The sequence below is a fragment of the Ranitomeya imitator genome, chromosome 2 (assembly GCF_032444005.1).
Source record: "Ranitomeya imitator isolate aRanImi1 chromosome 2, aRanImi1.pri, whole genome shotgun sequence".
Lineage (NCBI taxonomy): Eukaryota > Metazoa > Chordata > Amphibia > Anura > Dendrobatidae > Ranitomeya > Ranitomeya imitator.
The window spans coordinates 56,233,628-56,361,071 of NC_091283.1; the positions used below are offsets into that span (position 1 = coordinate 56,233,628).

A 127,444-nucleotide genomic window follows, 5' to 3' on the forward strand; every position below is an offset into this window, starting at 1 on the left:
CTTCCTATGTTAGCACATGATAAGTGCAGTGTGTGAAGGGACTGTCTGACTAACTCATTTCCATAGTTATGCCAGCCCCCTTCATAATCTAAATCATCAGCTGCGACAGAGAAGGGGACTGCCTTAGCTTGTCAGTTTGCAAATTGGCTCATTTCAGAGAGAAAATCTTCGAATTCCCATGTCCAAGACCCTATCCCTATATGTAGTTGGTGTAATAATAATATTAACAAATACCTACAGTTGGAAAAGCAGTATAGTTCTTCTGATTAGCTATGTCGCTTACCCAATTTCAGTAGCTTAGGTATGCATGGTTACGAACACTAGTGACATTTAGTTATCAGTGATCATAACCATGGATACCTAGGCTACTGCAATTTCTTGCACAAGGAGTAAGTGACATAGATAATCAGAAGAACTATACTACATTTCTGATTGGAGGTATTTGCTAATATCATTATTATTTCGCCCAATACATATTGGGATAGGATCTTGGAGATGGGAATATTATGAAAATTCATTATGAACAGTTGATCACTACTAGATACTATAGACATGAAACAAAAAACTGTCTGTTAATGCTGAAATACTTATGGCCTGCACTAGGAATTTTAATTCTTTGATGCCACTCTCTTCTGCAGTGCCATGGCAAACCTGGTTTCCAACATGGTATCCTTCACTTCACGGAAATGTTGCATGAACGCCAATTAGTATCGCTATGGACCCATTAAATATGTGAAATGGTCAGTTCCTATTATTCCCCTTGTAAGGATCCACTCTATCAGGTAGGCATTAGGCAGCGTTCACACAGGCAGTGCGGACCGGTCCATACAGGTGCAGTTTTATTGGTCTCATAAAACTCCAAAGGATTCAAAACCAAAATAGCCTCTTCTGGGCACGCAGGTATCACAGCAAATAAACAGGTAATTTAGCTGGCACACATACTCACCTGAACAGATTACTGTTCTTTCTCCCGGAGGAAACCCCATAAACAGAAAAGGCACAATCCCACCGGTCTCGGTATCCACTACAACCTGAGCTCCAGCAGAAGTGATCAACTCTGGGTACAGTTCACAATGAACAGCCTGCAGCTTCCAGATGTTATTCTGCAGCTCCAACACACAGACTGCTCAGCTTTCCTAGCTGACCCATGCATTCTCCATTCATATAGAGGTCCTGGCATGTCTCTATCTCAGCTACAGCTCACATTTTGGCTGGTCACTCACCAGCAGCACACTCGACTCTGTTCCATCCAGAAGACTGACATACCTAGTGAACACAGGCTCTGGTGTTAGTAAAAAGCTAGGAAGGTGCATCTAACCAAACCCTGCAGAGCTAGAACGTCCCATCTGGCTCTGCTACAACCTTCATTTCATAATTTTTGTTTTCAGGTCCCCACAAAATGTGTATAATAAGGCACAAGATGGCACTGATTGACATGTTAGAGTTTCAGGGACCCTGGCCATATGGAGCCAAATATTCCTGCTGGTACCCAACATTTGGGAGAAACGAGGGAAAGTCACTGTTAGTTCTGGGCGATCCTGACTCGTCTGGCACGGGTCCTTGCTTTCTGTGTTTATTAGTCTCCTCTGATTTTGAAGGTTGTGTATAATAGTCCAGATGTTTGCATCAGGCTGTGACCCTCACATGTAATCATCACCATAGAAGGGATTGGGGGGGTCTTTATTTGTTTCTAAACAAAACAAGGAAATAATCTGGAGTTTTCTGCAAACTGCGGAATGTGACTTCATATATTGTGCAAACAGAGCAAAGGGGAAAAACAAGGTTGTATTCTTTTTGGGGCGGAATATTGGCCCATAACAAGAGCTCTTCAGTGGGTCATGGGTCAGTTCTTACGCTTTGCCGCACCTCAATGACCGAATTGTGCTCTTGTTTCCCTATAAAACCACATGCCATTCTGCTCGCTGCAAAGAAAAATTTGCATTAAACACAGTTGACAGCATTTCAGGTTGAAAGACTTTACTATTTCTTTTGCATTTTTTGTAGAATTTTTCAAATTTTGTTTGTTGAATTTTCGTGACGTTATTAAAAAAACCTGTTCCCCTTAAAGCCTTGAAGACAAAGATATTTTGGTTCATACAAGGGACCCTCCAATTCAGGATAAAAATTGCACTTAAAGGGGACTACAAACGACCAGTCACCCTTATTTTGCATGTGAATGGGAGCAGATGGAGTCAGTTTTGGATAAATGCAGAGGGGACCTGGATTCAGCCGATCTGCTGCAAAAGGAGGTGTTTTATTTTACTCTCCTTGGAGCCTTATGGGGACATTTGTGGACCGAGTTGTATTCTAGCATGGCACAATTTTGGGGTACATAAGACTTATTGAAAAGTTTTTTTGTGTGCGGTGAAGTACAGAATTAAAAAAAACACACTACAATTGTTTTTTTTTTCAGATCTGATGTTACAGTGTTTACTTTGCAGTTTATATGACATATTAATTTTAATCTGGTGTCAGTACAATTATTACTTTTACATAAAAATAAACAAAAGCTTCGTCAACACTTTCTGAAAGCTATACTTGTTTTATTCTTCCATAGCTAGAGTGGTGAAAGGATTTATTTTATATGCAACGAGTTTTCAGTTTACGATGTGATGTTGCGATCACTTTGTATTCTGTTTTTTGAGAGGTGGGATAGGAGTTTTGTGCAATGACATTACCCTTGTTACTAGGGCATAACTACATGGTCTGACATTGGCCAAATAATGCTGTCTGACTACGTAGGGATAAACACTATTGACGGGGAAAATGTAAAATGCATTGGTTCCTAATACACTTCCAGGAGGAATAACAGAGGAAAGGCAAGGAGCAGACTTCTAAAAAGTAGTTAACCAAATGTCATTTTATGAGCACCTCACCTCCTAAAATAGACATGTTATGACAGCTGACATGTCCTTTTTAATGGGAAATCATGAAATAGATGCCGGTAAAATGTGGATTAACTAGCTGCTGTCTATATCTTAAAAGCAGACCTGATTGCCTAGTGTCCAGATCTTCAGGATAAGTTCAATTTTAGGAAAGTTGCATCAAGTAAAAGGTTTATCCTATTTGTTAGGTTCCAACAATCATTAGTTAAAATTAGTGTATTATTGTGCAGTTCTGGGGGCAAGATTGTCCCCATTACGGTCCCCTTTTTTCCCATCTATACTTATTTGATGAATAGTCTTGTTCTCTTAGATTAAACACAGTTTTATATTGGATACATATAAATACTTTTATGCCCAAAAAGACAAAACATTTCTAGGACTAATACCTTTATTAGCTAACCAGAAAACTTATATTTACAAGATTTTGAAACTGGATAAGTTCCATATACTTTTTGTTGGAAATTGAATGAAACTCCAGCATAGATGCCAGTGATATGAGAGATTTATCACTCAGAAGTATAAGAAAGCTGGGTGATACCCCTATGAATGGTAAAATGGTGTCAATGTTAGCTGTCACTCAACTTTCCTATCAAACTACAAACTATACTACAGTTAAATATCAGCTCAGGAGGACATATATTTTCTAGTGGTTGTTTTAGTTTTGGGTGTATGTTCTGGGGGGTAGGAAGTTGTCATTAAAACTTTATTTTTTGGCTAAGTCTCAGGCTTTTGGTGTACTATTGTCTATATATAGAAAATCTAACAACATTCAGATGATGGTATGACAGCAATTCTTACTGGTAACACTGGTTCTGCTGGAATTTACCCAATAAACTATGATATGTGAGCTAGTGACTGTTTAACTGTTTCCCATCTATGCTGTTTAAGAAAATGTTTCAAATATCCAATAAAAGGGCCAGAAACAGCATGTGCGACATTTCACTGAAATAATAATAATCTTGACATAACTATATATAGTGAGAATCATCAGTGGTAAAACCATCCCTGCATGATGGTATTATTTCAGCAGTGTATTGCAGTATTATTTAGATACTTTTGATGTTTGGCCAATATGTGGTGATATTATCTAAGTATCTTACACTGATAATATTTGAGAAACAGTTTTTGGTGCCCTGTAAGTACCGTAAGCGTTAAGTATAATGCACTGAGACTAGTAATATTGAGGCACTATCATTTGGATGGTTTATATGGTTTCTAGACATTGTATGGTGACATTGTTTAGGCATGTAATTACATTATCACCATTCCTGACCATTATCACCATTCTGTCCATTATCACCATTCCTGACATGCTTGCTTTAATAAGTTCTTCCATTTCCTCTAAAATAACAATTCCAGAGCAACATATCGGACCAAGTACCATTGTTTGACATGACACCTTTTATTAAGCTCAGTATTATGATTGCCCTAGGATATTGTAAGTAGCTACAGATCCCTACACCCCATTTTTGGTTCATTAATTCCTAGGGTTATGCGCCCATCATTACTACTAATATGTTAATAATGCAATTCTGCCCTCTACTGGATATTTGTCATATTGCAACAACTAAAATACTGTGTTACTCCGGTCTTTTGTGATTATTTTTTTCTAGTACATGTTTTATTTAGATTCACTTTTAGATATATTTTTATACAAGAAAAATTAAGAAAGGAAGGAAAAAATACAAATCTGAATATACATTGGGAGAATGGGAGTATGATGATAAGGAAGATGGAAATGTACATATTTACGTTGCACTTATAGTTATTTAACATATTTATGGAAGGACGGGGTGAAGCGGAAATCCTACTAATTATGGCAGTTATTGAGTGAATATTTTGATAAAGTGATATCTAGACTGAAAGGAGTATTCCCATCTCCAAGATCCTATCCAAATATGTAGTAGGTGTTATAATAATAATAATAATAGTAAATACCTGCAATTAGAAATGTAATATAGTTCTTCTGATTTGCTTTGTCTCTTTCCTCATGTGAAGGCATTGCAGGACCTTTGGTACCCATGTTTATGACCACTGATGTAGTGACAGTTAGCTAGCTAGTTGCTAGTGGTCGTAACCATGGATACCTAAGGTCCTGCCATGCCTGCACGTGAGGAAAGAGACATGGCGAATCAGAAGAACTATACTACATTTCTAATTGCAGGTATTTACTAATATTATTATTATTATTACACCTACTACATGTTGGCATAGGATCTTCGTTCTAACTGGGATAAAAGTGCTCCATTGGAAATAAAATTTCCACGTTCTGGGGATCGGTGGTGGTCCCAGTAGTCGGATCCACCCATCGATCAATAAGTAATACTTATCCTGTGTCCCTTGGACAGGTGACAACTTGTTTTCAGCAGACAACCTTTTTAACATTATGCAGAGTCCATTCTCAGGTGTTGTAGCTCTGATCCCATTCACTTTAATGGGAATTAAGCTGCAGTACCTGAGAACTGCCACTACGTGGTGTACAGAGCTGCACTGTTCCGATTCTGTTCACCTGCAAACAACTGCTCGGTGGGGAGGCCACATGTCAAACTCCTGCCCATCTGATATCGATAATCTATACTAATCAAATATCTAAGAATTAAACAACCCCTTTTAGGCCATGTTCACATGTTGCATTTTTTTTCAGTGTTTTTTAATGCAAATTTTCTGCTGCGTTTTTACAGTACCAGCAAAATCTATGAGATTTCAGAAATCTCATGCACAGATTTGTTTTTTTTGTCCTCAGTATTTTGCGCAATACCTTGGTCACTTCTTTCAGTGTTTTTTCATCACTTTTCACCCATTGAAAGCAATTAGATGGTGCAAAAAACACTGAAAAGACGCAGGTATCCGTTTTTGCTGTGTTTTTTTTATGTCAGAACCTGATGAAGTCGAATCAGATTTTTTTTATGAACTAACTAAACAAGAGACAACTGTAACCTTAAAAAATGCAGCAAAAACTAAGCAAAACCTGCGTTTTTTAAGCACGTTTCTTACTGACAAGAGAGCAGGTTTTGCCTGCGGAAAAAAAACGCAGCGTGTGAACAAAGCCTAAATGTGAATACTAGTGTCAGTAAAAATTACTTATTGACGTACCCAAAATGAGAAACACTTAAACCACACGCAATGATGTTCAGTCCTTACCGACAATAAAAAAGTAAAGTGGAGCAAAGTTACTGATTATACAAGGCGGATAGTGACAGCTGAATTTCACAGTCGGTAAGGAAGCTGCAAACCCATATGCAGCTTAATAAGGATAGTGCCATGGTAAAACATCTCTCCCCGACCAGCCTATGCTGCAGACAACAATAGTTTTGTGCGTTATTCTAAGCATTAGGAGCAACCGGCAGCAACTACAGGTTATGTATACTATGTATACTAATGAAATGTATGGAAACTTTTAACTTTGCAGTAAGTAATAAAAATGCCTTAAAACATTATCTCTCTCATTATTCTGGCATTTGGCAAATATTAATAATTATGGTAATCCTAATTGATCTAAAAAGGGAAAGGTTAATTCTGATTTCATGCCAGATATTGAGAAAAACATGCAGATGTGTCTTGTTATATAGTGAATGCTAACTTCTGGTTTCATCTGTAGGAAGCAAATGATCAAAATAAAACACATTCATCTCTGGGACACAGAACTCATCTCCTTCCTGAGCAGTATGATGGCTGGACACATCTTGTTTGCACTTGCGTATAATTGTTTGTACAGATGAATGAGGCACCTTCAGGTATCTTGAAATTGTACGCAAGGATGAGCCAGACTTGTGCAAGCTCACAATTCTCTTCCTCATATATTGGCTGATTTCTTTAGACTTTCCATCTTGCTACACAATAAAGCAGTGTGTTTCAGGTGTGCATTAAAATACATCCACAGGTGTGTCTCTAATAACTCAGATGTTGTAAAAAAAAACTTCTGTAGATAGCTGCACCGCTAAGATTCAGGGTCCTATTTAATAGATACAAAAAACAATGCAGCATTACAAGGTCTAGTAGTAAAAAAGTGTATTTTTTTTGCTAAATGTTCTTCAGGATGAATATATATGGACAAATAGTTATTCTACTATCCTATCTGAACCGGATATTACCTTTTCCATGGGTGGTTCCACTATAACTCCCAAGCAGCACGCCCGCTGTCTTGGAGGTTATAGTAGGCTCAGATATTTCCTTCAGTCCCTATATCCAGTCACTCACCTGCTCATGTGACCGGTTCATCAAAAATATCTCCACAATCCATCACTTTCTCACATTTGAAACTTCAAAAACTCCGATTGTCGCTCTGATTCATTCTCGTCTGGACTAGTGCAATCCTCTTTGGTCTCACTCTTACTAAACCCTCTCCTCTCCAATCTATCCTGAATGCAGCAGCCAGGCTCATACTTCTGTCCAGCTTCTACACCGATGCCTCCACCCTGTGCCAGTCATTATACTGGTTACCCATCTCCTATAGAATAAAATATAAACTTCTCATACTTCCCCATGAAGCTCTCCACAGTGATGCACCACCGTACATCTCCTCCTTAACCCCTGTCTACCAACTAACCCGTGTTATCTGTTCTGCTAATAATGTAAGGGTACCGTCACACAGTGGAATTTTGATCGCTACGATGGCACGATCCGTGACGCTCCAGCACCGTAACAATATCGCTCCAGCGTCGTAGACTGCTGTTACACTTTGCAATGTACGACGCTGGAGCGATAATTTCATGACGTATGTGCGATGTAGAAGCCGTTGGTTACTATGCGCACATCGTATACAATATCGTGCACACCTTTGTTACACCATGCGATCATGCCGCCATAGCGGGACACTAGACGACGAAAGAAAGTTTCAAACGATCTGCTACGACGTACGATTCTCAGCAGGGTCCCTGATCGCAGTAGCGTGTCAGACACAGTGAGATCGCTGGAACGTCACGAATCGTGCCGTCGTAGCGATCAAAATGCCACTGTGTGACGGTACCCTAAGGCTGGTCATACACATTAGATGTCTGTTGCCCAAACGATCTTTTGGCCGATCATTTGGCTGAAAGTCATGTAGATTGACTCTCCCATACACACGAGCGATCGTTCTCCTGTTGCTCCTAAGTTCTCTCTCTATGATAAAACCACCAGCTGACACGTGGGCTGGTGGCTTATCTCTGGGAGAACAATCCAAAATCAGACATGTCTCATCGACATCTCCTCTAACAATCAGTCGGCCGGCACCTCCATACACACTAGACTATCAGATGGACCAGTTGATGTTGGCAGGCTCGGCCCACATTAAGGTACCTTCACACATAACGATATCTTTAACGATATCGTTGCTTTTGGTGACGTTGCAACGATATCGTTAAGGAAATCGGTATGTGTGACAGCGACCAACGATCAGGCCCCTGCTGGGAGATCGTTGGTCGCTGAGGAAAGTCCAGAACTTTATTTCGTCGCTGGACTCCCTGCTGACATCGCTGGATCGGCGTGTGTGACACCGATCCATCGATGTCTTCACTGGTAACCAGGGTAAACATCGGGTAACTAAGCGCAGGGCCGTGCTTAGTAACCCGATGTTTACCCTGGTTACCAGCGTAAAAGTAAAAAAAAAAAAACACTACATACTTACCTACTGCTGTCTGTCCCCGGCGCTGTGCTCTGCACTCCTCCTGTACTGGCTGTGAGCGTCGGTCAGCCGGAAAGCAGAGCGGTGACATCACCGCTCTGCTTTCCGGCCGCTGTGCTCACAGACAGTACAGGAGGAGTGCAGAGAAGCAGAGCGCCGGGGACAGACAGCGGTAGGTAAGTATGAAGTGTTTGTTTTTTTTACTTTTAGGATGGTAACCAGGGTAAACATCGGGTTACTAAGCGTGGCCCTGCGCTTAGTTACCCGATGTTTACCCTGGTTACCGGCATCGTTGGTCGCTGGAGAGCTGTCTGTGTGACAGCTCTCCAGCGACCAAACAGCGACGCTGCAGCGATCCGGATCGTTGTCGGTATCGCTGCAGCGTCGCTTAATGTGAAGGGGCCTTTAGTCACAAGTTGTACCTTAGCTGGCCTTAAAACTAGTGTCCCCTATAATATTAACCATTCACTCCTGTCTCCAAGACTTCTCTCATGCTGTGCCAGTTCTCTGGAATGCACTACCCCAGACAATCCTGTTAATTCCCGGTATGACTGAAAGTATTATTATCATTGTTACTATATGTATATATTGAATGCATGTTAAATATCACAATTCAGGATGGAAATACAGAGTAAGCAATATACAAATACTTTTTATTTCAACTACAAACCATTCTCTAGAAAAAAAAGATTGATACATGTGTAGAGGAATACTTTACAAATATTGCATCAACAGAAAAGGTTTTTTTTACAAAGAAGAATTTTCTCTTAGTCGAAATAATAGAGACAAAATTAAATAGTTTAATTATGCCGAAGTGTGTGTGTGTGTGCGTGCGTGCATGCGTGTGTGTGTGTAGATACCCAATTTATCCAGCAGAGGGCAGCAGAGTCCATATGACTATTTACGACCTGTACCTAAGTGTCAGCCATGTATTTTGTAAGTGTTCTTGTCAGGGGAGATCATCAATGTTTTTAGGTCATGGGACTTAAGTGCTTATCTCTAAAAATAACAAATAATTTTCAACCACAATTGCGCTGGCCTATAAGGGGCAAGTTATCAAAAGCATTCGTCATTTGTCATCCACTTCCTTTTCTTCCAGAAATATCAGAAATAACACACATATATTACTTACCAGCAACTAAAATACTTAGTCTCCTCCTACAAAAGAACAGTAGCCTGACAGATTACTTCCTGCATCAAGATAGTAAGCAATAAAGGGGGGGCTGAGTGGGGGGTTCATACGAGGGGGTCAAAACGATGAGAACGCAACTATCCGCTGCAATCTGTTCCAATATTCAGCACTTTTGGGATTGTTACTTCCTATAGGTGGCGCCATAGAGTTCTATACCTCTTCCTCTCTGAAGAGGCAATTTGCATATTTAATTTCCCAGAGGAACATCAGCATGCATGGCCTATAAGTCTCCTCACTCTGACATGTCAGGCCTGGCTTGTCACTCTACACAAGGAGAAGCCTTACCACTGAGATTCTAATATTCAGCACTGTAATGCATGCCAAATCTTCTGATTGCCCCCCATAGAGTATGTAAACTACTGCCCTAATAATATAGAACAAATGACAATGCCATATAGTGCCCTAATAATATAGAACAAATGACAATGCCATATAGTGCCCTAATAATATAGCCAACAACGTTTATTTTCCGTAGATTATTTCCATATATTATGCAGAATGCATACAGGCCAATGTGGCTGCATAGGGTTAATGCAAGGAGGCGGCATTTACTGTAAAGTTAGGCTTAGCCTAATCTAGTGCCCTTTAAACAAAGTTGAGCCTAATCTGATGACCGGTGCACAGAGCAGAGTCCTATGGTGATCAGAATATATAAGAATTTAAGAGGTATGGACATTTTTATACTGTGTATTTTGGGCTAAAAATACCGTACTTATTGCCTTTTGTTTCTATGAATAATTTGGCTTTTACATTCTCCATGTTTTCCTGCACGTTGCTGGCTGCAGAATGAATTAACATAGGATCGGTCGGTGAGCTGGTTTTTAACTCTTATCTGTCTGTTTCTGCTCCTTTTAACTAATTAGTGATCAAGTTAAAGTTCAGATTAACTTTCATGTGGTCATACATTAGACAAAAGAGTTAAAAACTCTACCTTCACAAGGAGCTCACTGAACGATTCTCACTGAACTCGTTCCGCAGCCAGAAATGAAGTGCAAGTGCAAACACTGTCTGTAAAAGCTAAAGGCTGAAAACCTTTCAGGCAGCGACTTTGGCCCGTGACAGCCGTTGCGTGACTGAAGTTTGCTCAGTGTCGCTGATAAATCGCAACGCGCTATACAAGTGGATGGGGTCGAATTTGTGACACTCTTAATACCGCAACTGTATAACGCCAGTCACGAAAAAAATCAGACTCGGTTGCATGATGTGGTTGCGGTAATAATGGTGTCAAAATTTGACCCCATTCTCTTTTATAGTGCCACAATGTAGCAGCGGCACCGAGCGAACTCCGGTGGCAACCAAAGTCACCATGTAGACCTCACCATAATGGAACCCAAAATAGTTTTTAGCCTAAAATACAAAATTTGATGACCATTACATACAGAAAAGCCTTTTCTGGTAACTATTGAGCAATGTAAAATCCATTTAGGTTTCCAGTTGATGCTGCAGATCCCCAATCTTCTCACCAGTATATAAAGCTGAGCCTAATCTGGTGGCAAGTTTGAAGGCCAAACCCATCGGGCCATCACATCTTCTGCCAGCTTCCTCCATCTCACTTTCTTCTATGTCTCTCGTATACTTTCAACCTTTTTATTGAACCTAGTAGTCTGTCTTCTATTTGTTTCATACATGGAACCATCTGAGAACTTCACCTACATGAGTGACCATTATGGTAACTGATAGCCCAATGGGTTGACTTCTGCCAGTTGTCTTGACATAAATTCTTAGTTCAGGGTTGACCTCTCGGCCGAGACAACTACCCTATATCTACGGTCAATATTTGGAAAGAAAGTGTAGAAATATATACGGTATATTTTTTTTGGTGGAACGTAGCCTCTATCGTGAGATCTTCAAACACCTCCAATGGTCCAACCATACAAGTAGAACTTCCAAAAGTTTCATGGATGAAGAACAAAAGCCATCAAGATCTACAGAAGTATGAAATACATATTTTTGGATACGAGGGATGAGGTGTAACAGTTTTTAGAGACTTTTGGTTTGCTAAAATAATCCCCTATTCACAGTGTCTTTGATGCCACTAGTTCCAACAAGGTTTCCAAAAAAATGTATTCTGAATATATTATTTTGTTTGCACGTAAATGACAATTTATAAGACAAATAATACGAATTTCATGGGTTTTATAGCAGTAAAGTAAATGATAAGTCATAGTAACCCATATAAAACACTGATATAAAAGAGTCTCCAGATTGAAGAGATGTTATCTGTTCCTTGGGATGACTGGATTGTCCATTGTCCATCTACAGAGCATTCCTGCCCAATAATAAATAGTGTCCAGAGATGTCCAAGTACATTTCCATGATCAAGAAGCTTTGTAATCATCCATTATCCTCAGAACATCATCCAGAATTGATGGTCCAAGGTCCAACTCCAGCCCAAAGAGAGATTCGGATAGAGAATTATCCTGGTTCTGGGAGTCCAAGTTGTCCATTTTACTTTCTGATCCATCAGTCCCACATCCAGGACTGAACATCCCACTTCCAGTAATGGAAGCTTCAGAGGAACTTGTAGAAACTGTCAAAGACCTGCTGTTTTCTTCTTTGGAGATGGAGGAGAATGACATATCTTCTTCTCTCCGAAAACATCCTTCGCCATAGCTGATGGACATGGAGCGTTGACTTGGGACTTCTTCCAGATGGAGCCTCGGGGGTTTTGGAGGAGCTCTCTCTTTACTTTGCGTTCCAGTGAAAACCGGCAGAGATATGGCATTTTTTAAGGGGCGGAAACTTCCATCACTGTCGTGAAACTCATGGTCCAGCCTGTGGTCAGTGTTTTGAAGGGTCAACTTTCGACCCAAGTTTGGAAGCAGGTCATACTTTCCTTGCAAGAAGGACAACTCCCCAAACATGTCTTCTTCTCCATCTAGTCCGATATGAGCACTGTGTCTGAAATCACCCAAAGGAGGGCTGATCATTTCCCTGGATAACACATCTCGAAGTTTGGGCTTTTTGCCTCTTTTTGGAGTTGAAGTTTTCAAGTACATTGGGGTTTTCGCTGGCATTTTGTACACTTGGGAGGTCAAAGCTTCCAATGTAAAGTCACCTCTGAAGAATGGGACCAGTTACAGGAACCCTCACTTTAACTTGGAGGACAATTTTTCCATAATTTAGAAATACCTCAAGACTTTCTTAGCGGGCTTTCCAGCCGATCTTCAGTTGGATCTGAAAGAAAAAGAAATCATGTTAAAGGTGGAATATCATGATTGTTGATCATACAGAGCATCTTAAATGTTAAAGCTACCATCTGAAAACGTGGTGGCAAATTAATAGGGGGGATCTAAGAAAATGCACAGGTTGCAGTCATACCCATGCCTTAAGGGACTCAGAGACACATTAACGGGACATTAGTAGTAAAAATTGTGTGTGATAGTTGATGGACCCTCTTAGAGAGTTCACAGAGTGATAGGTGATGGGCTCTGTCATGTCCCACCACTTGGGAATCGTACAGTATTGTATTGTATTGTTGTATGCAATAAGGTTTGCCTTTTTTGAGAAGTTTGTCCTCCCTCTCTCTCTGTCAGCCTCCCTAGCTCTGATGTCAGTAACCCCTCCTTTCTTCTTCCTCATTGTCTGTATGTCAGCAATCTTAGAAGAGATGTCTTATATCTCTGGTTCTGAATTGTCATTTTTTTCCTACTATAATTGTGCATAACTACAAGAATTCAGCTTCAAAATAAACCATCTGGAATTTTCATATGAGCCTCCTGTGGGCGAGTTAAGCTATTTGATGAAATCTCTTCGTTTGAGTACTGATACATAGAGACAGCCAAGAAACCGCTGTCTCAAGAGCCCTACATCCATAGCCTAGTTTTGGAGTAAGATTAGGATCTCTTACACAGTTCACATTGTGATAGTTAATGGTCCTCTTACAAAGTTCACATTAAGGAAGTTGATGGGCCCTCTTACAGAGTTCACACTGTGATAGCTGATGGGCCCTCTTACAGAGTTCACACTGTGATAGCTGATGGGGCCCCTTACAGAGTTCACACTGTGATAGCTGATGGGGCCTCTTACAGAGTTCACACTGTGATAGCTGATGGGGCCTCTTATAGAGTTCACACTGTGATAGCTGATGGGGCCTCTTACAGACTTCACATTCTGATAGCTGATGGGGCCTCTTATAGAGTTCACACTGTGATAGCTGATGGGGCCTCTTACAGACTTCACATTCTGATAGCTGAAGGGCCCTCTTACAGACTTCACATTCTGATAGCTGATGGGGCCTCTTACAGACTTCACATTCTGATAGCTGATGGGCCCTCTTACAGACTTCACATTCTGATAGCTGCTGGGGCCTCTTATAGAGTTCACATTTTGATAGCTGATGGGGCCTCTTACAGACTTCACATTCTGATAGCTGATGGGCCCTCTTATAGAGTTCACATTGTGGTAGCTGATGGGCCCTTTTACAGAGTTCTCATTTTGATAGCTGATGGGCCCTCTTATAGAGTTCACATTTTGATAGCTGATGGGGCCTCTTACAGAGTTCACATTTTGATAGCTGATGGGGCCTCTTGCAGAGTTCACATTTTGATAGCTGATGGGCCCTCTTACAGAGTTCACATTTTGATAGCTGATGGGGCCTCTTACAGAGTTCACATTTTGATAGCTGATGGGGCCTCTTATAGAGTTCACATTGTGATGGCTGATGGGCCCTCTTATAGAGTTCACATTGTGATAGCTGATGGGCCCTTTTACAGAGTTCACATTGTGATAGCTGATGGGCCCTCTTACAGACTTCACATTGTGATAGCTGATGGGGCCTCTTATAGAGTTCACATTGTGATGGCTGATGGGCCCTCTTATAGAGTTCACATTGTGATAGCTGATGGGCCCTCTTACAGAGTTCACATTTTGATAGCTGATGGGGCCTCTTATAGAGTTCACATTGTGATGGCTGATGGGCCCTCTTATAGAGTTCACATTGTGATAGCTGATGGGCCCTTTTACAGAGTTCACATTGTGATAGCTGATGGGCCCTCTTACAGACTTCACATTGTGATAGCTGATGGGGCCTCTTATAGAGTTCACATTGTGATGGCTGATGGGCCCTCTTATAGAGTTCACATTGTGATAGCTGAATGGGCCCTTTTACAGAGTTCACATTGTGATAGCTGATGGGCCCTCTTACAGACTTCACATTGTGATAGCTAATGGGCCCTCTTATAGAGTTCACATTTTGATAGCTGATAGGCCCTTTTAGAGAGTTCTCACTGGGGCTCAGAAACGTTAATCTACACGTCTTAGAGAAATGTTTCATAATGGTTCTTTTTTATAATGTGGATCTAACAGGATTAAATAGGGTTCACTTCTGTTTCATTTGATGAGCTTTCATTTAATTCAATTAATGAGACAATAAAATTAATCTCCAATGTACAAGGGAGGATTGGTATTCGGATATAAATATCTATTTCTATGATCATTAGTATATGGGATTTATATAAATAGATTTCCGGTGGAAATGAGGGCCTTTGGGAGAAGCTTCCTTCCCCTTGAGCAAACAGGATGGAAGCCCCTCCTAGTAGAAGGACAGACACAAGCTGCTGTCACAGTCACTTTCATCCTACTGGGCCAACTTTCGCTTGTGCAGCGATTACACGGTGATTACATAGTTCAGGCTCTAATAGAATAGAGGCAGAAATCTCATCATGTAGCACTGGTGGTGTATAAGATTGCCACCTAAGATGACCTAGACGACAGTACGCCACTCTGCTCCACAGTGCGCATTGTCTTACCGCCGGCCCAAACTGTGCGCTCTCCCATACTGCAATAGCGGCAGAGGCGGGAGCACTGAAGACAGCGGGAGCCAGCGATCTGCCCAAGTGCTGAGCAGCACATGCAAGCTCTATGGCAAAGAGCTAGAAAGCGCGTTCTCCTTGTAGGAAACCGGCCATCTCTGATACACTGCAGCGGTGGCCGGTCGCCAAGACAATGAGCAGAAAATGACAGAATGAATTCCTCTGTTTGTGAGAAAATAATAGATTTTAACAGCACTGTGACATCTTACCCATTACAGCTAATGAGACAATCACTTCACGCTATCATGTTTTATATTTAACTCTTTCATATTTTGTATATTTCTGTCTCCCTATTTATTTTTCTTTCTCTCTATCCTTCTCCCTCTTTATCTTTCTCACTTTTTATCTTTCTATCCTTCTCCCTCTTTATCTCTGTCTTTCTTTCTCCTTTTTATCTTTCTTTCTATCCTTCTCCAACTCTATCTTTCTCTCTCTTTATCTTTCTTTCTCCCTCTTTATCTTTTTTTATCTCTTTCTTTATCTTTTTCTTTCATTCTTTCTCTCTCTTTCTTTCTTTATATTTCTTTCTTTCTCCCTTTGTCTTTCTTTCTTTATATCTGTCTCCCTCTTTATCTCTTTGTTTCTCCCTCTTTATCTCTTCCCTTCCTTATCTTTCATTCTTTCTCCCTCATTATCTTTCTTTCTTTCTCACTTTCTTTCTTCCTCTTTATTTTTTTCTTTCTTTCTTTCTTTATATTTTTCTTTTGTTCTTTTTCCCTCTTTATCTTTATTTCTTTCTCTTTCTTTCTCCCTCTTTATCTCTTTCTTTATCTCGTTCTTTCTTTATTGCTTTCTCCCTCTTTATTTCTCTTTCTTTCTTTATCTTTCTTTCTTTCTCCCTCTTTATTTTTCTTTCTTTCTCTTTCTTTCTTTCTTTCTTTCTTTCTTTCTTTCTTTCTTTCTTCCTCTTTATGTCTTTCTTTATCTCTTTCGTTCTTTATTGCTTTCTTTCTCCCTCCCTCTTTCTTTCTTTCTTTCTTTCTTTCTTTCTTTCTTTCTTTATCTTTCTTTCTCCCTCTTTATTTTTCTTTCTTTATCTTTCTTTCTCCCTCTTTATTTCTCTTTCTTTCTTTATCTTTCTCTCTCTCTTTCTTCCCTCTCTCCCCTCGCTCTCTTTTAATCCCTTTGTTTAGGACTAAGCATACCCCCAGATTTAATTAACAAATCTAAAATACCATTAAATGAATGCACTATACGTCCTTGTGCTCAGAGTCCGTCACGCTGTAATGTCGCCGTTTCTTCGGCTCAGTTCACATCTGTGTTGTCATTTCTATTTTTCCTTTTTCCGTTGTAGAATCAGACACCAGAACAAGCTGTAAGATCCATCACACGACTAATACAGACGGAGCCTGCTGAGATATCACAGGGTCTGTCCTCGCTCACCGTGTGCTCTATTCTTTTCAGCAAAATTGATGAAATCTGCCTCGAATGTGAGCTCGGCCATTTACCCAGGATGGTGTTGGCAGGAACGCTGTGAACAGGTTGTCAATCACCCGACAAACGAACAAAACGCTCCTTCATCAGGCTGAATGATTTTTCAGTTTGATTAAAAGTTCATTATTCTCGGCAGCATTTTATCCTGTGTAATCGGGACCTGTGCTGCCGAGGACAATGACAGTCTATGTGCACAGAGTGATCTATTACTGATCGTTCTGTACTTACAGTCTGCTTGTCTAACCGATAAATCAGCAAATCCTGTAGGTAACAATCGGCGGTCGCATAATGCCGCCAGATGAGTAGTATAAACCCACCATTAGTCCTCATCCATGAAGCACATACTTCTTCTATACATGAAGTATCCCATAGTGCTATTCACATGTCCATGTTTTCTGCAGACCGTGTGACAGATCTATAATTCCAGATATTTTGGCTATCACTTATCTTTTCCAGAAACATTTATACGGGCAGGTTTACACCGCCGAGCCGTGGCATTAAATGACCGCCGATGGGCTACTTGTTTGCCGTTTAATAGCCTGTACAGACAGGCTGACTGCACTTCTAATGATAGATCATGTAGTTGTGCGGCCAAAAACTATGATTTTTAAGTATGTGTAAAGGGAAAGTATCATCAGAAAATGTCCTATTGTTAAAATAAAGTTTACGGGTTAATATTTGGCAACGTTTTTTTTTTCCATATCACAATCTGTCAGCAGGTTTTTTCTACATCATCTGAAAGTAGCATGATGTAGAGGCAGAGACCCTGATTCCAGCGACGTATCACTTAGGCTACGTTCACATTAGCGTCAAACGACGCTGCGTCGTCAACGCACGACAACGCATGCGTCATGCGCCCCTATCTTTATCATTGGGGACGCATGCGTTGCGTTGTCGTGCGTTTTCGGTAAAACGCACGACGCATACGTCGTTTCACCGCACCTGGGTGGCATCGGAGACGCTACCATGTTGCATTTTTGTAGCGTCGCACTTGCGTCGCTCGTGCGTCGTCAATGCGTTCAATTTCCCATTGAAACCTATTGACAACGCACTTGCGTCGCGGGTGTGCGTCGTGCGTGCGTTGTGCGACGCATGCGTCGTTAGATAAAATGAAACAAAAAAGTGTCTAGACAGTGTCTAGACAGTGCAAACAGTGAGAAAAACATCCCCCATATATAAAGAAAATGTTGGATTGTTTGTCACTTCTGCTGCAGGCTACACATCAGACTACATCAGACCAGACTGTCTTTTCATCCGCTGTCCAGAGATGTAAGTATAGAATGATTCTGTGCATTTTCTACATGTTTTTTAAAATTATTTTTGCAAGTTGTGTATTATATTCTGCACTGTGGTTAAAGATATTGTGGTATTTTTAGTCTGGTTGTGATGTATGGCGTTGTATAGGATGGCGTTTCATTGTCTGCGGCCTTGATTATTGTTCTTTCCAGGATAGATTTTTCTTTTCCATTTTTTGGTTTGGTGGTGTTTTTTGTTTTTTGTATTCAGTTGTGATGTTTTATTCTTGCGTTATATGATGGCGTTTAATAGTCTCCGGCCCTGTCGGTTTTATTGTAAAGTATGGTAGTATAGAATGATTCTGCGCCCTGTTATTACATTTATTAATTATTTATTGCAAGTTGTGTATTATGTTCAGCACTGTGGTTGTGTAAAGACATTGTTGTATGTTTCTGGTTGTGATGTATGGCGTTGTATGGCCTTTTATTGTCTCCGGCCCTGTCGGTTTTATTGTAAAGTATGGTGTGTTATTAATGTTTCTGCCCTTAATTTTTGGGGGTTGTTAATTTTTTCCTTTCAAAAATCTATTGTGTTTTTTGTGTTGCTCCATGCATACTGTACTTTTTAAAAAAAAAATAAAAATCTTTTGGGATTACTACATAGGGTCTGTTGTAGATTAGTTTTCTTATCTTTAGGCTTTTGTACTCTGGCATTGGGTTGTCTCTGCCATTGTTTCTTTAATTTAATCAATGTGGCAGTGTTGTTTGCTCAGCGTTAGTTCAGTTGGAGTGCAATGTTCTTTGTGGTTTAAATGAATTTTTTTTTTTTTTTTTTTTTTTTTTATATTGCTGGATTGTGCATAGGAGCATAGGATCAATGTTATTTTGTTCTTTATTTCAGAATTGCATTAGTCATGGCCAGCGGCAGCGATTCAAGCAACACCCCACCGCTGAGGAGTCCGGTGAGTACATGATCTACTATTGCTTACTATATTCGCTGTCATTTGTAGATGGGTCACTCAACTTTTTGGTAAACTATTTTGCAGGCTTCTTCAAGTGAGGAGGAGGACCAGGAGGAAGAGAGGGAGCAGGAGCAGGGACCATGGGGCCAAGCTGTGGTTGCAGGACGGAGAGTAAGTTTTTCTTTCAAACCTATTCATTTTTTTTCTGTAATTTTTTTGTTTTTGCGGGTATGGGGGGTGGTGGGAGGTGGTGGTGTTTGTGGTAGGTGGCGGTGGAGGAGGTAGGGACAATTTTTTTTTTCTTGCAAACATTAATATTTTCCATTTATTCTAGGTTTCACAACGGGCCCTGGATGAACCACTGGATATTGACATGATGGTGGCATCCATTGAAGCACGGGGCCCGTTGTGGGACAGCCGTGACCCCCGGCACGCGGACCAGGGCATATTGCGGCGTCTGTGGTTAGAGGTGGCACAATCGCTGTGGGATGGCTTCGACAGCGCTTCCCCCAAGGCCAAAGCTAGTTTCCGTAAGTATTTCCAAAATGCTGCTGTGACCCATCATGCCAGGATTACACAACCGTCTGTGATGTCTTCTATTGGGATTGCACACGGTTGCGTAATCGTTTTCAATATATTATCTAAAACCTTTTTTATTTTATATCTTTATACACAGTTAAACAATTGAGGACCAGATGGTGCTCCATGAAGGACCGCTTCAGGAGGGGCCTGAAAAAGGAGGGACAGACCCGTAGTGGTGCTGCAGCTTCAAGGACCTCGGTGTACAAGTACAACCGTATACTGCAGTTCTTGCGACCGGTCCTTGAAAGCAGAGAGTAAGTATAGTACCTATGCACACACCTAGTTTTTACAACATGCATATTCACATACTACATTCCAGCCACGTAGCTTATTGCCCAGCCATTTATTTTGGCAAGTACAAAGCATAGAAATGAAGTAAAAAAGGCAAGCTCACCGAGGTGTGAAAAGTAAAAAATACATACTTTTATCCTCTTCAATCATAAGCAGAGGATGAAACATCAGCACAATACAATAGACACTATCTACGCGTTTCAGGAGACAGGGAACATCAGACCTGAAACGCGTAGATAGTGTTTTTATTGTATTGTGCAGATGTTTCATCCTCTGCTTCTGATTGAAGTGAATAAAGTATTTTGTTTTTACTTTTCACGCCTCGTTGACCTCGAATTCTTTATTCATTTCTCACACTTGACACAGCGGCTCCCTTCTGGGATTACTACAATGGTAGCAATTTCCCTGAAATCTGAAGTATACAGAACACAGAAAGATAGTAGATTGGCCATGCCCAGCCAATATTTCCAAGTGGAGTAGTATAGTGGCTATCCAGGTGTATCCCAGATTTTTTATAGACAAAAAAGTAAAATATAATAGATACAGCATACATTCCACTGCAAGGCAGGTTATGTTCCCATGGTTGCTCAGCTCGCAGGACCTGTGATGACGTCTCGGTCACATGACCGTGACGTCATGGCAGTTCCAACGTAAGCATAATTGTCTGGCGTTACAAACCGCAACCATGGGTGACTATTTTGAATAAATAAATGCATTTTTTTTAATATTGATGGTGCATATGCAGTGTCAATATTAAAAATAGGTTAATATTAATGGCGGCAATGGATACCTGGCGGTAAAGTTTATTAATGACGCATGTGAAATGTGATATTTAGTATACTAATGGTTTCCTTATGTTTTCACAGAACACACAGCAGCACCCGTGAGACTGTCCGACCCTCTGGAGCGGTCCTTTGTGAAGCGCCATCTGAACTGTCGCAGCCATCCCACAGCGAGAGCAGGTCTGCACCACCACAATCTGGCGAACCGGCAGCCGGTCCATCAGATGTTCCCCTGGCCGAGGCCTCTGGCGCTCCTTCCTTCGGGTCTTCCCGACAGCGTCAGCGGGCCTCGGACAGGGCGGTCATGCCCGAATTTTTACATTTGAGCACCGTATTTCAGAATGGTTTCAAGGCGCTGTGCGATAAAATGTCCAATATCGAACGGCGTCTTGAAAACATCGAAACGGATCTCTCGAGGCCGGCCAAACATTTTTTTACTGCCATTCACAACGGCATGGTTGAACATCTTACGCCGGAACTCCAGATTTCGGTCATGCAGGGCTGCAACAATGTATATGTCACTGCTCTGCAGCAGGCTCGGGTCATGCAGTCAGCGACAAATGTGCCCGCAGTACCATCGCTGGCTGCCATGACTCCGACTCCTGCTGCAGAGCACCACCACAGAGCTCCGCGTGCCGAGGGCCACCGCCACCGCCACCACAGAACAGAGCCCCAAAGTTCAGAGCATGACAGGCCTTCAAGGGCACACAGAAGGGAAGCCGACCCACACCCAGAGGGAGAGAGGAGGAAGAAAAAGAAGAAGACGACGACGACGACAAGCACTACGACCTTGGCTATGGCTGCTCCCAAAACTACCACCAGAACACAGCCTGGGTCGACCCGGAGCACACCAAGTACCCAGGCTGGGTCTACACGGAGTACACCCAGTACCCAGCCTGGGTCTACAAGGAGTACACCATCACAGCCTGGGTCTACCCGGAGCCGGAGTAGCCAGCCAAGGACACTGGTCGTCCCTCCTCCTCCCTCACCTCCTGCTTTGACAGTCTCACCACCATCAACTGCCTGGATTGATGTCGGCATCCCGTCTAGTGTGATAGAGTATGCTGCTTCCTCCCCCTCGTCCTCCTCCTCGTTCTCCTCAACACCCCCAAAAAGTGGGGGATATCAATCCCCTTTAATAGCAGATGTAGATACCCCCTAATTACATTTTCCCATTTTATTTTTTGTGTCCCTAAATAAAACTGTTTTTTTTTTTTTTTTTTTTTTAATTCTTTTTTATTGTCTCAAATAAAGTTTGCACCAAATCACACCGTGCGCCGTATACACAAATCTTGTCTTTGTAACACCTGATGTGCAATGTCTGACAATATTTTACCATTTTTTTTTTCATTGTTTTATAGGGCTGTCGCTCATTGTACTCAGATGTTACAAACACAAACAGCATTGCTCAATATGTCAAGTTGAAAATGTACCATCACACAACGATTTCAGTATAGATAAAGTTGGTTTTTGTGTGTAACCAACGTTATCTTTTCTGAAATCGTAAAACGATTGAGCACCTGCTGTGAGATTTTTGGTGTCAGCGAATGATTTGGAATTTTTTTGGGTAACTGATCAGACGCTGTCATTGTTGGATCGGCGAGTTAGACACCGATCCAGCGATGTCTTTGTTTTAAACAAGGGAACATTGGGTTACTAGCGCAGTGTTTTAAACACTCACATAAAAAGTGAACAATACCCCACAAATATAAAAAGGTGTCTACCACGTCCCTCGCCGTCATCTTTCCGCACTGACACTGTGATTCCCGCCCGTAAAGCTAAGCACACCGTTGACTTAATAATAAACGCTGTGCTGTGCTTTAGGGCTGGCACAGTACGGGAAGCTGACGGCGATGGACGTGTCACACACCGGAATATAATGTTTTTTTGTATTTTTTAAAATTACATTTACAATGGTAAACATCGTGAGTGCGGCCATGCGCTTCATAACATTACCCAGATTACACGGGGACTTGCTCTTTTTTGGTCGCTGGAGAGCTGTCTGTGTGACAGCTCTCCAGCAACCACGCGACAACTAAACAACGATCACGGTCCAGTCGTATCACTGGTCGGTATCGTTGGATAATAGTTTTATTAATGTACCTTAAGAATATTGGTCAGGTGAGGTGGAAGCAATGTTCACAGTGTCGCCACTATTTGACTCTGGACAAATTCTAGCATCCTGAGTACAATAGTGTTAACTCTGTAGAGTTTTGCAAACATGATCGTCTCCCTCCTTGTCAAGCCAGGTTCCATATGAAAATAGTCTGCAGGATTAAAAATGGTTGACAAGGTGGGAGCCGATCATGTTATACGTCCAAACTATGGTACACACGGCTGAAAAATTTATTTGTTTTGTCACAGTCCATTTGGGTACTGGTGCTCACATAAATTTTGTGGGACACACATTACTTTACATAACATTGGATTTTACAATTCTATTACTATGGGAAAACATATGGGAGATTTTTTTTGTGAAAACGGAAAGGCACAAGAACTTTATTTCAAAGCACAACGCATTAGACAATCAGGGGACATTATAACAATAACCAAACATAGGATGGTTACATGACATGGACTCCACAGTGTTTACATGACATCATAATAACAAGATGAATTAAACCATTTGATCTTGCCATGAAACACGGCCAACATCTGAAACAAAGTATGCAGCAAATTGGTCCCTCATATGAGCAATCTCCACAGTTGTCCGCAGAGGATGATCTTGATAATCAGGCAATGGATTTGGTATGGGTTCATCGAGTTCCATGTTGACTCTCTCTTTATCAATAATAAAATTGTGGAGAACCACACAAGCCTTCACCACCTCATCCACTGTCTCAATTTTCAAATTTATGGCGGATCCTAAGATACGCCATTTGGAGACCAGGATTCCAAAGGCGCACTCCACAGTTCTTCTGGCCCTGGACAGTCTATAATTAAATATAGTTTTGGTGCGGTCCAACCCCCGACTGGAGTACGGTTTAAGTAGGTTGCCACTCATTTGAAAAGCCTCATCCCCAACCACAACAAATGGCAGGGCCGGTCCTTCGGTGTTGGGAAGAGGTCGTGGCTGGGGGAAATTAAAATTGTTCTCGTATAATCTTCGGCCCATGTCTGACTCCTTAAATGTCCGTGAATCATTTGCACGGCCAAACGCTCCAATGTCCACAGCGAGAAACCTGCAGTCCGCACCTGCAATTGCCATGAGCACGGTGGAAAAGTATTTTTTATAATTAAAAAAAAGAGATCCACTTCTTGAAGGCTTGGTAATCCTAATGTGCTTCCCATCCACGGCTCCAATACAGTTAGGGAAAGAACACACTTGTTCGAATTTTTGGGCGTTGGACTGCCATATTTCTGTTGTAGGGATGGGTAAAAATTCCTCCCGGAGGTTGTCCCACAATGCGCGGCATGTGTCGGCAATAATACCAGACAGTGTGGAGACTCCAATACGAAACTGGAAATGCAGTGATCTCAAGGTCTCTCCGGTAGCCAGGAAACTGACAAGAAGAAAAATAAATAAATATAATTAATTAAATTGTTATGAAAGAATTTTTCATTTTTAATTACAATCCCCCACCCCACAAAACAAAAACACGTTACTTTAAAAAATGGCAAGAACATATAAATCCTTCACATTCCATTACGTACCGTAGAGTCACCAGCAGACGTTCCTCGGGGGAAATTGCTTTACGGAGCTGCGTGTCCTGCCTGGAAATGGCTCCTTCCATCAGACGCAGCAGATATCGGAAGCTGGTGTACTCAAAGTATTTCTCCTGGTTGTCATTTAACTCGCCAAACAGACAATGGTAGGCTCCACGACTCTCTCGGACTTCCACTATAGGGTGTAGCCAAAAATGCCGACGACTCCTTCTCCGTAGTTTGTCTTTTTTCCTCTGTTCATGACAGGCAATAGCATAAGCAATAGCAAGGGCTAATTCCAGCTCAAAATTGAGGTAGATATTCTCCATGGGACGATCCATCTTGATGCTCTATGGTTGGAAATAATCTATGCCGGGGTATATATACCACTATTACAATAATACCCACCCTCATCTACCCATTGGTGGCATTATCGATTGTCTAGACACTAGACCCACCCTCTTCTATTCATTGGTGGTGTTATCTAGTGTCTAGACACTAAATTGTGTCTAAAGGTACCGTCACACTAGACGATATCGCTAGCGATCCGTGACGTTGCAGCGTCCTCGCTAGCGATATCGTCCAGTGTGACAGGCAGCAGCGATCAGGCCCCTGCTGTGCTGTCGCTGGTCGGGGAAGAAAGTCCAGAACTTTATTTCGTCGCTGGACTCCCCGCAGACATCGCTGAATCGGTGTGTGTGACACCGATTCAGCGATGTCTTCACTGGTAACCAGGGTAAACATCGGGTAACTAAGCGCAGGGCCGCGCTTAGTAACCCGATGTTTACCCTGGTTACCATCGTAAAAAAACAAACAGTACATACTTACATTCAGCTGTCTGTCCCTTGCCGTCTATTTCCTGCACTGACTGCTGGCCGCAAAGTGAAAGTGAAAGCACAGCACAGCGGTGAGTCACACAGCGGTGACTCACCGCTGTGGCTGTGCTCTGCTTTCACTTTGCGGCCAGCAGTCAGTGCAGCAAACAGACGGCAAGGGACAGACAGCTGAATGTAAGTATGTACTGTTTGTTTTTTACGATGGTAACCAGGGTAAACATCGGGTTACTAAGCGCGGCCCTGCGCTTAGTTACCCGATGTTTACCCTGGTTACCGGGGACCTTGGGATCGTTGGTCGCTGGAGAGCGGTCTGTGTGACAGCTCTCCAGCGACCAAACAGCGACGCTGCAGCGATCCGGATCGTTGTCGGTATCGCTGCAGCGTCGCTAAGTGTGACGGTACCTTAAAGATATAATCATTGTTTGACAACGCATGCGTCGTAAAACGCAGCGTTTTTTGTAAAAACGCTACAAAAACGCACCAAAAACGCTGCGTTTTACGACGCATCCGTCCGACGCTTGCGTCAAAAAAGGTGCGTTTTTGCGTGCGTTTCCGATGCGTCGTGCGTTGCGTCGGCGACGCAGCGTCGCATGACGCTAATGTGAACGTAGCCTTAGTTTACTGGGTGCAGTAGGCGAGATACAATCACTGTTTTCTCTGCTGTAGATGGAGCAGTGCTCAGAATGGTGAACTCTGTACAACCCCGCACACCCCACTGATTGGTAGCTTTCTGTGTACACTGTACATTGATAGAAAGCTGCCAATCAGTGGTGGGGGTGATGTTACACATAGCGGCAGGACTAGGAGGCACTAGACATATAGTCCTGTAGTGATAATGTCCTGCTGATAAAACATTGATTTTATTGAAACAACACACAGCCCAGTAAGTGACACATTGCTGGAATCAGGGTCTCTACTCCTACATCATGATGCTTTCAGATTACATTGCAGAAAACCATGCTGCCAGATTCCCTATAAAAATTAGAAATCTTGCAATTTTCACACTGTCCACTGGAGCTAATTTAGACTGTGACTTCCTGTTGTTTTGGGAAATGCACACTCACATTAGCAGCAATAGACATCATCTATTGTATTGAAGCATCTAATGAGCGTGTGTAAAAGTCATTGCCTGTGATGATAACTCTTCCTGAAAGGACTGGAAGTGTGAGTCTAGAAAAATTACTATTTTATTAATAAATAACACGATATGAAAATAAAAACAACAACATTTTTTTAAGTACATGTAACATAAAAACCTGATTTTTTTCTTATTACTTATCTTTAAAAGTAATTTAATCCAACCAACAAGGGATTGGCAGCGTGTTTATACTGGATGGTTATCGGGAAACAAGCGTCCCCAGGAAAGCTCAGAGTAGTAGGGCAGTAGAGGAGCAATGGGAGCGCACTTTCTATCTGGCGCACAGATGGCGGTGAATCTGACCTCATACATTACACGTGATAGCGCTCACATCGCAGCTGGCGGCCTCCTGTAATGGGGAGCACAGGATCCATTTCAGGACCCTTCTCGGCTGCGCCTTTCTAGAGGGAAGTGGCTGGAGAATAGGAAACAGATGACGTTCAGATGGTCCCAGAGAGTAAAACATCTCCATCTGCTCCAACTGAGTGTTTTATAGACCATCTTCAATCATGGACCCACCCTGAGAGCCCCCTCTTCTCCTACAGTCCTGGTGTGGGGCTGGAGACAGCTAAATGGAATCAGCAGAAAACACTGGATAAAAAAAAAAAACAATCTCAGGAGACGCCTTCTGGTTGTGGCACTGTATATGGGGGCATCTCTCATTGATGGCCTCTGTATAGGGGCACGCTCTAATTGGGGCACTGTACACATGGACACAGTCTGACTTGGTCTACGTTTATAGGATAAATCTCTAGCACTCCATGAGTAGGCTCTACGTAGCGATACTCTTCTTGTCTGTGGCACTGTGTATGGGGGCACTATACATGGAGAGACTTTATAATTAATTTGCTGTATATTTTAACACTGGGTCATTGTTTATGGGTGCATTCTTTGGTTGAGGCGCTGTATATGGGGACACTCTGGTTGAGGCACTGTATATGGCAGGGGTGCGGAACCTCAGGCCCCAGGCCTCGATGACCTTTTATCAGGCCCCTGGGCAGATTCTCGGGGACGGCGTTCTTGGGCAGGGAGGTGTATTTTGATTACAAACAGCTCATTAATTTCTTCTTGCTCGGTTAGCACACATGCAGCGTTCACTACTGAACATTGAAGGGCAGGCAATGAAAGATCACGTCCTGACAGCAGTGCCAGAGTCAGGATGTACTGTGTGGGCGGAGTTTGTACGGCCCCCGAAGGATGGTAGAAATAGCCAGATGGCCCTTGGCAGAAAACATATTCCCCACCCCTGGTATATGGGGATACTCTGGTTGAGGCACTATATATGGGGGCACTCCTTGGTTGAGGCACTGTATATGGGGACACTCTCTGGTTGGGTCACTGCATATGGTGACACTCATTGGTTGAGGCACTGTATATGGGGGTGTGACGCCCCAGGGTCCTGGTCGTCACAGTAGCATTGCATTCCTCACGGGGAGAGTGATGTTACGTTTGGAGGCAAGAAGGGATAGCTGTCACCAGGTAAACACAAGCATGCAACACATTCACACTCCAGGCCACCAGGGGAAGCTTTTGATCCTATTTACTAGGTGACTCCTCATGTATATGTTAGTTTGTAGGAAAAGTTAGACAGTTCTTGCCAGGAAGCAGACTGGAGCAGTCTGACGCAGAAGAGGGTGTACGGAGCTGTGTAGCCGCAGTGCTGCAGCTCCTGAAAAGAGATGATACGAAAGCCGAATATATTGCAGTGGGCGTGTAGGAGAGCGAAGCACAGGAGAGGAACACCAGTGGGAGACCAGCCACGAGCAGGCTGCCTCCTTCTGAGGTGCAGAGACCGGTAGCCAGAACACCGAGGTTGTAAGGGCCTCTACAACTTACATCAGAGACCGGCAGGACAGCTGAACTCCAAGTTACCTGTCCGCCTTAATACCCAGGAGGCACAGTGACACCCACAGAGCCCGGGGCATGCTAGAGTCCCTATATACAGGCTCAAGTCACCAGTCATACGAGTTATGTCCTATCCTATACAGGGGACAGAGAGAGAGAGAGAACATCTGTGTAGGACCTTATGTGAAGCCATAGGCAGTAAGGGACTACAACACCACCACACTAGAGGAAGGCTTTGATTTCCACCTGGATAAAGGGACTTCTAACTTTCCTCCAAGCCGGCCGGACCCTGCCTGCCCTGTGATCTGGTACCCTGGACTGTGGCTGCCTGAAGTCTTCAGTAAACCAGGTAAAGAGACTGCAAACCTGTGTCCTCATTTTTTACTGCGCCATTCACCGTCTTCCATCTACACACCGGGAGCCCTGCGGATACACTTCACCTGTGGGAAGTTATACCATCTAGCTGCCATAACATCACCCCAGAGGACCCCTTAAAGCGCGTCAGTTCCCACTGACCGAATACCACAGGTGGCGTCACGAACATAAACTCTATTCACAAAATCCCTTTAAAGACCTTCCCCTTTTTACATGGGCGCCCAGGGCCACGGACAGGGCCACCACCGTGACATCCCCCTGTGAACTCCGGACCCGGTATCGGGTACCCCATGGCCCTGGCAGGGTGACTCAGGGGCACTCTCTGGTTCGGTTGCTGTATATGGGGGCACTCTCTGGTTGCATCACTGTATATGGGGACACTCTTTGGTTGGGTCACTGTATATGGGGGCACTCTCTGGTTGGGTCACTGTATATGGGGACCCTCTCTGGTTGGGTCACTATATATAGGGAGCACTCTCTGGTTGGGTCACTGTATATGGGGACACTCCCTGGTTAGGGCACTGTATATGGGGGCACTCTTTGGTTGAGGCACTGTATATAGGGGCACTCTTTGGTTGGATCACTGTATATGGGGCACTCTTTGGTTGAGGCACTGCATATAGGAGCACTCTTTAGTTGGGTCACTGTATATGGGGGCACTCTCTGGTTGAGTCACTGTATATGGGGAGGGACCCTCTCTGGTTGGGTCACTATATATAGGGAGCACTCCCTGGTTAGGGCACTGTATATGGGGACACTCTTTGGTTGAGGCACTGTATATGGGGGCACTCTTTGGTTGAGGCACTGTATATGGGGGCACTCTTTGGTTGGATCACTGTATATGCTTGCACTCTCTGGTTGTATAGCTGTATATGGGGACACTCTTTGGTTGGGTTACTGTATATGGGGGCACATTCTGGTTGGGTCACTGTATATGAGGGCACTCTCTGGTTGGGTTACTGTATATGGGGGCACTCTCTGGTTGGGTCACTGTATATGGGGACACTCTCTGGTTGGGTCACTGTATATGGGAGCATTCTCTGGTTGGGTTGACTTTAGATTGGGCAAACCTTATTGTATGAGGGCCAAAGAGAGTATTGTATGGAAACAAGTCACTGATTTCTCGGAGTAGCACATAGTCTACCGAGCATTGGTCCATAAGGCACCAAAGCGACTTGTTCTAGGATGCGCCCTGTAGGTAGCTTTCATCTCAACGAGTGCTATGGATGAAGGTGGAAGTGAGATTGGCAGGAGAGACAAAAGACAATATAATTTCCAAATGAAGGACATGTAAGGTATAGCTGCTATATATATATATCTGTGCACAAGGGCAGGACTCATATGCTGTCTCTACCATGATGCCAAGACCAGTGGATATATATGCAAAGGTTGTTGTTGCTGCCAGGTGGTCCAGTAGTTTCACCTCTACCCAAGACTTGGGCCTCTGTTTCGAGACCCCCATTATGTCCCCCCTCTCCCATACACATGTAGGCTTGGCTCGGTGAAACAGTCCGGTGTTGTCTATCAGGGAGTTGCTGCCAGACTCCTCGCCAAGTATAAGAAAAGGATCGGGCGCTGAAACTCAACAGGCTGGATCCTTCTCTCCCCCCGACATCTCTTAGGGTGAAGTCAGGAGCCACCCGTACACATCTGACCGCTGGCCAATCCTGCTGATGTCGGCAGGCTCAGCTGACTGTAGTTTGATGTGTATTGGCATCAGGTTTCTACCTGGCTCCAAGTGTGGTTGTAAGGGGTTACAAAGACTGCTCTAAGCCTCACACACATCCCAGTTAAATGTTTGGTAAATGTAAAGGTACCACCCTGTATATATGGTTATATGTTGTAATGCCGCTAATGTATATAGGGAGAGGGCAGTACCAAGTTAGGAATAAATAGTAGAAGGATAGTAAATAGTTAGCATAGGAGGGGCCAACTGTGGGGTAAGATACTAAGCTTCCTGGGATTTTAGTCAATTGGACCAGGGAGCCCAGACAGTCCAGTAGGGCCTTAGAGCCCGGGCAACACAGTGGGCCCCATAACATTTGAAGCTAGGAGCCCAGACGTCCAGGGTTTGGGAACTGAAGGAGACAGCAATCATGGAAGGCAGAGCATTACCAAGATGTGGCAGCTTGCTACATGGGCAAATGCTCTTATGTCTGGGTCAAAATGGACAGGGGAACACCTAAAGGTAGTGAAGCTGGACTGAAGGAGCGCTGCAGTACTGGATGAAGCGGTACGACCTGGGAGCATTCTAGAAGAAGTAAGGAAAAGCAAAGGAATAGACAAGGATGTGTACTGTGATGTTCCCTGTTAAATTGTTGTAACTGAACTGGACGTACTGTGAAAGAATTCAAGTAAAGTTGTCTGTTACAAGTTGAAACTGGACTCTGTCTCTCTTTGTGTGGAACGAGCAGGAGTGAACCCACAGCAGACCAGTGGGGACCCTGATAGTACAGAAATCATCACAGAAGGTACGCTGCAAAGAGGACATTGTATGGATGTGTCGGGTGGCCAGGGTGCACTCTAGCAGCTATCATTGTGGGCCACGACTACGACCCTGGCCACCCTCACACTTAGCGTAGCACGGCAGGATCTCGCAGCCTTGCGACGTGGGAATGCCGTTGATGTGATAAAAAAACATGAAGATACCCTGGATGTGACTGATAACATGGATGTGACTGACATTTTAACTGTGGCAAAGATGGCGACACTGAGCATGGCAGAAAATGGCGCACAGATGGAGGATGACAACTTTGATCCCACCTCTCATGGGCATCATGACTTAGAGATGGCGCGAAAATCTGCCTGGCAGAGCCAGCGGCCTAAACTGGTAAATGGTGCCCCCCCCCATGGTGGGCGCGTCTGAAAAGGAGAAGATTTTGCCCCTTGCCATAGGTTGCAGAGAAATGGGTGGAGCGGCCGGAAGCGACTCCACCTTGGAACGGGGGGGCCCAGAAGAAAACTCTGTATGTAGCTGCACGCCGCCATTACGAGATACAGCATCGGCAGCAATGGACCATTCGTGCACACGTCACTGAAGAGGCATAGCCACGTCGAATGGAAGTGGCGTCAAGAAGAAGAGAAGGCCTAGACCACGGAGGGGAGTCGCCGATGAGTTTTGGACCCACTGTTTCCTTATACCTGCGGAGCAGTGCCAGCGGCTGTCGGAGTCAGAACATCATTATCGGGAGCCAGAACATCATCGTCGGGAGTTGGACAACGGAGAACCAGAAGCAGCGACCGCCCTGGAGAAGCTCGCGGAAATGGAGTTCGAGCCGGAGTGCGCAGCTGCACAGGCGGAAGGATCCGACGGTCGTGGGACGGTCGCGGCCAGGATGCTGGAACAGATGGCGGTGAGGGATCCTCGGCCCCTGGAGGGCTGGACTGTGCATCGGGCCCAAACCCCAGAGAACAGGCCCATGTGTAGCGGTACCCCGTCCCTCAGCCAGTGGCATTTTCACCCAGAGGCAGAGGTCCCTTTTCCATCTCCCAGGCAGGCCGAATGGATTGCAGGGGTCGTGGAACGCAAGAAACAACGGGAGAAGGAGGTGTGGGCGGAACTGCGCCGACCAGGAGGGGCGCTATGGCCGGACGTCGCACCAGTGGGCAGCTGGTATACACCGATGTGGACCGTGGCTATGGCTTTATAAGTGAGGTGGACACAAATGCCAAGGTCTCTGTAAATTCCGCCTCAGTGAAATTCAGCAGGCCCTTGAGGAAGGAAGATTGGGTCAACTTCTATAAGGAGGATGGCCCTCGAGGGTACTATGCCATGGCCATCAGCTTACTTCAGGAGGATGAAGTGGAACTCTATGTGGGCCCGGAACAGGCTCAGTCAGCCCCATGTTCCCTGGCCACTGCCGGCCAAGCCCTGTCCCCTGCCATGACTTTACAGAACATGACACCTGCAGCTGCAGAGTCGTCACCGGCCGAACACAAGCATGGAGCTCGAAGGAGGATAAAGTGGCACGGGACACATGTCACTGAGTGGGTGCTGTTTAACTCCTTTATAAACGTTGTGCTTCTTGCACCATATCACTGAGAGAACAGGACTGTTCCATGTCCCTGCGGGAAATGGAGTCCTGGAGCACCCCCTGAAGTCGGGTGCAGTGAGGCCGGTACGGGCCGTAGTTGAACAGTGTTTTTCTTTCCCCTTCCCAGTTTTGTTGCGCTTGTTGCGCCTCCTCTGCAGGATAACAGGACTTTACCCTTGGAGAGTTATGGGCCTTTGGACTGACGAATGGACCGTGTGCGGCTGTGGCAACAGACTGTGCTTCAGGAACAGGCAGCGCTCACATGGTAGAAGGGCAGTGCTCTACACAAAAGAGGGGGGAAGCCCCCAAGGACTAAGGTCAAGCTAACATGCAATGGACTGTTTTCTTTTATGCTCAGGTCGTGTAGGCGGACAGGACTAGGGCTCAAAGGGCTGAAGGTGCAACTGGAGGACTGTGTACCAAGCACCTATAAAGAGAAAATGGATTCTTACATGGCACTAAAAGACTTTGCTCACATTGAGGTGACAGACTGCCTGCCTTGTTTATACGTTTGCCTACCTGCGTGGAGTATTGCACTGTAAATATTAAAGTTTTAGGTACATTATGGTCGGGGATGACCATTATTAAAGGAGGGGGGAGTGTAAGGGGTTACAAAGACTGCTCTAACCTTTACACATGTCCCAGTTAAACATTTGGTAAATGTAAATGTACGACTCTGTATATATGGTTATATATTGTAATGCTGCTAATGTATATAGGGAGAGAGCAATACCAAGTTAGCCTGTTATGTTTGCTAATGACAGGTGTTATGAAGGCAATCCAGAAACACAGTGTGCATAGCGATCAGAGCGCACACAGTGATCTGACAAATACCCAAAAATACAAGAACGAGCTCTGAGACGTGGAAACTCTGTAGACTGCACACCTGATCCTATCCTAAACACAACTAAAAGTGGCTGTGGATTGCGCCTAACAACTACCTAGGCAACTCGGCACAGCCTAAGAAACTAGCTAGCCTGAAGATAGAAAAATAGGCCTGACTTGCCCCAGAGAAATTCCCCAAAGGAAAAGGCAGCCCCCCACATATAATGACTGTGAGTAAGATGAAAAGACAAAACGTAGGGATGAAATAGATTCAGCAAAGTGGGGCCCGATATTCTAGGACAGAGCGAGGACAGTAAAGCGAACTTTGCAGTCTACAAAAAACCCTAAAGCAAAACCACGCAAGGGGGGCAAAAAAAACCCACCGTGCCGAACTAACGGCACGGCGGTACACCCTTTGCGTCTCAGAGCTTCCAGCAAAACAAAAGACAAGCTGGACAGAAAAAAAGCAACAAAAAAGCAAAAAGCACTTAGCTATACAGAGCAGCAGGTCACAGGAACAATCAGGAGAAGCTCAGATCCAACACTGAAACATTGACAAGGAGCAAGGATAGCAGCATCAGGCGGAGTTAAGTAATGAAGCAGTTAACGAGCTCACCAGAACACCTGAGGGAGGAAGCTCAGAAGCTGCAGTACCACTTGTGACCACAGGAGTGAATTCAGCCACAGAATTCACAACATTAGCCCACTAGAGGGGGCACATTAGGAATAAATAGTAGAAGGATAGTAAATAGTTAACATAGGAGGGGCCAACTGTGGGATAAGATAGCAAGCTTCCTGGGATTTTAGTCAGTGGAGCCAGGGAGCCTGTTGTGAATTCTGTGGCAGAGCTCCCTCCTGTGGTCACAAGTGGTACTTCGGCTGATTCTCTCTATGAGCTTCCGTTGGTGGAGGAGAGGGGTACTGCGGCTTCTGAGTTTCCTTCCTCAGGTGATGTGGTGAAGTCGTTAGGTGCTGCTCTATTTAACTCCACCTAGTGCTTTGATCCTGGCCTCCAGTCAATGTTCTAGTATAGGACTTGCTTCCTCCTGGATCGTTCCTGTGGCCTGCTGCTCTGCATAGCTAATTTCCGCTTTTGTTATTTTTGTTTGCTGTTTTTTCTGTCCAGCTTGCTTGTTTGGTTTTTTCTTGCTTGCTGGTAGCTCTGGGACGCAGAGGGTGTACCTCCGTGCCGTTAGTCAGTACGGAGGGTCTTCTTGCCCCCTTTGCGTGGTTATTTGTAGGGTTTTGTGTTGACCGCAAAGTTACCTTTCCTATCCTCGCTCTGTTCAGAAAGTCGGGCCTCACTTTGCTAAATCTATTTCATCTCTACGTTTGTCTTTTCATCTTATCTCACAGTCATTATATGTGGGGGCTGCCTTTTCCTTTGGGGTATTTCTCTGAGGCAAGGTAGGCTTATTTTCTATCTTCAGGCTAGCTAGTTTCTCAGGCTGTGCCGAGTTGCATAGGGAGCGTTAGGCGCAATCCACGGCTGCTTCTAGTGTGGTTGGAGAGGATTAGGGATTGCGGTCAGCAGAGTTCCCACGTCTCAGAGCTCGTTCTATGTTTTTGGGTTACTGTCAGGTCACTGTATGTGCTCTGACTTCTATGTCCATTGTGGTACTGAATTACCTAATCATAACAGTACTGGAGGCCCAAAGTACTAATGATTCTCAATAGAGGGAAAAAAGAAGTTCTGAGACCATTTTCTTTTCTCTGCACTGTGTTTTGCCTTTTTTTTCCCCTAGACATTTGGGTGGTTCAGGACACAGGTGTAGCGATGGACATTAAAGGTCTGTCTTCATGTGTGGATCAGCTCACGGCAAGAGTACAAAATATTCAAGACTTTGTGGTTCAGAATTCTATGTTAGAACCAAGAATTCCTATTCCTGATTTGTTTTTTGGAGATAGAACTAAATTTCTGAGTTTCAAAAATAATTGTAAACTGTTTCTGGCTTTGAAACCTCGCTCCTCTGGTGACCCAGTTCAACAAGTTAGGATCGTTATTTCTTTTTTACGTGGCGACCCTCAGGACTGGGCATTTTCTCTTGCGCCATGAGATCCTGCATTAAGTAATATTGATGCATTTTTCCTGGCGCTCGGATTGCTGTACGATGAACCTAATTCAGTGGATTAGGCAGAGAAAAATTTGCTGGCTCTGTGTCAGGGTCAGGATGAGATAGAGGTATATTGTCAGAAATTTAGAAAGTGGTCCGTACTCACTCAATGGAATGAAGGTGCGCTCGCAGCTATTTTCAGAAAGGGTCTCTCTGAAGCCCTTAAGGATGTCATGGTGGGATTTCCTATGCCTGCTGGTCTGAATGAGTCTATGTCTTTGGCCATTCAGATCGGTCGACGCTTGCGTGAGCGTAAATCTGTGCACCATTTGGCGGTATTATCTGAGCATAAACCTGAGCCTATGCAGTGCGATAGGACTTTGACCAGAGTTAAACGGCAAGAACACAGACGTCAGAATGGGCTGTGTTTCTACTGTGGTGATTCCACTCATGCTATCTCTGATTGTCCTAAGCGCACTAAGCGGTTCGCTAGGTCTGCCACCATTGGTACGGTACAGTCAAAATTTCTTTTGTCCGTAACCTTGATCTGCTCTTTGTCATCTTATTCTGTCATGGCATTTGTGGATTCAGGCGCTGCCCTGAATTTGATGGACTTGGAGTATGCTAGGCGTTGTGGGTTTTTCTTGGAGCCCTTGCAGTGTCCTATTCCATTGAGAGGAATTGATGCTACGCCTTTGGCCAAGAATAAGCCTCAGTACTGGACCCAGCTGACCATGTGCATGGCTCCTGCACATCAAGAGGTTATTCGCTTTCTGGTGTTGCATAATCTGCATGATGTGGTCGTGTTGGGGTTGCCATGGCTACAAGTCCATAATCCAGTATTAGATAGGAAATCCATGTCTGTGTCCAGCTGGGGTTGTCAGGGGGTACATGGTGATGTCCCATTTCTGTCTATTTCGTCATCCACCCCTTCTGAGGTCCCAGAGTTCTTGTCTGATTACCGGGATGTATTTGATGAGCCCAAGTCCGATACCCTACCTCCGCATAGGGATTGTGATTGTGCTATCGATTTGATTCCTGGTAGTAAATTCCCAAAAGGTCGACTGTTTAATTTATCTGTGCCTGAGCACGCCGCTATGCGGAGTTACGTGAAGGAGTCCTTGGAGAAGGGGCATATTCGCCCGTCATCGTCGCCATTAGGAGCGGGGTTCTTTTTTGTGGCCAAGAAGGATGGTTCGCTGAGACCTTGTATAGATTACCGCCTTTTAAATAAGATCACGGTTAAATTTCAGTACCCCTTGCCGCTGTTATCTGATTTGTTTGCTCGGATTAAGGGGGCTAGTTGGTTCACCAAGATAGATCTTCGTGGTGCGTATAATCTAGTGCGTATTAAGCGAGGCGATGAATGGAAAACTGCATTTAATACGCCCGAGGGCCATTTTGAGTACCTAGTAATGCCATTCGGACTTGCCAATGCTCCATCAGTGTTTCAGTCCTTTATGCATGACATCTTCCGAGAGTACCTCGATAAATTCCTGATTGTGTACTTGGATGATATTTTGGTCTTCTCGGATGATTGGGAGTCGCATGTGAAGCAGGTCAGAACGGTGTTTCAGGTCCTGCGTGCTAATTCTTTGTTTGTGAAGGGATCAAAGTGTCTCTTTGGTGTTCAGAAGGTTTCATTTTTGGGGTTCATTTTTTCCCCTTCTACTATCGAGATGGACCCTGTTAAGGTCCAAGCCATCCATGATTGGACTCAGCCGACATCTCTGAAAAGTCTGCAAAAGTTCCTGGGCTTTGCTAGTTTTTATCGTCGCTTCATCTGCAATTTTTCTAGTATTGCTAAAGCATTGACCGATTTGACCAAGAAGGGTGCTGATGTGGTCAATTGGTCTTCTGCTGCTGTGGAAGCTTTTCAAGAGTTGAAGCGTCGTTTTACTTCTGCCCCTGTGTTGTGTCAACCAGATGTTTCGCTTCCATTCCAGGTCGAGGTTGATGCTTCTGAGATTGGAGCAGGGGCTGTTTTGTCGCAGAGAAGTTCTGGTTGCTCGGTGATGAAACCATGCGCCTTCTTTTCCAGGAAGTTTTCGCCTGCTGAGCGAAATTATGATGTTCGCAATCGAGAGTTGCTGGCCATGAAGTGGGCATTCGAGGAGTGGCGTCATTGGCTTCAAGGAGCTAAGCATCGCGTGGTGGTCTTGACTGATCATAAGAACTTGACTTATCTCGAGTCTGCCAAGCGGTTGAATCCTAGACAGGCTCGTTGGTCGCTGTTTTTTGCCCGTTTTGACTTTGTGGTTTCGTACCTTCCGGGCTCTAAAAATGTGAAGGCGGATGCCCTGTCTAGGAGTTTTGTGCCCGACTCTCCGGGTTTATCTGAGCCGGCGGGTATTCTCAAAGAGGGAGTAATTGTGTCTGCCATCTCCCCTGATTTGCGGCGGGTGCTGCAAAAATTTCAGGCTAATAAACCTGATCGTTGCCCAGCGGAGAAACTGTTTGTCCCTGATAGGTGGACGAATAAAGTTATCTCTGAGGTTCACTGTTCGGTGTTGGCTGGTCATCCTGGAATCTTTGGTACCAGAGAGTTAGTGGCTAGATCCTTATGGTGGCCATCTCTGTCGCGGGATGTGCGTTCTTTTGTGCAGTCCTGTGGGATTTGTGCTCGGGCTAAGCCCTGCTGTTCTCGTGCCAGTGGGTTGCTTTTGCCCTTGCCGGTCCCGAAGAGGCCTTGGACACATATCTCTATGGATTTTATTTCAGACCTTCCCGTCTCTCAAAAAATGTCAGTCATTTGGGTGGTTTGTGATCGCTTCTCTAAGATGGTCCATTTGGTACCCTTGTCTAAATTACCTTCCTCCTCTGATTTGGTGCCATTGTTCTTCCAGCATGTGGTTCGTTTGCATGGCATTCCGGAGAATATCGTTTCTGACAGAGGTTCCCAGTTTGTTTCGAGGTTTTGGCGAGCCTTTTGTGCAAGGATGGGCATTGACTTGTCTTTTTCCTCGGCTTTCCATCCTCAGACTAATGGCCAGACCGAACGAACCAATCAGACCTTGGAAGCATATCTGAGATGCTTTGTTTCTGCTGATCAGGATGACTGGGTGTCCTTCTTGCCTTTGGCTGAGTTCGCTCTTAATAATCGGGCCAGCTCGGCTACCTTGGTTTCGCCGTTTTTCTGCAACTCTGGGTTCCATCCTCGTTTCTCTTCAGGGCAGGTTGAGTCTTCGGACTGTCCTGGTGTGGATACTGTGGTGGACAGTTTGCAGCAGATTTGGACTCATGTAGTGGACAATTTGACCTTGTCCCAGGAGAAGGCTCAACGTTTCGCTAATCGCAGATGCTGTGTGGGTCCCCGACTTCGTGTTGGGGATTTGGTTTGGTTGTCTTCTCGTCATATTCCTATGAAGGTTTCCTCTCCTAAGTTTAAACCTCGTTTCATTGGTCCGTATAGGATTTCTGAGGTTCTTAACCCCTTTACCCCAAGGGTGGTTTGCACGTCAATGACCAGGCCAATTTTTACAATTCTGACCACTGTCCCTTAATGAGGTTATAACTCCGAAACGCTTCAACGGATCCTGGTGATTCTGACATTGTTTTCTCGTGACATATTGTACTTCATGATAGTGGTAAAATTTCTTTGATAGTACCTGCGTTTATTTGTGAAAAAAATGGAAATTTGGCGAAAATTTTGAAAATTTCGCAATTTTCAAACTTTGAATTTTTATGCAATTAAATCACAGAGATATGTCACACAAAATACTTAATAAGTAACATTTCCCACATGTCTCCTTTACATCAGCATAATTTTGGAACCAAATTTTTTTTTTGTTAGGGAGTTATAAGGGTTAAAAGTTAACCAGCAATTTCTCATTTTTACAACACCATTTTTTTTTTAGGGACCACGTCTCATTTGAAGTCATTTTGAGGGGTCTATATGATAGAAAATGCCCAAGTGTGACACCATTCTAAAAACTGCACCCCTCAAAGTGCTCAAAACCACATTCAAGAAGTTTATTAACCCTTCAGGTGTTTAATAGGAATTTTTTGAATGTTTAAATAAAAATGAACATTTAACTTTTTTACACAAAAAATTTACTTCAGCTCCAATTTGTTTTATTTTACCCAGGGTAAGAGGAGAAAATGGACCCCAAAAGTTGTTGTCCAATTTGTCCTGAGTACGCTGATACCCCATATGTGGCAGTAAACCACTGTTTGGGCGCATGGGAGAGCTCGGAAGGGAAGGAGCGCCGTTTGACTTTTCAATGCAAAATTGACAGGAATTGAGATGGGACGCCATGTTGCGTTTGGAGAGCCACTGATGTGCCTAAACATTGAAACCCCCCACAAGTGACACCATTTTGGAAAGTAGACCCCCTAAGGAACTTATCTGGATGTGTGGTGAGCACTTTGACCCACCAAGTGCTTCACAGAAGTTTATAATGCAGAACCGTAAAAATAAAAAATCATATTTTTTCACAAAAATTATATTTTTGCCCCCAATTTTTTATTTTTCCAAGGGTAAGAGAAGAAATTGGACCTCAAAAGTTGTTGTCCAATTTGTCCTGAGTACGCTGATACCCCATATGTGGCAGTAAACCACTGTTTGGGCGCATGGGAGAGCTCGGAAGGGAAGGAGCGCCGTTTGACTTTTCAATGCAAAATTGACAGGAATTGAGATGGGACGCCATGTTGCGTTTGGAGAGCCACTGATGTGCCTAAACATTGAAACCCCCCACAAGTGACACCATTTTGGAAAGTAGACCCCCTAAGGAACTTATCTGGATGTGTGGTGAGCACTTTGACCCACCAAGGGCTTCACAGAAGTTTATAATGCAGAGCCATAAAAATAAAACAAAATTTTTTTCCCACAAAAATTATTTTTTAGCCCCCAGTTTTGTATTTTCCCTAGGGTAACAGGAGAAATTGGACCCCAAAAGTTGTTGTCCAATTTGTCCTGAGTACGCTGATACCCCATATGTGAGGGGGAACCACCGTTTGGGCGCATGGGAGGGCTCGGAAGGGAAGGAGCGCCATTTGGAATGCAGACTTAGATGGAATGGTCTGCAGGCGTCACATTGCGTTTGCAGAGCCCCTAATGTACCTAAACAGTAGAAACCCCCCACAAGTGACACCATTTTGGAAAGTAGACCCCCTAAGGATCTCATCTTGATGTGTTGTGAGAGCTTTGAACCCCCAAGTATTTCACTACAGTTTATAACGCAGAGCCGTGCAAATAAAAAAAAATTTTTTTCCACAAAAATGATATTTTAGCCCCCAGTTTTGTATTTTTCCAAGGTTAGCAGGAGAAATTGGACCCTAAATGTTGTTGTCCAATTTGTCCTGAGTACGCTGATAGCTGATATGTGGGGGGGAACCACCGTTTGGGCGCATGGGAGGGCTCGGAAGGGAAGGAGCATCATTTGGAATGCAGACTTAGATGGATTGGTCTGCAGGCGTCACATTGCGTTTGCAGAGCCCCTAATGTACCTAAACAGTAGAAACCCCCCACAAGTGACCCCATATTGGAAACTAGACCCCTCAATGAACTTATCTAGATGTGTTGTGAGAACTTTGAACCCCCAAGTGTTTCACTACAGTTTATAACGCAGAGCCGTGAAAATAAAAAATCTTTTTGTTTTCCCACAAAAATTATTTTTAGACCCCAGTTTTGCATTTTCCCAAGAGTAACAGGAGAAATTGGTCCACAAAAGTTGTTGTCCAATTTGTCCTGAGTACGCTGATACCCCATATGTGAGGGTAAACCCCTGTTTGGGCACACGGGAGAGCTCGGAAGGGAAGGAGCACTGTTTTACTTTTTCAACGCAGAATTGGCTGGAATTGAGATCGGACGCCATGTCGTGTTTGGAGAGCCCCTGATGTGCCGAAACAGTGGAAACCCCCCAATTATAACTGAAACCCTAATCTAAACACACCCCTAACCCTAATTCCAACGGTAACCCTAACCACACCTCTAACCCTGACACACCCCTAACCCTAATCCCAACCCTATTCCCAACTGTAAATGTAATCTAAACCCTAACCCTAACTTTAGCCCCAACCCTAACTGTAGCCCCAACCCTAACCCTAGCCCTAACCCTAACCCTAGCCCTAATCCTAGCCCTAACCCTAGCCCTAACCCTAGCCCTAACCCTAACCCTAGCCCTAACCCTAACCCTAGCCCTAGCCCTAACCCTAGCCCTAACCCTAGCCCTAACCCTAGCCCTAACCCTAACCCTAACCCTAGCCCTAACCCTAACCCTAGCCCTAACCCTAATCCTAGCCCTAACCCTAGCCCTAACCCTAGCCCTAACCCTAGCCCTAATGGGAAAATGGAAATAAATACATTTTTTTTTATTTTTCCCTAACTAAGGGGGTGATGAAAGGGGGTTTGATTTACTTTTATAGCGAGTTTTTTAGCGGATTTTTATGATTGGCAGCCGTCACACACTGAAAGACGCTTTTTATTGCAAAAAATATTTTTTGCAATACCACATTTTGAGAGCTATAATTTTTCCATATTTTGGTCCACAGAGTCATGTGAGGTCTTGTTTTTTGCGGGACGAGTTGACGTTTTTACTGAATACATTTTCGGGCACGTGACATTTTTTGATCGCTTTTTATTCCGATTTTTGTGAGGAAGAATGACCAAAAACCAGCTATTCATGAATTTCTATTGGGGGAGGCGTTTATACCGTTCCGCGTTTGGTAAAATTGATAAATCAGTTTTATTCTTCGGGTCAGTACGATTACAGCGATACCTCATTTATATCATTTTTTTATGGTTTGGCGCTTTTATACGATAAAAACTATTTTGCAGAAAAAATAATTATTTTTGCATCGCTTTATTCTCAGGACTATAACTTTTTTATTTTTTTGCTGATGATGCTGTATGTCGGCTCTTTTTTTGCGGGACAATATGACGCTTTCAGCGGTACCATGGTTATTTATATCTGTCCTTTTGATCGCGTATTATTCCACTTTTTGTTCGGCGGTATGATAATAAAGCGTTGTTTTTTGCCTCGTTTTTTTTTTTTTTTTCTTACGGTGTTTACTGAAGGGGTTAACTAGTGGGACAGTTTTATAGGTCGGGTCGTTACGGACGCGGCGATACTAAATATGTGTACTTTTATTGGGTTTTTTTTTATTTAGATGAAGAAATGTATTTATGGGAATAATATTTTTTTTTTTTCATTATTTTGGAATATTTTTTTTTATTTTTTTTTACACATTTGGAAAATTTTTTTTTTACTTTTTTACATTGTCCCAGGGGGGGACATCACAGATCAGTGATCTGACAGTTTGCACAGCACTCTGTCAGATCACTGATCTGACATGCAGCGCTGCAGCCTTCACAGTGCCTGCTCTGAGCAGGCTCTGTGAAGCCACCTCCCTCCCTGCAGGACCCGGATCCGCGGCCATCTTGGATCCGGGGCTGGAGGGAGCAGGGAGGGAGGTGAGACCCTCGCAGCAACGCGATCACATCGCGTTGCTGCGGGGGGCTCAGGGAAGCCCGCAGGGAGCCCCCTCCCTGCGCGATGCTTCCCTGTACCGTCGGCACCTCGCGATCATGTTTGATCGCGGTGTGCCAGGGGTTAATGTGCCGGGGGCGGTCCGTGACCGCTCCTGGCACATAGTGCCGGATGTCAGCTGCGATAAGCAGCTGACACCCGGCCGCGCTCTCCCCGTGAGCGTGGCCGATCGGCTATGACGTACTATCCCGTCCAGGGTCAGATAAGCCCAGGGCACCTCGACGGGATAGTACGTCTAAGGTCACAGAGGGGTTAATCCTGTGTCTTTTCGTTTGACCCTTCCAGACTCTTTCTCCATCCATAACGTATTCCATAGGTCATTGTTGCGGAGATACGTGGCACCTATGGTTCCATCTGTTGATCCTCCTGCCCCGGTTTTGGTGGAGGGGGAGTTGGAGTATATTGTGGAGAAGATTTTGGATTCTCGTGTTTCAAGACGGAAACTCCAGTATCTGGTTAAGTGGAAGGGTTATGCTCAGGAAGATAATTCCTGGGTCTTTGCCTCTGATGTCCATGCTCCCGATCTTGTTCGTGCCTTTCATATGGCTCATCCTGGTCGTCCTGGGGGCTCTGGTGAGGGTTCGGTGACCCCTCCTCAAGGGGGGGGTACTGTTGTGAATTCTGTGGCAGAGCTCCCTCCTGTGGTCACAAGTGGTACTTCGGCTGATTCTCTCTATGAGCTTCCGTTGGTGGAGCAGAGTGGTACTGCGGCTTCTGAGTTTCCTTCCTCAGGTGATGTGGTGAAGTCGTTAGGTGCTGCTCTATTTAACTCCACCTAGTGCTTTGATCCTGGCCTCCAGTCAATGTTCTAGTATAGGACTTGCTTCCTCCTGGATCGTTCCTGTGGCCTGCTGCTCTGCATAGCTAAGTTCCGCTTTTGTTATTTTTGTTTGCTGTTTTTTCTGTCCAGCTTGCTTGTTTGGTTTTTTCTTGCTTGCTGGTAGCTCTGGGACGCAGAGGGTGTACCTCCGTGCCGTTAGTCGGTACGGAGGGTCTTTTTGCCCCCTTTGAGGGGTTATTTGTAGGGTTTTGTGTTGACCGCAAAGTTACCTTTCCTATCCTCGCTCTGTTCAGAAAGTCGGGCCTCACTTTGCTAAATCTATTTCATCTCTACGTTTGTCTTTTCATCTTATCTCACAGTCATTATATGTGGGGGCTGCCTTTTCCTTTGGGGTATTTCTCTGAGGCAAGGTAGGCTTATTTTCTATCTTCAGGCTAGCTAGTTTCTCAGGCTGTGCCGAGTTGCATAGGGAGCGTTAGGCGCAATCCACGGCTGCTTCTAGTGTGGTTGGAGAGGATTAGGGATTGCGGTCAGCAGAGTTCCCACGTCTCAGAGCTCATTCTATGTTTTTGGGTTACTGTCAGGTCACTGTATGTGCTCTGACTTCTATGTCCATTGTGGTACTGAATTACGTAATCATAACAGGAGCCCAGACAGTCCAGTAGGGCCTTACTGTGATGTTCCCTGAGAAATTGCTGTAACTGAACTGGACGTACTGCAAAATACTTCAAGTAAAGTTGTCTGTTACAAGTTGAAACTGGACTCTCTCTCTCTTTGTGTGGAACCAGCAGGAGTGAACCCACAGCAGACCAGAGAGGACCCCGATGGTACAGAAAGCGTTACAGACGGTAAGCTGCAAAGGGGACATTGTATGTATGGGTCGGGTGGCCAGGGTGCGCTCCAGCAGCTATCATTGCAGGCCACGACTACGGCCCCGGCCTGCCTCACATGGTCACAGCTGGAGATTACACCTGAGTATGGCCCGGCCCCTGGGTTATGGGGGCCTGGAGACGGGAAATGCAGCACATGATGTATATATAGAGGGGATTATCCCCCGTGCGGTGCGATATCAGCAGACTCTGGGGTAACACACATCACAGTCTGTATCGTGGACTCTTCTCAATATGACTGCACCATTGCGTTACCCAGAAGGAATAGAAAATATTACCGGGGAAAAAAAGATTTTAATAAGTGAACAATGTGGCAATAATATATCATTGGCGAACCCCGTATGTCACGATGTCATCTCTAATTCATATATAATGAACGATTCCGTCATCTCGTAACATATGAAAAACATTTGTAAACTGTATTAATGCCGGCATGTAGCTTTAAAGAAGAAAAAAGAATTGGCTTTTTTTCCTCCAAACATATAGCACTATTCTAATACTAGACACATTCTGCTGATGAGGGAGACACTGGATTTTTTTTTAATCTTGGGCAATCCCCATAATTACATAAAGCTAAGGATGCATTTATTTGCATTGGGCAATGATTGGGAGTGAGCATTCCTAGGAACGCTTTTCCCCCCGATATTCAGCCTATCTAAAATGACTGCCAATCTGAAGTGGCAAAACGCTTATTCATCGGATTTAATTATTTATTTTAAGCTTGCTTAAACAGGGTCATACTCCAGAACACATCGACCTGAATAAATGGGAATAATGATATTTGATGTGCGCAGAACGATTGGATTCACAATTGTCCTGTGTGCGGTTGTCCTGATAAACGACCACCGATCGATTTACACGTAGCCAATTGGTGACCATGTATTTGCCGCGGTTGGGCTGTATAAATGTAGCATGAGATACCTATACACGTGGCCAGACTTAAAGGGGTTGTCCAGTGACAGACTTATGAATCCCCCCCCCCAGCGCTCGCACTGTGCACTGTAGGGATTCGCAGGTTTCAGACCCAGGAACGGAGGGTACAGTGGGGAAATTAAGTATTTGATACACTGCTGATTTTGCGCGTTTTCCCACCTACACAGAATGGAGAGGTCTGTAATTTTTATCAGAAGTACACTTCACCTTTGAAAGACAGAATCTAAAAATAAAAAAAAACAAAATAAAAACAGAAAATCACATTGCATGATTTTTACATAATTAATTTGCATTTTATTGCATGAAATAATTATTTGATCACCTACCAACCAGCAAGAATTCTGTCTCTCACAGACCTGTTAGTTTTTCTTTAAGAAGCCCTCCTACTCTGCACTCATTACCTGTATTAAGTTCACATGCTTGAATTTGTTACTGGTATAAAAGACACCTGAAAGCACACTCAATCACACTCCAACCTCTCCACCATGGTCAAGACCAAAGAGCTGTATAAGGACACCAGGGACAAAATTGTAAACCTGCACAAAGCTGGGATGGGCTACAGGACAATAGGCAACCAGCGTGGTGAGAAGGCAACAACTGTTGGCGCAATTATTAGAAAATGAAAGAAACACAAGATGACTGTCAATCTTCCTCGGTCTGGGGCTCCATGCAAGATCTCATCTCATGGGGTAAGGATAATTCTGAGAAAGATCAGGAATCACCCCAGAAACACATGGGAGGACCTGGTCAATGACTTGAAGAGAGCTGGGACCACAGTCTCAAACATTACTGTTAGTAACACACTACACCTGTTGTGAGTTCTGTTTTTGGGCTCCCTCCGGTGGTTACTGATGGTACTGGGTGATTTGTGTTCTGCTGTCTCTGGTGTCCACCTGTTCTATTAGGATTTGGGAGTTTCCTATTTAACCGGGCTTTCTTGTCATTTCCCCGCCGGCTATCAAGGTTATCAGAGTGTTTTGTTACCTCAGCTTCTGGCTTCAGTATTCTTCAGGACAAGCTAAGTTTTTGATTTTCTTGTTCCACGTTTTGCTTTATTTTTGTCTTGTCCAGCTTGCATATAATTATTTTCTTTGCTGCTGGTTGCTCTAGCGGGCTGTAATTGCTCCTCATGTTCCATGAGTTGGAACATGAGTTCAAGTAATTACAGGATGGGTTTTTGAAGGGTTTTTTGCTGACCGCGCAGTCTACTTTTGTATCCTCTGCTATCTAGTTTTAGCGGGCCTCATTTTGCTGAATCTGTTTTCATACTGTGTATGTGCCTTCCTCTCATTTCACCGTCATTATATGTGGGGGGCTGCTATTTCTGTGGGGTATTTCTCTGGAGGCAAGAGAGGTCTGTGTTTCTTCTAATAGGGGAAGTTAGATCTTCGGCTGGTGCGAGACGTCTAGGATCAACGTAGGCACGTTCCCCGGCTATTGTTATTTGTGTGTTCAGGTTTAGGGTCGCGGTCAGCTCAGGTTCCATCACCCTAGAGCTCGTTGGTGCTTGTCCTTTTGTGATTCCCTGCCATTGGAATCATGACATACACCGTCATGGATTAAAATCCTGCAGGGCAAGCACGGTCCTCCTGCTCAGGCCGGCACGTGTCCAGGCCCAGTTGAAGTTCACCAATGACCCAGAGGAGGCATGGGAGAAGGTCATGTGGTCAGATGAGACCAAAATAGAACTTTTTGGTATCAACTGCAGTCACCATGTTTGGAGGAAGAAGAAGAAGGATGAGTACAACCCCAAGAACACCATCCCATTTGTAAAGCATGGTGGGGGAAACATCATACTTTGGGGGTGCTTTTCTGCAAAGATGACAGGACAACTGCACCGTATTGAGGGGAGGATGGATGGGGTTATGTATCTATAGAAAAAAATGGAACAGCACAACACTATATTAACGGATGCCCAGGTCTCCCCAGCAATTCATCCTATACTTACCAGTGTGTTATGACCTGGTGGTTAAGAGGCCACACTGATATGACCTGGTGGCTAAAACGCAACATGGAGCGAGCTCTGAGAAGGTGGTATCTCTACTGACCGCAGTCCCTAATCCTAACTACAACACTAGAAATAGCCGTGGGATGTGTTGTGAATTCTGTGGCAGAGCTCCCTCCTGTGGTCACAAGTGGTACTTCGGCTGATTCTCTCTGTGAGCTTCCGTTGGTGGAGGAAAGTGGTACTGCGGCTTCTGAGTTTCCTTCCTCAGGTGATGTGGTGAAGTCGTTAGGTGCTGCTCCATTTAACTCCACCTTGTGCTTTGATCCTGGCCTCCAGTCAATGTTCTAGTATTGGAGCTGTTTCCTCCTGGATCATTCCTGTGGCCTGCTGCTCTGCATAGCTAAGTTCCGCTTTGCTATTTTGTTTGCTGTTTTTTTCTGTCCAGCTTGTCTATTTGTTTTTTCCTGCTTGCTGGGAGCTCTGGGACGCAGAGGGTGTGCCTCCGTGCCGTTAGTTCGGTACGGAGGGTCTTTTTGCCCCGTTTGCGTGGTTTTTGTAGGGTTTTGTGTTGACCGCAAAGTTATCTTTCCTATCCTCGCTCTGTTCAGAAAGTCGGGCCTCACTTTGCTAAATCTATTTCATCTCTACGTTTGTCTTTTCATCTTTACTGACAGTCATTATATGTGGGGGCTGCATTTTCCTTTGGGGTATTTCTCTGAGGCAAGGTAGGCTTATTTTCTATCTTCAGGCTAGCTAGTTTCTCAGGCTGTGCCGAGTTGCATAGGGAGCGTTAGGCGCAATCCACGGCTGCCTTTAGTGTGTTGGAGAGGATTAGGGATTGCGGTTAGCAGAGTTTCCACGTCTCAGAGCTCGTTCTATGTTTTTGGGTTATTGTCAGGTCACTGTATGTGCTCTGACCTCAATGTCCATTGTGGTACTGAATTACCTTATCATGACAGTACTGGAGGCCCAAAGTACTAATGATTCTCAATAGAGGGAAAAAAGAAGTTCTGAGACCATTTTTTTTTCTCTCCACTGTGTTTTGCCTTTTTTTTTCCCCTAGACATTTGGGTGTTTCAGGACACAGGTGTAGCGATGGATATTAAGGGTCTGTCTTCATGTGTGGATCAGCTCACGGCAAGAGTACAAAATATTCAAGACTTTGTGGTTCAGAATTCTATGTTAGAACCGAGAATTCCTATTCCTGATTTGTTTTTTGGAGATAGAACTAAATTTCTGAGTTTCAAAAATAATTGTAAACTATTTCTGGCTTTGAAACCTCGCTCCTCTGGTGACCCAGTTCAACAAGTTAGGATCATTATTTCTTTTTTACGTGGTGACCCTCAGGACTGGGCATTTTCTCTTGCGTCAGGAGATCCTGCATTAAGTAATATCGATGCGTTTTTCCTGGCGCTCGGATTGCTGTACGATGAACCTAATTCAGTGGATCAGGCAGAGAAAAATTTGCTGGCTCTGTGTCAGGGTCAGGATGAGATAGAGGTATATTGTCAGAAATTTAGAAAGTGGTCCGTGCTCACTCAGTGGAATGAAGGTGCGCTCGCAGCTATTTTCAGAAAAGGTCTCTCTGAAGCCCTTAAGGATGTCATGGTGAGATTTCCTATGCCTGCTGGTCTGAATGAGTCTATGTCTTTGGCCATTCAGATCGGTCGACGCTTGCGTGAGCGTAAATCTGTGCACCATTTGGCGGTATCACCTGAGCTTAAATCTGAGCCTATGCAGTGCGATAGGACTTTGACCAGAGTTGAACGGCAAGAACGCAGACGTCTGAATGGGCTGTGTTTCTACTGTGGTGATTCCACTCATGCTATCTCTGATTGTCCTAAGCGCACTAAGCGGTTCGCTAGGTCTGCCACCATTGGTACGGTACAGTCAAAATTTCTTCGGTCCGTTACCTTGATCTGCTCTTTGTCATTGTATTCTGTCATGGCATTTGTGGATTCAGGCGCTGCCCTGAATTTGATGGACTTGGAGTATGCTAGGCGTTGTGGGTTTTTCTTGGAGCCCTTGCAGTGTCCTATTCCATTGAGAGGAATTGATGCTACGCCTTTGGCCAAGAATAAGCCTCAGTATTGGACCCAGCTGACCATGTGCATGGCTCCTGCACATCAGGAGGTTATTCGCTTTTTGGTGTTGCATAATCTGCATGATGTGGTCGTGTTGGGGTTGCCATGGCTACAAGTCCATAATCCAGTATTAGATTGGAAATCCATGTCTGTGTCCAGCTGGGGTTGTCAGGGGTTACATGGTGATGTCCCATTTCTGACTATTTCGTCATCCACCCCTTCTGAGGTTCCAGAGTTCTTGTCTGATTACCGGGATGTATTTGATGAGCCCAAGTACCCTACCTCCGCATAGGGATTGTGATTGTGCTATCGATTTGATTCCTGGTAGTAAATTCCCAAAAGGTCAACTGTTTAATTTATCTGTGTCTGAGCACGCCGCTATGCGGAGTTATGTGAAGGAGTCCTTGGAGAAGGGGCATATTCGCCCGTCATCGTCGCCATTAGGAGCAGGGTTCTTTTTGTGGCCAAGAAGGATGGTTCACTGAGACCTTGTATAGATTACCGCCTTCTAAATAAGATCACGGTTAAATTTCAGTACCCTTTGCCGTTGTTATCTGATTTGTTTGCTCGGATTAAGGGGGCTAGTTGGTTCACCAAGATAGATCTTCGTGGTGCGTATAATCTTGTGCGTATTAAGCGAGGCGATGAATGGAAAACTGCATTTAATACGCCCGAGGGCCATTTTGAGTATCTAGTAATGCCATTCGGACTTGCCAATGCTCCATCAGTGTTTCAGTCCTTTATGCATGACATCTTCCGAGAGTACCTGGATAAATTCCTGATTGTGTACTTGGATGACATTTTGATCTTCTCGGATGATTGGGAGTCTCATGTGAAGCAGGTCAGAACGGTGTTTCAGGTCCTGCGTGCTAATTCTTTGTTTGTGAAGGGATCAAAGTGTCTCTTTGGTGTTCAGAAGGTTTCATTTTTGGGGTTCATCTTTTCCCCTGCTACTATCGAGATGGACCCTGTTAAGGTCCAAGCCATCCATGATTGGACTCAGCCGACATCTCTGAAAAGTCTGCAAAAGTTCCTGGGCTTTGCTAATTTTTATCGTCGCTTCATCTGCAATTTTTCTAGTATTGCTAAACCATTGACCGATTTGACCAAGAAGGGTGCTGATGTGGTCAATTGGTCTTCTGCTGCTGTGGAAGCTTTTCAAGAGTTGAAACGTCGTTTTTCTTCTGCCTCTGTGTTGTGTCAACCAGATGTTTCGCTTCCGTTCCAGGTCGAGGTTGATGCTTCTGAGATTGGAGCAGGGGCTGTTTTGTCGCAGAGAAGTTCTGATTGCTCGGTGATGAAACCATGCGCCTTCTTTTCCAGGAAGTTTTCGCCTGCTGAGCGAAATTATGATGTGGGCAATCGAGAGTTGCTGGCCATGAAGTGGGCATTCGAGGAGTGGCGTCATTGGCTTGAAGGAGCTAAGCATCGCGTGGTGGTCTTGACTGATCATAAGAACTTGACTTATCTCGAGTCTGCCAAGCGGTTGAATCCTAGACAGGCTCGTTGGTCGCTGTTTTTTGCCCGTTTTGACTTTGTGATTTCGTACCTTCCGGGCTCTAAAAATGTGAAGGCGGATGCTCTGTCTAGGAGTTTTGTGCCCGACTCTCCGGGTTTATCTGAGCCGGCGGGTATCCTCAAAGAGGGAGTAATTGTGTCTGCCATCTCCCCTGATTTGCGGCGGGTGCTGCAAAAATTTCAGGCTAATATACCTGATCGTTGCCCAGCGGAGAAACTGTTTGTCCCTGATAGGTGGACGAATAAAGTTATCTCTGAGGTTCATTGTTCGGTGTTGGCTGGTCATCCTGGAATCTTTGGTACCAGAGAGTTAGTGGCTAGATCCTTTTGGTGGCCATCTCTGTCGCGGGATGTGCGTACTTTTGTGCAGTCCTGTGGGATTTGTGCTCGGGCTAAGCCCTGCTGTTCTCGTGCCAGTGGGTTGCTTTTGCCCTTGCCGATCCCGAAGAGGCCTTGGACACATATCTCTATGGATTTTATTTCAGACCTTCCCGTCTCTCAAAAGATGTCAGTCATTTGGGTGGTCTGTGATCGCTTCTCTAAGATGGTCCATTTGGTACCCTTGTCTAAATTGCCTTCCTCCTCTGATTTGGTGCCATTGTTCTTCCAGCATGTGGTTCGTTTACATGGCATTCCAGAGAATATCGTTTCTGACAGAGGTTCCCAGTTTGTTTCGAGATTTTGGCGAGCCTTTTGTGGTAGGATGGGCATTGACTTGTCTTTTTCCTCGGCTTTACATCCTCAGACTAATGGCCAGACCGAACGAACCAATCAGACCTTGGAAACATATCTGAGATGCTTTGTTTCTGCTGATCAGGATGATTAGGTGTCCTTTTTGCCTTTGGCTGAGTTTGCCCTGAATAATCGGGCCAGCTCGGCTACCTTGGTTTCGCTGTTTTTCTGCAACTCTGGGTTCCATCCTCGTTTCTCTTCAGGGCAGGTTGAGTCTTCGGACTGTCCTGGTGTGGATACTGTGGTGGACAGGTTGCAGCAGATTTGGACTCATGTAGTGGACAATTTGACCTTGTCCCAGGAGAAGGCTCAACGTTTCGCTAATCGCAGACGCTGTGTGGGTCCCCGACTTCGTGTTGGGGATTTGGTTTGGTTATCTTCTCGTCATATTCCTATGAAGGTTTCCTCTCCTAAGTTTAAACCTCGTTTCATTGGTCCGTATAGGATTTCTGAGGTTCTTAATCCTGTGTCTTTTCATCTGACCCTTCCAGATTCTTTTTCCATACATAACATATTCCATAGGTCATTGTTGCGGAGATACGTGGCACCTATGGTTCCATCTGTTGATCCTCCTGCCCCGGTTTTGGTGGAGGGGGAGTTGGAGTATATTGTGGAGAAGATTTTGGATTCTCGTGTTTCAAGATGGAAACTCCAGTATCTGGTTAAGTGGAAGGGTTATGCTCAGGAAGATAATTCCTGGGTCTTTGCCTCTGATGTCCATGCTCCCGATCTTGTTTGTGCCTTTCATGTGGCTCATCCTGGTCGTCCTGGGGGCTCTGGTGAGGGTTCGGTGACCCCTCCTCAAGGGGGGGGTACTGTTGTGAATTCTGTGGCAGAGCTCCCTCCTGTAGTCACAAGTGGTACTTCGGCTGATTCTCTCTGTGAGCTTCCGTTGGTGGAGGAAAGTGGTACTGCGGCTTCTGAGTTTCCTTCCTCAGGTGATGTGGTGAAGTCGTTAGGTGCTGCTCTATTTAACTCCACCTTGTGCTTTGATCCTGGCCTCCAGTCAATGTTCTAGTATTGGACCTGTTTCCTCCTGGATCATTCCTGTGGCCTGCTGCTCTGCATAGCTAAGTTCCGCTTTGCTTTTTTGTTTGCTGTTTTTTTCTGTCCAGCTTGTATATTTGTTTTTTTCCTGCTTGCTGGGAGCTCTGGTTAGCAGAGGGTGTACCTCCGTGCTGTTAGTTCGGTACGGAGGGTCTTTTTGCCCCCTTTGCGTGGTTTTTGTAGGGTTTTGTGTTGACCGCAAAGTTATCTTTCCTATCCTCGCTCTGTTCAGAAAGTCGGGCCTCACTTTGCTAAATCTATTTCATCTCTACGTTTGTCTTTTCATCTTTACTCACAGTCATTATATGTGGGGGCTGCATTTTCCTTTGGGGTATTTCTCTGAGGCAAGGTAGGCTTATTTTCTATCTTCAGGCTAGCTAATTTCTCAGGCTGTGCCGAGTTGCATAGGGAGCGTTAGGCGCAATCCACGGCTGCCTTTAGTGTGTTGGAGAGGATTACGGATTGCGGTTAGCAGAGTTTCCACGTCTCAGAGCTCGTTCTATGTTTTTGGGTTATTGTCAGGTCACTGTATGTGCTCTGACCTCAATGTCCATTGTGGTACTGAATTACCTTATCATGACAGGGATGTTCCTGACTCTCCCTAGACACCTCTTCACAGCCTAAGAAATATCTACCCCTAAAGAAGGAAATAGAAAGCTATCTTGCCTCAGAGAAAACCCCCAAAAGGAAAGATAGCCCCCCACAAATATTGACTGTGAAAGGAGAGGGAAATGACGTACACAGAAATGAAATCAGAATTCAGCAAAGGAGGCCAATACTAAACTAGATAGACAGAGAGAAAAGGATACTGTGCGGTCAGTATTAAAAACTACAAAATCCACGCAGAGTTTACAAAAATGAACTCCACACCGACTCACGGTGTGGAGGGGCAAATCTGCTTTCCCAGAGCTTCCAGCTAGCCTGAATAAGACATAGTGACAAGCTGGACAAAAAGAGACATATTTGCAAGGCAATAGAGTCCAAACAAATGGACAAACAAAAACTAGCAAAAACTTATCTTTTGCAGACAAGGACTGGCCATATGAGAAATCCAAGGAAAGAATCAAATCCAACCAAGAACATTGACAGCAGGCATAGACTAAAGCCCAGAGCAGGTATAAATAACAAACCCAGGCAAGGCGATTAGTGAAGGCTGCTGCTACAGCTACCTAAAGAAGCAGCAGTTCCACTCGAAACCACCAGAGGGAGCCCAAGGGCAGAACTCACAAAAATACCATTAGCAACCACAGGAGGGAGCTCCAGAACGGAATTCACAACACCAGTGGTCGATAAAGAAGAAAAAAGGAAGACAGCACTTCATATGCATTTCAAGTAAAAAGTGGATTTATTCAGACCCACATTGCGTGGTGATGCTTTGTTTCACACTTAGCCTTTTTCAAGGGCTCAGTGTGAGCCGAAACGTTACCACACAATGTGGGTCTGAATAAAATCCACTTTTTAACTTGAAATGCACATGGAATGCTGTCTTCCTTTTCTCTTCTTTATGGAGTCATGTATCGTGAGATTTAGCCCAACAACCTCCTTCCCTCAATAAAAGCATTGAAGATGGGTCATGGCTGGGTCTTCCAGGTTGATATTGACCGGAAACATACAGCCAGGTCAACTAAGGAGTGGCTCCGTAAGAAGCATTACAATGTCCTGCAGTGGCCTAGCCAGTCTCCAGCCCTGAACCCAAGAGAAAATATTTGGAGGGAGCTGAAACTCAATGTTGCCCAGCGACAGCCCCGAAGGTGGGAAAACTTGCAAAATCTCATCTATCTTGCTGAACAGTGAAATCGTGTCCTACTAATCAGACCCCAGTGAGTGGCATCAGCATTTCCTTGCAGGAAGATGGTTAGGTTACACATCTCAGTCTCCTGTCTCCTGTCCAGATCCTTCAGCCAAGAATGTGTCAGTGTGGAGGCGCGGACCACCATCTGTCAGTCCATCCCTGGTGCTCAACTCTCACTGACTCTGCAGGGATCGTCCGGGAGCAGAACAGGAGCCTATTCTATTATATCACATGTCCTACATAACTGACCTCTCCACCATCCATTGTATCATACTCATCCAATATCATCATTAATTCTATTTTACAAAGAAGTCATTCAATTACTTCATCTTCAGGCTGAATTTAAGAAGATCCTTAGATTTTGCAGAAATCCCAGTACACCCTACCGGCCATCTGATACTTATAAGTCAATGACAGCTGGAGAGCCACAAGCTTCCTAAGCATGCGGCAGATAATATGGAGGTGACGTATGGTATCTGTGGCCACATTCATGTTCTTATACTGCCATGATATCGAAAATTGCATGGGTGGAGAACCAAAGCAGGGGAATCATAATACTAGCAATGGGGAACATTCGTGACTACTGGTGGGTTAGACGTCAGATGACAACAGTCAGATCAGGGCCACCTCAAAGGTTATGTGGCCCATGGTCAGCAGGGTCTCAATGAGCCCCTCTTTGCTTTTGATTTGGCCCTCTCACCTTCCGAGAGCTGTAACTTTCTGATCTCTTTATTATATTTTTCATTGATTTTTACATTTTTTTATTAGATCTTCTAAGGATCTTGGACCTGTGGTCATTACTTGTATGGTATACTGTACAAGACATAGCAATGCGTGCATTCACACTGGTAAGTGGTACATTGATTTCTACATTACTCAGATTCCTCGATGAAGGGAAGATGCCTCCAGTCTGCCATTTATATTCATTTGCAGCTATAATTAGTCAATATGGTTGTTGCTGACCTTATGGGCCGGCGCATTCATGGAGGTCACAATTACACTGGACTGAAAGCCGGATTGATTGATGATCACCATTTGCAAAAGAGGCATCATTAGACACATTGACTAATTAGTTGCAGATGGCACAAATTACCCTGCAGATAGTGACTTGGTTGATAAAGTTGGACCCCATTAGGTTCTGTCTATTGTGTTAAATAGACTGGACAACCACTTATCGATGGCCCCTAGACTGCAGATAAAGTACAAAAAAAGGTCTATACTGACCTGCTGGACCAGCCCTGCTGTTCCACTCTCAGCCCTGTTTACACCACCTGACATAAAGAATGTGATATGACCGCTGCAGCCAGTCAGTGGCCACTGATTGGCTTCAGTCTTCACAGTGTTGTCCGAGCATAACATCAGCATCTGAGTATCCGAGCATAGGCGATAATTGTTTCATTAAGGGCTCCTTTCCATTTGCAAGAAACACGTCCGTGTCTCACATGTGAAAACCAAGCTCAGGCGCCAGCACTTGGGAGCGGAGAGTGCGGCCGCATAGCAACTCATGGAGCCGCACGCTCCGCTCCGGAGTGCCGGCGCCTGAGCTTGGTTTTCACATGCGAGACACGGACGTGTTTCTCGCAAATGGAAAGGAGCCCTAAGTGTGAGTCCTGGTGCTCAGACACTATGATAGATATGCGTCATTTTCAGACATTCTAGTTTTTTAATATGTCATTATTACATAGGATTAGTACAATGTGTTTTAGAGCATGGCTACGCTCGTCCTTTGGTTGCACAACATTAAGGTTGCAATGGTGCTCTACTGATCGCAATTCATGATAGTAAACGTGGTCATGATGAAACACATACAGGTCCTTCTCAAAAAATTAGCATATAGTGTTAAATTTCATTATTTACCATAATGTAATGATTACAATTAAACTTTCATATATTATAGATTCATTATCCACCAACTGAAATTTGTCAGGTCTTTTATTGTTTTAATACTGATGATTTTGGCATACAACTCCTGATAACCCAAAAAACCTGTCTCAATAAATTAGCATATCAAGAAAAGGTTCTCTAAACGACCTATTACCCTAATCTTCTGAATCAACTAATTAACTCTAAACACATGCAAAAGATACCTGAGGCTTTTATAAACTCCCTGCCTGGTTCATTACTCAAAACCCCCATCATGGGTAAGAATACCGACCTGACAGATGTCAAGAAGGCCATCATTGACACCCTCAAGCAAGAGGGTAAGACCCAGAAAGAAATTTCTCAACAAATAGGCTGTTCCCAGAGTGCTGTATCAAGGCACCTCAATGGTAAGTCTGTTGGAAGGAAACAATGTGGCAGAAAACGCTGTACAACGAGAAGAGGAGACCGGACCCTGAGGAAGATTGTGGAGAAGGACCGATTCCAGACCTTGGGGAACCTGAGGAAGCAGTGGACTGAGTCTGGTGTGGAAACATCCAGAGCCACCGTGCACAGGCGTGTGCAGGAAATGGGCTACAGGTGCCGCATTCCCCAGGTAAAGCCACTTTTGAACCATAAACAGCGGCAGAGGCGCCTGACCTGGGCTACAGAGAAGCAGCACTGGACTGTTGCTAAGTGGTCCCAAGTACTTTTTTCTGATGAAAGCAAATTTTGCATGTCATTCGGAAATCAAGGTGCCAGAGTCTGGAGGAAGACTGGGGAGAAGGAAATGCCAAAATGCCTGAAGTCCAGTGTCAAGTACCCACAGTCAGTGATGGTGTGGGGTGCCATGTCAGCTGCTGGTTTTGGTCCACTGTGTTTCATCAAGGGCAGGGTCAATGCAGCTAGCTATCAGGAGATTTTGGAGCACTTCATGCTTCCATCGGCTGAAATGCTTTATGGAGATGAAGATTTCATTTTTCAGCACGACCTGGCACCTGCTCACAGTGCCAAAACCACTGGTAAATGGTTTACTGACCATGGTATTACTGTGCTCAATTGGCCTGCCAACTCTCCTGACCTGAACCCCATAGAGAATCTGTGGGATATTGTGAAGAGAAAGTTGAGAGACGCAAGACCCAACACTCTGGATGAGCTTAAGGCCGCTATTGAAGCATCCTGGGCCTCCATAACATCTCAGCAGTGTCACAGGCTGATTGCCTCCATGCCACACCGCATTGAAGCAGTCATTTCTGCCAAAGGATTCCCGACCAAGTATTGAGTGCATAACTGAACATTATTATTTGTTGTTTTTTTTGTTTGTTATTAAAAAACACTTTTATTTGATTGGATGGGTGAAATATGCTAATTTATTGAGACAGGTTTTTTGGGTTATCAGGAGTTGTATGCCAAAATCATCAGTATTAAAACAATAAAAGACCTGACAAATTTCAGTTGGTGGATAATGAATCTATAATATATGAAAGTTTAATTGTAATCATTACATTATGGTAAATAATTAAATTTAACACTATATGCTAATTTTTTGAGAAGGACCTGTATGTTCAGGGTCCGGGTTTTAGACAAAATGTGGCCCTGGACAGAAGAAGTAAAATGAACTTCAAATGCTAACATATTGCAAAATCACACAGAAGTGACTTGATTTTAGACTGTTAAAATAATCACCAATCTATATATATAATTGTCTAAGGGTTTTTCCGTCTGTCTGTCTGTCTTTCTGTCTGTCTGTCTTTCTGTCTGTCGGTCTGTCTTTCTGTCTGTCTGTCTGTCTGTCCAAGAAATCCTGCGCCTCTGATTGGCCTGGCGGCCTCGACCAATCAGAGACGCGGGATTTCTACGTCGATGCTGTGTCGGTCTCTGATGAGCAACGGGCACAGCGACGATGATGTCATAAAGGACGTAGACATCTCACGTTTCTGATTCAGCGACGGGCACAGTATCGACGTAGATGTCATAATGGTTGCCATGGCGACGATGATGTCATAAAGGTTGCCTCGACCAATCAGCGACGGGCACAGTCTGCTGCGAATTCTGGAATCATCATTGTCCATATACTACGGGGACATGCATATTCTAGAATACCCGATGCATTAGAATCGGGCCACAATCTAGTCTATATATATAATTGTCTAAGGGTTTTTCCGTCTGTCTGTCTTTCTGTCTGTCTGTCTGTCTTTCTGTCTGTCTGTCTTTCTGTCTGTCTGTCTGTCTGTCCAGGAAATCCTGCGCCTCTGATTGGTCGAGGCTGCCAGGCCTTGACCAATCAGCGACGGGCACAGCGACGATGATGTCATAAAGGACGTAGACATCCCGTGTCTCTGATTGGTCGAGGCCGCCAGGCCTTGACCAATCAGCGACGGGCACAGCGACGATGATGTCATAATGGTTGCCATGGCGACGATGATGTCATAAAGGTTGCCTCGACCAATCAGCGACGGGCACAGCGACGATGATGTCATAATGGTTGCCATGGCGACGATGATGTCATAAAGGTTGCCTCCACCAATCAGTGACGGGCACAGCGACGATGATGTCATAATGGTTGCCATGGCGACGATGATGTCATAAAGGTTGCCTCAACCAATCAGCGACGAGCACAGCAATGATGATGTCATAATGGTTGCCATGGCGACGATGATGTAATAAAGGTTGCCTCGACCAATCAGTGACGGGCACAGCGACGATGATGTCATAATGGTTGCCATGGCGACGATGATGTCATAAAGGTTGCCTCGACCAATCAGCGACGAGCACAGCGACGATAATGTCATAATGGTTGCCATGGCGACGATGATGTCATAAAGGTTGCCTCGACCAATCAGCGACGGGCACAGCGACGATGATGTCATAATGGTTGCCATGGCGACGATGATGTCATAAAGGTTGCCTCGACCAATAAGCGACGGGGCACAGTCTGCCGCGAATTCTGGAATCATCATTGTCCATATACTACGGGTACATGCATATTCTAGAATACCCGATGCGTTAGAATCGGGCCACAATCTAGTCTACTATATTCAAGTTGTTCGATGCTTGTCTACCACCCTCTTTACACAGGCTGACGAAGAATAATGAGGGTAAAACAATTATTAACAGATCGCTCTGTCCCCACACAGTGTCTTGTGATTGGTAGAACAAGTCTGGTTAAATGGGGTGATATGCTGCTGATATTGGTGACACACACACTCCATGCTACACACACACACACACACACACACACACACACACACACACACACACACACACACACACACACACACACACACACACACACTCTATGCTACACACACACACTCCATGCTACATACACACATACTTCAAGCTACACACACACCCAAACACACACACCATGCTACACACACACACACTCCATGCTACACAACCACACCCAAACACACACACCATGCTACACACACCATGCTACACATACAAACACACACACTCCATGCTACACCCAAACACACACTCCATGCTACATATACACACACACACACCATGCTACACATACACACACTCCATGCTACACACACACTCACTCCATGCTACACAACCACACCCAAACACACACACCATGCTACACGCACACACACACACACACACTCCATGCTACACCCAAACACACACTCCATGCTACATATACACACACCCACCATGCTACACATACACACACTCCATGCTACACACACACTCACTCCATGCTACATACACACACACTCCATGCTACATACACTCCATGCTAAGTATAAACACACTCCATGCTACATACACACACACGCTCCATGCTAAAGACACACACCATGTTACGTACACATACACTCAATGCTACACACAAACACACATGCTCCATGCTATACACATACACACACTCCATGCTACATACACACACACACTCCATGCTGCATACACACATACTTCATGCTACACACACACCCAAATGCACACACCATGCTACACACACACACACACACTCCATGCTACACAACCACACCCAAACACACACACCATGCTACACACACACACACTCCATGCTACACCCAAACACACACTCCATGCTACATATACACCCACCCACCATGCTACACATACACACACTCCATGCTACATACACTCCATGCTAAGTATAGACACACTCCATGCTACATACACACACACACTCATTGCTAAAGACACACACCATGTTACATACACATACACTCCATGCTACACACAAACACACATGCTCCATGCTATACATACACACACACCATGCTACACACACACGCACAATGCAACACACATACTTCATGCTACATTCACACACACACTCCATGCTAAACACACACGCTCCATGCTATACACACACACACACACTTCATGATACACATACATACACACACACACACACACACACACTTCATGATACACATACATACACACACCATTACACACACACAGTGTAGAGGATGTACCAAGCTCTCTCCTGCTCTTCAGTTTTTCCATTACTCCCACAGGGCGAAGAGCTTTTGGTCAGATGATCACCATGATGTCACCAAAGGTCCATCAGATCCATCTACATTTCTAACCTCTGAAACGTTACTAATAATGAAGGATTCACATTAACAGCGCAGTTTCTGGTTTACAAATGCAGATGGTCACAGAATAACTGGTCTAGTAAACCAGCAGCTGTGGATGGTCTCCCTGGGGGTCCCATTTGAGGATGTGAGACCTTGGCAATTGCCCAGTGTATCCCCCTCCCAACAACAGGTCCTGCATATAATAATTTACCCTCAACGTGGTTGCGATTTATAAGCTAAACATTGAGATCTTGGCCAATGCCGTCATGTATCCCTTAATTTTTTTTTGTTACTCAGTACATTGTTACCGTGCTGAGACTGCAATTTATAGGCTAGCAGCAGAAGGGTTAATGCCTCTTGCATCTGTTGCATCCTGCATAAGGGACCGTGATGGGGCTGCAAGGGTCCGAGGGGAGAGTTCACCCACTTCTCACAGTCCAATTTCACTAAAAGTCGTCCTCTTATTAACCCTTGCACTTCCAGGGGTTCATCATATGAGACATGGAGAATTCAGAAAGACTAAGCGTTTACAATAAGGTTCCTCCAGTCAGGTCTTTAATCATATGCTGGACATCTATGGAATGTCCTGGTGTTCCAGGAGGCAGGAAGTGTGTGTTTATGTGTTTTATATTATTGTGCTTGGTTCTGTAGAATAGGCATTTTTGCTATTTTTTTGGACACGTTATTATTACCATGTGTGTTGAATAGGCAGTATGTATTTATATAGGGAGACAAGACGCATAAATCTGTAATAGTAGAATATTCAGATTTTTTTTTTCATTGTGTATAATGGTTTTCTGACCGCAATCCTTTGACTAACTTTAGAGAAAACTAAATGACTTGTTCTCAATGTGTAATATGGCCACCAAGGGAAACCTAAGAGTTTCTTGTCAGCAGATCATACTCATTGGAGTATTAATATCCTTTGAAAATGTTGGATCCACCAAATGTTCTCTAATTGCAATTTCTATGTTGGCTTCTCATAAGAACGTGGAATAATAATAATAATTTTTATTTATATAGCGCCAACATATTCCGCAGCGCTTTACAAATTATAGACGGGAATTGTACAGACAATAGACATTACAGCATAACAGAAATATAGTTCAATACAGATACCAGGAGGAATGAGGGCCCTGCTCGCAAGCTTACAAACTATGAGGAAAAGGGGAGACACGAGAGGTGGATGGTAACAATTGCTTTAGTTATTCGGACCGGCCATAGTGTAAGGCTCGGGTGTTCATGTAAAGCTGCATGAACCAGTTATCTGCCTAAGTATGTAGCAGTACAGACACAGAGGGCTATTAACTGCATAAAGTGTATGAGAACATGATGCGAGGAACCTTCATGAATGAGATTATTAACTGCTATAGGGTCTCTGCTAAAGGGATCCATTCCAGATTGGTCATCTTCACCCAAAAGGAGGTTTTTAACCCCAATATCTATCCCTCCTGAGTGGCTTCCATATACATTTTTTGTATTTTAGCCCCTTCTCCTGTCGATCCTGATGCCACCATCAGACACCTATTTGTTCATACATGGTCGCTCCTCAGAACTTGCAGTAAAGGACTCGAATGAGTAGAATCCATTGATCTCATTTCTCCCATCATGGAGACTTCTGCCAAGAACTGATTTTGGTGGAGTCATTGTAGGGGTGATGTGGTATTATGGTATGTGCGCACGGTGTTAATTTAGATGCCGAGATTTCCCAGGTGAAGTCGCTTTAGGAACATGACGGCGTTGTGTTCCTAAGGCTGCTTCACTGTCTTTCTTGCAGCATCTTTTACACTATACTGTGAAGTATAGAAAACGGGCGTCTTCCCAGCAGAAGCTGCCCAAAGAATGAACATGACGCTTCTTTTCGTTTCCGAAACCTGAAGCAATTAAAGACATAACATAAGATGGAACCTGCACATCGTTTCTACATTACTATTCACCATGTTCATTTTTGGGGTGCTCCTTCATGAGTATTCAAGGCGGAATCCAGCTGATAAAGATAGCGTGTGCACCTCCGACCCTTACTTGGTGGCCATCCATGTAATACATAGGTGGCCTGTGTCTATGAGTATTGATAGCACTCAATACTTAATTATGATAGGGTTCTTGAGTGGGGGACACCCTCTGTATAATATGTACTAAGGTTTTTAGACAATAAAAATGAGAACGCCTAACCTACATTACACGACATCTAAACTTGGAATCATATGGACAAACCTACTTCAACACCCTCATCACCTCCCTGTCCAATAACCCTAAACGTCTCTTTGACACGTTCCAGTCCCTACTCAACCCAAGAGCGCAGGCCCCAACCACGGATCTCCGTGCTGACAATCTGGCCAATTACTTCAAAGAAAAAATTGACCATATTCGACAGGAAATCATCTCCCAATCTCTTCATACCATGCACTGTCCTCCCTCCCCCACTGCATCTAGTTCACTCTCTGACTTTGAACCAGTTACAGAAGAAGAAGTAAGCAGGCTCCTTGCATCTTCTCGCCCGACCACTTGCACCAGTGACCCCATTCCGTCACATTTCCTCCAGTCCCTTTCCCCGGCTGTCACCTCTCACCTAACAAAAATATTCAACCTTTCCCTCACTTCCGGTATTTTTCCCTCCTCATTTAAGCATGCCATCATACATCCATTACTTAAAAAACCATCCCTCGACCAAAACTGTGCCGCTAATTATAGACCTGTCTCTAATCTTCCCTTCATCTCTAAACTCCTCGAACGCCTGGTCCACTCCCGTCTTACCCGCTATCTCTCAGATAACTCTCTTCTCGACCCTCTTCAATCTGGTTTCCGCTCTTTACACTCTACTGAAACTGCCCTCACTAAAGTCTCTAATGACCTACTAACAGCTAAATCTAATGGTCACTACTCCATGCTAATTCTCTTGGATCTCTCTGCAGCATTTGATACTGTGGATCATCAGCTCCTCCTCACTATGCTCCGCTCCATCGGCCTCAAGGACACCGTTCTCTCCTGGTTCTCCTCCTATCTCTCTGACCGATCCTTCACTGTATGTTTCGCTGGTTCCTCCTCCTCTCACCTTCCCCTTACTGTTGGGGTTCCTCAAGGATCAGTCCTAGGCCCCCTCCTCTTCTCTTTGTATACTGCCCCTATTGGACAAACAATCAGTAGATTTGGCTTCCAGTACCATCTCTATGCTGACGACACCCAACTATACACTTCTTCTCCTGATCTCACGCCTGCCTTATTAGAAAACACCAGTGATTGTCTTACCGCTGTCTCTAGCATCATGTCCTCCCTCTATCTGAAACTAAACCTGTCAAAAACTGAACTCCTCGTGTTTTCTCCCTCTACTAACCTACCTTTGCCTGACATTGCCATCTCCGTTTGCGGTTCCACCATTACTCCAAAGCAACATGCCCGCTGCCTTGGGGTCATCCTTGATTCTGACCTTTCATTCACCCCCCACATCCGATCACTGGCTCGCTCTTCTTACCTGCATCTCAAAAACATTTCTAGAATTCGCCCTTTTCTTACTTTCGACTCTGCAAAAACTCTTACTGTTTCACTTATTCATTCTCGTCTGGACTATTGTAACTCTCTACTAATCGGCCTCCCTCTTACCAAACTCTCCCCGCTCCAATCTGTCCTGAATGCTGCTGCCAGGATCATATTCCTCACCAACCGTTACACCGATGCCTCTACCTTGTGCCAGTCATTACACTGGTTACCCATCCACTCAAGAATCCAGTACAAAACTACTACCCTCATCCACAAAGCACTCCATGGCTCAGCACCACCCTACATCTCCTCTCTGGTCTCAGTCTACCACCCTACCCGTGCCCTCCGCTCCGCTGATGACCTCAGGTTAGCATCCTCAATAATCAGAACCTCCCACTCCCGTCTCCAAGACTTTACACGTGCTGCGCCGATTCTTTGGAATGCACTACCTAGGATAATACGATTAATCCCCAATCCCCACAGTTTTAAGCGTGCCCTAAAAACTCATTTGTTCAGACTGGCCTACCGCCTCAATGCATTAACCTAACGATCCCTGTGTGGCCTATATTAAAAAAAAAAAAAAAAAAATTAATTAACTGGTTCATGCAGCTTTACATGAACACCCAAGCCTTACACTATGGCTGGTCCGAATAACTATAGCAATTGTTACCATCCACCTCTCGTGTCTCCCCTTTTCCTCATAGTTTGTAAGCTTACGAGCAGGGCCCTCACTCCTCTTGGTATCTGTTTTGAACTGTATTTCTGTTATGCTGTAATGTCTATTGTATGTACAAGTCCCCTCTATAATTTGTAAAGCGCTGCGGAATATGTTGGCGCTATATAAATAAAAATTATTATTATTATTATTATATGGAGGAAACTAGGTCCCCCTGTAGACTTCTGTGGGTGCCATTTTGTAGCTCCATACATCACAAGACTGGTCGGAGTTGTAATTTGTCTTTAGTTCTATCCCTAGGCTAAAAAGTATAAAAAAAAGCTTTGATCATGCAAAAACAAGGCAGAATGGAGAATATTCTAAAACTGTGGAGAGGGCTATGTAGGGCAATCCATGGATGACATCTGGAAGAGAAACCCCTGTAATTTACATTGTGTATCCAGATAGAGCAGGCTGCCCAGACGTGACATCACTAACAGCTCATTGTATGTGATCACTGCTCATTACTAATGAGTCAGGAAATAAATCACGAAAATCAGAGAATTTCCAAAAGTGAAGTAATTGCTGAGAAACGAGCCCCTTGTTACACCCCCATTAGCAACACATCTATCTCACATTCCAGTCTGTGGTTACCTGGTACAACATGACACTTCAGCTATACCTACAGGAGAACGTGCTAAATAATGGAGAAAAATCCGGAATAAATGCAAAAGGAAAAGGGTTTGATAGCATGTTATCCAACTGAAAGAAGTTTTATTGCTCTTGATAAGAGAAACAAAATAATAATGTTTTAGATACAAGACCTTTAATGGCTATCAAAAATAAAAGAAATTATGTTACAAACCAAAAGAAACTTAGTGCAGCAGATGACTTCTCTACAAAATCGGAAGATGTCCAGCAGTGGCATCAGCACAGAACTGATTTACAGAAAAAAAAAAACAATATTTAAAAATTACCTTTTATTATTCATTTATATAAAAACTGGTGCACACAAAGCCATCACCAAAACAAGAAAACTTAATGAAAAACCTGATAGAAAAGGCCTTAGGAGGTGCCTGACCCTATAGCCTGATACTCACTGACACCCTACCCAGCAGCGGAGGTTGGCACTCTACAACCTGCGCTGTGGCGCCCCCGCTCACCGTCGGCTGTCCCTTCTATTCATGAAGTCCCTATGGGACAAAGGGTGGAAAAGAAAGGGATACAATAGCGATGTATTAAATGTGGTACGTGTAAATTGCTAGGGGCCAAGTAAAGGTAACACTAACCCTATATCCTGACCCTGCCTCACAGCGGGGGTTGGCACCCTAGAATATTCACAACATATGGCGCCCCCACTCCTCGATGGCTATCCCAAGGCTGACCCTAAAAAGGGGATATAAAAAGTGCTGTAGTGCAGGAAAATGTAGCCAAAGAAGCCTACAATGGCAATACAAATTGGGCTTCTAATTGCTAATGTTATAGTTATAACTGTAAGGTGCAATATTAACAATAGTTCTTCAGGGAGCCCATAATAGGGAAACTGATTAGCAATTTATATGTAAAGCCCCCCACCACCAAGGGGACCCAACCAAAAACAATTCTATTAATTGGAGAAATCTGGCACAAATTAATTCATAATGAATCAATTTGCTGCAAATCAAATTTCAAAACAGCAATATGGTGCTATAAATGGACATTAAACAAAATGCCCAGTTATTACATCACAGAAAAATGTATTACAGCTCCTGTGCCAGTTGTTTGGCATCAAAAAAGCATTTGCAACTTTTTGCAATTTCACTCCACTCTTGTCACTTAGGAAAAAGTAGGCATGGTTAGCAATGTGAATGGACTGCTAGACAATATCATGAATTACAACATTTGAAACTGCTGCAAAAAAAGCTGCAATTCTACTCCAGAAAGGAGAAACAGCTCTATATTCAAAGATGAGACTTATTTATCAGACATTGTACAACACTGCAGCCAAATAATGGCAGCGGCAGCCAGAAAGAAAAGTTGCTTTAAAAAGTCCCCTGCAGTGCGCAGGCGCCGGGAAAGGTCAGAGAGGCCCAGCGCCTGCGCACTGCAGTACTTTACTCTGCCCTCAACAGGGCAAATCAGAACGCCTGCGCCGGAGCGCCGGTGCCGGGGAGCGAGGAAGATTCAGGAGGGCGGCATTGCAAGAAGATGGGAGGTACAAAACCCGGACCTGCGACACCCATCACACCGGACCGCCCCCCCTGGGTGAGTATAATATAACTTATTTTTCTTCACTTGCAGGTTGGACTGGTGGTTTATCTACAGCATTATAGAAAGCTCTATATAAGCCCTGAAAGGCAGTGGCCGCAGCTTATATCGGCAAAATCTGCTGACTGGTTCCCTTTAAAGGAATGTGTGGAGAAAAAAGGGCACAGAATTTCAGGAATAGAACATCTCGCCCAACATTAAGCATGGGGGTGGATCAATCGCACTTTGGGGTTGTGTCACAGCCAATGGCACAGGGAACATTTCACAGGTGGAGGGAAGAATGGATTCAATGAAATTTCAACAAATTCTTGATGCAAACATAACACCATCAGTAAAAAAGCTGATGTTGAAAAGAGGATGTCTTCTACAAATGGATAATGATCTTACACACACAGTGCCAGTGGAGTATTCGGCTCCCTGGAACTTTTCAACCTTTTCCCACATATCATACTTCAAACATAAAGGTGCCAAATGTAAATTTTTGGTGAAGAATCAACAACAAGTGGAACACAATTGTGAAGTTGAATGAAATTTATTGGTTATTTAAATTTTTTGTGGAAATTCAAAAACTGAAAATTGGGGCGTGCAATATTATTCGGCCCCTTTACTTTCAGTGCAGCAAACTTACTCCAGAAGTTCATTGTGGATCTCTGAATGATCCAATGTGTCCTAAATGCCTAATGATGATAAATATAATCCACCTGTGTGTAATCAAGTCTCCGTATAAATGCACCTGCTCTGTGATAGTCTCAGGGTTCTGTTTGAAGCACAGAGAGCATCATGAAGACCAAGGAACACAACAGGCAGGTCCGTGATACTGTTATGGAGAAGTTTAAAGCTGGATTTGGATACAAAATGATTTCCAAAACTTTAAACATCCCAAGGAGCACTGTGCAAGTGATCATATTGAAATGGAAGGAGTATCATACCACTGCAAAGCTACCAAGACCCGGCCGTTCCTCTAAACTCTCATCTCAAACAAGGAGAAGACTGATTAGAGATGCAGCCAAGAGGCCCATGATCATTCTGGATGAACTGCAGAGATCTACAGCTGAGGTGGGACAGTCTGTCCATAGGACAACAATCAGTCGTACACTGCACAAATCTAGCCTTTATGGAAGAGTGGCAAGAAGAAAGCCATTTCTCAAAGATATCCATAAAAAGTGTTGTTTAAAGTTTGCAACAAGCCACCTGGGAGACGCACCAAACATGTGGAAGAAGGTGCTCTGGTCAGATGAAACCAAAATCGAACTTTTGGGCAACAATGCCAAAGGCAGCACAGCTCATCACCCTGAACACACCATCCCCACTGTCAAACATGGTGGTGGCAGCATCATGGTTTGGGCCTGCTTTTCTTTAGCTTGGACAGGGAAGATGATTAAAAATGATGGGAAGAAGGATGGAGCCAAATACAGGACAATTCTTGAAGTAAACCTGTTGGAGTCTGCAAAAGACCTGAGACTGGGACAGAGATTTGTCTTCCAACAAGACAATGATCCCAAACATAAAGCAAAATCTACACTGGAATGGTTCACAAATAAACGTATCCAGGTGTTAGAATGGCCAAGTCAGAGTCCAGACCTCAATCCAATCGAGAATCTGTGGAAAGAGCTGAAAACTGCTGTTCACAAACGATCTCCATCAAACCTCACTGAGCTCGAGCTGTTTGCCAAGGAAGAATGGGCAAGAATTTCAGTCTCTGGATGGACAAAACTGATAGAGACATACCACAAGTGACTTGCAGCTGTAATCACAGCAAAAGGTGGCGCAACAAAGTATTAAGTTAAAGGGGCCGAATAATATTGCACACCCCACTTTTCAGTTTTTGAATTTCCACAAAAATGTAAAATAACCAATAAATTTCATTCAACTTCACAGTTGTGTTCCACTTGTTGATTCTTCACCAAAAATTTACATTTGGTATCTTTATGTTTGAAGCATGAAATGTGGGAAAATGAATAGACGTTCTCAAAAAGCGCAAGCTGAAGGTTTTACAATGGCCCTCACAGTCCCCTGATCTGAACATCAGTGAAAATCTGTGACTAGACCTCAAAATAGCAGAGGATGCAAGACGACCCAGGAATCTCACAGAACTGGAAGAATTTTCCAAGGAAGAATGGAGGAAAATCCCTCAAACAAGAATTGAAAGACTCTTGTTTGGCTACAAAAAGTATTTACAAGCTGGGATACTTGCAAAACGGGGTGCTACTAGGTACTAACCATGCGCTGTGCCCAAACCTTTGCATAGTTCCATTTTCCTTTTTGTGATTTTTAAAATGTAAAAAATGTCAATATATTTTTTTTGCCTAAAATACAAAGGAAATGTCATCTGTAACTTTAGACCTTTTAGAAATCATTTCATCTTTAACCTGCTTCACTGCTCACAATAGCAGTAATTATGAGCAGGGGTGCACAAACGTTTACATGTCACTGTAGTATAATGCACCTCCATATTAGCATAATACACAACCCGTATCCTTCATATAGTATAATGAACAGACCATAGTCATCCATGTAGTAGTATGGCCACTGTGCAGCCAAACACAAAATATGTGCGGCGTCCTCTTCTGAAGCCCGCAAACTGACTTCAGAGTGTAAGTGAAGGGAGCGCATGATTTTGCTGTCATGTCATGTGCAGTCATGTGCATGACAACGTCAGTGGCTGACCTCTGATTGGGAGGCAGCGTGTATTATAGATGGGTTTCTGCACCGCAATACACTTCAGCTGAATGTGCGTCCAAGGGCGTACATCCAGGTGAAGTATGTGCCGGCATCAGCAGGTCCCTCGCTCGCCGAGCCCAGTAGCGGTGGCAACTGTGGTAGTTGCGCTCCTGACACCCAATAAAGTGACTACGTAGAAATTCCCAAATTAGGCAGCACCCCATGCAACTTTCTGTGCAAAAAGTGCAAAAATTTTATTGTCCCATGTTTACATTGGAAACTTTTTAACTCACAAACATTCATGAAGCCTTTTGGAAAATACAAAGTGTAACAAACTGGTGGTCTATGTGGGTAGGACTTATTAGCGGGATTCTTCAGATCAATCAGTAATATTATATCCAGTAGTGCAGTCCTGGTATCCCATCTTAGAGATGGCGCTGGCAATCTTTATCTGGGTTGTGCGCTTGTCAGAAGATGAGCTCTTCAACTCCTATGCACCCGATAATTGGCTTTATACTCAGTAATCGGAGTTACTTCATACCCTGACGCTTGGTACCTCTGACCCCTGGGATTACACTGACCCCAGATGTATTATCTAAGATACTGAATGCGCTTCTCATATCATCTATGGAACAACAATATGGGCAGTGTATTTTATCTATTATCTGTGATCTATCTATCAATTATCTATTATCTGTTATCTATCTATTATCTATCTATCTATCATCTATCATCTATCTATCTATCTATCTATCTATCTATCTATTATCTATCTATCTATCTATCTATCTATCTATCTATCTATCATCTATCTATCTATCTATCTATCTATCTATCTATCTATCTATCTATTATCTATCTATCTATCTATCTATCTATCTATCTATCATCTATCTATCTATCATCTATCTATTATCTATCTATCTATCTATCTATCTATCTATTATCTATCTATTATCTATCTATCTATCTATCATCTATCTATCATCTATCTATCTATCTATCTATCTATCTATCTATCATCTATCTATTATCTATCTATCTATCTATCTATTATCTATCTATCTATCATCTATCTATCATCTATCTATCTATCTATGTATCATCTATCTATTATCTATCTATCTATCTATCTATCTATCTATCTATCATCTATCTATTATCTATCTATTATCTATCTATCATCTATTATCTATCTATTTTCTATCTATTATCTATCTATCATCTATCTATCATCTATCTATATATTATCTATCTATCTATCTTCTATTTATTATGTTTCTATCTATTATCTATCATCTATTATCTATCATCTATCTATATATTATCTATCTATTATCTATTTTCTATCTATCTATCTATCTATCTATCTATCTATCTATTATCTATCTATCTATCTATTATCTATCTATCTATCTATCTATCATCTATATATCTATTTTCTATCTATTTTCTATTATATATTATCTATCTATATATTATCTATCTATCATCTATTTATTATGTATCTATCTATCTATTTTCTATCTATCCTTCTATCTATCATCTATCATCTATCTATATATCATCTATCTATCATCAGTATATTATCTTTCTATCTCTATCTATTATCTATCCATCTATCTATCTATCTATCTATCTATCTATCTATCTATCTATCTATCTATCTATCTATCTATCATCTGTCTATATATTATTTATCTATCATCTATATATTATCTATTTATTATCTATCATCTATTTTCTATCCATTTAACTACTATCTATTATCTAACTTTCTATCTATTTATGAGAATTGTTTAACTCATCCTGTACACGCTGTAGGTAAAAATCATCACTTGTGGTAGATCCTGTGTAACACATCAGCAGCACAGATCCCTTTCTGCCCTGAGGTGCTGTAGACCTGGCTGATGTCTCACAGGAGTTGGTCTAGACTACATACATTATAGGTCTAGACTAGGTCTCCATGGAGGTTCTGCATGTGAATGGAAGCAGTATTGATGTAATGATTCCATTCAGCAAGCAGAGATCTTGACTATGTTGCAGATTTGAAGCACAAAGTATATTACAAAGTTTCAAAACATTTTAGAAAATTATGTAAACACTGTAACATTGGGCTCTTTTGACTTTCATAACACGTCCTAATTATGGTCCCAGTCATTGCCTTGGCCGTGTTCACATGCTCAGTATTGGGTCAGTGTTTTACATCAGTATTTGTAGCCAAAACCAGGAGAGAAACAATCAGAGGAAAAGTAGAATAGAAACACGTCACCTCTTCTGCATATATCACCCACTCCTGGTTTTGGCTCACAAATACTGATGTAAAATACTGACCAAATACTGAACGTGTGAACGCGGTCTTACTGTAATACTCAGGGCATAGAGTTCAGACCATGAAGCTCCTACGGGGGATCTGTGGAGAAGGGGCTAAACCCAGGTTGTCTGTTTTGATGCTTTTTAGTAGGAGGTGAGAACCTGTCCACTGTACTGAGTGATAGTCTTTACTGTAGTTCTGGCATTCAGTTCGTGAACCAGGTGGATCAGGATGTACATAAACACATTTTAGATGGGAGAAAAAAATAGATATAGTTTTAATTTGGCCGCAGAGTTTGGCAGATAATATACAAAGTTTGCAATCAATGTTACTGATTCAGATATGAATAAATGACAGTCACAGCCGATATATACAGAACCTACCATATGTCCTTCTATATGCTGCTAACACACGTAATATAAAACATTACACTATAAAGCAAGGATATACAAAATAAACACAGGATATAAAGCAATAATAATCACAGAATAATAATCAAAAGTAAAAAGTAAGATGTAGAAGAGCTACGGTTGCCATTTCCTATGAGACGTTACGCCTTTTCACACAGTGAAGCTGATTGGGCTCTGCTACATCTACATGTATGTGTTATATGTGACCCCTGACATACAGAGTCTGGGCAATGCCTAGGAGGAGGACCACCCTGCTCCAGACCACTCAGGGCTGTCTGATAGATGCAGACCCCTGGATACATTGTATCACCCCAGCCACCGCCCCCCTTATATTTGTATCATTCAATGATGTCTGACACCATACATAAAGGCCGGACTGGAGGAAGCCATAGAAGACCAGTGAGTGGGCACTGACTCCGCCGGGGCAATGATGGTGGGCACTATGGAACCTGTCCGGGCATTCTAAGCGTAGGATCTGCCATGTAATTGGGCGGCTACATGTAATGGAGCAGTCATGGCTTCTTCTTCATCCATGGTGAGGACAGCCTTACCTGTGATGTTCCTCATTCAGACAGCCCCATGGATGGAGGCTGCTAGAAGCCACAATGTCACTCACAGAGCTCCAGCCTCAGATGTGAGGACAGAGCCAGGGAGGAGCCAGAACACATTCACCTTCCCCTGCCCTGAATATGGAATCCCTGAAGACCCTGACGTCAGGCCCATCCTGGTAACCCCTCCATGTCTGGAGGCTGCAGCATAGCCAAGGAGCAATATTCTGTATATGGTTATTATCGGGACAGGATCCGACAGCGCAGCAGCTCCTTATATCTGGTATATAGCAAAGAAAAATCCACACCGGATCTTACACAGATCTCCAGATGATCACACCGGATCTTACACAGATCTCTGGATGATCACACCGGATCTTACACAGATCTCCGGATGATCACACCGGATCTTACACAGATCTACGGATGATCACATCGGATCTTACACAGATCTCCGGATGATCACACCGGATCTTACACAGATCTCTGGATGATCACACCGGATCTTACACAGATCTCTGGATGACCACACCGGATCTTACACAGATCTCTGGATGATCACACCGGATCTCACACAGATCTCCGGATGATCACACCGGATCTTACACAGATCTCTGGATGATCACACCGGATCTTACACAGATCTCCGGATGATCACACCGGATCTTACACAGATCTCCGGATGATCACACCGGATCTTACACAGATCTCTGGATGATCACACCGAATCTTACACAGATCTCCAGATGATCACACCGGATCTTACACAGATCTCTGGATGATCACACGGGATCTTACACAGATCTCTGGATGATCACACCGGATCTTACACAGATCTCCGGATGATCACACCGGATCTTACACAGATCTCCAGATGATTACACCGGATCTTACACAGATCTCCAGATAATTACAACCATATTTATTGGTGGCTGCAATAATTGATCCCTCTAGGATAAGAATTCTTAATAAGCTCGCGGGGCCCTGATGTGTGTATGGCAGCTGCATGCTCACTTTACTGACAGACTGTATTGTTATCCCCAGAGGACACTGTTACTTACTGAAGAGGTACATAAGGGTGCTCAGAACATGATGTCATAAAGCATAATTGGGCATTATTACTTGTTAAGGGAGGAATTAAGGGGCATTATTACTTTGTAAGCAACACTCTCACCATTACAACTTTATATGTGGTCACTCAAAGTGTCGGACTGGGGGGCCAAGGGCCCACCAGTAACATTGACTGTGGGGGCCCACTTTTCACCTGCATACATATATTACACTTACCTTGTTCACAAATTTACCTATATCTCTATATAAAAATAACCTGGGTAGTTTGGTTAATGAATGATGAGATTTTGCTTTTTTCTGTACTGAGTGAATCAAGTGAATTATCCCAAGTACTGTCCATGTGCAGCGCCCCAGGGTCCTGGTGTCATTGCAGTAATATCGTTCTCCTCTAGGGGGGAGTGATGTTACGTCTGAAGGCAATAAAGGAGATTTCTTTATCAGGTAACATAATGCATGCAACATGTTCACACTCCAGACCAGAAGGGGGAGCTCTAAGCCTGTTTAAGGTGAACTCCCCTCTAAAACATCCTGATCTGGAGGGAAAAGGGGTTCAGAGTTGAGTTCCTGTCAGGAAGACAGAGGGGGAGGACGTAGTCCTGGAGCCTGAAGAGCTGCAGCTCCTGGAAGAAGACACTAAAGCGAACATATTGCAGAGAGTGTGCAGGAAAGCAGAGCACAGGAGAGGAATATCAGAGGGAGACCAGCCAGGAGCAGGCTGCTTCCTTCTGAGGCGCAGAAATCTGGTAGCCAGAATACCGAGGGAGTAAGGATCTCTACGCTTTACTTCAGAGACTGGCAGGACAGATAATTCCACGTTACATGCCCGATCTTATACCCAGGAGGCACGGTGGCAACTTGTGGGGGCTGGGGCGTGTCAGAGTCCCTGTAAAAAGCCTCAGGCCACCAGTCATACGGGTTTGTTCCTATCCATCTGGGGGACAGAGAGAAAGACATAACATCTAGAACACCAACAACAGTTGTGAGGACCTTATGAGAGGCTCAGCAGTAAGGTACTACAACACCCAGGCGCTAGAGGAAGGCAACAGATTTCCACCTGGATAAGGGGACTCTGGATTTGCCTTCAGACCGGCCAGACTCTGCCTGCCCTGTGATCTGGTGCTCTGGACTGTGGATAATGAAGCCTTCAGTAAAGGTAAAGAGACTACAACCTTGTGTCCTCGTTCTTCACTGTGCCTTTCACCATCCACCATCTACACACTGGGAGCCCTGGGGACATACTTCAACTGTGGGAAGGTATACCATCTGGCTGCCATAACATCACCCCAGCAGACACCACAGGTGGCGTCATGAACATTATCCCTTTAAAGACCTTTCCCCTTTTAATACGGACGTCCCTAGGGCCACGGACCAGGTCAGCCACCGTGACATCCTCCTTGAGAACCGAAGGGCCCGGCTCCAAGTACCTCACTGCCCTACGGGGGTGCTCCAAACTTTGGCGTTACGAACAGGATCTACTTAAGCCTGAAAATCGGGTCATGTGCGCCTAAGAACTGTGCCAGAATTGTATTTGAATTGTTTGTGCTGAAAGACTGTATTGCCATTTCCCGCCAAAACCCGCTATTGCTGCGCAGCGTGGAGCGCGAGGAGGAGGAGACGTACCTTCGTGGGCGGAGCCAGCCAAAAAGAGCGCAAAGCAGGAAGGACGGGTGCCACACTGCTGCCTGGAACGCCGGAAGTGAAGACGTCGTACAGCGGAGCCGCAAAAGGAGAAGCCGGCTTCTATCAGGTTAGCGAGGGGAAAATGCCATGTCTCATTCGGGAGGGGCGTTGGCGGCGGTCGCAGCCGCAGACCTAGTAGCACCCCAGGCCTCGTAGCGGACGTGCCTGCAGTCCCCGCGGTAGGCGCAGCCGCAGAGCCCGCCTATCAGCTAGGCGCCGCCTCAGCTACAGCGGCCATCATGCCCTTCTCCATGCCATACATACCTGGAGCAGCCTGGCTCCCGCAATATTCCGGGGAATCACATACGTTAGCTGACTTTAAAGAGAGACTCTGCAGCCTGCTTGAAGATTACCACCTGACAGAGCATCAGAAAGTTCACATTGTAACGGGCCAACTGCTTGGAGCGGCCCAGAGGGAGGTGAAATCCTGACCACTTTTGACACCCGCACCGCTACAGAAATTAAATTGACGTTCTATGGGTGCAAGCAGAGGCCGCAGGATAGCCTACGGGACTATGCCCTTAATCTCCAGGAAGCACTGCGGGCAATCAGGCAGATTGACCCTAAAAGTGTGCCAGATGAGGACAAACTCTTAAAGGAGCGGTTCATTGAGGGACTCCTGTGCAATAACCAAAGGTCCCAACTGCACCTCCTGGCCATGCAGAATCCTGATCTGGCCTTTGCGCAGTTCAAAGACAAGGCCATCCAGGTGCTACAGGAACGACAGCTCAGCCGTGCAGTTCCCCCTAGGCGTCCAGCCCTCACGTACCACCAGGAGGTGGCGCCCCACCCTCAAGTCTCTGCTGAGACTCTGCTGATGCCCAGATCCTTGAAGATGATTCTCCCACTGGACTACTCCTCCAGCTACAGGAGCTGACCAAGAACGTTGCTGCATTAGCCCGGACCGTGCAGTCCCTACAGAGGGCCCCCAAGGAGAAGATCCAGCTAACTTCCAGACCGGAGGATGTTCCCTAGTGATGACAGAAGAGAATCCCGCCGACCAGAGGAAGAGATGACGATCGCTATCATCAGGACGGACGACCCATCTGCCGCAATCAGGCAGGCTACATTGCAAGGTACTGTCATTTAAACGAGCGACCCCTGGGGCAGAGGTCTAATCCCCAGGAGTAGGATGACCAGGCCGACAAAACTGGAGAGCCAAGTACGTCGGAGGATGACCTGTTCTCCCCATTGTGATCGACGGTATCCCCATGAACGCTCTGTTGGACACCGGTTCTCAGGTGACAACTATGCCTTACGTCCTTTATAAACGTTATTGGGAAGACTGTTGTGAATTCTGTGGCAGAGCTCCCTCCTGTGGTCACAAGTGGTACTTCGGCTGATTCTCTCTGTGAGCTTCTGTTTGTGGAGGGAAGTGGTATTGCGGCTTCTGAGTTTCCTCCCTCAGGTGATCTGGTGAGGTCGTTAGGTGTTTCTCTACTTAACTCCACCTAATGCTTTGATCCTGGCTTCCTGTCAATGTTCCAGTGTTGGACTTGCTTTTCCCTGGATCATTCCTGTGGCCTGCTGCTCTGCATAGCTAAGTCTTCTTTGCTATTTGTTTGCTATTTTTTCTGTCCAGCTTGTCTAATTTGTTGCTGGAAGCTCTGGGATGCAAAGGGTGTACCTCCGTGCCGTTAGTTCGGTACGGAGGGTCTTTTTGCCCCCTTTGCGTGGTTTTCTTTAGGGTTTTGTGTAGACCGCAAAGTTACCTTTTCTATCCTCGCTCTGTTAAGAAAGTCGGGCCTCACTTTGCTGAATCTATTTCATAACAGTACAGGAAGCCAAAAGTACTAATGATTCTCAATAGAGGGAAAAAAGAAGTTCTGAGACCATTTTTTTTTCTTTGCACTGTGTTTTGCCTTTTTTTTCCCCTAGACATTTGGGTGGTTCAGTACACAGGTGTAGCGATGGACATTAGAAGTCTGTCTTCATTTGTGGATCAGCTCTCGGCAAGTGTACAAAAGATTCAAGACACTATTGATCAGAAATCTATGTTAGAACCAAGAATTCCTATTCCTGATTTGTTTTTTGGAGATAGAACTAAGTTTATGAGTTTCAAAAATAATTGTAAATTATTTCTGGCCTTGAAACCTCGCTCCTCTGGTGATCCAGTTCAACAGGTTTTGATTGTTATTTCTTTTTTGCGCGGCGACCCTCAGGACTGGGCATTTTCTCTTGCGCCAGGAGATCCTGCATTGAGTAATATCGATGCGTTTTTCCTGGCGCTCGGATTGCTGTACGATGAACCTAATTCAGTGGATCAGGCAGAGAAAATTTTGCTGGCTCTTTGTCAGGGTCAGGATGAGATAGAGGTATATTGTCAGAAATTTAGAAAGTGGTCCGTGCTCACTCAATGGAATGAAGGTGCGCTCGCAGCTATGTTCAGAAAGGGTCTCTCTGAAGCCCTTAAGGATGTCATGGTGGGATTTCCTATGCCTGCTGGTTTGAATGAGTCTATGTCTTTGGCCATTCAGATCGGTCGATGCTTGCATGAGCGTAAATCTGTGCACCATTTGGCGGTATTACCTGAGCTTAAACCTGAGCCTATGCAGTGCGATAGGACTTTGACCAGAGTTGAACGGCAAGAACACAGACGTCTGAATGGGCTGTGTTTCTACTGTGGTGATTCCACTCATGCTATCTCTGATTGTCCTAAGCGCACTAAGCGGTTCGCTAGGTCTGCCACCATTGGTACGGTACAGTCAAAATTCCTTCTGTCCGTTACCTTGATCTGTTCTTTGTCATCGTATTCTGTCATGGCATTTGTGGATTCAGGCGCTGCCCTGAATTTGATGGACTTGGAGTATGCTAAGCGTTGTGGGTTTCTCTTAGAGCCCTTGCAGTGTCCTATTCCATTGAGAGGAATTGATGCCACGCCTTTGGCCAAGAATAAGCCTCAATACTGGACCCAGCTGACCATGTGCATGGCTCCTGCACATCAGGAGGTTATTCGCTTTCTGGTGTTGCATAATCTGCATGATGTGGTCGTGTTGGGGTTGCCATGGCTACAAGCCCATAATCCAGTATTAGATTGGAAATCCATGTCGGTGTCCAGCTGGGGTTGTCAGGGGGTACAAGGTGATGTTCCATTTCTGTCAATTTCGTCATCCACCCCTTCTGAGGTTCCAGAGTTCTTGTCTGATTACCGGGATGTATTTGATGAGCCCAAGTCCGATGCCCTACCTCCGCATAGGGATTGTGATTGTGCTATCAATTTGATTCCTGGTAGTAAATTCCCAAAAGGTCGACTGTTTAATTTATCCGTGCCTGAGCACGCCGCTATGCGCAGTTATGTAAAGGAATCCCTGGAGAAGGGGCATATTCGCCCGTCATCGTCACCATTAGGAGCAGGGTTCTTTTTTGTAGCCAAAAAGGATGGTTCGCTGAGACCTTGTATAGATTACCGCCTTCTAAATAAGATCACAGTTAATTTTCAGTACCCCTTGCCATTGTTATCTGATTTGTTTGCTCGGATTAAGGGGCTAGTTGGTTCACCAAGATAGATCTTCGTGGTGCGTATAATCTGGTGCGTATCAGGCGAGGAGATGAATGGAAAACTGCATTTAATACGCCCGAGGGTCATTTTGAGTATCTAGTGATGCCATTCGGACTTGCCAATGCTCCATCAGTGTTTCAGTCCTTTATGCATGACATCTTCCGAGAGTACCTGGATAAATTCCTGATTGTGTACTTGGATGACATTTTGATCTTCTCGGATGATTGGGAGTCTCATGTGAAGCAGGTCAGAACAGTTTTTCAGGTCCTGCGTGCTAATTCTTTGTTTGTGAAGGGATCAAAGTGTCTCTTTGGTGTGCAGAAGGTTTCATTTTTGGGGTTCATCTTTTCCCCTTCTACTATCGAGATGGATCCTGTTAAGGTCCAAGCCATCCATGATTGGACTCAGCCGACATCTCTGAAAAGTCTGCAAAAGTTCCTGGGCTTTGCTAATTTTTATCGTCGCTTCATCTGCAATTTTTCTAGTATTGCCAAACCATTGACCGATTTGACCAAGAAGGGTGCTGATTTGGTCAATTGGTCTTCTGCTGCTGTGGAAGCTTTTCAAGAGTTGAAGCGTCGTTTTTCTTCTGCCCCTGTGTTGTGTCAACCAGATGTTTCTCTTCCGTTCCAGGTCGAGGTTGATGCTTCTGAGATTGGAGCAGGGGCTGTTTTGTCGCAGAGAGCTTCTGATTGCTCAGTGATGAAACCATGCGCTTTTTTTTCCAGGAAGTTTTCGCCTGATGAGCGAAATTATGATGTGGGCAACCGAGAGTTGCTGGCCATGAAGTGGGCATTTGAGGAGTGGCGTCATTGGCTTGAAGGAGCTAAGCATCGCGTGGTGGTATTGACTGATCATAAGAACTTGACTTATCTTGAGTCTGCTAAGCGGTTGAATCCTAGACAGGCTCGTTGGTCGCTGTTTTTTGCCCGTTTTGACTTTGTGATTTCGTACCTTCCGGGCTCTAAAAATGTGAAGGCGGATGCTCTGTCTAGGAGTTTTGTGGCCGACTCTCCGGGTTTGTCTGAGCCGGCGGGTATCCTCAAGGAAGGAGTAATTGTGTCTGCCATCTCCCCTGATTTGCGGCGGTTGCTGCAAAAATTTCAGGCTAATAAACCTGATCGTTGTCCAGCGGAGAGACTGTTTGTCCCTGATAGGTGGACCAATAAAGTTATCTCTGAGGTTCATTGTTCGGTGTTGGCTGGTCATCCTGGAATCTTTGGTACCAGAGAGTTAGTGGCTAGATCCTTTTGGTGGCCGTCTCTGTCGCGGGATGTGCGTGCTTTTGTGCAGTCCTGTGGGATTTGTGCTCGGGCTAAGCCCTGCTGTTCTCGTGCCAGTGGGTTGCTTTTGCCCTTGCCGGTCCCGAAGAGGCCTTGGACACATATCTCTATGGATTTTATTTCTGATCTTCCCGTTTCTCAAAAGATGTCAGTCATTTGGGTGGTCTGTGATCGCTTTTCTAAGATGGTCCATCTGGTACCCTTGTCTAAATTGCCTTCCTCCTCTGATTTGGTGCCATTGTTCTTCCAGCATGTGGTTCGTTTACATGGCATTCCAGAGAATATCGTTTCTGACAGAGGTTCCCAGTTTGTTTCAAGGTTTTGGCGAGCCTTTTGTGGTAGGATGGGCATTGACTTGTCTTTTTCCTCGGCTTTCCATCCTCAGACTAATGGCCAGACCGAACGAACCAATCAGACCTTGGAAACATATCTGAGATGCTTTGTTTCTGCCGATCAGGATGACTGGGTGTCCTTTTTGCCTTTGGCTGAGTTCGCCCTTAATAATCGGGCCAGCTCGGCTACCTTGGTTTCACCATTTTTCTGCAATTCTGGGTTCCATCCTCGTTTCTCTTCAGGACAGGTTGAGTCTTCGGACTGTCCTGGTGTGGATACTGTGGTGGACAGGTTGCAGCAGATTTGGACTCATGTAGTGGACAATTTGACCTTGTCCCAGGAGAAGGCTCAACGTTTCGCTAATCGCAGACGCCGTGTGGGTCCCCGACTTCGTGTTGGGGATCTGGTTTGGTTATCTTCTCGTCATATTCCTATGAAGGTTTCCTCTCCTAAGTTTAAACCTCGTTTCATTGGTCCGTATAGGATTTCTGAGGTTCTTAATCCTGTGTCTTTTCGTCTGACCCTTCCAGATTCTTTTTCCATACATAACGTATTCCATAGGTCATTGTTGCGGAGATACGTGGCACCTATGGTTCCATCTGTTGATCCTCCTGCCCCGGTTTTGGTGGAGGGGGAATTGGAGTATATTGTGGAGAAGATTTTGGATTCTCGTGTTTCTAGACGGAAACTCCAGTATCTGGTTAAATGGAAGGGTTATGCTCAGGAAGATAATTCCTGGGTTTTTGCCTCTGATGTCCATGCTCCCGATCTTGTTCGTGCCTTTCATGTGGCTCATCCTGGTCGGCCTGGGGGCTCTGGTGAGGGTTCGGTGACCCCTCCTCAAGGGGGGGGTACTGTTGTGAATTCTGTGGCAGAGCTCCCTCCTGTGGTCACAAGTGGTACTTCGGCTGATTCTCTCTGTGAGCTTCTGTTTGTGGAGGGAAGTGGTACTGCGGCTTCTGAGTTTCCTCCCTCAGGTGATCTGGTGAGGTCGTTAGGTGCTTCTCTACTTAACTCCACCTAATGCTTTGATCCTGGCTTCCTGTCAATGTTCCAGTGTTGGACTTGCTTTTCCCTGGATCATTCCTGTGGCCTGCTGCTCTGCATAGCTAAGTCTTCTTTGCTATTTGTTTGCTATTTTTTCTGTCCAGCTTATCTAATTTGTTGCTGGAAGCTCTGGGACGCAAAGGGTGTACCTCCGTGCCGTTAGTTCGGTACGGAGGGTCTTTTTGCCCCCTTTGCGTGGTTTTCTTTAGGGTTTTGTGTAGACTGCAAAGTTACCTTTTCTATCCTCGCTCTGTTAAGAAAGTCGGGCCTCACTTTGCTGAATCTATTTCATAACAGAAGACACCGACATTACTCGTGGCCCTGACGACGATTTCACCATAGTCGCCAGTAACGGTCAGCCATTACCCCAAGTGGGATACAAAGAGGTCACCATTAAAGTGGGGCGGGTAGAGCTAAAATCCCAAGGGATCGTGATTGTTGATATCGATCGCCGTGAATGTAACCCTATGATGACCATTGGTACTAATGTCCTAGAAAATTGTCTTGCAGAGGTTATTGTCTTGTTACAGCAGGTGGCAGAAACAGCTGGTTCCAGTGAGCAATGTGTCCTGCAGAAAGAAATTAGAGCTCTGGTACAGAGACAGCAGGTAGAACTATCTGGTGGAGAAATTGGCCGTGCCACAGTGAGTGATTCAATCCCCATCGCAATACCCCCCAGGAGTGAAATGTTAATATGGTGTCAGGCAGCAATAGGCCTCAGAGGTAAAGACTATCAGGCCCTGTTAGAACCTGTGTATTCAGAAAGTAGGCCCACAATCCTGACAGTCAGAGGGGTGGTTGAAGTCCGCAAGGGGAGGGTCCCAGTATGTGTCCTTAACTGTGGAGACAAAGAGGTCCCCCTAACCAGATATGCCACGCTTGCCAAACTGTTTACTGTTGATAACAATGTGATACAGGCAACAGAACCCTTGGTCCCGTCCAAACAGGCGGAGGACAATGGCTCTGCAGGACAAATGGAAGATTGGTGTCAGAAATTACACGTGGGCCCTGACTCTACACCATCACACCAAAAACAAGGGGCTTACAGGGTGGTCCATGAGTACGAGCATGTATTCAGCAAGCACCCCCTAGATTTTGGGCAAGTAAAAGGGATTCAGAATCATATCCCCACGGGAAATCATCCACCCATTTAAAAGAGATACCGTCCTGTACCTCCTGCTCATTATCAGTGTGCCAAAGACATGTGGCAAGAGATGAAGGAGGCTGGGGTAGTTAGAGACAGTTGTAGCCCTTGGGCAGCTCCATTAGTCCTCGTCAAAAAGAAGGACGGCACGATGAGGATGTGTGTAGATCATAGGCAGATGAACCGCATTACACACAAGGATGCATACCCTTTGCCTAGAATAGAAGAATCATTAGCTGCTTTAAAATCTGCTAACTACTTCTCTACCTTGGATCTCACCAGTGGGTACTGGCAGGTTCCCGTAGCAGAGGCGGACAAGGAAAAGACAGCCTTCACCACACTGATCCGTTGGGTCCTTGTGAGTTCAACTACATGCCATTCAGACTGAACAACGCTCCAGGAACGTTCAAGAGGATGATGGAGTGCTGTCTTGGACACAAGAACTTTGAAACCATCTTGCTGTATCTGGACGATGTCATTGTCTTCTCCAAGACTTATGAGGACCATCTGGAGCACCTGGCCGAAGTGTTCGAAGCCCTGTCCAACTTTGGGCTAAAGGTAAAACCATCCAAATGCCATCTGTTAAAGCCCAAAGTGCAGTACCTGGGCCATGTCGTGAGTGCCGAAGGAGTGGCCCCAGACCCTGACAAGGTCACTGTGATCAGAGACTGGCCGAAGCCCAGCAACCTCCATGAAGTCCAGCAGTTCCTCGGGTTGGTAGGCTACTACAGGAGATTTATTAAAGACTTCACCAAGAAAGCCACGCCACTACAAGACCTGTTAGTGGGCCAATCCAAGTAAACCAATGGTAAGAATACCCCATTTGACTGGGACGACGGACTGGAGAGATCCTTCACTCATTTGAAGTTGGCTCTGACGGGGGATGAGATATTGGCTTACCTTGATTATGACCAACCGTTTGCGCTGTATACGGATTATTATTATTATTATTATTATTTATTGTTATAGCGCCATTTATTCCATGGCGCTTTACATGTGGGGAGGGGTATACATAATAAAAACAAGTACAATAATCTTAAACAATACAAGTCATAACTGGTACAGGAGGAATGAGGACCCTGCCCGCGAAGGCTCACAATCTACATCTACGGATGCCAGCAACATGGGACTGGGAGCCGTGTTGTCCCAGGTACAGAAAGGCAAAGAAAGGGTAATCGCTTACGCCAGCAGGAAACTTCATCCCACTGAAAAGAACCCTGAAAACTACATTTCCTTTAAGCTGGAGTTCCTCGCCATCGTCTGGGCAGTGACGGAGAGATTTAGGGTATGTGCACATGCCAGGATTTCTTGCAGAAATTTTTCTGACAAAAACCGGACATTTCTGCCAGAAATCCGCATGCGTTTTTTTTGTGTTTTTTTATGCGTTTTTTATGCATTTTTGGAGCGTTTTTCCCAAATGCATAGAATAGCGGGAAAAACGCAAAAAAATCCACAAAATTAATGAACATGCTGCTTTTTTTTACTGCAATGCGTTTTTTTCGCGGAAAAAAACGCATCATGTGCACAAAAATTGCAGAATGCATTCTAAATGATAGGATGCCTATGTCTGCAGTTTCTAATGCGGTTTTATCGCGTTTTTATCGTGAAAAAACGCAAAAAAACGCAAAAAAAACCTGAACGTGTGCACATATCCTTAAGCATTACCTAGCATCGGCAAAATTCACCGTCTTCACGGATAACACTCCACTGACACACCTGGACACAGCAAAACTTGGTTCCCTGGAGCAACTGTGGATGGCCCGGTTGTCCAATTATGATTTCACCATCAAGTACCGCGCAGGGCACAAGAATGCGAATGCCAATGCATTGTCCAGAATGCCCAACTTGCCAGAAACGGGAGAAGACTTGGAAACCCTCGAAGAAATAGATTTGCCAGTTTTCCATCACCCCAAGGCCACTCAGTATTCCCATTATGTGAGGAACAGGCGTAAGAACCAGCAGGACGCCACGCTGAATCCCCTGCCCCACCATTGATGGGCAGAGACCCAGGACAGTGACCCCGTGGTCCGTCGGGTGAAAGAACTCCTGACCCAGGCAGGTTGACACCCTGGCCCTGATGATCCACAAGAGACACAACAACTGTGGAAGGAGAAAGGCAAACTTTTTATCTACGATGGTAAGCTGTGCCGAAGAAGCATCGACCCACGCATTCATGAGTTGGTTTGGCAGATAGTGGTCCCAAGACAAGATGCGCCAATGGTTCTGGAAGCATACCACGATGGAGCAGGACACTTCAAATGGAAGAAGTTGGAGAGTCTACTTCGTGGAAGGTTCTACTGGATTGGTATGAGAAAAACCATCGAAAAGTGGTGCCGAGAGTGTGGCCCGTGTAGCTTACGCAGAAAGGACCGTGACAGTCAGAGGGCTCCCCTACAGCTCATAGTTACCAAACAACCACTTGAATTGGTCGCGCTAGATCATGTGAAGCTAACACCAAGCCGATCCGGCTATGTCTACGCTCTGACCATTGTAGACCACTACTACAGATTCCTGGTAGTTGTACCTGTCAAGGATTTGACGGCAAGAACAGCAGCCAAGGCCTTTCAACGGTACTTTTGCAGACCACACGGATACCCAGAGAAGGTCCTTACTGATCAAGGTCCAGCCTTTGAAACGGAAGTGTTTCAGGAGTTCTGCAACCTGTATGGATGCAAAAAGATCAGAACGACTCCGTATCACCCGCAAACCAACGAAATGTGTGAGAAGATGAACCAAGTAGTGATTGACTTACTGAAAACCTTACCTATACCTATTTAAGTCCTCTTTTACTCAGAAGAGGCAATTTGCATATTTAATTTCCCAGAGGAGCATTGCACGGCGAATAAGTCCCCTTACCTTGACAAGCCAGCTGGTATGTCACTCTCCATAAGGAGAAACGTTACCCCTTAGACCCCAGTCCAGAGCCTCTCACCTAGCCCAATCAGTTCTCATGCTTCGCACTGACGAGGGCCAACAGCCCGAAACACCGTGTCTCCGAATTGAGATACTGATTTGGCTTTAATCCTAAGTCATATTGCACACAATCAACTCGTTAAAGAGTTGATTGTGACTTGTAGGATCGCTACTTCCAACAGGTGGTGCTATAGAGTTTAAGTCCTCTTTTTCTCAGAAGAGGCAATTTGCCTATACAGGAAAGGAACTTAAGGTACCTTCACACTCAGCGACGCTGCAGCGATACCGACAACGATGTCGATCGCTGCAGCGTCGCTGGAGAGCTGTCACACAGACAGCTCTCCAGCGACCAACGATCCCGAGGTCCCCAGTAACCAGGGTAAACATGGGGTTACTAAGCGCAGGGCCGCGCTTACTAACCCGATGTTTACCATGGTTACCAGCGTAAACGTTAAAAAAACAAACACTACATACTTACCTTCAGCTGTCTGTCCTCCGGCGCTCTGCTTTCCTCTGCAATGTCAGCGCCGGTCAGCCGGAAAGCAGAGCCGTGACGTCACCGCTGTGCTTTCCGGCTGGCCGGCGCTGACACAGGATGCAGGAGGAGTGCAGAGAAGCAGAGCGCCGGGGACAGACAGCTGAAGGTAAGTATGTAGTGTTTGCTTTTTTAACGTTTACGCTGGTAACCATGGTAAACATCGGGTTACTAAGCGCGGCCCTGCGCTTAGTAACCCGATGTTTACCCTGGTTACCAGTGAAGACATCGCTGAATCGGCGTCACACACGCCGATTCAGCGATGTCAGCGGGAGATCCGGCGACGAAATAAAGTTCTGGACTTTCCTCAGCGACCAACGATCTCCCAGCAGGGGCCTGATCGTTGGTCGCTGTCACACATAACGATTTCCTTAACGATATCGTTGCTACATCACAAAAAGCAACGATATCGTTAACGATATCGTTATGTGTGAAGGTACCTTTATGGCCAGAAAAGTTGCCAGACTTGGTAGATTTGTACAACCACATTCCAGTGAATTCCACCAACTGTACTCCAGCATACCTGATGAGAGGAAGATCCAGTAAACTACCTGTTGATCTAGACATGGGAGTCCTAACCCCAGAAAATCCATCATCTAATGCAGATTGGGATACAGAAAGATAGCAAAAGCACCGCCAAGTACAAGAATGCGTTGAAAGAAGTCTATCTCAAGCCAGACAAAAACAAGAGAGAGAATACAAACAACATTCTCCTGCAATTCCCTTGTCACCAGGTGAGCAAGTGTTAAAGCGTAAAAGAAGAATGAACAAACTGGATGATCAGTGGGAAGCAGAAGCATATACCATCTTGCTGTCCAACTTTGACAATACTAAAGTTTGTCTTATCAGCAAAGATGGAGGAGAAACTTCGACGGCAGTATCCAGAGACCATCTCAAGAAATGCCCTGACAAATTGAGGAACAGAGAAACAGACCCAGGAACATCGCTACCTATGGGAGAGAAGATGATACACACTGTTCTTGGAGATTTTCCCCAGTCTTGGACTCAAATAAATCAGGCCATTGTGATGCCTGTCTTGACTTTTCCCCAGCTGGGAACACCAGAACAAAATGTGACTCAGAACCAGTGGCGTAACTACAAAGTTAGGGGCCCCGGTGCGAACTTCCAAATGGGGCCCCCCCCCTGCAGCCCTGCCATACAACTCAATGTAACCCCCATAGAATAATGGCCACACATGATGCTCAATACTGTATAACGGCCACCACACATGATGCTGCATACTGTATAATGGCCACACATGATGCTGCATACTGTATAATGGCCACACATGATGCTCCATAGTGTATAATGGCCACACATGATGCTCCATAGTGTATAATGGCCACACATTGCTCCATACTGTATAATGGCCAGACAGTGCTCCATACTGTATAATGACCACCCACACATAGTGCTCCATAGTGTATAACGGCCACACAGTTCTCCATACTGTATAATGATCCCACATAATGCTCAATACTGTATAATGACCACAAATGATGCTCCATACTGTATAACGGCCACACATGATGCTCAATACTGTATAATGACCCCCCTCCTGTATGCATGGCTCATCTCCCTCCTATCCCATATACATAGCTCATATTACCCCTCCTGCATGCATGACTCATATCTCCCCATGTATGCATGGCTCATATTCCCCCCCTGTATGCATGGCTCATATTCCGCCCCTGTATGCATGGCTTATATTCCCCCCTGTATGCATGGCTCATATTCCCCCCCCCTGTATGCATGGCTCATATTCCCCCCCCCCTGTATGCATGGCTCATATTCCCCCCCCCTGTATGCATGGCTCATATTCCCCCCCCCTGTATGCATGGCTCATATTCCCCCCTGCATGGCTCATATTCCCCCCTGCATGGCTCATATTCCCCCCTGCATGGCTCATATTCCCCCCTGCATGGCTCATATTCCCCCCTGCATGGCTCATATTCCCCCCTGCATGGCTCATATCCCCCCTGCATGGCTTCTATTCCCCCCTGCATGGCTCATATCCCCCCCTGCATGGCTTATATTCCCCCCTGCATGGCTTATATTCCCCCCTGTATGCAGGCTTATCTCTCCGCTCCTGCTCGGCGCGCCGGCTTATGTCCTCTTTCATCCCCCGTCCCCCCGGCCCTCATACTCACCTGTCTTCCCACTGCACGGCTGTGCCGACATCCCTCGCGCTCTGTCCCGACTCCAGGCGGCGGCGCCGGCGCAGCACCTTCTTCCTGCTTGAGCGGTCATGTGACACCGTTCATTAAGATCATGAATATGCGCATATTCATGATCTTAATGAGCGGTGTCACGTGACCGCTCAAGCAGGAACGAGCTGCAGTGCAGACGCCGAGACCATCGCTGGAGCAGGGTGAGTATTCAAGGCAGCGACAGCGGCAGCAGCAGCGGCGGGGGGGGGGGGCCCTGGAGCGGGGGGAGGCACTGCCAGTCCGAGCCTGCCTGCCGGGCCCGGGCCCCTGACCTGCCGGGCCCGGTCGCACTGGCGACCGCTGCGACCGCGGTAGTTACGCCACTGCTCAGAACCATCCAGAACCTGAAGAGACTCCGCACCAACAGGTTCAAGCAGCAATTGTCACCCCAACAGTGGAACCAGAGACTCCACCCTCTGCTATTGGTGACTCTGTCAGAACTATGGTGAATTTAAGAAGACGCAGACTCTTGCCCAGTTTACCTACACAATGCAGGCCTACAGATAGTACACTAGTGGGTCCATTCCAGTAACAGCAGGTATGTCAGATCAGGAACTACGCAGGTCTACACGTAGTACCAAAGGCCAAATTCCAGCCAGGTACAAAGATTAAAAATGTTAATGACTGCTGTTATATGTTTAAATTGCTCATCTTTGTTACAGGTTTAAAAATGGACATTGCTTACCCAAAGACTTTCTTTGTAAATAGTTTGGCACCTCCAAGGTGCACCCTGGTTCTGCCCACATTACTGACGTGGGTAGAGCCTTTCTTTGCGACATCTGACTAAAGACAATACAGATGCATTTTTACAAACTGACTTTTGCAACGTTCAAGAGTCCTCACCTCCCATAAAGGGAAGCCAAAGTTTTGTAATTGTTCAAATGTTTTTCAAAACATGTATGTCTTTTTGCTAATGTATTGTTTTCTTTTCCCAGTCCAAGAGTACTGGATTTAACAGGGGGAAATAAGTGCAGCGCCCAAGGGTCCTGGTCGTTGCAGTAATATCATTCTCCTCTAGGGGGGAGTGAGGTTATATCTGAAGCCAATAAAGGAGATCTCTTTATCAGGTAACATAATGCATGCAACATGTTCACACTCCAGACCAGAAGGGGGAGCTCTAAGCCTGTTTAAGGTGAACTCCCCTCTAAAACATCCTGATCTGGAGGGAAAAGGGGTTCAGAGTTGAGTTCCTATTAGGAAGACAGAGGGGGAGGACGGAGTCCTGGAGCCTGAAGTGCTGCAGCTCCTGGAAGAAGACACTAAAGCGAACATATTGCAGAGAGTGTGCAGGAAAGCAGAGCACAGGAGAGGAATATCAGAGGGAGACCAGCCAGAATTAGGCTGCTTCTTTCTGAGGCCCAGAAATCCGGAAGCCAGAATACCGAGGGAGTAAGGATCTCTACGCTTTACTTCAGAGACTGGCAGGACAGATAATTCCACGTTACCTGCCCGACCATATACCCAGGAGGCAGGGTGGCAACTTGTGGGGGCTGGGGCTTGCTAGAGTCCCTGTAAAAAGCCTCAGGCCATCAGTCATACGGGTTTGTTCCGGAAGGCTACCGATTTCCACCTGGATAAGGGGACTCTGGATTTGCCTTCAGACCGGCCGTACTCTGCCAGCCCTGTGATCCGGTGCTCTCGACTGTGGACACTGAAGCCTTCAGTAAAGGTAAAGCAACTGCAACCTTGTGTCCTCGTTCTTCACTGCGCCTTTCACGATCCACCATCCACACACTGGGAAGCCCTGGGGACATACTTTACCTGTGGGAAGGTATACCATCTAGCTGCCATAACATCACCCCAGCGGACCCCTAAGCAGCATCGGTCACCCTGACCAAATACCACAGGTGGCGTCACGAACATTATCCCTTTAAAGACCTTTCCCCTTTTAACCCCTTTACCCCCAAGGGTTGTTTGCACATTACTTACCGGGCCAATTTTTACATTTCTGACCACTGTCCCTTTATGAGGTTATAACTCTGGAACGCTTCAACGGATCCCGGTAATTCTGACATTGTTTTCTCGTGACATATTGTACTTCATGATAGTGGTAAAATTTCTTTGATATTACCTGCATTTATTTGTGAAAAAAATGGAAATTTGGCGAAAATTTTGAAAATTTGCAATTTTCCAACTTTGAATTTTTATGCAATTAAATCACAGAGATATGTCACACAAAATACTTAATAAGTAACATTTCCCACATGTCTACTTTACATCAGCACAATTTTGGAAACAATTTTTTTTTGTTAGGGAGTTATAAGGTTTAAAAGTTGACCAGCAATTTCTCATTTTTACAACACCATTTTTTTTAGGGACCACATCTCATTTGAAGTCATTTTTAGGGGTCTATATGATAGAAAATACCTAAGTATGACACCATTCTAAAAGCTGAACCCCTCAAGGTGCTCAAAACCACATTCAATAAGTTTATTAACCCTTCAGGTGATTCACAGGAGTGTTTGGAATGTTTAAATAAAAATGATCATTTAACTTTTTTTCACAAAAAATTTAATTCAGCTCCAATTTGTTTTATTTTACCAAGGGTGAAAGGAGAAAATGGACCCCAAAAGTTGTTGTACAAATTGTTCTGAGTACGCCGATACCCCATATGTGGGGGTAAACCACTGTTTGGGTGCATGGCAGAGCTTGGAAGGGAAGGAGCGACATTTGACTTTTCAATGCAAAATTGACTGGAATTGAGATGGGACGCCATGTTGCGTTTCGAGAGCCCCTGATGTGCCTAAACATTGAAACCTACCACAAGTGACACCATTTTGGAAAGTAGACCCCCTAAGGAACTTATCTAGATGTGTGGTGAGCACTTTGACCCATTAAGCGATTCACTGAAGTTTATAATGCAGAGCTGTTAAAATAAAAAATCATATTGTTTCACAAAAATGATCTTTTCGCTCCCAATTTTTTATTTTCCCAAGGGTAGGAGAAGGATTTGGACCACAAAAGTTGTTCTACAATTTGTCCTGAGTACGCTGATACCTCATATGTGGGGGTAAACCACTGTTTGGGGGCAACAGAGAGCTCGGAAGGGAAGGAGCGCCGTTTGACTTTTCAATGCAAAATTGACAGGAATTGAGATGGGATGCCATGTTGCGTTTGGAGAGCCACTGATGTGCCTAAACATTGAAACCCCCCACAAGTAACACCTTTTTGGAAAGTAGACCCCCTAAGGAACTTATCTAGATGTGTGGTGAGCACTTTGACCCACTAAGTAATTCACAGAAGTTTATAATGCAGAGCTGTAAAAATAAAAAAATCATATTTTTTCACAAAAGTTAAAAAGTGATTTTTTTTGCCCCCAATTTTTTATTTCCCCAAGGGTAAGAGAAGAAATTGGACCCCAAAAGCTGTTCTACAATTTGTCCTGAGTATGCTGATACCCCATATGTGGGGGTAAACCACTGTTTGGGCGCAAGGGAGAGCTCGGAAGGGAAGGAGCGCCGTTTGACTTTTCAATGCAAAATTGACAGGAATTGAGATGGGACGCCATGTTGCGTTTGGAGAGCCCCTGATGTGCCTAAACATTGAAACCCCCCACAAGTGACACCATTTTGGAAAGTAAACCCTCTAAGGAACTTTTCTAGTTGTGTGGTGAGCACTTTGACCCATTAAGTGATTCCCAGAAGTTTATAATGCAGAGCTGTAAAAATAGCAAATCATATTTTTTCACAAAAATGATGTTTTCGCCCCCAATTTTTTATTTTCCCAAGGGTAAGAGAAGAAATTGGATGCCAAACGTTGTTGTACAATTTGTCCTGAGTACGCTGATACCTCATATGTGGGGGTAAACCACTGTTTGGGCGCATGGCAGAGCTCGGCAGGGAAGGAGCGCCATTTGACTTTTCAATGCAAAATTGACTGCAATTGAGATGGGACGCCATGTTGCGTTTGGAGAGCCACTGATGTGCCTAAACATTGATACCTCCCACAAGTGACACCATTTTGGAAAGAAGACCCCTTAAGTAACTCAGCTAGATGTGTTGTGAGAGCTTTGAACCCCCAAGTGTTTCACTACAGTATATATAACACAGAGCCGTGAAAATAAAAAAAAATTTTTCCCACAAAAATTATTTTTTAGCCTCCAGTTTTGTATTTTCTCAAGGGTAACAGGAGAAATTGGACCCCAAAAGTTGTCCAATTTGTCCTGAGTACGCTGATACCCCATATGTGGGGGATCCACCGTTTGGGCGCATGGGAGAGCTCGGAAGGGAAGGAGCGCCATTTGGAATGCAGACTTAGATGGAATGGTCTGCAGGCGTCACATTGCGTTTGCAGAGCACCTAATGTATCTAAACAGTAGAAACCCCCACAAAAGACCCCATATTGGAAACTAGACCCCCCCAAAGAACTTATCTAGATGTGTTGTGAGAACTTTGAACCCTCAAGTGTTTCACTACAGTTTATAACGCAGAGCCGTGAAAATAAAAAATATTTTTTTTCCCACAAAAATTATTTTTTAGCCCCCAGTTTTGTATTTTTCCAAGGGTAACAGTTGAAATTGAACCCCAAAAGTTGTTGTCCAATTTGTCCTGAGTACGCTGATACCCAATATGTGGGGTGGAACCACCGTTTGGGCGCATGGCAGAGCTCGGAAGGGAAGTGCGGCAGTTCCTAAGAAAGGAGATGAAAAGAGAACTGTATTGTAGAGAGGGTGAAGAAGTCATAGCAAAGGAGTGGATACCAGTAGGAGTTCTGCCCTACACAGGCTGCCTCCTTCTGAGGCGCAGGATTCGGTAGCCGGAACACTGAGGGAGCAACAGTCCTTTATGCCTTGCTCCAGAGACCGGCAGGACAGCTAATTGCAAGTTACTGATCCGCCCTATACCCAGGAGGCAAGGTGGCACCCACGAGAGGCCGGGGCATGATAGAGTTTTTGTAAAAAGCCTCAAGCCACCGGTCATACGGGTTTGTCCTATCCATCTGGGGGACAGAGAGACATAACATCGATAACATCTACAACATCTGTAAGGACCTTATGAGAGGCTCAGCAGTAAGGTACTACAACACCCAGGCGCTAGAGGAAGGCTACTGATTTCCACCTGTATAAGGGGACTCTGGATTTGCCTCCAAACTGGCTGGACTCTGCCTGCCCTGTGATCTGGTGCTCTGGACTGTGGATGCTAAAGCCTTCAGTAAAGGTAAAGAGACTGCAACCTTGTGTCCTTGTTCTTCACTGCGCCTCACACCATCCACTATCTACACACTGGGAAGCCCTGGGGACACACTTCACCTGTGGGAAGGTCTACCATCTAGCTGCCATAACATCCCCCCCAGCGGACCTCTTAAAGCAGCGTCGGTCACCCTGACCGAATACCACAGGTGGCGTCACGAACATATCCCTTTAAAGACCTTTCCCTTTTACACGGACGTCCCACGGGCCACGGACCGGGTCAGCCACCGTGACATCCCCCTGAGAACTGAAGGACCCAGTACCTAGTACCCCACTGCCCACGGGAGTGCTCCAGGGTCACTCGGGGCAATATTACTTATAAAGGGTCAGACGGAGAGCTCCACCGCTGTGTACACACAGCCTTTTTTTTTGTCTTTTACGCATCTATAAGATGTATAGATAGATGTATAGATATAGATATAGATATATAGATAGATATAGATTTAGATGTACAGTTAGGGCCAGAAATATTTAGACAGTGACACAATTTTCGCGAGTTGGGCTCTGCATGCCACCACATTGGATTTGAAATGAAACCTCTACAACAGAATTCAAGTGCAGATTGTAACGTTTAATTTGAAGGGTTGAACAAAAATATCTGATAGAAAATGTAGGAATTGTACACATTTCTTTACAAACACTCCACATTTTAGGAGGTCAAAAGTAATTGGACAAATAAACATAACCCAAACAAAATATTTTTATTTTCAATATTTTGTTGCAAATCCTTTGGAGGCAATCACTGCCTTAAGTCTGGAACCCATGGACATCACCAAACGCTGGGTTTCCTCCTTCTTAATGTTTTGCCAGGCCTTTACAGCCGCAGCCTTCAGGTCTTGCTTGTTTGTGAGTCTTTCCGTCTTAAGTCTGGATTTCAGCAAGTGAAATGCATGCTCTATTGGGTTTAGATCTGGAGATTGACTTGGCCATTGCAGAATGTTCCACTTTTTGGCACTCATGAACTCCTGGGTAGCTTTGGATGTATGCTTGGGGTCATTGTCCATCTGTACTATGAAGTGCCGTCCAATCAACTTTGCAGCATTTGGCTGAATCTGGGCTGAAAGTATATCCCGGTACACTTCAGAATTCATCCGGCTACTCTTGTCTGCTCTTATGTCATCAATAAACACAAGTGACCCAGTGCCATTGAAAGCCATGCATGCCCATGCCATCACGTTGCCTCCACCATGTTTTACAGAGGATGTGGTGTGCCTTGGATCATGTGCCGTTCCCTTTCTTCTCCAAACTTTTTTCTTCCCATCATTCTGGTACAGGTTGATCTTTGTCTCATCTGTCCATAGAATACTTTTCCAGAACTGAGCTGGCTTCTTGAGGTGTTTTTCTGCAAATTTAACTCTGGCCTGTCTATTTTTGGTATTGATGAATGGTTTGCATCTAGATGTGAACCCTTTGTATTTACTGTCATGGAGTCTTCTCTTTAGGCTATATTCACACTTAGCGGTTTTTACCGCGGAACCGCCGCGATTTTGATGCTGCGGGTCCGCAGCAGTTTCCATAGCGTTTACAGTAACATGTAAACCCTATGGAAACCGCAAACCGCTGTGCACATGCTGCGGGAAAAACCGCGCGGGAACGCAGCGGTTTACAACCCGCAGCATGTCACTTCTTTGTGCAGAATCGCTGCGATTCTGCACCCATAGGAATACATTGAACCGCTTACTTCCCGCATGGGGCTGTGCCCACGTTGCGGGAAGTAAGCGGATAATGTGCGGGTGGTACCCGGGGTGGAGGAGAGGAGACTCTCCTCCAGGCCCTGGGAACCATATTTGGGGTTAAAAAATAAAAAATCTGGTTATACTCACCCTCTGATGTCCGGAGCTCCTGGGCGCTGCACGCGGCCGTCCGGTCAGAGTTGCTGTGTGACCAGGACCTGCGGTGACGTCGCGGTCACATGACCGTGACGTCACGAAGGGTCCATCTCCCACAGCATCTTAGGAACCGGACCGCCAGGTGCAGCGCCCAGGAGATCCGGACATCAGAGGGTGAGTATAACCAATTTTTATTATTTTTAACATTACTATTGATGCTGCATATTGCTGCATATGCAGCATCAATAGTATAGGCGGAAACCCGCAGCGGAAAACGCGGAACAAACCGCGATAAATCTGCAGGGAGAACCGCAGTTGTTTTGCCCTGCAGATTTATCAAATCCGCTGCGGGAGAACCCGCAGGGACCCGACGCAAGGTGTGAACATAGCCTTACTGTTGACTTAGAGACAGATACACCTACTTCACTGAGAGTGTTCAGGACTTCAGTTGATGTTGTGAACGGGTTCTTCTTCACCAAATTAAGTATGCGGCGATCATCCACCACTGTTGTCATCCGTGGACGCCCAGGCCTTTTTGAGTTCCCAAGCTCACCAGTCAATTCCTTTTTTCTCAGAATGTACCCAACTGTTGATTTTGCTACTCCAAGCATGTCTGCTATCTCTCTGATGGATTTTTTCTTTTTTTTCAGCCTCAGGATGTTCTGCTTCACCTCAATTGAGAGTTCCTTTGACCGCATGTTGTCTGCTCACAGCAACAGCTTCCAAATGCAAAACCACACACCTGGAATCCACCCCTGACCTTTTAACTACTTCATTGATTACAGGTTAACGAGGGAGACGCCTTCAGAGTTAATTGCAGCCCTTAGAGTCCATTGTCCAATTACTTTTGGTCCCTTGAAAAAGAGGACGCTATGCATTACAGAGCTATGATTCCTAAACCCTTTCTCCGATTTGGATGTGGAAACTATCATATTGCAGCTGGGAGTGTGCACTTTCAGCCCATATTATATATATAATTGTATTTCTGAACATGTTTTTGTAAACAGCTAAAATAACAAAACTTGTGTCACTGTCCAAATATTTCTGGCCCTAACTGTATCTATAGATGTATAGATGGTTTGCGGAGCTGCGAGCCCAGGGAAGGAAACCGTCACTATGGCCAATGAACTGGATGTGTTTGTTGGAAATACCACCCTGATCGATGAAGAGGTTTATCAGCTCTGGCTGGATGGATATTCAGTGAGCGATGCGGTGAATATGCGTCTAAAGAGCGGCATATTGGATCAGACCGGAGCTGGCCCTGACGTCCTGGAGAGTGACACCATGGATCATTACAGAACATTCCAGATGATCGAAAGGCTTCTCCATTACCCACCTAAACTGGTGCAGCAGTTACTTTTTCAGATCCCACCGTACAAGCAGAGCATGCTGATTGAGAGGTACTATGCTTTTGATGAAGCTTTTGTGTGGGAAGTTCTTGGAAAGAAACTCTCTAAAGGAACTAAGAAAGACCTGGATGATATAAGTGCGAAGACTGGGGTGACCCTGAAGAGCTGCAGGAGACAGTTTGACAATTTTAAGCGAGTCTTTAAGGTAGTAGAAGAAATGCGAGGTGCTCTCGTGGAAAATATTCAGCAGAATTTCCTTTTGTCAGACAAACTCGCCAGAGATTACGCTGCAATAGTTTTTTTTTTGCAAACAGTCGCTTTGAAACGGGCAAGAGGAAGCTCCAGGACTTGACGTTTGAGGATTTTGCAACTTGTGCAGAGCATCTTATCCAGTACTGGACTTTAGGGGCAGTGGATGTAGCAGATGACATGGACATGGATTGGATGGATAAAGAGTTTTTACAGGATCTGAAAGAACTGAAAATTCTGATAACCGATAAAGACCTTCTCGACCAACATAAGAGTTTGGTCTGTACGTCACTTAGAGGAAAAATCGCAGTGTTCCAAGAGATGGAAGCAAATTTTAAGACGCTCTCTAGGGCCTTGGTGAATATCGGAACAAGCCTTACCCATAACAAAGACTTGCGAGACTTCTTCATCGATCTTGTGGAAAAGTTTATAGAACCTTGTAAAGCTTCTAACTGGTCGTCTTCGGACGTTCAACTGTTTCTCACCCAGTACACAGCATCTGCTCGCGCTCTCGATGCCTTCAAGCAGCAGTCTCTTTGGGAGAGATACATGGTCAGTGGTCACCTTACGGAACTGTCTACTGAAAATGTATCACAGCTGATTGTTGTCCCTATTCCATGGCCAAGCCGGATGCTGTTCTGCGTCATTTATGACAGCACTGAGGTGGTCTTCTCAGTCTTCCTGTTTTACTTTCTGTATATATGTACATATGGAGTGTATAAAGATGGCGTCCTTCTAATAAAGTTATTACATCTCAATGTATAATTAAAAATTGACAATGGTGCACAGTCTTCACCTGTCTGGACACTAATAATTGCTCTAGATTAACATGGCCCACTGAATTTAAATGGCCAAACACATCTACAATTTGCAAATGGGTGCAGGAGCTGCTTACTATGTACATGCTTAGGTCTGGTCAGAGGAGCAAGCTGAGGTCTATGTGAATGTGAACATTGAGTCCGCGCGTTGTCCGTTCTCCATACAGACCAAAACTATGTTTGTCTGATTGCACCTTGAGATGTAGGAGAAATGAAGAATGAGTATGTTGGATATTCAACATTTATCCATTTTTTTTTTCCACTGGAGACAATCGACGCTTGAACTGTGTATCTGTAGCCACATTGTGGTTTTTCCAGCTGAAGTAGAATGGAACGCTTCGACAAATTAAAAACGCATCCAAACATTCTTGGTCTCCGATCCTGGTCCGCGTTGGACTTCTAGCAGCGCGGATTTATATCCACTTTCCCTCCAAGTCTGCATCTCCGTATCCACAGTGAAATAAACCTGCAGTAACCACCGATCGACCAAACCGCTGCATGACCATCTCTACCCTCACCTACTGTATTCTCACCCATCCCTTGTAGATTGTGAGCCTTCGCGGGCAGGGTCCTCATTCCTCCTGTACCAGTTATGACTTGTATTGTTTAAGATTATTGTACTTGTTTTTATGTATACCCCTCCTCACATGTAAAGCGCCATGGAATAAATGGCGCTATAACAATAAATAATAATAAATAATAATGTATCATACTTTGGGCGATCCTACTAGTTTTCATCCTTCTAGTTTTTGAAACGTGTCTTATTTGAACACTTTAGGATTGAGCAGCTCCTTAAAGGGCCACACACTGTGATTTTGGATCGGTGTGGCCAGACGTATAAACACTGCTGGAATTCTGACACTTTACAAACAGCTTGGGTGGGAAACGAAAATATTCTACTGAACGATTCCCATCATGGATAGCTGGTGGAAAATAGTCATCAATCCATAACGGCTGTTATCATACCGCACTCATTTACAAGTCATACATCTCTCATCCTTTATGTTTCCAGCAAAATACGCACCCTTATATTATTGGGGATCCTCACAGGTGTAACAACTGCATATGCCAAATTATGACCACCTTGGAGAAGTCATTAGGGCATGCTCGTCATTTTTACAAGACTCAGTGGGACAATGGCTTTGTTGGAAAGTACAGGGTGGGCCATTTATATGGATACACCTAAATAAAATGGGAATGGTTGGGGATATCAACTTCCTGTTTGTTGCACATTAGTATATGGGAGGGGGAAACTATTCAAGATGGGTGGTGACCATGGCGGCCATTCTGAAGTCGGCCATTTGAATCCAACTTTATTTTTTCCAATGGGAAGAGGGTCATGTGACACATCAAACTTATTGAGAATTTCACAAGAAAAACAATGATGTGCTTGGTTTTAACGTAATTTTATTCTTTCATGAGTTATTTACAACCACTTATAAAATGTGTTCAAAGTGCTGCCTATTGTGTTGGATTGTCAATGCAACCCTCTTCTCCCACTCTTGACACACTGATAGCAACACCGCAGAAGAAATGCTAGCACAGGCTTCCAGTGTCCATTGTTTCAGATACTGCAAATCTCGTATCTTTACAGCATAGACAATTGCCTTCAGATGACCCCAGCATCTGAAACAACGGATATTGGAAGCCTGTGCTAGCATTTCTTCTGCGGTGTTGCTATACATAGACCATGATCGATATTACCACCATATGGTGACCATACAGGGGTACATATCAGTGCTGCAGAACATATAAGAGATTACAGCACAGTTATAGATGGTGACTTATCGCTAACGTTCTTTCTGATGGAATCGTTCACTTTTCTCGTCTTTTCCATCTGGCCCAGACCGACATGACAACTTCTTCCAGCCAGAACTCGTCTGCAGAGAATACAACAAAGACACATTTCACTTCTCCCATTCCAGCCCCATCACCATCTATTCCCAACCTGCACAAACTCCTCATCCAGCTGATATCCCAATACTGAGCCGGTGCTGCCGTATGTGTCCCTATTACTACACCTGATACCCCAATACTGAGCCGCTGCTGCCGTATGTGTCCCTATTACTGCACCTGATACCCCAATACTGAGCCGCTGCTGCCGTATATGACCCTATTTCTGCACCTGATACCCCAATACTGAGCCGCTGCCGTATGTGTCCCTATTACTGCCCCTGATACCCCAATACTGAGCCGCTGCTGCCGTATGTGTCCCTATTACTGCCCCTGATACCCCAATACTGAGCCGCTGCTGCCGTATGTGTCCCTATTACTACACCTGATACCCCAATACTGAGCCGCTGCTGCCATATGTGTCCCTATTACTGCACCTGATACCCCAATACTGAGCCGCTGCTGCCATATGTGTCCCTATTACTGCACCTGATACCCCAATACTGAGCCGCTGCTGCCATATGTGTCCCTATTACTGCACCTGATACCCCAATACTGAGCCTCTGCTGCCATATGTGTCCCTATTACTGCCCCTGATACACCAATACTGAGCCGCCACTGCCGTATGTGTCCCTATTACTGCCCCTGATACCCCAATACTGAGCCGCTGCCGCCGTATGTGTCTCTATTACCACACCTGATACCCTAATACTGAGCCGCTGCTGCCATATGTGTCCCTATTACTGCCCCTGATACCCCAATACTGAGCCGCTGCTGCCGTATGTGTCCCTATTACTGCCCCTGATACCCCAATGCTGAGCCGCTGCTGCCGTATGTGTCCCTATTACTGCACCTGATACCCCAATACTGAGCCGCTGCTGCCGTATGTGTCCCTATTACTGCACCTGATACCCCAATACTGCGCCACTGCTGCCATATGTGTCCCTATTACTGCACCTGATACCCCAATACTGAGCCGCTGCTGCCGTATGTGTCCCTATTACTGCCCCTGATACCTCAATACTGAGCCACTGCTGCCGTATGTGTCCCTATTACTGCCCCTGATACCCCAATACTGAGCCACTGCTGCCGTATGTGTCCCTATTACTGCTCCTGCTGTGTGGCACAAAAACACTTTCCTTACTGCCCCACATAAGAATGTTTCCACTGTGTCCCTTACATTGCAATAATGCTACCTGTGTGCCCTCTCGATGGTAAAATTGCCTCCTAAAAAATATTAATGCCCTGTGCAAGTGCCCTAGAAAACAGTGTTCACGTTTTACCCCTAGAAAGTACTAATGCCTCTTGTACATTATATTGTTGGTTACAATACTCTGAGTGCCCCTATAACATTATTGCTTCTTAAGTGCCCACTTAACATTTAATAATATCCCCCATGTACAGCTTCTCTATACACATTATGATGGGCCCTCAGCTCCGATATACTCAGCATAATGAGCCAACAGCTCCCCAAAACACAGAATAATGACCCCCATTGTAGCCCTTAGACTGCAGAATGGCTCCCACATTAGTTTCCAAACTGTATATTGGCCCCACATTAGTCCCCAAGCTGTATAATGGCCCCTACATTATCCCCCAAGCTGTATAATGGTCCCCACATTACTCCCCAAGCTGTATAATGGTCCCCACATTACACCCCAAGCTGTATAATGGTCCCCACATTACTCCCCAAGCTGTATAATGGTCCCCACATTACTCCCAAGCTGTATAATGGCCCCCACAGTAGTCCCCGAGATGTATAATGGCACTACATTACTCCCCAAGCAGTATAATGGTCCCCACATTACTTCCAAGCTGTATAATGGCCCCCACAGTAGTCCCCAAGCTGTATAATGGCCCTACATTACTCCCCAAGCAGTATAATGGTCCCCATATTACTCCCCAAGCTGTATAATGGTCCCCACATTACTCCCAAGCTGTATAATGGCCCCCACAGTAGTCCCCAAGCTGTATAATGGCCCTACATTACTCCCCACACTGTATAAAGGCCCCTACATTACTCCCCAAGCTGTATAATAGCCCCAACATTAGTCTCCAAGCTGTAAAATGGCCCCACATTAGTTCCCAAGCTGTATAATGGCCCCACATTAGTTCCCAAGCTGCATAATGGCCCCTACATTACTCCCCAAGCTGTATAACGGCCCCTACATTAGTCACCAAACAGTATAATGGCCCCTACTTTAGTCCCCAAACTGCATAATGGCCCCTGCATTATTCCCCAAACTGCATAATGGCCCCTGCATTATTCCCCAAGCTGTATAATGGCCCCTGCATTAGTCCCCAAGCTGTATAATGGCCCCTACATTGGTCCCCAAACTGTATAATGGCCCCTGCATTAGTCCCTAAGCTGTCTAATGGCCCCTGCATTAGTCCCCAAGCTGTATAATGACCCCTGCATTATTCCCCAAGCTATATAATGGCCCCTGCATTAGTCCCCAAGCTGTCTAATGGCCCCTGCATTAGTCCCCAAGCTGTATAATGACCCCTGCATTAGTCCCCAAGCTGTATAATGGCCCCTACATTGGTCCCCAAACTGTATAATGGCCTCTGCATTAGTCCCCAAGCTGTATAATGGCCCCTGCATTAGTCCCCAAGCTGTATAATGGCCCCTAAATTAGTCCCCAAGCTGTATAATGGCCCCTACATTAGTCCCCAAACTGTATAATGGCCCCTGCATTAGTCCACAAGCTGTATAATGGCCCCTAGATTAGTAGAAAATAGAAAAGAATAGTGCCAGCTCACAGTTTAAGTTTATAGGAGTTCAGAGTGCATGGAACCACGAGCCAACCACTCATGTATAGCAATTGCAGGAAAAAGAGGAAATGTTCCAGCCTCTGGTAAAATTTTCAGAGTAATCTTTATTCCATAAAAAAAACAATTAAAATATAATGGACAGGAACAGGAGCAAGCACACTTGTTCCTGTCCATTATATTTTTAATTGTTTTTTGATGGAATAAAGATTACTCTGAAAATTTTACCAGAAACTTGAACATTTCCTCTTTTTCCTGCCCCTAAAATAGTCCTCAATCTGTACAACGGCCACTACATTAGTTCTCAATCTGGGTAATGGCCCCTGCATTAGACCCTACGCTGAATAATGGCTCTCTACATTACTCCCCAAGCTGTATAGTGGCCCCTACATTTCTCCCCAAGCTGTATAATGGCCCCCACATTAGTCCTCATGCTGAATAATGGCCCCTGCATTTGTCCCCAATCTGGATAATGGCCCCTGCATTAGTCCTCAAGCTGTATAATGGCCCCACATTACTTCCCAAGCTGTATAATGGCTCATATATTAGTCCCCAATCTAGATAATGGCCCCTACAATAGTCCCCAATCTGGATAATGGCCCCTACATTAGTCCCCAATCTGGATAATGGCCCCTACATTAGTTCCCAATCTGGATAATGGCCCCTGCATTAGTCCTCAAGCTGTATAATGCCCTCTACATTACTCCCCAAGCTGTATAATGGCCCCCACATTAGTCCTCAAGCTGAATAATGGCCCCTGCATTTGTCCCCAATCTGGATAATGGCCCCTGCATTAGTCATCAAGCTGTATAATGGCCCCACATTACTTCCCAAGCTGTATAATTGCCCCTATCTTAGTCCCCAATCTAGATAATGACCCCTACAATAGCCCCCAATCTGGATAATGGCCCTACATTAGTCCCCAATCTGGATAATGGCCCCTACATTAGTTCCAGATCTGGATAATGGCCCCTGCATTAGTCCTCAAGCTGTATAATGCCCTTTACATTACTTCCCAAGCTGTAAAATGGCCCCTACATTAGTCTCCAATTTGGATAATGGCTCCTGCATTAGACCCTTAGCTGTATAATGGTCCCTACATTAGTCCTAAAGCTGTATAATGACCCCTACATTAGTCCCCAAGCTGTATAATGGCCCCTTTATTAGTCCCTAAGCTGTGTAATGGCCCCATGCATTGGTCCTCAAGCTGTATAATGGCCCCTACTCATTATAAAGACCCCAACAGTAGTCCCTACAATGTATGAGACCCCCTACACTATTTCTGGGTCCCCTACAGTAACCCCCAGACTCTATAGGGTATAAGGGCCCACCATTGTTTATGATTCCCCTACACCACAAGTTTATATAAAAAAAATCATATACTCACCTAATCAAGAATCCTGACCAGTCCAGACAAGGCAGCGTGCTGTCATAGGGCCAACGCATGCACAGGACGTCAGAGTAGCAGCACAATGACGTCACCGCACTGCCTGTGCCAGTGCATCTCCCTGCCGTTCTGTGGACCACAGTCTACAGAGTGGAGAGCGATAGCGCAGGGAGACATGGTCCCCACACAATCCCCAGTAGCGATTCTACTAATTGCAAGGATTATGGATTGATTTCACTAAAGGCCATGTAATGCTTCATTTTTCCTGTGGAGGCGCTGCAGGGAAACTGAGCACGTCTTACTGGGTTGTTTCACATATCACAGCAGATTGCAGATCAATTTGATCTCCGTTCATTTACTGAGATGTATTGAAGATCTCAAATATATTATGAAATAGACTAAATAGGGGGCTCACGACTCTAAAAACAAGGAAGTAAATCTGTACCCTTATATTAGACCAAATAATTGAATTTTAGTGACAGTTATTCAGACTCGGGATTTAGATTAATCTCCGTTAACAAATAAAGATGCACCAATGAATAGAAGAGCTAGAGAGAATAATTAGAAAGAAAAGGTCAAGTGTTTCTGATAAAGGGTCCAGCACAGGAGAGTTTTAGGAACAGAGATTTCAGAACAGCACAGAGTTTAGATTCTATATAAATCACTTTAATTTTTGGCCATCGTTAGTGGTCAGTCCGTCTGACTGACTTGGCCCCCAACTTCCAAAGAATAGGGATGCCCATCCATAAATGACCCCCTTTCTGATTGGTACAATCAGTGGGCATGACATTTAGGAGATGGATCTCAGCAGGTCGGACTGGAGGTCCTCTCTCTTTCGAGGTTGAGGTTGCCTTGTACTTAGGCTCCGAGAGCATTTGACATCTAGTGAAAACATGGCTAGCAGATAATGGCAACACATCAGAGAAAGGGGCATGCGCTCCCTGTCATAGTAATCCCGAGACTTACACGCCTATTTAAAGACTAAGAGGATAAGTGACTTGTGTGAGATTAATATCCAAGAAGGCAATCGCATTAATGAGACCATTTCCCAGGCAACTCTTAAGGAGGTTTTCCAGATTAGAGAACCAGTTTTCATACACATTGTTAAGGAACTCTGAGTTATTAGAGGAATATCGGGCAAGGACCGGCACCCTTGTAGTATTAGATTAATGTGCAAGTGCACAATAATTTAATAATGGCCGATATACAGGGAAATATGCCAACACTATGCAACATAGGTAGATGAATTCCACTCTTGCTACACACGTCAAAGCGCGATGCACCTAGTTAACTTGAACAAAAAATGTCACATAAGTAGCTTGTTTTGCATGAATATAGCAATAGTGGAATTCATATAGTCATTAAAGAGGTTGTCCAGTTCTTTAATATTTATGGCATATCCTTAGAATAGGTCACCATTACTGGGTCGGTGAGGGTGCGACACTCTGAACCCTCACCAATCAGCTGTTCCCAGTGCCGCCCGGACGTTATCAGTTGCAGCGCTGCGCAGCACAGCTCTATCAACCGCATAGTGGTTGCGGCTGGTACTGCACATCTGTCCCCACTCAATAGGGTTGGATCTGTAGTACTCCGCTGCGGCCACTATACGGTTGACGGAGCTGTGCTTTACTAAGCACATCTGGCCTCCACTTACACCCGGATCGGCGGCCATGCCAGGTGTCTCACCCCCCACCAATCGGGTATTCATGACCTATCCTAAGATTATTTTTACCAGTGGTGATGTGGTCTACCAAATATAGAAGATATTTGGTAATTCCAGTGTGATGCAGAAGGCCAGGCTAACAGTAACGTGGCCGATATATCAGGTCAGTGTGAATGGGACATGGTCATGGAATGAAGGTTAAAGGGAACCTGTCATGATGTTGTAGATATTGCAGGAACATGAGATGTTGTCATGGACAGGAGGCAGATCAAGAGATAACAGGTTTATTAACAACATGTATACTCCGCGCAGGGAGTGTAGGGATTCGGGAGGTGTTTTAGGGAGAAGGGCAGAACTGGGAGCTAGGACAGGGTAGGGCAGGAACGAACGGTAGTTCGATAGGAAGAAACAAAGGCAATAAAACTTGTAGTCTTCTTGATTGCAGTGTCACGGTTCTCCAATGGTGGCAAAGACAGCAGCGGCATGTGACGTCTCGGAGGTGTCTGTAGAGGATGGGGTTCCAATCCACGGAGCAGGTAAAGAGTCTTTGAAGGGAGCGAGGAGCTCCTGCTCTCACGAACGCCAAACACTGCGCTCAGTCCAGCACAGAGGACAGCAGGGAACTGGCGGCCTGTCATCCACCTACAGTGGACCGGTACACAGGGGATCTGTCAAGACGGCCTGCGCTCAAGGGATGCTCTGCTTTCACAGCCGACCCTGCACCCAACTGTCCGCCTAGCTTTCCCACCTTGACTCTGTCCCTTTTCCCACGCGCAGCGCTTTTTAACACGGCCCCGCCTGTCGCAGTCACTTGCAAGGGTCAGTCCTAGTCTGAAAATCTTTCCCCCTGCAACATTGGTGACAGTCCCGGTAGTTCCGGAACCGGTGTGAGAAAGGTACCCAATCTTGTTCTTCCTCTTACAATGTACCTGTAGTCCGATCAATGTACAGCTTGGTATAGAGAAGGAGAACCTGAGAAGAATGATATATAGGATTCTTGGAAAAGTTTCAGTATAAGTTGTATTTTATTCGTTGAAATGTCTGGTGTTTATCTGCAGATGAGTCCAGTGGGTGGAGTCTGCATGCACAGATATACAGGGAAGCCTGTCAATCACTAACTAGGACCGCACACTGGACTCATAACCATTCAAGCATCAGGAATTTCATTGCATAAAATACAAGTTTTACTAAAACATTTTCATCAAAAATATCTACTGTATATACTGCCTGCAGAGTAGATACAATTTTCAACATGACCATGAGTTTACTGCGACCTAGAGGAACCAGTAGACCGCAGTGTCTGATTTCTCCTTCTCCTGCACTGATTAGAAGCACTCCACCTTCATATTAAACGGTGTAAATTTTTTTTTGGTAGTGCAGGGGTTAATCTGCTCTGATGAGAGCTCCTGAAGTATTCAGGCTCTCAGCTGTGCACTGATAGCCACTCCCATCCTATATAATCTGGGCCCTGGCTGGCACTCATTGTCCGAGTAGCTTATGTTGCATCGCTGGAGGTTGTTGTTGGTTATTACTGGAGAAGGTGATTGGTGGATTTATCTGTGACTGTTGCTTAGTCTTGAGTGTGTGATAATTCCCTTTTTTCTCCTACTTTCGTTTTTTGTTACCCCTGTTCATATTACGTTGTTATTCTGGTTGGTGTATTATGGTACACTACTACTCCCCTCTTCCCTGGGTGGGGGAAGGGTACAGACTGAGGGTGGATTCAGGAGCTAAGGCAAGGTACGTGACCCCGGTGTCTTCACCATCAGAAGTAATCCAGTGAGCAGGGCGAGCTAGGGCGCCCCTAGTGTTAGGGACAGCGAAGGAGCCCCTGGTTCTGGGACAGCCAACAATAGAGTCCTGACATTCCCTTTAAGCTATTTTTAATCTTATTAAAAGGAACAATCTAAGTTAAAACCTAAGTGACACAAATTTAGGGTCGTCTCATTTTATTCAGTGCAACTCTAGGTACTTACATAATACTGAAAATGAGAAATGTCTCTATATAACAAAATCTTCAGCTATCCAGTCTTGAAAACAAGAAGTTAATTTAAGAAGCAGAGCCGGATAATCCCCAGTGTCAGAGGTCGGAAGCCAAAATTAAACTCTTTTCCATGAGAGGAACATTTTGTACTGTAAAAAAATTTCCCATTATTTCAGTAAAATAGTAAGTCAAGGTGATTTTTTCTCTCTTTGGCTTCTTCCGTCATCTCTTCCTCTGCCAATGTTCGCCCCTCATTATCCCACCCCCAGTGCTCCCTTCCGCACTCTCCCTATCATTTACTTATCAGCTCCCCCAATCTTTGCCTCCTTTTTTGGTGATCCCAGCTGCACTGGACAGCAATATTTCTCCCAGCAAATTCCCAACACTCCCAGTTAGAGATAGCACAGTGATGTTATTGTTTTTGCTCCAGAAAGACCAGGGATTTTTATGAGTACTCGGCATGGAGAGATCCTGGCTCAATTATACAACCCATAGTAATAAATACAGGAGAATGATGATATTATGTCTTGCTGGGTAATGAGGCACTATGAAGAACATCCCGTACTTAGACTTAATAATCATATTAAAAAAAAAGACATAGTGTGCCAACCTTGGAACATAATCCAGCTCATGTAATCCAGCACACGCTTTAAAGTTTCCCAATTTTTAAAGGATCACGGTACAAAGACATGATTTAAATAATTAATCATCTCAGAAGACTAGTGTGTTTCTCTTACCTAGGAACCTCACCGATTCCCTGAACAAACGGGGTTGACCCATGGTTGGAAGCCAGACCGCTTCAGAAGACATGTTCAAAGGTCGTCCAACCAATGTGCAATGTGCTATTGATAATTAATAGGTTTTCCAGGCTCAGACATTCAAGGGGAATACATGTCTCCCCCAACATCATCTGTCATAAAAGAGTCGCGAGGCCACCATACATGTCAGATGGTCACTTGGCTAGCTCGGTTAGATGACTTTTATCTAATGTGCATGGGGGTCTTAACTTGTCAGGATCATGCAATTGGTTATCTGATAAATAAAACCGCTAATCTCCATGACATTGCCTTCTGCCAGGTTTGGGTTTAGAGGTGTTGGACCTCTGATACCTTCATCTGTCCTTCTCACCAACATATTCAGACCTTGGACTTTTTACGTTTCTATGTGGCATCATTCCAGTAATTAAAGCACCGACTCAACGGGAGATAAATTATTATTATTATTATTATTATTATACATTTTTATAGCGCCATTTATTCCATGGCGCTTTACATGTGAATACGGGGCAAATATAGACAAATACATTAAACATGAGCAGATAACAAGGCACACGAGTACATAAGGAGGGAGGACCCTGCCCGCGAGGGCTCACAGTCTGCAGGGGGTGGGTGAGGATACACTAGGAGAGGGAAGAGCTGGCTGTGCGGCTGTTCAGTAGGTTGAGGATCACTGCAGGCTGTAGGCTTGTCGGAAGAGATGAGTCTTCAGGTTCTTTTTGAAGGTTTCTATGGTAGGCGCGAGTCTGATGTGTTGGGGTAGAGAGTTCCAGAGTATGGGGGAAGCACGGGAGAAGTCTTGGATGCGGTTATGGGAAGAAGAGATGAGAGGGGAGTAGAGAAGGAGGTCTTGGGAGGATCGGAGGTCGCGTGTAGGTAGGTACCGGGAGACCATGTCACAGATGTATGGAGGAGACAGGTTGTGGATGGCTTTGTATGTCAGTGTGAGGGTTTTGAACTGGAGTCTCTGGGCGATAGGAAGCCAGTGAAGGGCTTGACACAGGAGAGAGGCTGGGGAATAGCGGGGGGACAGGTGGATTAGTCGGGCAGCAGAGTGTAGGATGGATTGGAGCCGTGCCAGAGTGCTGGAGGGGAGTCCAGAGAGTAGGAGGTTGCAGTAGTCGAGGCGGGAGATGAGGGCATGCACTAGCGTTTTTGCAGTGTTGCGGTCAAGGAAAGCACGGATCCGGGATAAATGTTCTGAAGTTGATTCTAAGTGTTGAGTTGGTGGCTGTTCAAGGAAACTTTTGAAGTGAAGCTGACAGCTAATTCATGCTGCCCGAATCACAGGGACTATGACTCAAACACTGGCTCTGATATTTTATCCAGATGTGCCTTAAGGTACCTTCACACTGATCAACTTTCCAACGATCACGACCAGCGATACGACCTGGCCGTGATCGTTGGAAAGTCCTTGTGTGGTCGCTGGAGAGCTGTCACACAGACAGCTCTCCAGCGACCAACGATGCTGAAGTCCCTGGGTAACCAGGGTAAACATCGGGTTACTAAGCGCAGAGCACAGCGGTGATGTCACCGCTCTGCTTTACGCCCGGCCGGCGCTCACAGTCAGTGCGGGAAGTTGACGGCGAGGGACGTGACAGACACCGGAATGTGAGTATGTACTGTTTTTTTTTTTTACATTTACAATGGTAACCAGGGTAAATATCGGGTTACTAAGCGCGGCCGATCCAGCGATGTCAGCGGGTGATCCAGCGACGAAATAAAGTTCTGGCCTTCTAGCTCCGACCAGCGATGTCACAGCAGGATCCTGATCACTGCTGCGTGTCAAACACAACGATATCGCTATCCAGGACACTGCAACGTCGCGGATCACTATCGTTATCGTTCAAAAGTTATTGAGTGTGACGGTACCTTTACTCTAAAATGATGCAGAGTTTAAGATAAAACATACATTTAAAAGTCACCTGGAGACCATGCTGCTCGGGTGACTAGTCTAAGAGGCTGGTCACCGGCAGCTTCTCTCCACCCTGATCCTATTGAGGAACACATCTCTCCCTACAAATACATGTGATGAGAGACCTGTCCTTCAAGGTGTGGGTGGCAGGGAGAACGAGCCAGGAACTGTCCTCTTGCACCAGTCATCCCGACTCGTTTTTAGGCTGCCTGTAGTTCGGGCAGCATGAATCAGCTGTCAGGTTCTCTATAATATGCATGTCAACACAAGTGATGGAGACCATCATTAGGCCATCATGATGCAAGACTCATAAAATAGTCATCAATTGACTAATAGGGTTGACACTTCTCCTAGGTTGTACTTGTAAGATAGTTGTATTTCATTCTGTAAGATAGCTAATTTGCATACTTTTCTCCTATGGATCACGTCAGGTCTCCTTTTGGGGAACTAGAACTTCCCCCCATGTTATCTGAATAGCATTGCATTCAGCCAGACATATTCTACAATAATTAAACACCCAAAAACAGCTGTTTGTCAATGAGTTTCTAGGTTGGCGTTTATCGTTGATCATGTTACAAGACATGTTAAAGAGTCAGACATTGATTAATTGGGTAGCTACATCTCCTTGTGAGATAGTTTATTTCCTTGTATAATAAATCTTATTAGCATATGCTGTAGAAAAAAAACCCCCACATTAAATCTACCAGGGAAATAGAAATTTCAGAGGAGGCGATGTCAACAATTTGGTAAATTGCACTGACAAGCTCAGCGACATCAAGGGGCCAGGACGACAAGTGAAGTGGATGACCTGATGCCAAGTCAAGAATACACTCATGGAAGACGCTGTATCATTGTCAAAGACTACAATTAAGAGATGAATGCAAATCAAGAGGGTTTATCTCAAGATGCAAGCCGTTGGTAACACTAAAGAACAGAAAGGCCAGACTAGACTTTCTTGGAAATCATCTAAAAAAGCTGCCTAGTTCTATGACAAGATTCTATGGACAGATAGAACCAGAAAGATGGAAAACATCAGTATGTAGAAGAAAAGGATGGAAGGGACCTCCAGGGTCATCGTGTCCAACCCCCTGCTCAATGCAGGATTCACTAACTCACCCCTGACAGATGTCTGTCCCGCCTCTGTTTGAAGACTTCCATTGAAGGAGAACTCACCACCATACCACATCATCTAACAAAGATAGTGGTGGCACAGTGTGATGACATGGGCACGTATGGCTGCCATTTCAACATGGGCACTGGTGTTTTTTATGATGTGACTGAGGATAGAAGTAGCTGGATTAATTTTCAAGTGTACAGAGCCAATCACATTCTGCTCAGATTGAGCCAAATCCTGAAGACAGCAATATAAATTTTTCAATGCCGATCACCTGACCTCAATTTAATTTAGAATAAGAATAAGCTACCGTGTGTTTTCTCGCCATTATATGATTTACATCCTGTATTGTTACCAGTGTTTTCTCTCTGCAGGATCGATCTTTGACTTTAAGCTATCTCTATGCTAGTGGATGCAGACTAGCTGTTATGATGTCTCCCATATGCAGTTATCACGTTATACAGCAGTACTGAGCAGTGAAGCTGTGAATCCAGCACTGTGGTGAGCTAAAATACTTAAAAGCAGCAACACAATCTGTGTGTGACTATCTGCCTTTCTCAATCTGATCCACCCTCCTTCCCTTCCCCTCTTCATAGATTTCAATAGATTTCAGCTGTAATTTGATCCCTCAGTAAACTGGAGGTCTCAGTCTTGTATTAAACAAGATATACTTTAGCAGTTTTTCCGGGTCAATTCATTTAGAAAGTGGAGAGGGGAAAAGTGGCTCATCTGTGGGGAAAAAGCATATTTCTAGTACAAAAAAAAAATTCTTATTTTATCGATCAGCCAGCCATTAATCCATATTCTTGGCCTTTTTTCACATGCGATGCTCATGTGATTGCTGTAGCCAATGAGTGATGGCTGCAGTCATGTGTTGTCCAATCAACAACCAGTCGTATAGCACATGACCGCTGTGGCCACTGATTGGCTGCAGATGTCACATGTTGATCACTTGTAAAGAAAATCCAGCGGGACCACCAGAGCATCAGCACTGCGATGCTGGGGGGAGGATGAATAGTGCAAAATTCGTTACCTTAAACAGTTTACAGCTGTTTATAAGAATGTTTAAACACAACTTTTTAGTCCGGTTTTAAATAACTGATTTTTGCTGGATCCATTTTTTTTTAACATTGAAGTCTATGAAAAATGGATCTGTTAGGCTGGTTTCACATTTGCGTCTTTTTTTTGCGTTTTTGCGGTAAAAAACGCAAAAAAAAAGCATGCGTTTTTTTCCCTATATTTAACATTAACAATGCATGCGTTTTTTTGCATGCGTTTTGACGCGTTTTTGCAAGGCATGCATTTTTTCTCTGCATGCGTTGTGTTGCAGAAATGCAACATGTAGTAATTTTTGCGGCATTTTTTTTTCCCACAAAAAAACGCATGCGTTTTTTCGCAGCAAAAAAAACTATTGATGTCTATGTAAACGCATCCGTTTTTAAGCACATGCATTTGTTTGCGTTAAAAACGCATGCGTTTTTATTTAAAAAAAAAACTGAAAACACACTAATATGCCACCCCCCACCATAAAGGTGATAAAGGGATCCTAACCCTAACCCTACCCCTAACCCTAAAGTGATCCTAACCCTAACCCTAATCCCTTTAGGGTTAGGGTTAGGATCCCTTTAGGGTTAGGGTTAGGGTTATGATCCCTACCCCTAACCCAGAGGTGTCAAACTGCATTCCTCAAGGGCTGCAAACAGGTCATGTTTTCAGGATTTCCTTAGCATTGCACAAGGTGCTGTAATCATTATGTGTGTAGGTGATTAAATTATCACCTGTGCAGTACAAGGAAATCCTGAAAACATGACCTGTTTGCGGCCCTTGAGGAATGCAGTTTGACACCTCTGCCCTAACCCTACCCCTAACCCTAACCATAACTATTTATGTTTATAGTGGGTTTTTTACTTAATTTTGATGATTGGCAGCTGTCACACATTTCTCAGCATGCGTTTAAAAAACGCAAACGCATGAAAAAACGCATGTAAACGCATCAAAACACCGCGTTTTTTCACCACATGCAAAAACGCATGCGTCAAAAAAAACGCACGCGTTTACATGTGTTTTTTCACCATGCGTCTTTTTAAAACGCATGCGTTTTGAAACGCAAGTGTGAAACCAGCCTTAATTAGCCATTTTCTTTTATTTGTAACGGATTCGTTTTTTCAGTGCTGAATCCAGTAAGTAAAAAAATGGATCAAATGAAGGAAAAACAGATGACTAATTAATGGATCTGTTTTCCGTAGGATTCAATGTTAAAAAAAACGGATCCAGTAGAGATCAGTTATTTAAAAACGGACTAAAAAATTGTGTCTGCGCATTACTAACCTGTTATACTGTACAAGAACTGTGGAAATCTTCCATATGTCCATCTCCTTACAAGTGCCCAGAAGAAACATTCTTCATAGCAAAACTATTTTTTTTATATTTTGAGGAGATTTAACAACTTTTATTGGGATAGCGCAGTGCACACAGAGCATCACGCATCATTAGTAAGGGAGCGCACAAAATCCAGTGATCACTGCAAGCCATCAAAGCAAAAATATACAAACCCACATCGCCCTCTTGAGGCAAAATGTGGAAAAATGAAAACATAAGACGCCTCGCTGCTCTACATTGTCACATAAAACTCAGATTTTACTTTTCTATACCTGGAGAAACTGAAAAGTCAAATACAGACTTGGCCAAAAATGTTCGCACCCTTGAGATTGTGCCAGAAAATGAAGTATTTCTCCCAGAAAATTATTGCAATTACACATATTTTGCTATACACATGTTTATTTCCTTTGTGCGTGTTGCAAAAACACACAAAAAAAAACAGAGGAAAAAGGAAAATTTGACATAATTTCACATAAAACCACAAAATGAGACGGAGGAAATTATGTCAAATTTTCCTTCTTTCTCTGTTTTTCTTTTCGGGTTTTTGCAATGCGCACAAAGGAAATAAATGTGTATAACAAAATATGTGTAATTGCAATAATTTTCTAGGAGAAATACTTCATTTTCTGGAACAATTTCAAGGGTGTCAACACTTTCGGCCATAACTGTAACAGTTGTCTTAAAGAGTGGAATTAAAAGGGTTGTCCTATTTTACAGCTTATTGTTCCAGAATCTCAAGGAGGCAAAAATCTAAAAACTGAGCTAAACTGCCTAACTCCACTGCAGGGCTGCCACTAGAAATTTCGGGGCCCCATACTGGCAAAATTTTCGGGGCCCCCTTGAGACTCCGCCCAGGCTCCACCCCAGCCCCGCCTCCAGGCTCCACCCCTCGAACTGTCCACAGTCCCACCGCTCTCTCTTGGAAAAACTCCACTTCTCACCAATCACACATTAACAGTTCCCATCACCAGATCACACATATAGCAGGCAGCTTTTGTTTTGGCCAAAAGATTTTTTAAGCCGCCACCATAACACGGTAGACACTTTTGGCCGGGCCCTACTCTACTGTAACCTATTAAATATTTGTTAAAATATGCAATACAATTTGGGTATATTTTTATTTATTTTTCAATTTTTAAAATGCCCAATAATATCACATAGAAGGAACAAATACCACAACACCATGACCAGATGACATATTACCACCACAGTGATCGAATAATATCACATACAAGGAACAAATACCACAACACCATGACCAGACCACATATTACCACCACAGTGATCGAATAATATCACATACAAGGAACAAATACCACAACACCATGTCCAGACCACATATTACCACCACATAGTGACTGAATACTACAATTCTGATCAGTAATTTTTAAAAAAGCACCATACTATCACCATAAGTGCCATTATACACAGGAGATCTGTACTTAGTATGCAGTGTCTGTGTACAGATAATATAGTGATCACTAGTGAAATTATACACAGGAGCTCTGTATACAGTGTATAGTGTCAGTGTATAGGTAACACACTGACTCACCAGTGACGTCTCTAGGTGAAGTCCTTCATCTTTCATCCAGCACAGACCGCCATCATTTCATCCAGCTAGGACTTCTCTCTGCAGGAAATAACACAGTTATCTCGAGCTCCGCTTGCAGAACACATTACTTAATTTTTCACAACTTCTACATTACACCACATGAAGAAGGCGACATAGTATCACTCTATACAGTAACAGGACCGCCCCCCATTTAAAACAGTATACTCAAAAAATAAAATAAATACATGACTGCAGTAATAATATCCCTAAATTAGCCCCTATGGTATTAACAATATCACCCAGCCTGGCCCCGTGTGTCTCATTCCTGGCGTCAGCCAGATATTCTCCCATCCTGCCCTCATGAGTATCCATTCTGCCCCATATGATCTCCTTATCCTGCCCCATATGATCGCCCCATGTGATCTCTCCATCCTGCCCCATCTGTCTCCATCATATCCATCCTGCCCCATGATCCTGCACGATCTGTCTCCAATTCTGCCCCCAGTGTCTCCAATCATGCCCCATGTCTCCATTCTGCCCCCTATGTCTCCAACCATGCCCCCATGTCTGCAATCCTGACACTTGTCTCCAATCATGCCCCCTGTGTCTCCATTCTGCCCCATCTGTCTCCAATCCTGCCCCATCTGTCTCCAGTCATGCCCCCATGTCTTTCATCCTGCCCCGTGTCTCCAATCATGCCCCGTATCTCCATTCTGCCCCGTGTCTCGCATTCTGCCCCTGGGTCTCACAGTCTGCCCCTGTGTCCAGCATTCTGCACCTGTCACTGTGTCCAGCATTCTGCCCCTGTCACTGTGTCCAGCATTTCTGCCCCACTGTGTCCAGCATTCTGCCCCACTGTGTCCAGCATTCTGCCCCACTGTGTCCAGCATTCTGCCCCACTGTGTGTCCAGCATTCTGCCCCACTGTGTGTCCAGCATTCTGCCCCACTGTGTCCAGCATTCTGCCCCACTGTGTCCAGCATTCTGCCCCACTGTGTCTCGCATTCTGCCCCACTGTGTCCAGCATTCTGCCCCACTGTGTCTCGCATTCTGCCCCAATGTCCAGCATTCTGCCCGTCACTGTGTCCAGCATTTCTGCCCCTGTCTCCAGCATTCTGCCCCACTGTGTGTCCAGCATTCTGCCCCACTGTGTGTCCAGCATTCTGCCCCACTGTGTGTCCAGCATTCTGCCCCACTGTGTGTCCAGCATTTCTGCCCCACTGTGTGTCCAGCATTTCTGCCCCACTGTGTGTCCAGCATTTCTGCCCCACTGTGTGTCCAGCATTTCTGCCCCACTGTGTCCAGCATTTCTGCCCCACTGTGTCCAGCATTTCTGCCCCACTGTGTCCAGCATTTCTGCCCCACTGTGTCCAGCATTTCTGCCCCACTGTGTCCAGCATTTCTGCCCCACTGTGTCCAGCATTTCTGCCCCACTGTGTCCAGCATTCTGCCCCACTGTGTCCAGCATTTCTGCCCCTGTGTCCACCTTTCTGCCCCACTGTGTCCAGCATTTCTGCCCCACTGTGTCCAGTATTTCTGCCCCACTGTGTCCAGCATTTCTGCCCCACTGTGTCCAGCATTTCTGCCCCACTGTGTCCAGCATTTCTGCCCCACTGTGTCCAGCATTTCTGCCCCACTGTGTCCAGCATTTCTGCCCCACTGTGTCCAGCATTTCTGCCCCACTGTGTCCAGCATTTCTGCCCCACTGTGTCCAGCATTTCTGCCCCACTGTGTCCAGCATTTCTGCCCCTGTGTGTCCACATTTCTGCCCCACTGTGTCCACCATTCTGCCCCACTGTGTCCGGCATTTCTGCCCCTGTGTCACTGTGTCCAGCATTCTGCCCCACTGTGTCCACCATTCTGCCCCTGTGTGTCCACCATTCTGCCCCTGTGTGTCCACCATTCTGTCCCACTGTGTCCAGCATTTCTGCCCCACTGTGTCCAGCATTTCTGCCCCACTGTGTCCAGCATTCTGCCCCACTGTGTCCACCATTCTGCCCCACTGTGTCCGACATTTCTGCCCCTGTGTGTCCAGCATTCTGCCCCACTGTGTCCACCATTCTGCCCCTGTGTGTCCACCATTCTGCCCCTGTGTGTCCACCATTCTGCCCCACTGTGTCCAGCATTTCTGCCCCACTGTGTCCGGCATTTCTGCCCCTGTGTGTCCAGCATTCTGCCCCACTGTGTCCACCATTCTGCCCCTGTGTGTCCATCATCCTGCCCCCCGGATCGCAGCAGCTCTCAAAGAAAAAAAAAAACACAACTTCTTACCTGGCCAAGCTCCAGCGCCGGGTGAAGCTCCCTCTCCAGGCTCCACACAGACGCACTCGCCGCCGGGCCCGGCGGCTGACAATGACGTCAGACGCCGGCAACGCCGGCGAGTGCGCACTGCGGCCCTATTCAGCCGCCAGCCTCAGACTGGCTGGCGGCTGTTAACTATTGACGTGCGGGCGCGGGCCCGCACGTCAATAGTGTGCCGCTGCCGCAGCGCCTGCAGGGGGGGCCCGGTGACCAGATGAGACGGGGCCCGATGCGGGCCCCCTCTGCTCACCGGGCCCCATACGCCAGTCACGGCTGTCATGCCCTGATGGCGGCCCTGCTCCACTGACCCGGTGATTGAGTACAGGCTGCAGTGGTGACATGCTGCTACCAATCAGTCAGGTCAGTGTTCCTTCTGATGTACCGACAGCACGCAGCAGCCCTCTTGTATACCATTCTTTTTTTAACAGACCCATTGTGTATGCAAATTTGTGAAAGTCGTATAACAGCCAGAAATAGTCTTATTCCTCATAGACACACTCATTCTGAAAAATTACTTGTAAGTAGTTACCCTTTCATAGGTGGCAGCTGATTAATGAAGGTGGTGTGCTTTGCCATTATCTGTAAACGATTTAAAGGGGCTTTCTCACGTGTGTAAATGGTTAAAATTGCAAAGTGTTTGTAAAAACAAGCAACTTTGCAATTTACATCTTTTTAAAAATTCTCTTCTGATTTATAATTTTCTTTAGTTTAGAGCTCATTACGAAGGTTAACGATCCCTGTTGCAGTGGCAGATTTCCTACACGAGGAGCAAACGCTTGTAAGCTGTTCTCAATATAGCTTGTAAGCGCGGCTTTGAAGCTGGCCAGATCGCAGAAAAGAGAGCACAACATGGACAAACAGATCAGCCATGCCACCGGCCCACATTGTCAATCATCATGAGCGCCCTCTGGAAAGTAAGAAGCCAGTAGGACAGCAGGAAAGTGGCACTCTCCCAAAGAAATAACTTTATACGAAACCCGCTAATTTGTTATGTGCAGCGCCCCAGAGTCCTGGTCGTTGCAGTAATGTCGCTCTGCCACTAAGGGGAGTGATGTTATGTCTGATTGCACTAAAGGAGTTCACCTGACCAGGAATCACAGTCACACATTACACTTCACAATCCGGCCACCAGGGGGAGCAAAAGGCACTATGTATTAGGCCACTCCTCACATTCTGGTAAAACTGGGGGCACCTAGCAGAAAGGACAGATCGTTACGGAGCCGCGCCTGCACTACCTTGCGGCGGCATCCTAAGGAAGGACACGAAGCGAAGGATATTGTGGAGAAGTGAGAAACGAGATCACAGCACAAAGGAGATAGAACCAGTAGGAGTTGTGCCCCGAGATCGGCAACATCCTACTGAGGCACGTGGCCGGAACGACGAGGAAGTAACAGACTCTACGCATTACTTCAAACAGCGGCAGGACAGTTGATTATAGGTTGGCTGTCTACCTTAAATCACCTAAGCAGACATAGGGGGCAATTGTGGGAGAGGGGCGTCTCTAGGGTCCCAGAATAACTCCAGGCCTTCCCGTCAAACTGGTGCATCCTAGACAGATAAAATGGGCGATGGAGAGAGAGAGAACGAACGAATAAGAAAGTTATGAGGACTATCCCGTGGTGCTCAGCAGGGAAGGACTACAACACACAGGCGCTAGTGGTAGGCACTGATTTCCACCTGCAAAGGGAACTCTGGATGTGCCTTCGGACCGGCCGAACTCAGCCAGCCCTGTTAACAGTGCTCCAGATTGCAGACCCCGAAGTCTTCAGTAAAAAGGTAAAGAGACTTCAACCCTGTGTCCTCGTTATTAACTGCGCCTCACATCATCGCCACCTACACTACTGGGAAGCCCTGGGGACATACTTCACCTGTGGGAAGGTATACCATCCGGCTGCCATTCCATCACCCCAGCGGACCCCTAACCAGCGTCGGTCACCCTGACTGAATACCACAGGTGGCGTCACGAACCCCTGACAAACTTTCATCACCCTTTCATTGGACGCCCCTTAGCAGGGTCACGGACTGGGTCCAGCCACCGTAACAACCCCGGCACTGAGACAGAGAGGACTGGTACCGAGTACCCCGCGGCCCTGCGTCTGGGGGCGCTCCAACTTGGCGTCATGAACAGGATGTACTTAAGCCTGCAGAAGCAGGTCATGTGTGCCTTGGAACTGTGATTGAATTGTGCTTGAACTGTGATTTATTCCAAAGACTGTGTATTGCTATTTGCCGCCAAGATTCCCGCCAAAACTGCCGCCATTACAGCACCACGAGGAGCGCAGGAGAAGAAGAAGGGCGTGGAGTTGTGGGCGTGAACGGACTGAGAAGCGCAAAGAGTAATGGCCGCCCAGTCTAAGTATTTTTGCATCTTGGAGACGAGTCCGTCAGCAGCAGAGACCTGCCTCCTGCTTCTCTATGGAGGGCGGGGGCTATGGAGACGGGGCCGCCCCCAAAAGAGGGCGTGGGAGGAATATGAAGGAGACGGGGGTACTGACATGGCGACCCCCAGGTGTCCACGTGGAAATACCCCGGCCCGGTATGATCCCTTGCTGGAGGGAGAAGACTCCGGTCCACTAGCGCAAGAAGGGCCCGATGCTCAGCCCCTGGGAGGTGGGTTGGATGTGACCGGGGTCCGGCGGCTGGTCACCCGCTGGAGGAATGCTCGGGGGAGGCACAGTCCGCCTCGCTGACGACTCCGATCTCCCCGCCTGAACCGTGGATCGGCTGGGTCGGTTCATGTTGTGAATTCCGTTCTTGGGCTCCCTCCGGTGGTTGTAAATGGCACTTTTGTGAATTCTGCCCTTGGGCTCCCTCTGGTGGTTTTGAGTGGAACTGCTGCTCCTTGGGTTTAGCTTTAGCAGCTGCTTTCACTAATCGTCTCTCCTGGCTCTGCTATTTAACCTGGCTCTAGTCTTCAGCCTATGCTACTTGTCAATGTTTTCTGGCTGGATTCACATCTCTGCTTGGATTCTCCTGGTTTCCTGACCAGTTCTGCTAAGATAAGTTCTGGCTTTGCTCATTTCAGTCCACATGTTGTGGACTTATTGTTCTGTGCATTCTATATTTGTCCAGCTTGTCATTATGGATTTTTCTGTTAGCTGGAAGCTCTGGGAAGCAGATTTACCCTCCACACCTTTAGTCAGGTGTGGAGATTTTGTAAATTGTGTGTGGATTGTTTTGTAGTTTTTATACTGACCGCACAGTATCCTTTCCTGTCCTATCTATCAAGCTAGACTGGCCTCCTATGCTAAAATCTGATTTAATCTCTGCGTATGTTATTTTCCCCTCCTCTCACCGTCAATATTTGTGGGGGGCTATCTTTCCTTTGGGGATTTTCTCTGAGGCAAGATAGGTTTCCTGTTTCCATCTTTAGGGGAAGCTAGATCTTAGGCTGTGCCGAGGGGTCTAGGGAGCGTCAGGTACCCCCCACGGCTATTTCTAGTTGCGCTGCTAGGTTCAGGGTCTGCGGTCAGTACAGATACCACCTCCTTCAGAGCTTGTTTCATGTTGTTCCTAAACCACCAGATCATAACAGTACAAGTGGCCAAAAATGAATTAAATGTATCTCAAAAGAAGGAAAAGAAAGTTCTGAACCATTTTTTTTCTGTGCTCTGGTTTGCCTCTTTTTTCCTCTTGATATCTGGGTGGTGCAGGATATATGCTCTGGCATGGATGCTCAGGGTTTGTTTTCTCGTGTGGATCAACTGGCTGCAAGAGTACAGAGTATCCAGGACTATGTTGTCCAGACTCCGGCTTTAGAGCCCAGAATTCCTACTCCGGATTTGTTCTTTGGGGACAGATCCAAGTTTTTGAACTTTAAAAATAACTGCAAATTGTTTTTTGCTTTGAAACCCCGTTCTTCAGGTGATCCCATTCAGCAGGTGAAAATCATCATATCCTTGCTGCGTGGTGATCCGCAAGACTGGGCTTTTTCTCTTGAAACAGGGGATTCGGCATTATTGAATGTAGACGCACTTTTTCAAGCGCTCGGATTATTATATGACGAACCTAACTCTGTAGAGCATGCTGAGAAAACACTGTTGGCCCTGTGTCAAGGTCAGGAAGCGGCAGAGTTATACTGCCAGAAATTTAGAAAATGGTCTGTGCTCACTAAATGGAATGAAGAGGCTCTGGCTGCTATTTTCAGAAAAGGTCTTTCTGAAACCCTTAAACATGTTATGGTGGACTTTCCTACGCCTGCCGGTTTGAACAAATCTATGTCTCTAGCCATTCAGATTGATCGGCGTCTGCGCGAGCGCAAAGCTGTGCACCATATGGCAGTATCCTCTGACCATAGTCCTGAACCTATGCAATGTGATAGGATTTTGACTAGAATAGAACGGCAGGAATTCAGACGTCAGAATAGGCTGTGTTTTTACTGTGGTGATTCGGCTCATGTTATCTCTGATTGCCCTAAGCGTACTAAAGGTACCTTCACACATAACGACATCGTTAACGATATCGTTGCTTTTTGTGACGTAGCAACGATATCGTTAAGGAAATCGTTCTGTGTGAGAGCGACCAACGATCAGGCCCCTGCTGGGAAATCGTTGGTCGCTGAGGAAAGTCCAGAACTTTATTTCGTCGCTGGACTCCCTGCAGACATCGCTGGATCGGCGTGTGTGACACCGATCCAGCGATGTCTTCACTGGTAACCAGGGTAAACATCGGGTTACTAAGCGCAGGGCCGCGCTTAGTAACCCGATGTTTACCCTGGTTACCAGCGTAAAAGTAAAAAAAACAAACACTACATACTTACCTACCGCTGTCTGTCCCCGGCGCTGTGCTTCTCTACACTCCTCCTGTACTGGCTGCGAGCGTCGGTCAGCCGGAAAGCAGAGCGGTGACGTCACCGCTCTGCTTTCCGGCCGCTGTGCTCACGGTCAGTACAGGAGGAGTGCAGAGAAGCTGAGCGCCGGGGACAGACACCGGAATGTAAGTATGTAGTGTTTGTTTTTTTTTACTTTTACGCTGGTAACCAGGGTAAACATCGGGTTACTAAGCGCGGCCCTGCGCTTAGTAACCCGATGTTTACCCTGGTTACCCGGGGACCTCGGGATCGTTGGTCGCTGGAGAGCTGTCTGTGTGACAGCTCTCCAGCGACCAAACAGCGACGCTGCAGCGATCGACATCGTTGTCGGTATCGCTGCAGCGTCGCTGAGTGTGAAGGTACCTTTAGAGAGTCGCTAGGTCTGTTACCATTAGTACTATACAGCCTAAATTTCTCTTATCTGTGACCCTGATTTGCTCATTGTCATCCTTTTCTGTCATGGCATTTGTGGATTCAGGCGCTGCCCTGAACTTAATGGACTTAGAATTCGCCAGGCGCTGTGGTTTTTCCTTGCAGCCTTTGCAGAGCCCTATTCCTTTGAGGGGCATTGATGCTACACCCTTGGCCAAGGATAAACCTCAGTACTGGCACAGATGACTATGTACATGGCTCCTGCACATCAGGAAGATTGCCGTTTTCTGGTGTTGCATAACCTGCATGATGTTGTTGTGCTGGGATTTCCATGGTTACAGGAACATAATCCGGTGCTGGATTGGAAAACTATGTCTGTCACTAGTTGGGGTTGTCGAGGAGTACATAGTGACGTTCCTTTGATGTCAATTTCCTCTTCCCCCTCTTCTGGGGTCCCTGAGTTTTTGTCAGATTTCCAGGATGTATTTGATGAGCCCAAGTCCAGTTCCCTTCCTCCACATAGGGACTGTGATTGTGCTATTAACTTGATTCCTGGTTGTAAGTTCCCTAAGGGCCGACTTTTCAATCTGTCTGTGCCAGAGCATGCGGAGCTATGTTAAGGAATCTTTGGAGAAAGGGCATATTCGGCCCTCTTCGTCACCATTGGGAGCGGGTTTCTTTTTTGTTGCTAAGAAGGATGGCTCCTTGAGACCCTGTATTGATTATCGTCTTCTTAATAAGATCACAGTCAAATTCCAATACCCCTTGCCTTTGCTTACTGATTTGTTTGCTCAGATTAAGGGGGCTGATTGGTTTACTAAGATTGACCTCCGAGGGGCATATAATCTTGTTCGTATTAAACAGGGTGACGAATGGAAAACTGCATTTAATATGCCCGAAGGCCATTTTGAATACCTTGTGATGCCATTTGGGCTCTCTAATGCTCCATCGGTGTTCCAGTCTTTCATGCATGATATTTTCCGCAATTATCTTGATAAATTCATGGTCGTATATTTGGATGATATTTTGATTTTTTCCAATGATTGGGAGTCTCATGTGAAGCAGGTCAGGATGGTGTTCCAGATCCTTCGTGATAATGCTTTGTTTGTGAAGGGGTCTAAGTGCCTATTCGGAGTTCAGAAGGTCTCTTTTTTGGGTTTTGTTTTTTCTCCCTCGTCTATAGAAATGGATCCTGTTAAGGTCCAGGCTATTCATGACTGGATCCAACCCACATCTGTGAAGGGTCTTCAAAACTTTTTGGGCTTTGCTAATTTCTATCGCCGTTTCATTGCCAACTTCTCCAGTGTGGTTAAGCCCCTTACTGATTTGATGAAAAAAGGCGCTGATGTGACGAATTGGTCCTCTGAGGCTGTTGAGGCCTTTCAGGAGCTTAAACGCCGATTTACTTCTGCCCCTGTGTTGCGTCAACCGGATGTTTCTCTTCCTTTTCAGGTTGAGGTCGACGCTTCTGAGATTGGGACAGGGGCCGTCTTGTCTCAGAGGGAGTCTGATGGTTCTTTAATGAAACCGTGTGCTTTTTTTTCCAGAAAGTTTTCGCCTGCGGAACGCAATTATGATGTCGGCAATCGGGAGTTGTTGGCTATGAAGTGGGCGTTTGAGGAGTGGCGACATTGGCTTGAGGGAGCTAAGCACCGTGTTGTGGTCCTGACCGATCATAAGAATCTGATTTACCTCGAGTCGGCCAAGCGGCTGAATCCTAGACAGGCTCGATGGTCCCTGTTTTTCTCCCGTTTTGATTTTGTGGTCTAGTATCTTCCGGGATCTAAGAATGTTAAGGCTGATGCCCTCTCTAGGAGTTTTTCGCCTGATTCTCCTGGAGTCCTTGAGCCGGTTGGCATTCTTAAGGAGGGGGTGATTTTTTCTGCTATCTCCCCTGATTTGCGGCGGGTGCTTCAGGAATTTCGGGCTGATAGGCCTGACCGCTGTCCAGTGGGGAAGCTGTTTGTTCCTGATAGATGGACAAGTAAGGTAATTTCTGAGGTTCATTGTTCAGTGTTGGCTGGTCATCCTGGGATTTTTGGTACCAGAGATTTGGTTGCTAGGTCCTTTTGGTGGCCTTCCTTGTCTCACGATGTGCGTGCTTTTGTGCAGTCCTGTGGGACTTGCGCCCGGGCCAAGCCTTGCTGTTCCCGCGCTAGTGGGTTGCTTTTGCCTTTGCCGGTCCCTGAGAGGCCCTGGACGCATATTTCCATGGATTTTATTTCGGATCTTCCTGTTTCCCAGAAGATGTCTGTTATCTGGGTTGTTTGTGACCGGTTCTCTAAAATGGTCCATTTGGTACCTTTGCCTAAGTTGCCTTCCTCCTCAGATCTGGTTCCATTGTTTTTTCAGCATGTGGTTCGTTTGCATGCCATTCCGGAGAATATTGTGTCTGACAGAGGTTCTCAGTTTGTCTCTAGATTTTGGCGGGCCTTTTGTGCTAGGATGGACATTGATTTGTCTTTTTCTTCGGCGTTTCATCCTCAGACTAATCTCCAAACTGAGCGAACTAATCAGACCTTGGAGACCTATTTGAGATGCTTTGTGTCTGCTGATCAGGATGATTGGGTGTCTTTCTTGCCGTTGGCCGAGTTTGCCCTTAATAATCGGGCTAGTTCGGCTACTTTGGTTTCACCTTTCTTTTGTAATTTTGGTTTTCATCCTCGTTTTTCTTCTGGGCAGGTTGAGCCTTCTGATTGTCCTGGTGTTGATTCTGTGGTGGACAGGCTGCAGCAGATTTGGACTCATGTGGTGGACAATTTGACGTTGTCTCAGGAAAGGGCTCAACGTTTTGCTAACCGTCGTCGGCGTGTTGGTCCCTGGCTTCGTGTGGGGGATTTGGTTTGGTTGTCTTCTCGTCATGTTCCTATGAAGGTTTCTTCTCCTAAGTTTAAGCCTCGGTTTATTGGTCCTTATAAAATTTCTGAAATTATTAATCCGGTCTCTTTTCGTTTGGCTCTTCCAGCCTCTTTTGCCATTCATAATGTTTTCCATAGATCTTTGTTGCGGAGATACGTGGTGCCCGTTGTTCCCTCGGTTGACCCTCCTGCCCCGGTGTTGGTTGAGGGAGAGTTGGAATATGAGGTTGAGAAGATTTTGGATTCCGTTTTTCGAGGCGGAGGCTCCAGTATCTTGTCAAGTGGAAGGGTTATGGCCAGGAGGATAATTCTTGGGTTGTTGCCTCCGATGTCCATGCTGCCGATTTGGTTCGTGCTTTTCACTTGGCTCGTCCTGATCGGCCTGGGGGCTCTGGTGAGGGTTTGGTGACCCCTCCTCAAGGGGGGGGTACTGTTGTGAATTCCGTTCTTGGGCTCCCTCCGGTGGTTGTAAATGGCACTCCTGGCTCTGCTATTTAACCTGGCTCTAGTCTTCAGCCTATGCAATTTGTCAATGTTTTCTGGCTGGATTCACATCTCTGCTTGGATTCTCCTGGTTTCCTGACCAGTTCTGCTAAGATAAGTTCTGGCTTTGCTCATTTCAGTCCACATGTTGTGGACTTATTGTTCTGTGCATTTTATTTTTGTCCAGCTTGTCATTATGAATTTTTTCTGTTAGCTGGAAGCTCTGGGAAGCAGATTTACCCTCCACACCTTTAGTCAGGTATGGAGATTTTGTAAATTGTGTGTGGATTGTTTTGTAGTTTTTATACTGCCCGCACAGTATCCTTTCCTGTCCTATCTATCAAGCTAGACTGGCCTCCTATGCTAAAATCTGATTTAATCTCTGCGTATGTTATTTTCCCCTCCTCTCACCGTCAATATTTGTGGGGGGCTATCTTTCCTTTGGGGATTTTCTCTGAGGCAAGATAGGTTTCCTGTTTCCATCTTTAGGGGAAGTTAGATCTTAGGCTGTGCCGAGGGGTCTAGGGAGCGTCAGGTACCCCCCACGGCT

At 45.1% G+C, this 127,444-nt stretch overlaps 1 protein-coding gene and 1 pseudogene across 1 annotated transcript; one reads left to right on the plus strand and one right to left on the minus strand.

Moving 5' to 3' along the window:
- Positions 1 to 9,123: 9,123 nt before the first annotated feature.
- LOC138661849 (cdc42 effector protein 2-like) lies at positions 9,124 to 73,618 on the minus strand. Its single transcript, XM_069746789.1, has 2 exons — positions 73,492 to 73,618; positions 9,124 to 12,856 (listed from the first exon to the last, which is right to left on the minus strand). Exon 2 carries the CDS (start codon positions 12,694 to 12,696, stop codon positions 11,998 to 12,000), a length of 699 nt encoding a protein of 232 aa, XP_069602890.1. The 5' UTR covers positions 12,697 to 12,856; positions 73,492 to 73,618; the 3' UTR covers positions 9,124 to 11,997.
- Positions 73,619 to 97,303: 23,685 nt separating this feature from the next.
- LOC138661850 (acidic fibroblast growth factor intracellular-binding protein-like) lies at positions 97,304 to 98,597 on the plus strand (annotated as a pseudogene).
- The last annotated feature ends 28,847 nt before the right edge of the window (positions 98,598 to 127,444 follow it).

What these genes read in the sequence shown, in the direction of transcription:
- LOC138661849 (XM_069746789.1), bottom strand. Translation starts at nt 12,696, where the DNA reads ATGCCAGCGAAAACCCCAATGTACTTGAAAACTTCAACTCCAAAAAGA.